The sequence below is a fragment of the Rousettus aegyptiacus genome, unplaced genomic scaffold (genome assembly GCF_014176215.1).
Source record: "Rousettus aegyptiacus isolate mRouAeg1 unplaced genomic scaffold, mRouAeg1.p scaffold_m13_p_14, whole genome shotgun sequence".
Lineage (NCBI taxonomy): Eukaryota > Metazoa > Chordata > Mammalia > Chiroptera > Pteropodidae > Rousettus > Rousettus aegyptiacus.
The window spans coordinates 49,730,347-49,859,230 of record NW_023416289.1 but is presented as its reverse complement, the minus strand read 5'-3'; the positions used below and the strand labels follow the sequence as shown (position 1 = coordinate 49,859,230).

The following is a 128,884-nucleotide window of genomic DNA, read 5'->3' as shown; positions in this document are numbered from 1 at the left end:
CTGCAGCCCGGTGGCCTCACGGCCGCGCCGCATGCCTGCTGCGTCCACACGGAGCTCCGGGTGTGTTCTGCTTCCACTGTTCACGTCGAGGGTTGCACCAGAATTGTCGCAAAATGCAGCCTTCACAACCAGCAAAGTCGAATGGAATTACAAGCCCCTTTGCCGCAGGACTTTGTGCAGTCGTCACTTGTTGAGGAGAGTCAGGCGTGTGCTTTGACTTGCCGGATCTGATGCAGCTATTTCCCCTCCATTTCAGGTTTGGTGCGCATTTTCTCTCGCTGTCCAGAGAAACGTGGAGTAGTCGGGGCGGCCGCCGTCATTACCTGCTCTGGGTATCGGAGATCACGTTTGCGTAGGTCTAAGTGAAAAGCGTGAGATGGGCAAAGGGGGCGGGCAGCACCGCGGCTGGCACAGCGAGCACGCTCAGTGCGTATTGGTCGCTGTCACCGATGGTCTGGGTTCGTGCCGCGGAGATGGATGGAGTCACCGTGAAGAGTGGCGATGCGGGAATGCGGCGGAGCAGGGAGAGCAGGTGCAGCTGGTACGCCCCCGCCTCACTTCGGAACTGTGGAGGTGAAGAGAGGAAGGGGGCAGAGGCGTTGCCACAGGGGACGGTCAGGTCGGAGAGTCAGTCAGTCGCAGGACAGAGGAAGGGGGGAGCTGGTGGATGGCTGCCCACGTGGACGCGGGTGCGGGGAGGTCCGCACAGGAGACGACCAGCTTCTTTCACTCAGCGATCTGCATTTAAGTCTCCTCCGCGTCTGTCATGGAGTGATGGCGCGTCTCTCCTTAGTGCCGAAGGATGTCCCATTCTCCGGAGGCGCCACCGTTTATCCACTCGCCTCCCGAAGGACTGCTCGGTGGCTTCTGAGTTTGGGCAATTACGAACAAAGCTGCTGTAAACATCCCTGTGCAGGTTTTATGTAGACAGAAGTTCTTGTTTTTAGCAATTTCTGTCTTCAGTTGTTAGGATTTGCTGCACGGTCTTCGAAGGCAGAGGCTGTGACGGATCCACGTGGATGTCATCAGAAATGCACAGAGGCCGTCTGTGGATAGTGAGCCAGCCCCTCTGGCTGCGCAGGAGGATCAGGGGAGAGGCTGCCGTGGTTTACTTGCAGCCCTGCTGGTTACCTGCAGGGCAGCGTCTGCTGTGCACCTCCGGAGGTTCCAGTAGGAGGCGTCGCAGGTCCCGTCGGCCCCCGGCATTCTGGGGTTTGGGTTCTCTGGGTGGAGCACACCCCTTTCCCCTCGCCATGCTCATCGTTTAGCCGTGATGTCGGGGTTACCCCGCCTTCCATCTCCAGCGTGAGGATCGCTGCACAGAACCTTCCAGCGCCTCTCCCCTCCCCCGGCCGCGATCAGCGCCTCACTGCACGACGCACGCGCGTACTGTCCACCTCAAGGTCATGGCTCGTCAGTGCGCATCTCCCCTTGCGTCTCCGCTGTGCGTGCCGCCGTGCGTCTCCCCCCCCCGTGCGTGCCCCGTGCGTCCCCCTCCATGCGTCCCCGCCGTGCGTGCCCTGTGCGTCCCCCTCCATGCATCCCCCTCCATGCGTCCCCGCCGTGCGTGCCCCCGTGCGTCCCCCCCCGTGCGTCCCCGCCATGCGTGCCCTGTGCGTCCCCCTCCATGCATCCCCCTCCATGCGTCCTCCCTTTGGCGGAGGCTCTCTGAGGTCCCATCGGAACTATTGCTGTCATCTGCCCGTCCCAGTCTGGCCGAGGTAGTGGCTTAGTAAATGTTTTTATGATGAGTAATAAATAAATGGGCGAAGGGAGGACCGAATGGGTCAGAAATTTATTTTTCTGTGTAGTAAAACCTCTCTCCCCTGACTGGGCCTCTCAGCTGTGCTCTCTTTAATCATTTTGTGGGGTAATTTGCATAGTCATGGAAAAAAATACAGAATAAGCAAACCATGATGAGCTTGAGTTTTTCTGGCTACATCTTGGTCTCCAGGATCTAGTGGGCTAGTTCGGCATTACTGTAAAGTTCTAGCAGACATACCATGTTCCTCTAGGCAGTTGACGGGGAAGGTAAAGCGAGCCAATAATCATTACACATATTCATGGACTCTTTAGATGTCTTCCTAAGTTCTCGCATCAAGATTTGCTTGCAAGGGAGGAAATGAGAAGTCGGCTGATCTCTGCCATGCCAGGCTGAGAGCAGTAACCCCCTGCTCTCTGAGCCAGGTGTAACTCGGGCTCAGCCGTGGTTCAGACTGGCTGAGTTACGAAGGCCAAAGTGAAGGGAGACAGACACTCGTGAGCTGAGCTCCGCGTGCCGGCCTGCGACCTGAATGGGACCTTCACTTCTCCAGACACTGGTGGTAATGCCTCGTTGCCTTGGCGAAGGCTACATCGTCCTTAGAAGCCACCCGTGTCACGCTTTCGTGTGCTGCTGACGAGTTGGTGGGGAGGGAGACGGCCCCTTTCCGTGCCGTGCCAGGCGGGGAAGCCAGTGGCCGCGGACCCGCAGCTCAGTCTCTCCTCTCCCCACCCCACTCGGGCCGGGGCCGGGGGCTCCGTGGTGCTCCCAAAGCCAACGTGCACTGCGGAGGAGATGGCTTGCAAAAAAAAAAAAAAAAGGTAAAAACAGACTGTGGAAGGTTGGTTGTGGAGGTTCTCAGCTGGGGGTGGTGTTGCGCCCCGTCCTCCCTGGGGACACCGGGCAGTGTCTGAAGACTTTCTCAGTTCTTACGCCTGGGTGCTACTGGCATCTAGGGGGTGGAGGACAGGGCTGTCACTAACCGTCTGCAGTGCACGGGACAGAGGCCCCGCTACGCAGAACGCCCTAGACACCCACGGCACCCTCTGCTGAAGGCGCTGGTCTCTCGTGCCAGAGCAGGGGCCCCAGCAGCCCCACCTCTCGCCGGCACCGCAGATGTAACACACACACCCATGGCTGTCACACCCGGTGGGTCCAGGCAGCGGAGACGGTGACCTATGCAGACGCAGACACGGTTGGGGACGCTGAGCCTGCCTGGGCTGCGGCCCTGTGGTGGGGTGTGCCTGTCGGTGCATAGCGCCCTAAGGCGAGGGGTTGTTCTGGAAGGCCATGTGGTCTGCAAGGCTGAGCCAGCAGCAGCTGGGACGTGCGGTGTTTTGTAGAATGGACCTTCGCTTTGCAGCTGGCCTCCACTGGGTTGGCCTCGTGGGTTCACACACGCTGGGTCTCAGGGGAACTCTCACAGGGCTCGGGCTGCACTCAGCCCTCCTCCCCGGAGCAGCGGGTGGGGACTGCCGGTCGTCCACAGCTCATCGTAGCACACGTTCCTGCGCACACACACGTGCCCTTGACCTCAGAGGAACTACAGGAGAGCCGTCCCCGAGTCTCTCGCGTGTCAGGCTCGACAGGGCCCCGGGGTCAGGGGCAGCGCGTGACTCCCCGCCCACATCAGACTGGGGTTCCTTCCAGTGCGCCCAGTGAGGGCTCCGGGACGCGGGGCAGTAATGTGATATCTCGGAGGAAACCATAAAAAATTCCGGTCCAGCGGCCTCTGTTGCTTTTTGTTTCGTGACTGCAGTTTTGTGCCTGGGCCGAGGAAGTCAGCTGCTGCTGATTTATTCTAGACCTAAATGAAAAACATGATTCTCACTTTAACTGTTAGCGCACCGGGCGGAAAGTGATCTGGGCAGGCCAGCCGGTGGGCAGGCCAGGGAGGGGACAGCCCCTCGGGGTCAGCCTGCTGCTCTGCGGCCTTGGTGCCGATGGGCAGAAGCTCAGGGCTCCCGGCCTGAGGCTCGCTTTCCCGTCAGGACCTCGGGGCAGAGCAGCTCAGTAGGAGCCGTGAGATGCAGAGGGAGGGCTTCCTGGGGGGCTGGGACTGGCGGCAGACGGCCCATTGGCTTCCAAGTTGCAGAGCCCCCTGCTAGTTCCAAGAAGGAGGAGAAGCGAATAAGACGTGGATTTTCTCCCCTGCCTATCCATGATGACTTTTCTTTTTTTTTTTTTTTTTTTGGAAATAATTCAGGTGGTCAGCTTTGAAAGATTCTTTGGATTTAAATCTTTGATAGCATTATTGAAGGCTAAGAATTGACATTTTTGGTCCTAGAGGGTGTGATTCTGTATCGCTGGGCCTCAGTTTCCCCACTTATAAAGTGTCAGGCTTGGGCAGGTGTACCTTCAGTGTCCCCTTCCGTTTTAAAAGTCGGGTCACCCCGCAGCCTGTTTCGCGCCCCCCACCCTTTTTGTTACCAGTATACTGACTCCCAGGGGAGAAGCAGCTTTTCCTCCGGAGCCTCGCAGTTTTCACACCGTTGCTGCGTAGCAACCCAACCTCAAATGCGTGCTCTCAGTTTTAGTGTTTTTCTTTCTTTTCTTGAGACACCGGTTTCTGTTATTCTCGTGTCGGAATGGTTTGAACACACTCGCTTATTCATTCAACAAACATCTGCATGCCTGCTGTGTGCAAGGCACTGTGCTCGTCTCTGCGAAGATGACAGGCACACCAGAGAGGACTCCATCCCGAGGGGCTTGCCCCCCAATAGCGGACATGCAACAGGGTGTGGCACATAGCTCAAAGCAGCCAGCTGGACACGTTCAGAAAAGGGGAGGATGATGTGATGTAAGAGTTCAAAGGGCAGCAGTAGATTTTTGCTTTTCCGTTGCCGCTGCTCTCAGAACATGTTTTCTGGAGCTTTGTCCCGTGAGGTACTCCTTCAAAACAGGGGCCCAGCGTCAGACACGTTTGTGAGAAGGTGTATTCTGTTACCTCCCTGGGACAGTCATAGTGATTATTGACAGATTGCTGAAGCCTCATAGCCAGGGGCCTGCCTGGCTAAGCCCCGCCCACGTGTCCTTTTCAGATGCCGGCAAAATGCCCGTGGGTGTCTTTTGGAAAAAAGTAGGGTGAGAACTGCTAGGAAGTGGGTAGATGAAGCATGAGCTTGAGTATCAAAAATCCTGGGCCCAGCTCTCTTACTGCTCCTCCCTGGGGATTTCGCTTCTCATCCCTCTCCCTCCCTGTCAGTGTGTCACTCACATCAAGTCTGAGCAGATCTGTTAAGCAGTATCTTCTTAGCGGTATCTACTATTAGTGGTATCTCTTTAGGCAAGTCGCGTCAACTCTTAGTGCCTCGGGTTTTCATCAGACTGGGCAGGATAATAACAACAATGCCTTCCTCACAGGGCTGTAACCAGGACTAAGAATATTTGTAAAGCACTTAGAACAATGTCTGTCCATAGTAGATGCTTTAAAATCGTTTCAGAGATGTAATAGTGTTGCTGTAGCTGGATATGTCTAGCATGCTGAGTCTCTTGAAATTGCCTAGTTCCAGCCCGTATCAGCTGGGATGTTAGAGACAGGGACATGCTCGGAGCACCTTTGCATTAGAGACAGGGAGATGCTCAGAGCACCTTTGCAATCTAGAGACCCTAGAAGGGGGAGGGTTTCTGCCCAGACGGGACAGCTCATGTCCCTAGAGCCAAGGAAGTAAGAGAAGGGGCCTCTAAGGAGAGGCAGTCCTTTGCTGAGTTTGACACAAGGTCTGCCTCGACACTCTCGCGGGGTCTGAAGGCAGAGGCTCCCTGCTGACTCTCCAGAACCCCCGTCCATAACGGCGGACGGGCTCCCGGTCAGGTGCCCCACCTGACCACACCTAACCCCCTGACTTTAGTCCATTCTCAGCACACATTCTGAGGCCCAAGGGACCGTCAAGGGTAAACGCCGCCGGGGGAGTGACCTGGGAAGGGCTCAGAGGCCAGCACCTGCTCAGGGAGGGCATGTCACAGGTGCCGGCTTAGTGGCGGGCCTGAGCGGGAAGGAGTGGGGACGGAGTGCGCCCTGAGCTCACAGGGGATGGGAGGCGTGGCCCGTCCTCCCTCTCAGCCCCGCTGGTCTCCAGGACCCCAGAGGTTGGGGTGTGATTCTGGCCTTTACAGCTGTGTGGCCCAAAGTATCAGTGAGCTGTCTCATCAGTGGCCCGACGAGGGAGACCCAGCCGTTCTCGTTCTAGGAAATACAAATCGTTCATGTGAGACGTGTTGTTTGGGTCAGGGCTTGCTAGGTAAAAGTTGACTTGACGCGATCTTTGCCTTTTGCGATGGTTTAGCAACGTGGCGAGCTGTATGCCTGGCTCTTGGGGTTGAGCTCCCTGAAGCCGGGCGTGGAGCAGGTGGCATCCACGTCAGGGAGGGTCCTCGGTCCCGTGGGAGAATGTCGCCCCACAGGCAGGTCCCCTGTCCCTGCCCCTCTGTCTGCGGAAGCATCCGAACCCTGGGTCTCTTCATTTTCTCGGCTGCCGAGCCCCACGCACAGCCGAAGCCTACGGCTCTGCCGCCATGCCGTTTGGCAGACTCCTCCGTCAGGTCCGCCATCGTAGCAGACACCAGCACCGCACGTAGGCGCGTCTCCCGTCCTCATTCATCCGCACTTAATTCAGCGAGGCCGGTCGAAAGGTGTGACTGGCTCTTTCTCCTTGAGGAGGGACCGAGGCTCCCCGAGCCAGGGGCAGGGAGGTCTGAGCCGGGAGCTGGACGCTCTAGTTCTGCCGTCTGGATGCCTTCCCCACCCCTCACTGCTCCTGAGGGGACCCCCCCCCCACCCCCCAGACACACACCCCGGGTACTTTTAAGCAGTGGCAGAAGGCCCAGGCCCGGCCGGCCTCCCGAAGCCCGTCCCGCACGTTTGCCGTTCTGCAGCGCACAGCGCCTCGGTCAAGCGGAAGAGGCAGCCGACCCCTGGACTGGGACCAGAAGACCCGCCTTCTCACCCGCTTCCTGGTTTGCCTCACCGGAGACAGTCAGCCAAGTCACCTCCCATCTGTGGGCCTCAGGCTCTTGCAGGATTAACTGCCGGTGACTCCGGGGACCCGCCTGGAAAGGGCCCACATGGAAGAGGTCTGGCCGTTCGCCCTCGCTGCTGAGAGCAAACACAGGAATCAACGTTCCCGAGACGGATTCCATTTCCTTACTTCTTTGTGTCTTTTCCCGTCTCTCTCTCCCCCTTTTCTGTCCATAGAGCCTTTAACTTGATCACAGTTATCTACTCCTAAAAATGTTTACCGAGTCGATGTGTCCACCAAGTAAGCAACTCCTGACTGATGTGGGCTGTCGGCCGCGGCTCTGCTTGGGAAGTTGCAGGCCGTTTCCTCTCGGTTTGCTCTCAGCTGGATACAGACTGTTCGTCTTGCCCTCGCACACGGAGCCAGAAAGGAATTGGCCATTTTCCCTCGCGTATTAGAGTCATAACGAATAGTTCAAATATGACATCACGGCCTTTCCTGTGCCAAGACGCTGTGGAATCATACTGAAAACACTACATTAGCTTAGAAAATGGATTAAAACCAAAACGAATCGGAGTGGTGGATGCAGAGACGTGGGTTTGCTGGTGGGCCCCAGCGCAGAGCGCCCGGCTCAGCGTTAGGTGCAGGGGGCTGTGCTCTGCAGGGCGCCCCCCCACCCCGCCCTGGCCACCCCCCGCAACCCTGCGGGGCCCTCCCTGGAGTCACATTTGGGCCTGAGGCTGCAGCGATGCCCCTCCCGCTCAGCCAGTGCCTAACTAATGAGATTCTGAGATGTTATTTCCATTCCCACAGAAAAGCAAAGAGGGAAGCCAGGTTCGCTCTAAATTCCCTCAAGTTTTTTCTTCTCCAAATCAGTCTCAGGCAACCGCGTTCCCCTTCTCCTGATCTGGTCTCCAGAAAACTTAACGGAGCTTAGGAGAGAGCAGCGTCACAGCCTTATTGTCACACTTTCAGATGTCCCAGGAAAACTGAAGAAAAAGACCCTGAGTTCCACAAGTTGGTCCTCTCCTAGGTCGCCCTGGACTCTGACCCCCAGCATGGACTGTGTAAACGGCGCAGGACGGGTGAGCCCTGTGCCGCCAGCGCCCTGGGGCTCCTGCCAGGCCAGCTGTCAGTCTCCCTGAGGCCCCGTGAGTCGGGGGAAGGGCGCAGAGCAGACCTCTCCCCGAGGAGAAGCCCCCTTTGCCTGGGAAAGGTCTGTGGGGAGCCAGGGGGATGGGCGGGGGGCGTGTGTAGTTTGCGTTTTGGTGATATTCGTCATGCCACACTCAGACGGGGGGACGCAGGCCCTGTGGTACGAGGGCCCTGCTTCCTGGCTGGACACCTCGTAGGGACATAGCATACGGCGTGTGCTCCACTGAACTCCCGTTCCACACAGCCGCTCAAGCCTGAGGACCTCTGCGTTTCTCCGCAGAGGCCGCACGTGCGGGGCGTTTCCGGCTTGTGGCCCCTGGAACAAATCCCCTCCCCCTCCACACCTTTTCGTGTTACGTCACAGATGAGAAAATTGAGACCTGGGGTGGGAGGAGACTGGCACATTGTGACATACGCTGCGAGGCGAGGACTGGAGCCAGGCTTCCTGACCCCCGGCTCCTCCCAGGCAGCCAGCCAGCCTGGTGGAAAGGGCATCATCCCTGCCGGGAAGGCGGCGCGATGTACCTTGCACTCACAAATTCAGGGGGAAGTTCTCTACTCACTGGAAACCGAACATTGAAAGTTGAGCTAAGAAGTAGGGAAATGGCAAGAAACAGAAAAGAGCAGGGTGACAGGGCAGAGGGTCAAAATGTTTTGCATTTTAGAAGCTTTAGTCGAAAGTCTAGAAATGCTTATTTGTAGGGAACGAGAAGAAATCATCTTTGAAGGGGAAAGGTGGCTGCACAGGTCACCAGATGAACCTGCCATGCGCCGTGGAAGCAGCAATAATGAGATGGAGGTCGCGCTAGAATGACCTGAAAGCCGAGGCGGGGATGGGGCCAGCGGCTGTTAAAACCCTTCTGCGAGGCAGCCGAGACTCGTGTTGTCACAGCTTCAGCAGCAAAGCAAAAGGTCTTGACGTAGGTGGGTTAGCAGATTAGCATCCTTGGCTGTGAGATGGAATTGGTTTACTGTAACTCGGTTGTCAGTGCATCTTAGAGTTTGGGGAATCACATCGGCGCTTTTGACCTGTCTCCGCCACGGTGATTCATTCACAGAACATCAGCACTTAGATCTGAGTGCGTGCTGGATCCCTGAGATGGTTTTATCCTTTCGAATGCATAGAATTGAAGAATCCTGCAGTATTGTAGACATGGAGGGGATCACTGACGTTAACCCCCTCAGACTAGGAGACCGATCCAGAGGAAAAAGCAATGATGCCCAAGCCGTGCGGCAAGTTAGGGCCAGAGCCGGGACCTCGGTTCTCCTAACGTGGAAGGTGACTTTGCTTGGAAATCTCTGAGTCTTTATCGCGGAGGTTTTATTTTTGAAGTAACCAGCGCATTCCGCACTGTGTGCATCAGCTGCCTTCCCCGGCTAGCCGCCAGGGCCCCTTTGACAGGAGTTTAAATAATGCCACTGCGTGTTGTCCCCCCCCCCCCCCCGATCCGGTCACCATCGTCCACTGCTGCACACTGCAGGGTCTCCACTTTCTGCTAAAATAATTCTTGTGGAAATCCTTTGAGCTAGATGTTTACACATCTCTAGAATTATTTATTTAGGATATTTACCCCAAAGTCAAATTACCAATTAAATTATGTCTTTAGCTACATATTAACAAATTTATCTCCAAAAAAATGTATCCTGGTTGATACTTTTGTATCATCATTGCGCCAGGAGAGGAAGCTGTCCTGAGTTAGAGTGTCTCCTGCAGAGCTGCAGCAGCTGATGCAGTTTGGCGGTTAACGGAGAGAGGGCGCATTACTGAAAGCTTCAGGAGCCGTGTGAGGGTGGGACTTCCTCTCCCCTCCTCAGCGCATGGGTGCCTGAGATACGAAGAACATCGAGGGATTCACTCATTTCGTAAAAAACAAACAAACAAACAATTAGGTCAGTTTTGCCTCGGGTTCATTTTTTGGCTTTCGGTTTAGCTTTTCGAGTCGATCTCGGCTTCATCATTCCGTTCGCGTTTCTTCTAAACAATGGCAGCGTTTGAGGCCGTGGGTCTTCTGCGTGCAGCGCCCGTCCTGTTGTCTCCCCACTGGTTTTGGAATGTGACATTTTCGCCGTGTCGGTGCTGCTGCTTTCTAAACGCCATGTACTTGCAGTTTAGGTTTTGTCTCAGAGATGGTTTTTAACTTCCCGCGCGGTTGCTTTCCAGGCGTGAAGCACTGATTTCACTGCATTGTGGGAAGAGAATGACTCCTGTGCAGTTGCACTTAGGGGGTTCATTGTAGTTTTCATGTTGCCCCAAAAGATAATCTTTTTTTTTTTTTTGCAAACAGTGCACATTTGAGAGGGACGAATAGACTGTAAGTTGCAAAGTTCATTATTTTCTGTAAATAGTACTTCAAATTTTATTCGGTTTAAAATTTTTCATTCTGTTAAAAAGAGGTATTTAGATCTCCCTTTGTGATTTTTAGTTTTGCCAACTTATCTTCATATTTTTAAGTTTTTAAATTCCATATGCTTTTAGGCTGTGGTGCTTGGTACATAAAGGTTCAAGATAATTACATATTAATTTTGCGTGATATCTCCGTTCATAAAATAACCTGTTCTATCTAGGAATTCTGATTTGCCTGGAATTGTCACTCCTGTGTCTTTTGTTTGCGTTCCTGGCATTCTCTCATGCCCTTCATTCTTTGAGGTATATGTTTTGCATCAGTTTATGCATTTATATGAAATTTAACTTAAGTAAATAGGCAGCACATGCACTGTAAAACATACAAGTAACACAGAATTATACAATGAAAAGTTGTCTTCTCACCTGGGCCCCTTATGTCTCCCCTGGGGACGTTTAAGCCAGGAGCCTTAACAGGACCCTACTGTCCACCCCTGATCAGCGCACAGGTCTGTCGATTACGTTGTCTTAAGGTCATTCAGCCTTGTCCCCGTGCGCATCCCTGGTGTCATCACCCCGCCTTAAGTGGGCCGCCATCATCACGCTTCTGGATGGCTTACCCACTTCTCTTCCTTCCCCTCTCCAGTCTGTCCTTCACCACGATGACAAGCTGACCACTGAAAAATGCACACGCATCAGTGACACTCTGCTGTCCAGACCCTCCGCGGGTTTCCCGGCGCCCTTAGAACGAGGTTCCTCTTTACGAGTTTGGCCCGTGAGGCCATGCGTGGTCACCCTCCGCCGCGCCGGTGGGCGTCTGCTTCTTTTCAGTCCAGCCATCCTGGTCATCAGCTTTCAGTTTCTTGAATTATTTCCATAGTTTTCAAAAACTGGGTCTTTTCACATCCTGTTTCCTGCACCTTTAATGGTTTTCCCCGCCTGTCGGATTTCTCTTCATCTTTTAAGTCTCAAGTTTAAACAAAATCTCCCGTAGAGACGGTCTCTTATTCTGCTTCCTTGTAAGGGCCCCGGCGGTTACGTTCAGGGCTCACCCAGGTGATGCAGGACCATGTCCCATCTCAAGACCCCTAATCACATCTGCAGCATCGACAAACGAGGGTGTAGACATCTTTGGAGGCCGGGGTTCGTTGTTCTGCGGACCGAACTTTATGTTCACTGTTCTCCGCTCTGGAAGGTGGTGCGGGAGATTAGCTTATTTTGGAAACATTTTCATCCCCAAAGTGCTTCAAAACCTGGCACTTAAAAAAAGTTAGATGCATTTATGTGGAAAATTATCTTCTGAGCAACTGGTGATGCTGAAAATGTAAGACAGCAATGTGCTCTGACCCAAAATTTAAAATCTCCAGTGTATTAGCTGTCGCTATGGAGCTGCTAATGGGAGAGCCTGGACCTAGACGGGTGGGAGGTCGCACCCCCCTCCCCCCCCCCACATTCACACCTGCGGCCTGGAGCAGGCCTCTGCGTCTTCCCCAGTCACAGCCACCTCATCTACAAAGTGCAGCATCGATCTAGCTGACACGAGGCTGCTTCGAGCACTGAGGCTATAGTTCCATGTCTGCCCACTCTCCTGCCCCACACCCCCTCGTTCTGGGGAGGCTGAACGGTTAGCTTTCTGCAAAATAACCGGCGGTAAGAACTTCCTCACAGCCCTCCCAGGTTGGGGCAGCTGCAGCTCCATCAAAGCTGCTTTGAAAATCAAGTTGCTCACTCCCACCCCGACTCAGCAGAAAGCAGTCTGCGGGAGCACACGAGCCCTCCTGGCCGCCGTTCCTCTGTCACCGCAGCCGGCTGCCCCGCCTGCGCCTCCCCCGAACCGGGCTCGTGGCGCCCTGGGGCATCACCCCATCAGTTCACACAGAGATCGCTGATGTGCTCAAACCCGGGAGCGTTTCAGTGACTCTCAGCACCGCAGAAGAGTGAGTTATAACCGGCAAATTGTAACAGTTACCGTCATCGGAAGTGCCATTAACCAGGCCTGTTCTTTCTGGTGGAGTTAAAGACCATCTTAGAGACTTATCATTGACCAGATTTCTCACTTGGTACAAACGGTCTCGTGATACAGCGGTGCGTCCTGTGTCTGTCACATCTTCCACTTGCCTTTGACTTCAGCAGTTTGCCGAGGGGTCGCTGGGCGGCCTGGTGCTGTGATGACCGTGCAGGCATAGACGGGGGCTCCTGTGACCACGACGGTATCAGAACACCCGCATCAGTTGCACTGGGCTTTCTGCTTACAGAAGTGGCCGGATCAGCTCATTTCAAAATGAGAGTGGATTTGTAAGACGTAATTCAAACAAAGCCTGTCACAGAAGGCAGGCAGGACGGCGTAAGTCACCCACTCTTCTGTTTTCGCCTGTTTGCTGGAGCGGAGATGCAGAGCAAGGATAACCAGACGCCTCCTGGGCTCCCAAGCACGTAAAAAAAAAACTGCGATGAGGATATGAGCCGGCCTCAGACCTGCCCGACGCGCCCTCACGATTACACTCCAGTTACGCAGTTACGGGCAGGAACGTCACGCAAGGGACACTGTATTCTTCCCAGCGTGCCATCTTAAGAGACCTGTTTGTCCTCTTCGTCCTATTCCTGCTTCTGGTGACTTGGATAACTTAGCGAAGGTGGCATCTGCCGGGTTTTCCCACTAAGCCATTATTTTTCCTTTGTATTTAATAAGCACTGTGGGGAAATTTTATAAATATCCTATTACTCATCAGGACCTGCTGATGGCTCTTGCCTGATTCAGTTGTTGCCACGGCAGTTGGCACATGATGGTTTTCTAGAATATAACACAAGAGTTTGGTCTTTTGGATGAACTTTAGAACAATTTTATTAAATATTTACATGGAAAACCTTATTGGCTGTATTAGTCAGCTCAGGCTGCCATATCCAGACACCGCAGGCCAGGTGACTTAGAAATCCATTTTCTTGCTATTTTGGACAGCAGAACCAGGAGCCAGCGTGGTCAGTTCTGTGAGCCACTTCTTGGCCACAGAGGGGCTGCCTTCTCTCTGTCCTCACGAACTAGAGACCTCCCTCCTCCTATAAGGCCACCAGTCCTATAAGATCGACCAGAGGCCCGCCTTTCGCCTCATTTAACCTTTAATTACTTCCTTAGAGCCTTAACTCCAAGTATCATCAGATAGAGTTAGGGCTTCGACATGAATTTTGGGGCGAGGGGGAGGAGACACAGTCCAGAGTATTGGGATTATAGTTGGGATCGTATCATCTTTATAAATTCATTTTGGAAAATTGATGTCTTTGCAATATGAAAACTTCATATTTATGAATATAACACGTCTTAATTTTTCACATCTTATGTTGTTTAAAATCTGTTTTTTTTTTAATTTATGCACAGCATATAGATTATTTCTAGGCATTTTAGATTTTTTCCTTGCCATTCCAAAGGGAATTTTTTTCCATTATGCTTTCTAACTAAACATTTCTGGAACATGGGGAAACTCCCTTGGTGTGGTACTTATTTCATACTCGCTTATTTGTTCTAATAGCTTCCCATTTGATTATCCCGAATTTCCTAGAGAAGTTCTTCTTTTTACTTTAAAACAGTGTGAATGTGGTCAGCTCCTTTCCAATATTTGCATGTTTCTTTTTCCACTTTTTTTCCTCATGTCGTTCAGTTGTTGAATGGCTGTGGACGGTCTAGGTGCGGTCCCGGGGCTGAGGGTGAATTCTTCTGAGTTTTACCCTAAGTGAGCGTCACATCGAGAAGCGCGAGGTGGGGGCTGGCGGGGGAGAGACAGAGTCCACAGCCGAGACACCTGCGTTCCAACCCCGCTCCTCCGCCCGCCAGCCGGGTGCGCCGGACACGTTCCTCCAGCTCTCCATCCTTGGTCCCAGCTTCTGTCAAGAGGGCCTGATGACGTGTGTGACGTGTGTTCCTGACGGAGCCGGCAGGAGAGTTAAACGTTTCCGTGTGTGTAGAGCACTCGGGGAGAGGCTGGCATGCGGTACATCGCATGTGCGTGCTTGCGTGCCACTGTTCGTAAATGCATCGTCCGCTAGCTCGAAATGGTTTTTAATCATTTTAACAACAGCATTACATATTTCCTCACTGACTAAGAGCCTTTCAGGAACGGATGTTTGTACGATCAAATGTCTTTTCTCCTCCTCCCTTTGATGTGATGAATGGTGGAAATGCGGTGGGATAAACTCTGCCTTGACATGCCGTGCAAATTCGTTTAAAGGAATTATTTTATTAGGAAAATCTTCAAAAATAAAAGTGAAAAGAGCATAGCAAACCCTATACCTAACTTCATCAATTATGAACATTTTACCAGTTTGTGGCAAATCTTGTTTTTTATATACATCTGGAATTTGTTAATATTTTATTTAAATATTTATATCCATGTTCTTGAGTGAGGTCTAGTTTTCATGTGTGTGTGATGTGTTTGCTGAAGTTTATTGTTTAAGTATAGTTGGCATGTAGTATTATCTGTTTTGGGTGTACCACATAGTGTTTAGACATTTATATACCTAATGAGTCAAGTTTTTTTTTTAAAAAAAATCAAGGTTACACTCATTGCAGGATAAAAATTACATTTTTATATTATAATTTTATCTATTTTTTTTTCCTAAAATTTCCTTTTACATTCGCCCTTCCTGGATCCCATCTGCGACTATGGCATTTAAAGCCTGCAGCCTCAGGAAAGGAATAACACAGTAAAAGACAGAAAATGAAAGAGCTGCTGTTAGGTTAGGGGGTCTAAACCAGCCTTTTGAAGGATTATACAACAGAGTGAAGCTTCCAGAATGAGCACGCTCTGAGCTGGGGGTAGGAGGGCACGTCAGGTAATTTCGGGAGGAGCTGGGAAGGAAACGTCTTTTGCCGTCCCACCAGGACCCCGGTCTGAGGCAGGCAGGTGGGGAGGGAAGCCGGGGTGGTGCCCTCTGGTCCCCAGCGACAGCGTGTAAGTAGTGAGGTCCCGCCCAGGGTGCCGCTTGCACATGGGTGTCTTCGTGTGTTTGTAAAAAGTGTTGGCTCAGAGTGGGAACCTTCATCTTTCGTATCAATGTTAAGTTTTTTAAAATTCCCAGGTGTTTGGATTTGTTTGGATAAGCTTTCGTCCTCAACTTATTTTTGTTCAAAAGGGTATTTCTTGAATCGTGACAAAAGAATGTAACATTTTCAGTTTCGGGTTTTTTTTGAAATTACTGACTTTTCTCTGATATGAAATTAATTTTTGTAAATACTCTAGAAACATTTGAGCAGAATACATATTCTGTGAATTACAAAGTTTAAAAACGTGCGACTATTGAAGATTATTAGTTTTATTGTCAAAATATTCTATGTCATCGTGTAATTTTGAAAAATCTTGACCTTTCCAACATAAGAAATGTGGATTAGACTCTTCACTGTGACTGGTTCTCAGCTTTTTATTCTATTTTTAATAGAGTGGTTTATATATTTTCACGATAATACAGAGCATAAAATTTCTTAGTTGCTATGGATTCATTATGGATTTATTTTTATCATTATGAAGTGTTATTTGATTCGAATTTTTCTTAGTCTGATAATCATATTGCTGTTCTTTTAAATTTTCTGTGGTACCTATTCACTCATCCTTTTTTAAATCTTAAGTATAGTTTAAAGAAGTTATGTCTCTTTCAAACAGCTAAGTTGAATTTTATTATTTCATTTGGAATTGGAGACTTTGACTTTTTAATTGCATTTAATATATTTACTATGGTAAGTGCCTAATTTGAATTATTTTGCACTTTCTAGTTTTGGTTCCTTGATTTTTTTTTTTTATTATTATTGCTTTTCCTACCTCTTACAGTGGTGTTTTGTTTAAACTTTATTCATCCTTTTTTTCCAGTATTTTAGAAAATATATGTACTCTTTTTTCATTCTACTCTAGTTACTGTAAGATAAAATATATATTAAACTGATATCTTTCTATCAAAAGCGAGAATGGATAGGATTTATTGCTCCATTAGGGAGACATTCATCATGCTTTAACTTCATCCCTGGCCTTCACATGCTTTCTTTGTTTTGTTTTGTTTGTATATTTTTTTGTGTGTCAGAATATCTCCGACTTCATATTAGCCAATATGTTCGTTATTAACCTTAAGTAAATTAATGTAAGTCAAATCATATTGAGAGTTACTTGAGGAAGCCTTTGCCTTATTTCATAGTCGTGTTAACGGTTCCTTGGACATCGCGCTGAGTTTCTCTGACTTATTTGCTCATCACCATTGCTGTCAGGACAGTGACTTCCCTGTTTTGGCATTCCTTGTTTTCATACGTTTCTTTGTCAGATGGGGTGCTTCTTCAAAAGTTGATTTTTCTCTAGAAAGTCAGATGGACGTTTTCATATTTTAGGTGTGTCTTCGTGTTTCACGTTTCCTAACACTCAGGGAACACCTCACCCGTTTGTCGCTGTCGTAACACTGCACGTGATCGGTGTTTATTCTCGAAGCATCTTTACTGAGTTTGAAGCATCTCTGTGTCTTTCGGATTCCAGGGCCTCCGTTTGTAAAATGCCACTCTTATGTATGTCGGAATTCTTCTGACATAGCTAAGAAACTAGTAAAGACGAAATTAAACAAGATTAATTCTCCTAAACATCTACAACTTTATGGCACCATGTTAAGTTCTTAACACATACTGGCTTGCTCCTCACTGAACAGGTATTAGTGACAAATGGCCATGCAAAATACTCATCATGGCTGTGGGATAAACTCCTAAACTTGAATTACTCATTCATTTGTGTTCCTATCTAAAACTCATGCATATGTGACAAAGAAGTAGAATTCAGATGAATTATAATTTCTCAGGTACTGTGCTATGCAAGTCCTTTAAGTACCTTATCCTAGTTTATTCCTGTAAGACTCCTAAGACATAGGTTGCATTAGTACAATTTCGCGTTTGAGGAAACCAAACTGAAGGTCAGTTCCTGATACACGTGACAGTCCCAAACTAGTCAGGTGGCGTTTGTACCCAGGTTGTCAGGCTCTGAAATCTGCCTGTCACCCTGCCGTGCTGCCTCAGAAAAGATTCTCGGCTGTTGCTGATGCACGCTCTCTGGTCCTGCACTCATCTTAGGGTGCGTGCGCTCTGCCTGGTGATAGGCTCCGTCGTAAAGGCGTGCCGGCCTTTGCTGCGGTTCTTCCTCTTCGGGGCTACCTACAGACCTCACTAATTTACTTTCATTGAACGGTCACTCCTGATGATCGTCTCTCTGAGAAGTCACAACCTTTACCAGCAAAGTCCTAGGAGAAAGAAGTTTCTGTTCTAGACTTTGTCTTTAGCTTCGGCCACAGTCTCACCTGCAAAACCAATTTGTCAGTAAATAGAATTAAAATAATTTTAGTAGAAAGGGTTGTAAATATAATTTTATATGATTTCATATATACTGAAGAGCCTTTGTTTATGTGGAATATTGTAATTCATGCAGCTCATTTTAGTCACAAATTCCTTAATGAAAATAAGCCTTTGTTGTGAACCTACTGTGTGCTAGGTATTGTGTTAGGTCTTGGGGAAATCAAAGATCAATAAGATATGGTCACAGACCTCAAAATCTCATTGTCTGGTAGCAGAGTGTTGTACAAAAGGATTTATCACCACATAATGTAGGAAGTGCTATAGCAAAGATGTGAATACATTGGGAGTGGGCCATAATTCAGTGACAGAAAGCAGCAAGGTGAGGACCATAGACTATTAAGTTTAAAATGCCATGATCCAAATATTCTGTTCACAGCCAAATTTATGGTCCACGAATACAAGCAAAAGAAAGGCACTGTCAGATTTGCAAGCTCTTGGAAAATATGCTGCCTCCACATTCTTCCCAAAATTCTTTATTTGAAGATGCACACCAGGCAGTTGTGAGATTAATCAAAACAAGAACTCAAGCATAGAGAAGTCAGAGCATGAAAGGAACAGAAGAAAGCCCTAAAATGTTTTCAAGATAAATCTAAAGAATTGCTTTAAGTATGGTTTTAAAAGAGAATTTAAATGCCACATATAATTTTTCAAAGACAAGATTCATGAGATAGTAAAAACATCTTTTCATTAAGAAGCTGGGTTAAAAAAAAATCTAGCTGAATTTTTGGAATCAGGAAAGATTAGGTGCAGATTTACCGAAGTTATTGTAAAAGTACCAATTTCGTCACGTTTCATGGTCATAGTGAATAAATATTGCACTACAGTAAGTATACTGAAGGAAAACAAATAGAAGCATTTGTAAAGTTATAAAACTTTTTTTCTAAATTGCCACGTGAGGCAAGATCAGTTAAAAATACGGCACAGGAAACAATAAGGATAAAAATAAGAAAATGCAGTATGGACGACAGAAGGAAGATGGCCCGACTCCGTTATGAAACGAAACACCATTGGGTTGAAAACTTCTGTGAAAATAGAAAGCATCTTCCATCAGTCAAAAACGTAATTTAATTCTATGCCGTTTCTGAGAGAGACACGTTAAACTAAGTACTTTAAAACCTAAACCTAAAAAGGTGAAGAACATCTCTTACACTGAGAACAAATCAGTGCGAATGAGTTAAACTTAGCCTTTCAGCCTTGTATTAAAAGACTAACATGGTCATTGCTAGGGAGAGTGTCATCATCACCATGTTTATAAGGACAGCGGAGCACAGAGGCAGGATTTGTTCACGACCGACAGTCCGGGGTGGACCCTCATGGAACGCTGGGTGGCTGACACTGCCGCCTCTAGCTCTGCCATCTCAGCCTGGAAGTGTGGCATTTCCAGGGCGGAGGTCATCACTACGAGTCCCAGATCCCAATACAGGAAGTGGAGGGAGCAGGGGAGCACCCCGTCAGGGGTTAGGGAGAGGGCCTCTCGTTTGCTGGATGTGGGCAGTACCTGTGCATGTAGCAGTCACAGCGTGAACCCCGAGAGCGGCTGCAGGGCCCTTGCCCCCACCATGAAGCGCTCAGCATCACCCACTGACCGGCGTCCTGGGAGAAGCTACGCGACTGCGAGTGCCTTCCTCTCTGTCCTGTGTCGTCATTCTCCTAGACGAATGACAGAGAGAGATTTTTATAATTTCAGGGAAAACCCTCGGATCTCCTTTTTGTCAACCTAGGATGACACTGGGGCAGTAAAATGGAGAGTAATCGTGCTCAAAACAAGAGTGCTGGGATCTAGGTATCGGGAGCATTAGGCACTCAGTTGAAACGGGGTGGCCTCGGGGCCTGTCACTCACTTAAAAATACAGGTCGTTGTTTCAGCAGAAATCCAGAGGCTTCCTTTCTGCGTTGATGGGCTGACAGAAGGGGTGGCGTATGGGAGGATTAATAGAAGTGACCTCCCGTGCAGCTAAGGCGTCGCTGCAGCGCACGGTGCCGGTCACATCCCGTCTTATTAAGGAAGCCGGAGCGGCAGGTCCTCAGAGGCCTCTGGGCTTGGCCAAGATGTACGATCTAATTGGCGGTGGTGGCAGGAGTGGACAGAGAGAGCAGCCGGTCTGGGAGCCAGCTGCCCACGGGAAGCGGGCCGTGGGGACACCCCATGGCAGAATCAAGCGATACGGTCAAAAGTTAATTCTCAAAAACACAGTCATTCAGAATCCAGTGCGTCAGATAACTGACTCATTAAACTCACCGTATTTATCAGTTGTAGCTTTGCAGCTTAAAAGCCTTAATGTGAATTTTAATAGCTTTGACAGGAATGTTCATTGTTTTTAGTTACTGATTACATAATAAGATTTTCTAATTATGAACTAATCTAAAATTATTTTGCCACCTGACAAACTGGCAAGCAAATTCTAAAAGTTTGGCCAAAGAGAAATCACTACATATGAACATTTTCCATGTAAAATACTATTTTTCTGTAACTCAGAACATCTTGCATTGGAAATATGACGAGATCGTCTTTGTTACTTCTGATTGCTTTGTGATGGTTTTAAATGCATTTTTCTATTTTTGAAAGCTTTCCAGTATTTGTATTGCTCATCCCTCAAATCAGCCTTGTACGTATTTCTAGCACTTAAGTTGGTAAAGAAAAACTGAATGAAAACTCCTAAAGGAATCAGAAAGAACTGAAGACATGTCGCTAAACGATTGAGATGTTCATTTCTAATAAGGAACAGTTTAGATGTGTTGACTTGTTAATAGTTTGCAGCAAATTAATCATGAGAAGTTAAAGCCCTTCATATTAGGAGAAGGGAAATGAGAATTCTCAAAGAAATTACCATAACGGACTGTACGTTTGTACTTCGAATTTCATACCCATCAACTGCAAATATGAAATAGAGAAAGGAGGTTTAAAAATGCTCAAAGATTCATGAAAACAAGACATGAAAAGGGATTCCAAAATCGATTCTAACCAATTAGTGTCGACTGAAAGATTCTCACATTAAAAGTCTTAAGTTTTAGCTGCTGATGTTAAAATGTTTACTATTTAGTGAGCCATGTGCCGTCATCAGGAATAAAGACTGAGCATTCTTAAAGCCGTCCCGGTCGTCACTGATCAAGTGACCGAGCGCATCGTTGGTAAAACAAGGGAATGTGGCAGATTTGGCCACGCTGGTCAGTTGTCCTCATCAGTTTGGTGACTCGCTGGACAGAATGTCAGCGCAGCCCGCAGGCGTGGACAGAGGGGCGAGGCCGTGCCTGTGGCCTCTGACTGCTCTGTGCCGTGGGAGCGATATCGGCCATGGGTGTCGTCCCCACTGCCGTGTGCCCGGCGCCCGCGCCGACGGTGCCAAGTCGGTGCTGGCGAACCCACAGACAGGCGAGCGTGCAACCCGCGGGCCCCGGCCGGCTCTTTCACCTGCCCCGACTTCTGTTCCTGGGTTTGCGTCTTTCACCATATGTACACACCCAAAAACCAAAAAAAAAAAAAAAACCACTTCTCACCCACCTGTATTTTTTTCCTCTCTCTGTTATAATTTTTAAATTAAAAGCAATGGGGGCGACATAGTTAATAGAGTCACGTAGACTTCAGGTGTGCAGCTCTGCGATGTGCCGTCTGGGTATTGCACTGCGTGGTCTGTATTTTAAAATTTTACTACTCCTCCTGCCTGGAGCCCTCTCCTGCTTGGCTCACACCGTGGGCGCCTGCGTGCCGCGTGGCCCTCCCGTGGCGTCGTCTCTGTCAGCAGGATGGCCAGTCGAGGGCAGCCTCGCTATGTGGCGTCTCTCTCTCTCTCTCGACATGGCCCGCGTGGACCACCCAGGGAGGCGGGCATCCGTGCACGCAGCTCCGTGCACGCTGCACCACGTGCTCCCTCACATCAGGGTCGTGCCCTCCTATCCTTTATGGCCCCCCGGCGGCGCCTGTCACAAGGCCGGTGACGTTTTGTCGAGTAAAGGAGCTCATGACTGGGAGGTCGGCTGGGGTCCTGGGAAGCGAATGCGTGCGAGCCTGACCATCTGTAGTCCGGCCAGGCCCAGGGACGGCAGGGCACACGGAAGACGGCAAACCCCAGTGCCTGGGGCTACCAGCTGAGGGGACCCTCGGGAGCACGTGCGGGCGCATGCTCCCCTGTGTGCCTCTGACTTGGGCCTAGACTGGGGACAAGGCAGGTGGTCTGGGCATTTACCCAGACTCTCCTCCGACCTCCCCACTAAATAAGACAGCAAAGGACCAAATTCAGCCCATCTCCCTGGGCTGCACCGGGACCCAAGCAGGGCAGGGCGTGCGCCCCACACTCGAGCGTGTGAGGCCGTCAGAACAGGGGCGCCGTCAGAGGCGGCCCACGCCGCCTGGAGTAGGGGCGGGCGCAGCGTTGTCACTCTCGGCTCTGCCGGCCGTGGGTGCCGGGGAGCCAGGAGCTCTTGGCCCTGGCCGCTCCTCAGGGAGGCCGTGAGACCCCGAGCCCCTCCTCGGGGTCAGCGTGCCGCATGGTGCCCGGTGACACATGGCAGACACGGCAGGCCGCCTCAGCCTCCTGCCACGCAGGGGATGCACGGTGAACCCTGTGTCATTAACCTCTGTCGATGGCAGCAGAGGGGGCGGCCCAGGCAGCCCTGCCAGTCCTTCCTGTCACGGCCCCAGTGACTCAGCGGAGGCGTCTGTCTACAGAAGTGGAACTAGCTGCCATGTCCTCCCTTGGCTCTTGTCACTTCTCATTTCGAGAACTCGGATTCCACGACTTTCTGGATTTACAGCCTCTGTAATTCTCTCCTTAGACGTCACCATCTGTGAGCTGCGAGCAGATGCTTCTGTGAAAACGCGCGGAAATAATCACACAAGATCATCTCCGGGAGGAACTGGCCACACAGTAAATGACAAGATGCCTCTGGGCACAAATCTAGAAAGGGCACGTGTGGATCGTAAATGGCACCACTTCCTTTCCCCGCCCCCGCCCCCCCAAACACGGTTTCGGCTGTCGGACGCTTTGGGAGCGTCAGTGGGCACCTCCGTCGTTTTCACCAGAACGAACACACACACACACGTTGAGACGGAACCAGCCTCGTGAGCGTAGCGAGAGCCGCCGTCTGGTTTTTCCCGCTTCAGCACCAGCCTCACCAAAGAGAGTTTCAGTTTTAGGTAGGTTTGCTCCCTGAGCAAAAATCCCATGGAAAATGATTCTTGGGAGGACATGCAAATGTGCCAGTGACCTACATACGGAGCCTGTAAGCCCGTAAGATTGCTTCTGCCACTTGAAACCTGGAGAAAAAAATGGAAAAATAAAGTAGCAGTTTTTTTTTTTTTTAATGGCGTGCTCCAAAAAACACTAAGATTTTTCCAGGGCTGTTGTATAAAAGGTTATTCATTAGGGGGCACTTTTCTTTGTCTTTGTGGCTTTGCCAAATGACACATTGACACTGGATGTGGTTTTTTGTGGAATAATTAAGGGGTGAAGTGATTGTGTTTGATGTTTTACTCTAGGGTTTTAAAACAGCACGGTCCGCTCACAGCCTTTGCCGTGGGGAGCTTTATAAAAATCAGAGGTGGTGGATTCGGTAGCTGGTGTCTCCAACACATACACATGACGACTCCCTGGCCACTCTCCTGGGGCTGGGTAGGCTGCACCGTCCCAGCCATACATCTGGGATTCGCGAGGCCAGCTCGTCCGAGGGAGCTGGGGCTGGTGCATTCATTGTCTGGGGGTCCAGGCTGTGGCGGTCGGTCGGTCGTGGGAAGGGCTTGCGTCTCTGTTCGGCGGTGACGCGGCCGGCACCACAGCTCCTGCTCCAGGCCGGACCCCACGCTGCCCTCACTGCAGACACCGCGCGCATGTGGCCTCCCACAGTCCCGGCTGCTCACCTCCTCCTGGAGTTTGCTCTTCAGCTCCGGTCCCTAGCGTGGAGCCGAGTGCCCAGTCTGGTGCAGTGGGTGGCCTTGGGGACGGCGTCACGCTCTCCGCGCTTATTTATATAGGCTTACACGCGATGCCTTAGTTCCATCCTTCTCAGCTGCAGAAGAAGATTGTGGCTAGAACATGCCTGCAGCCCACCAACGGGGTCGGTCCCCCTCACCATGGTCGCTTACTGCCTCCCCTCGGAGGTCACCTGACCGAGGTGGAGAGGGGCATCTTCCTCTTTTAACCCCAGTGCCTAGGACAGTGCTTGGCAGAGAGAAATGGCTTAATCAAAGTCAAGTAAGTGAAACACATATTTAGAAATGTATCTCCATGTTCAATTATTTTATGCTCCTTTCCTTTGCTTTTTCCATAGTTATATCTTTATTTCTGGGCTCTATATCATATTCCATTGATTTATATGTCCATTATTATTATTAATTATTATTATTATTTTAATTGTTATTTTTTTTGCCAGTACTATGCTGTTTTGATTACGGTAGGGTTTGTAATATAGTTTTATATCAGGGATTGTAACATCTCCAACTTTTTCTTTCTCAAGATTGCATTGGGTATTGGGTCTTTTGAGGTTCCATATAAATTTTAAGATTGTTCTAGTTATGCAAAAAAGAAAAAAAATGCCATTAGTATTTTGATAAGAATTTCATTGAATTTATATGGACATTTAACAAATATTCTTCTAGTTGGTGAGCATGGACTATCTTTCCATTTATATGTCTTTAATTTCTTTCATCAATGCCTAACACTTTTCAGTGTACAGGTCTTTTACCTCCTTGGTGAAATTTCTTCCGAGGTGTTTTATCCTTTTTGATGCAATCATAAATAGGATGGTTTTCTTAATTTCTTTTTGTGATCGTTCGTTATTGGTGTATACAAACGGAACAGATTTCTGAATATTAATTTTTTATTCTGTGACTTTACTGAATTCATTTATCAGTTGTGGGAATTATGTTCCTTTTGAAAAGGTTTTCTTGTTCTTTTCGACCTGTTGTGGTATTAGCTGACTCCACCGCCTCCTGCTTTGCACCCCCTTTCTGCGATCTTTCTCGCGCTCGCAGACCGTGGATCTCCATAGATTCACTGCGAACGCCACAGATAGCTGTCGGAGTGAGAGGGTGAGAAGGATCGTGTTTGGCTTGCCCCGTGCCTTCGCAGGATATTTCGGCCCCGTGTTTTTTCTTCCGTTCACAGCCAAGCTTTTCACAGATGTGGAGGCCTCCAGGTCCCCTTCTACCTTCGGTCTGGGTCTCAGCTCCCTCCCCTCAGCGGCACCAAACCCCACTGGCGGCGGGGGTCCTGCCTGTGCCCAGGACAGCAGGCGCTTCTCAGAGCTGGAGTGTGGGGGACGCAGCTCCCGAGGCGCCTGGTTCTGGGATGGCATCACTCCTTGCCTTGTGGTTCAGTGAGCGGCAGCCCCCCGACTGAGCTGTGAGGGACCCCAGGGCCTCCCAAGGACGCAGTAGGGTTTCATCGCCAATGAAGCCGCTGTCCTAGGTCTAAAAAGAGGAAGCACAGGTCATGGCATGGGACCTGGTCAGATACACCTTCACACCGTCAAGGAGGACTTGTCACTTTTGCGTTTTGAACGGACTTGTTCTTCCTCTCACCCCACCCCTGATTAGATCATCAGAATGTTGAGGAGCAGGAGGAAGGGGGTCCCGATGAAGTCAGTCGGGGAAACGGCACGACGCGGTTCTCATAAACAAGAAGGCAGTGGTGGACAGAGCGCAGACAGCCGCAGTGGACGGACCGCACGGCCCTGCGGTCTGCTCTCCAGCGCCGGTTTGATAGCCGTGTCCTGGCGGTTGCTAGGTTACAGCGGTACTTTTAATACCATCAAAGGGAGTTAGAGCTACTAGTCGCTGCTTCTCTCATTGGAAACGTTCCAGGCGAGAAAAGCGACACGTGGCCGGCCGGGGTGGTGGGACGCGGGGAGCTGCCCGCCACTCATTAGGACGCGTCTTCGCTGTTCGTACTGTCAGTGGTTCCGCTTCGGGCTCCCCTTGGACGTGGTTCAGCCGTGCGATGGCCTGACGTGCAGCGAGGGGTCCGGGGGGAGGGAGCCTCTGTCTCCCGTCAATGGAGCTGCATTCCGGTCTGTTCGGTCTTCCTGCCTCCCGTCGCGTTCCCCCCACAGGGCTTTACCGAGCAGCCGCTGGGTGCTGGGTGCCGTGCGGGGGCCCCGGGCGGGGAGGTGGACAGGGCGGGAACTGGACGGGCCGCGGCGTTTCTTTCTTTCTGTTAATGAATGTACATGAAGTAATGTCCTTTACGTCACTTGTGTATCCGTGGTCGGGACTTCTGGGGACAGTCCCCTGCAGCGTGGGTTGGAGGTGGTGCCGTGTCCTGCTTCTCCTCACCGCACTGACGATGCTCGGTGGTGGTATGGGTCTGTCACTGGGAGGCTGTAACGAGCTCAGAGGTGTCGCGAGGGGCACTTAACCCAGCCCCTTGGCCTGAGACCTGCTGCCGTCATTTCCTCGTTTTGTCCCCCAGTCTGGCCCGAGCCAGAGAGGACATCCCTCTCCAGACCCTCGCTCACCTTCTCAGTCCTCGCTGCCCTCTGCCCTTCTCCAGTGTCCACCCTGTTTGAGTCAGTCTTGGATTTTTTTGCTCACCTGCCTTTTGACCCTACATGTGAGTTGTCAAGCAACAATGGAGAAAAGTCCCTGAACAGTACAGGTCCTGCTTGGTGAGGCTTTTACGCAAACCCGGCGCGTCCCTGTCCCATCTCCGCCAGCAGGTCCGGCAGACCCTCGCCACCCTGTCCTGGGTTTCCGTCCTCACCCACTATCTGGGCAGACGGCTTCCCCTGCAGCCTGGCAGGGCCCCGAGCAGGGCCCCAGGCCACCCCTTGTTCACTCTGCTCCCTCCACGTCCGGGTCCCGTCTGGCTGAGCTGTGAGCTGAGTGCACCTCTTCCGTCTGTGATGTAGACGCCACGCCCTCCCAGGCTCCCAGCCTGGCATTCCACCCCCTCCACTGTCACCTGCCCTGTGGCCCAGGGTCCTGTGCGGGTCTCCCTTCCCTGAAGACAGACGACAGGGAAGCAGGAATTGCACCAGAGGACGCTGGCTCTGCCACGCTCACACACACAGCTGCGTCGTGACGTCTGCCTGCGCGCAGTGTGGCTCAGTCACACACGGCTGCGTCGTGACAGCTGCCTGCGCGCAGTGTGGCTCACAGTCACACGGCTGCATTGTGACGTCTGCCTGCGCTCAGTGTGGCTCACAGTCACACACACGGCTGCGTCGTGATGTCTGCCTGTGCGCAGTGTGGCTCACAGTCACGCACACACACGGCTGCGTCGTGACGTCTGCCTGCACACAGTGTGGCTCACTGTCACACACACACAGCTGCGTCGTGACGGCTGCCTGCGCGCAGTGTGGCTCACAGCCCCCCGTCTTCCCACTTCTGCATCTCCCACGTGTCTCTGCGTCTACCGGGATGTCTTCTCCCCCACCTGCTGAAGCGGTCACTGCCAAGGACAGTCGATGTCCTTGTTGTTGCTAAAGCCACAGGCCATTTCTAGCCCTTTTGGTGGTATCTGGCACATGATCCAAGGGTCTCTTTTTCTTTGGGTGAGACCCCTCCGAGGAGTGTTTGAGAGAGGAAGGTCATGGTCTGAACAAATCCACCCCGTTCAGATGAAAGCATGTGTACAAACCTGCTCTGCTCACCGTGGGACTGAAATAGGGAGTTTTTGTCACTGGTTAAGTCCTGTCACGATTTATTCTGCAACTGTCCCCTGCAGCCTACGGAGCCCAAGGGCTCCCCTGCTTGTTCTGGAGGAGGAGAGTTGGGGTCCACAGAGGTTAAGGGGTTTTTCTTAAGGTCACACAGGGCCGGGGCCCGTTTCACTGATTCTGATGCATGACTCTCTCCACTCACCAGTGCGTTTTAAACCTTTTATCAACCGTGTGATTTTCCTCCTCTCCTCCCTGTCTTCTGCCTTCCTGCCTTCCTCTTCTCCCTCCTTTCTTCCTGTCCTTTACTTTTCTTTATTGTCCTGTCTCTCTCCTTTTCAGAATTTCTCAGCTGTTATCTTTTCTTCGTTTACCCCTCACCAAGAATGAAAACCATGGGCGACTTTGGTATTGTTGGGGGTCGAGGCCGCGTGCCCTGGGCTAACTGACCATTGTCTGAATGCTCAGGGCTTCTGCCCTGTGAGCAGAAGCCTCGGTGGTTTGCAGGGCAGACAAACCCGGTTTGGGGGTTGAGGAGATGCCTGTGACCGGTGAGGCTGCGTCTTGGGCTCCAGGACGAGCTCCTCACCCTGGACGCTTCACGCGCTGCCTCTGCCCTTTGCACCATGGCCGCTTCCGCGGCATTGGCGAGGTGTCTGGTGCCTGCTCCAGAGCCCTCCGCATTTCTCAGCAGCTCCTTCCCTCTGAATTCCCAGTTCCATCTCATTTAGTAACTTCTCTGTGAAGTTCCTTCACTGCCACGAGCCTGAGACGTATGTCTGCCATGTGGTAAATCTACTGTACGGGCACATTCATTCATCCCAACTGTCCACGCACACAGCACCCTCCAGCCGATAAGAGCTCCTGTCATTTGTGAGTAGACTTTTCCAGCCGGCCTTGTTCAAATTAGGGTGGAGCAGAGCAGGTTCCCACGAGGTCAGTATTTCTTTGAATTAATATTTTTTGTTCTTTTTAATGGACAGACTTTATAATTTTATAGAAAGTTTCTGAATGGTAGACGGTGATGGAAGGAAAATCGGGAAATAGATAACAGCACAAACAGTCTAAGGTGAAAAACCCATTTTCAATCCCCCTTTCAGAAGTCGGCATTATGGCACTTGGCATGTTCTTATTGGTCAATTTTCTAAGTATATATAGTTATCTCCATTTCCACCAATGTCGTAGCATCGCACGACCTTGTGTTCTGAGTTTCGTGACTATATAGTTTCCGTTTCGTAGGTTAAGTTTCTAGAAGTGGAATTGGGACACCAAGCGATCTTGTTTTCTTGCTGAGTCTTGAACCCCTGTCAGAGAAACGGTCTGCCAGTGTTTTCTTGCATGACGCCGGTGGTTCAGGTATGATCATTTCCACACACTCGTGACTTTTCCAGCTTTCCTTCTCCGATTGAGCTGTCGTTGCACACCCCTGTGACTGGAGAAGACTTCAAGCTCCCTAGTTTTGACTTCGGGTATGACTTCAGGCTCTCTGATTTTGCTCAGACTCTTTTTGTGACTAGCACATGGCCTCTTCTGGAGAACATTCTGTGTGAAGTTGGCAGGATGTGTGCTCTGCCGATGTGGGGTGGGGTACTCTGTGCATGTCTGTCAGGTCCACTTGCTCTAGAGGTCACGTCTGATGCTTCCTTTTTGATTTTTTTGGTCCGGATGATCTATCCATTGTTGAAAGTGAGGTTGAGAGGTCTCCAATGAGTGTTGTATGGTTGTTTATCTCTCTCTTTAGACCTATGAGTATTTGCTGTATATATTTAGGCCCTGCAGTGTTAGGTGCATATGTATTTGCAATTTTTGTGTCCTCTCGATGAATTGATTCTTTTATTATTATATGAGGAGCTTCTTTTTTTCGTTACAGCTTCTGACTTAGTCTGTTTTCTGAAACAGGTGTGGCCACCCCTGCGACGTGCCCAGGGAGGCCTCTCTCCAGATGTCGGACGGGAGCTGCTAACCAACTTCTCCATCCTTCATTACTCCACCTGGGAAGCTAGGGTTCAGGTAATTAATTTCTGGTCCTCTTGAGCCTGTCAGACCGAGGGCCCTGTGAGCACATCGAGGCTGCTTTTCCTGGCCTGGCTTGTGCAGGACGCCTGGCTCGCTGGCCGGCTTGGCAGGTGTTCGGCAACAGAAGTCCTGGCCGCGAAGTCACAAGTGAGACTTCTGTGGGCATGGCGTTGCCAGCTGGCCCCTCTCCTGGCTGGCTCTCAGGGGAAGGACATCTGTCCTCTGGCGAGGGCCCTGGGCACAGCCCCCAGGGCAGAACGAAACGCGGATGTTCCACGCAGCCCGCCCCTGCCTCCTGGGTCCTCCCCGCCACCTGCGGTGGCCGCGAGGGCCTGGCTACAGGGGGGACTCTTCCAGTCCAGCGGGTCATGGAGACGCGTCGCGTAGGGATAGGCTGCCCCCTGCCACTCCTGTTCCTGTGACCTGTCCTGAGCGTGTTGGACGGGGACCTGAGCTAGCGTCTCCACGCTTCTCGTCGTCACCTGTGCTGGTGCCCCAGGTGGCCCACAGGTGACTGCCACCTTGCACTGCGGAGTCGTTGTATGGACTGCCCTATCCACTTGCAGTCGTCAGAGGGCCTGGACCACGTGGAGTTGTGGCCTGGCCCCCGAGGTTGTCCACATTCTGATTCCTGGAGCTTGTTCCTTGATTCACTCGTATTGCAAACAAGACTTTGCAGATGTGATTAAGGCTACAGATCTCGAGATGGGTAGACTAACCTGGATCATCTGGGAGACTTCCAGTCACAAGGGTTCTTCCGAGTCATGCAGAGACGGGAGCATCTCAGACATGAGGACTCAAGCAGATGTCGGTGGCCAGGCAGATGCCGGTCATGAGCCCAGGGACGGGGCAGCCTCAGAAGCTGCACAAGGCGAGGCAGCAGGTTGTGTCTTAGCTCTTCCAGAAGGAATGCTGTCCTGCTGACCTTCGTTTTGGGGCCAGTGAGGTCCATTTTGGACTTCTCATGTCCAGAACTACAGGACAATAAACTTCAGTGTCTGAAGCCACTAAATTTGTGGTCATTTGTTAAAGCAGCGATAGGAAGCTAATACAGCCCCCACATGTGGCTCCCAGACACCCCTCCACACCCTGCTCCGTGAACCCTCATGAGCACCCCGTTCCAGTTCAGCACAGCGTCCCCGCCTGCTCTCGCGCCTGCCACTTCTCGGGCCTCGGTCCGCTGCAGAACTGTCTGTTTGGGGTTCGAACACTTTCCTGAGTTGTGTCTAGTTGGCAGAGCAGAAATGTGTCTTGCAGAGTCGCGAAGACAAGTGCAGACAGGTGGGTTCGGAGCCGAGGCGTGTTACTTTCGTTCCTGGCCCGGCGAGTACTGTCACTGCAGCTCGTTCCTCCTACAAAGTCCTTTAGATGCGTATTTGACGGCTTATTCCCGCAGGACAACTGGCACCAGTGTGGACAGTTAACATTTTAGAAAATGCTAAAGATTCCAGCAGTCTCCAGAAACCGCCAGTCCGTGGGGGAGAGTAGAATGAAAACGGGGCACAGCCTCATCGCCCCGAGCCCCCGTCTCGGGCTCAGTCTCCGTCCTGTCCTTGGACGCCTCCGAGGCCGCCTCCTTCTGCGTCCTCACCTCTCCCCACCTTGGCCTTGAGTGGCCGTCAGCAACACGACTGAGGCGGAGAAGGGGGCGGGAGCAGGGGGAGCACAGGTGTGCTCAAGGAGTGTGCGTCGTCTTCATGAAAACGGCATCAGAGTCTCTGCTTTTATTTCATATCCTGAAAAAGATAGGCTGTGTTCTTTTTGTCTGTCACAGGATGGATAACATTCTGTGAGCAAAGACGAACAGATAGTAGCACCCCGACTTCCGCGGCCGACCTCACGGATCCTGACGGGTCTGCTGTCATGCTCCCAGGACACTGTCCGAGCAGAGTCAGAACCATCGGGGTCACTGGGCTCCGTGGTTCCATGCAGTCCCCGTCTCTCTTCTCCCCTTCAGGGCCGTTCGTTTGTAGCCGGAGGTTCAAGGGCTGGCCTAGTCCAACAGCCACCCACGTCGGCGATCTTGAATTTCACTTCAGTGCTAGTCCCCAAGGAAAGCACACTCTCGCCCAGGCACAGCATGCTTGCTTCTGGAGCAGTGCGTCCTTAGAGGGTCATTGTCTTCCCCCAGTGACAGCTGCGTGCGAGTCGACCCGAGCCCCCTGAGGTCTCAGCCGTGTGCTTCTCGCTTGCTTAACTGGAAACGGCATTAGCAGTTTTGATTGTGAAAGTAATACATGTTTATCATAGAAAGTTGAGGGAAGGAAATACAGAGAAGTTACGGTGATGAAAATACATCACCGGGAGAAATTCACAGTTTAAACGTCGTAGTGTAGTGTAGTTTCGCGGGTACTTTACTCAGCGTGCACACAAAGCATGTGCACACGCGCTCAAGACTAATTTTGTTGTGATTTTATTTTTTAAAAAGTGTTTTCGTGTTAGCTAGGTTTCACCGCAGCAGTAGATTAACTGCGGATTCTCAGTGGCTTAATAAAACAGAGATTGATTCCCAGTTTATATTTTTCCAGCTCAGGTTGGCAAGGGCCCTGCTCTTGGCCATTCCGCAGGCAAAGCTGACGGACACCGCACTGCCTCGCGACCGCGCCCTCTGCACCACGCGGAAGCCACGTGAGTCACTTCCGCGTGCATCTCATTGGCTACAACCGGTCACGTGACCCTGCCCACCTGCAGTGAATCTGAAAAGCATGGCTTTCTGCCCAGAAAGGAGGGAGGCCACATACTGGTGAGTACTAGCCGTGGCTCCCACACACGGGTCCGTGTCCCAGATGTGAATTCAGAAGCTGCCGTTTTCAGTTGACACTTTGTCTTGAGTGTCTTCCCAGCTGTCATCGTTTTTCGTGGCTGCATAGCACATCACGGTGAGTGTGCTCCAAATGTTATTGACATAATCCTTTAGTAATTAAAACTGAGAAATGTTTAACAATTATTTACTAAATTGGTCAAAAATAAATACAACGTAACCATTCCACGTTACCATAATTTTTGTAAAAAATAGCTTTATTTTTCAAAACAAACTATCGAAAAGGAAAGAGGTATTGTATATTTTTTTGCAAGTCTCTCTTTCTCTGTTCCTCTGGCGGTGTGGCGCCGGTGCCATGTTGGTGGCGGGGAGAAAGTGCCTGGACTCATGATCCGTTCATGCCCTTCTCAGTGCTGTCATGACTGGCAGTAAGAAGGCACAGCTTCCCAGTCTGAGAAGCGGTTGACCACTACTAAGGGCTCAGACTCCTCGGGAGGCGGGGTTGCCATGGAGACCATCGTAGGCGATCTCCGAGGACACAAAGAATCAGAGTCTGTCAAAAAGACGTGAGGGAGACCACTGGCATGGCTCCGGGGACAGCCGCAGGGAAGCTCCTGACCGTCCGGCTTGTGCGAACGCTGCTTGGTTCTCGCATCCGACTTTGCATTAATCTGCTGCTGTGTGTTGTCTCGGTTACTGTATAGGAAGGAAATCTTAGACAGATAAGAAGTCGGAAACGGGAGGGGCGTTTTAGTAGTTTTCCCGAGTTTCCGTGGATGTTCTTCTTTGATACTACACCGAAACTCGACAAGTGGTAGTTTCTTAAAGGCCGCATGCTGTGCGGGGTCCGAGATCACGTCAGTGGCCGTTCTGCCCCCGTCACGTTAAACAACGCCGTTGCCCGGTCTCATCCTTTGAAGGAATCGCTCATCCGTGATTTCGTAATGCCGTGTATTGGCGGTTTGGAAGATACTGGTTCAGTGAGTTGTGCAGCTCTCTCACATGCTGGCGTCTTTTATTATACAAAATTAAAAAGTCTCGTCATGAGCCCCACCGCCGATCTCACCAGAAAGCAGCATCGCAGTGACTCCTCTTCTCCTGGCTTTTCACGCAGCAGGCCGCCTGCGACGCCGGCCGCTCAGGCTTCGTTCCTCCTCCCACGACGGGCGGCCCCCACCACGACGGGCGGCCCCCAGCCTTGCACTGTGATCATTTCTCCTGCCAGATGCTCCTGGCTTTACCATTTGTCGTTTGAAAAACCGTAAAACACAACTTTTGACTTTCAAACAGCTCATTGTGCCTACATTTAAATATCCAATTCCTTTTTTTTTTTTCCGAACACTGAATTATTCGTCCCAAAATGATGTAGCAGCTTAACCACGTAGAACCATCATGTAGTGTCATGCGCCATAATGCTATTCGAAAATATTTTGTTGCATAAGACACAACGAGGTAAATTATTAACATCTAAAAAGCCAAGAGAACAAGAGTGTCATGTTTGTTTTCTATTTACAGTTTTTCTCAGTTTCTTTGGCACAGGTTCCTCCCTTTTATGGGGCATAGAATTCTCTAATCTGTCCATTTCATCTCTCGTCAGCATCTATAGACTCGGGTGGGGCGAGAAAGCTGTTTTTCTAATTTTTAAGCTTACAGCCTGTCCATAAATACAGGAAAAATAAGTTATAAGTAATTTTTCTTTTATTCTTAAGTTAAAATGTTAAATTCTAAATTAAATTTTAGGTAAAACAATTGTCAACTTAGAGTATTTTTCAAAAAAATTTAAGTCTGTTGCAAAATCCAACAACAGGTTGCAGTATTTCTTATTGGTTTCTGCCTAAGAACCAGGAAAACTTTGGGATTTTAAATGAACAATTTATAAGGCGATAAATGCCATTACAGAGATGATTGCAGGAAATGGTAGGACCACAGCAGGACACAGTAAAAGCACAGGGAACAGAGTTAATTCTTAAAAATGTACATGTTTGTTCTCTGAATTAACTATTTTTGAACATTCTAAAAAAAAAAAAAAGAATACATAAGCGCGCATTTCAGGAGCTGTCAGAACGTTCACAGAGCCTGTGGAAAATTCCGCCGTACACTTATTTATTTTAGTTTATAAAGTTCCTGGGAGGCGAGGTCCATCTATTGTGCATGCACAGCACACTGTAGTTTGCAAACTCTGTCTGCGTGGATTCCCCTTCTCAGCCTCATGTTTGTGATCCACGTTTGACTGACGAGGAAACCGAGGATCTCATGCCACTTGCAAAACAAATCCCAGAGTTAGTGAGGCTACAGGTACAGTGGGGACGTTCACGCCCGCACCTGGGTCTCAGGGGGAGAGAGGCCTGCATGGCAGCGAGGAGGCTTTTAACCGCCTGCGTTTTGTGGAGGAGATGTGACCGGGTCTGCCCCAGGTGGCGTAGTGGAGACCCCACCCCAAGGCTGTCACGCAAGTAGCCACGCTTCCTTTTCTGCACTAATTACTGGTAATTAACCAGCAACAGCCAGGGCGAGGGCCTGACCCTTTCGAGGGAGGAGAGAGGGCAGTGAAGGATGCGCTCAACACAGTTGCTGACTTCGTCCTGTGACGTTAGTTTCCCACGTGCAGGCCACTCGGCACGTCCCGTCTGTGTTTAATGAGAACGTTCTTTTAGTGCCCGCGGGGTTGATTTTTGAGGAAGCGTCGGAAGGCGGGGAACGTGACTGCCGGGTGGTGGTGACTGAGCTGTTACCCCACCACAGCTGCTCCGACCCGATCACTAGCCAACAAAGCGAAACAGGTCAGTAGTGTGTCCCTGCAGGAGTGTGTCTCTGCAGACGTGTGTCCGAGCGTGGAGAAGCCTGGGCCAAGGTGGCTGTGACCACGTGTCCCTTCTGAGTGGCCTCGCGTGAGGACTTGATGGGGCTACTCAGCCCCCCACACCACCACTCTGCTCCCCGGGTCAGCATCCTGCTGGCTCCCAGCCATCCGTGGCTCACAGGACCCGCGGCAGCATGCAGCCCGTGGGCTCCAGCTCCCTCACCTGCAGACAGGGTAGTGGCGTGCTTGACTCGTGCGTGGCTTGCGAGGGCTGAGTCAGTGTGCGTGAAGCTCTTGGCAAGCTCCATAGCATAGCTGTGGAAGAGCTTGTTCTTGCGTCTGGAGGAAAACATGGTCAGACCTGTTGTTAGGAGCATGGAGCAGTTCTCCGTGAGGGCCTTCAGGTGTGCAAGGAGGAGACACACATGGCCCATCTCCAGCGATGGAGGTTTATGATGAGGGAGAGGAGATGCTCTTCACCAGAAGTCTCTGGCCACCCCTCTGCTTGTTCAGAAGCACCAGGGATGACTCCAGGGGTGCAGCCCAGGCCAGTGAGCTGGAGTCGCAGGACACTTGCGCCCGCTGCCTGTCCTTCTGTGTTTGCTGGTCTCTTACCTGTAGGGCCTTGGGGGGCGTTTGAGCCCTTGTGGATTTGGGCTGAGCTGAGTCATGCTAAATAATGCACGCATGAGAACTGGGAGGTCCTGGGGCGAGAGGGAGCTGTCGGCAAGGCAAGCCGTGTTGCGTGTGCGCACGAGGGGGGAGGGGAGCGAGCGGGCCGCCCAGCCAGGTGTCCACGGCACGCCCGTGTGCGTGTCCACGTGGCTGTGACAGGGCCTGAAACCCAAGGCCCTCCCTCTCTCCCTTCCATGAGCTCTTCGATAAAGCCGCAGAACTCACACAGCCAGGATGTTCGTCTTCAGCAGTAATCAGGGACGCAGGCGAGAAGTGGCACTGCTGTCGAAAGGTAGAAATGCCGGCGCGGCTGCGACGAAACCGTCTCACCGACGCCGCCCATGCCGGGGCCGCGCGAGACCATCCTCTGGGCAGGCGGTCAGCGGGCGCGCTCGGGTTCACGTGGACGTGTGCGTCCTTCAGCTCTCGTCTGACTTCTGCTGTTTATCCCAAGGAAGTAAGTTAGAAGAAAAAAGTTCTGAGCTCTGGAAGATGCTGAATGTTGATCGCGGCATTAAGTTTACTAGGACAAAGAGAAACGGACCGACTCTTAGGAAAACGGTCAAGCGAGGAATTGGTTCAGTGCTGTGCGGAAGCTTAGTGGTCGTTACGGGGGCACCGTTTAAAGCGCAGGGTGATGCGGCGGCTGCGGGGCAGCAGGCCCCGGCCTTGCGTCCCTGCCCCAGCCAGACAGCCGTGCCCGCCGGGCAGCGGCGGCCGCGCAGGACGGTGGAGCTCGCCGGCGCGCCGAGGGCGGAATCGCGTGTCCGCGACGCGAGTCCCTCAAGCCCTTTGCCCGTGTGCGAGTGCTGGAGGGCTCCTGTCTTCCCCTCCAGGGCAGGGCAGGGGTTCAGCCCGACCCCCTCCCCCCGCCAGGGCTCCAGGCGCCAAGGCCAGGGCGGGACTGGGCAGAAATTCCGGGCGCTGGAGCAGGCGTCCCGCAGCATCGAGGTCGGGAACGTCGACGACACGGGACACAACCGATAGGAGTCTCAGGAGGAGAGAGACAGCTGGGTGTCTTAGGGGGCCCCGCCTCTTGGGAGGGGGCCGGGCAGGACACACGATCAGAGAGGACAGCGGGGCTGGCTTCCTCCCAGGCGGCTCCGGGGAAGGGTGGTGACCCGCACGGTGGCATTCCGAAGGTGGGAGGCGGGTTCCCCGATCGCCCTTTGGGAGGTATCCTCCCCGGCTGAGCGGATGCCGGAGCCGGCTGGGGCAGAGCTAGGGGCCCGGAGTCTCTGTCCTTGCTCCTGGGTTGCCCGACAGGCCCAGAAGTCAGAGTGGGCGGTGCGGTGTCCGCGCTCCGGGCAGGGGGTTCGTGTGCCCGTGCTGGACTTTGTGGGGCAGACGCCGGGTCGCAGGTCACTGGGCTGATGGTGTCGGGCACAGAGCAGGAGGGTTTGGGAGGAGAGAGGGAGGTCCTCCAGGAGCAGCGGCGTGGGCACCCACGGCTGCCCTGAGCCCGTTCCAGGGTTCAGAGGGGATACTGCCACGCCCCCCCAAGAGCTCGGCTCTGTCCGCTGTCCCTTCACACCAGTTGTCCCCAGCAGGGCTGGTTTTACCCCCAGGGGCTTCCGGAGATGTCTGGGGCCGCTTTCGATTGTCAGCTGAGAGATGATGCTGCAGGCTTGCTGGGCAGGGTGCCTGGGACGCCCTGGCCGGGAACCCCCGCGTCAGAGCCACCCCACTCCTGGGGCGCCCCTTACCAGGGCCAGGGGTGAGTAGGGTGCTGGTGGAGGGGCCCCAGACTCACAGTGCATTCATTAACTCACCAGGTCTCCTAACCTGGTGCAGTGGGCGGGGCTTGTTACTCTGCTTCGGGGGTGAGGAGATCCAGGCGGGGTGAGGGCAGCGACTTATTCAGGGTCGTCTGGTACACATACGACGGCCACTTTAAGGGAGACGCTGTCTTGCAATTTAGTACACCCTCCCCGCTGTGCTGGGTGGACGCCGAACGAACGTAAGGGGGACAGGCCGCGTGGTGCTCCCGGGCCCCGCGTCCGTCCTGAGCTGTGCACGTCCACAGGAGTCCCAAGCCCTCCTCGCCCGAGGGTGTCGGTGGCAAAGGTCGGAAACCCCAGTGATTAATCCTGGCTGGAGCATAGAGTTGGCATTGTAAAGTCTGCAGTGATAAAATAACCAAGAACGTTGTCTTCAAGTAGCCGGCCGGAGGGGCCGAGGCAACTGCCCTGTGTTAGAGCCAGAGCGCAGTGTGTTCCGACCGCGATGCGGCCGGGGGGAGCCGCGGAGGGCGGCCCAGCGGTGCTGCTGGGGTGAACCGCGGCAGTCCGGCAGCTAGCACTCCCCTGGGTGCTGTGTGCTAGCGACATTTTAAAATCTGAGCCGTCAGCATCAGCTGACGCGTGAGGCGTCACTGTGTGGACGCGGCACGTTGGTGTGATCACCCTGGGGCGTCCGCCAGCCTGCTCTTCCGTCCCGCCTGCTCTTCCGTCCCGCCGCCGGCAGCCGGCCCGACAGGCGCGAGGCACGGCCTCCCCGCAGTGCTGGCTCGCGTTTCGCTGGCGTTAGTGACGGCGAGCACCTCGTCCAGCAGCCGTGGGCCGTCCGTACGTCTTCTTCGGAGAAATGTCTGTTCAGTCCCTCTACCCATTTTCAAAATGGATTGTTTTTGTGATTGAGTTGTATGAGTTCTTTATATGTTTTGGATATTAACCACTTAAGCACAAGCAGCAAAAGCAAAAAGTCGAGACGTGGGACTACGTCAAACCAGAAGCTTGCAAATCGAAACAGTCAAAATGAGAAGGCAGCGTGCAGAATGGGGGGGCAGCGTTTGCGTATCACATGGGTGTGTCGTGGCGTCTCGAGTCGCGGTTGGTTATTCTACCAGTAACCAACCAGCGGTGGACACTGGACTTCCGTAGGGGACAGGGCTGCGGCGTGGGCGAAGCTCGGGGGTACCCGTGAACGTCAGGGACACCCAGAAGCAGAGATGCACAGGCTGCTGGGAACACGCTCTTCAAGCGTCTCCCCCCTGCCGGGCCCCATTCTGTCAGCCGCTCAGCACTCCGCGCACCGGGTGCCGCGACAGGGCCCCCGCCAAAGCCGCAGCAGCCACACGCACAGCGCCCGCTCCGTGGCCGTTCACGTCCCGGGCGCTGACGGGTGCCAGCGCCCTCACGCTCGTCACAGCGACGGGAGGTGCCCACGTGGCAGGGGCTCTTAGGAGCATCTGACATGTAAGGCACAGAGAGAGGCTCAGTGGCCCATCCAAGGTTGCACAGCCAGGAAGTTGTGGAGCCAGGACGGGAATCGCAGTTCGGATCTAGGGTCGTGCTTTTACCTTCCACTCGGAACCACGCTTCCTGAGCGGTGGAGGGGAGAGGGAGCGAGCCGCCCACGCCAGCTCAGCCCCGGCTGAGTGTCCTGGACAGAAGCGGGTCCCAGAAGCACGTGTGGACGTATTTGTTTAAAGGGGGAAAGTAAAAGTGGAAAAGTGAAAGCCGGGGGTGGGCCCTTCCACCCCAGCTCCCAGGAGGCGGGGGTGGGGAGCCAGCGTGGAGCCGCAGGACGTCCTGCGGAGGCTTCCTGTGGCCTCGGAGCTGGCGCAGTCACAGAGGCACGGGCGGTGCGCCAGGGGGGCCCCCCTGTTGGCCGGCCTGCTCTTCTCTGGGCGTGGCTCGTGAGAAAAGGAAGCACGGCTGGCCGGGGTGGACACTCGGCTCCTATCCCCAGTTCCTTCTCTGTGGCCAGCCCTGCCCTGGGACCCTGGCCCAGGCTGCTCATCCAGGCACGTCTGTGCTCAGAGGCAAGCTCTCGGGGGCGGAGCTGCCCACACAGCCTCCCGGGTGCACGGTCGTCCTTGGTCCTTGTTCGGGGACCCCGGCCCGACCCCGGCCCGAGCCCCATTCCCATTTCTGTGCTGACTTCCCCCACTCAGGAGGCCCAAGACTCCAAGCCAGAGGGGTGAAAGGAATTTCTGATTTTAGTTGTGGAAAGGAAGTGGGAGAGGGGTTTAGTTCTCCTGCCGAGATCCTCTGCAAGATTAAATTTCTGCTTTTTCTTTCTTTTAATGGAGAGAGTTGGGCTCCATGAACTGGCTGTGTTAACTGCTGTTGACTTGGGGACCTGCAGCTCACTTTGATGTGAGTCACATTCCTGTTTATAGCTCCTTCCCCTGGATCAGGAGGCGTAGCCTCTTCTGACAGCCGAGTGCTCTTTTCACACAAGTGGACTCTGAACCAGACGCCCCTCAGGCCGCTTCAGGTGGGAATTAAAGAGAGATTAGGGGAACCCGCTCTTTTATTTTGAAATCTTTCTCGAGTGACTGAAGGAAAGTACTTCCTTCGCTCACGCCTTCTGAACCTTCAGTTAGGGGGTCGTGATCACTGGGGAGGAAGCGGGGAGGACCCTGGTGGGCCCTCTGCCCCGCGGCTGCGTCAAACCCACCACCTTCTCTCCTCACAAGCTTCAGGGCACCGGCTGTCGCCTCAGGGTCAGGTAAGAAGCAGTTGGTCCTCCCCACTAACCAGTGGGGCTCCAGCTTCTGATGGGCGCCCGCTGGTTCAGTCGCGTGGACGGTCAGCACTGGCCCGGCAGCTGCTGGGTGCAGGGAGCGTGGAGATGAGTCAGGCCCCGCCCAGCCCTCAGGGAGTTCACAGCCTCGGGGGGCAGAGCCAGAGAGTTAGGGAGCGTGCAGCCCGCGGGAGCGGGGCCAGGTTCCTGCAGAGCTCTCGGGAGCACGGACTCGGACCAGAGGTCAGAGGGGCTGCGGCTCGCGAGATGAGTAGAGGTTCTAGGAGCGAAGACATGGGGGAGGGACTTAGGAGCTGCAGCCGAGGAGCATCCGTGGCTGGGGCGGGGTGGGAGACAGCGTCAGGCAGGCAGAGGTCTTCGGACCGATGCCGGAGACGGGGCCGTCAGTTACGCCTTTAAACCTGGGAGTGAGTCGCTGATGCCTCTTCTCCTGTCTGTCCAAAGCGGTTCAGACCCTCGAGCAGAAGTGAGAAGGAGCCACCTGCAGCCACATCCCAAAGCCCAATCCTATCAGTTCTGAAATTACCTTAGTTCCCAGTTCCCCTTGGCCCCCGAAACTTTGCTTCCATCTCAGATGCCGATGCCCAGTGTCAAACCTCGCTCTGTTGAGCTCTTCACAGGCCTGGTTACTAGGCAGATGTATTCTCATGCGATAGTAAGAAACTGAGCTGAAAGCCTTTTACGGACGTGGTATTTCACTCTTCTAATGTAGCGGAAGAGCTGGAAGAACTGGTGGTTTGGAACGCTGACCCCGACAGTGCGCCAGTGGCAGACACAGGAGCAAACTCGGGGGTTCTTCTGCCCACACCTGCCCCTCTCACTCACAGGGGTGCAGAGCCCCCTGACACCGCCCTGGGGCAGGCTGCCTCAGCCCGGGTGCTGTCCGCGTTTGGGGCTGAGTAAGCCTTTGCGGCCGGGGACCGTCCTGTGCGCTGTAGGGTGTTGGCAGCACCCCTGGCCTCCACCCGCACGATGCCAGCAGTGTCACCAGACCTTGCCAGCTGTCCCCTGGGGGCCACACCACGCCCAGTTGCGAATCACTGCCTTAGAACATGCGAAAGCACTTGGCAGCTCTAACCCGCTCTGCGGAGGTGAGGAGCGACCTCGCTGCTTCCACAGCAGACCGGTCTGTTAGGCTCCCAGTCTGCAGATGGGGACAGGGACGCGTCGCTCAGGTCCCGCTGCTGCGTCCCGCCCTGGTGCTCCTCACGGCGACCGCTCCGCAGTCGTGCAAGCTTCTGCCCCGAAGGGTCTGCTGTCTCTGCCGTAGGAAGGGTGCTGCCCCCGAGTCGCCACCAGGGGGCGCCCCGAGGGTCCTCACGCTGTTCCTGGGCTTAAAGCCCACACTGGCTTTTCATTGGGGGTGGGCGGGAGCTGCGAGCATCGATGTCACATACCTGCACACGCTTCTTAGAAGGCGTCCTGGCACGCGCGTGTGCCAGCAGAGGATACACGCAGAGTGTGCGTTTCAGGCCAGGTTCTGTGCCCAGCGGCAGAGTCGGACCCCTGAGCTTAAACCGCATAAAATGCAACCTGCGAATGAGGCACGCCTCCCCCATCTCTCCCTCGGTCACAAGGGCTGCACTTGCTCGGCCGTGGACTCTGGGAGGCTTGATCTCGTTCAGCGGAGCCGGTGCCTCCTGGTCTCCTCGTCCCGCTCTCCCTGCTCCACCAAGGGATGGCTTCAGCCTCCCGACAGAGGGCCCGGCCCACGGCACCGCGAGTCTGAAATAATGTCCCGCGTTGGGTTAACTGCACTCTGCTGCCAGCAGAGCCGATGCCATCTGCCCATTTATTGACAGCCTTGTCAGCAGAAATCTGGAGTCTGAGGGCTGGCAGGCAGCCAGCGCACTTTCCGCGGGCGCTCCGGTGTCTCGGGAACAGATGCTGAGCCTCCCGCCCGGCGCTGCTGGCGGCAGATCATTGTGCGCTCGCTCGTGTTGTTTGTCGAGGAGGGGCTGGCGGGGGGCAGGAAGGGGGCACGTGTTTTCCAGAAAGGAATTTGTATTCCTTTCCCGGTTCTCTTTTTGCAGATTTTTTTTTTTTTAAAAGGCGCTTGAAACAGACTTTAAACATGCGAAATAATCAGCTTATTGTCCAATACTGGAAAAAAAAAAAATTCGGTCCAAGCCGTGTAACTACTTGAGGAGCCAAATCACAAGTTATGCAGGTTCTGTGACATGAGCGTTTGCCGCGATTGGTCTCCCTTGTGATCTGTCTGTTCTTGGGAAGATGCTTTGTAATTGTACCGTCACACGATCCGTTCTTCGTGTTTGTACTGTATCGTTATGTTGTTACACAAAAGCAACTGAGGTGAGAGGGTTCTTCTCATAGTCACCTCGCTCCTAGTGAGTTCTTATTCCTGATCGGTGGAGATCAATCCGGGAGTTTGTTGAACGAATCAAGGGGAAAGTGTGACTCAGGGAAGCAGTAATCTGTGTGTCCTTGGTGGAAGATTTTTTTTTTTTTTCCTGGCAGTGGCTTTACTTTTAAAGGAGGAAATGGGGTGAGGGAGGAAGCGATCGTTCTTAAGAGATGAAGCGCGGTTTCTCTGTGGGCTTGTGCGCATGCCCAGACCAGCCACTGCAAGTTAGAAATCCCTATTTGGAGAGCCTCATAAAAACAGTTTTCTCAAAGAATTTTTTCCCCTGAAGTGTGAGGCTCCCAACCACTGGTTCATGTGATTTGCCCATTTAGCCATAACGAGGGTGGTCCTGGATCAGGAGAGAGGCTTAGTGGGATAGATTGATGCCCCTCCTGGCACCTAGGAAAGGAAATGGTTCACCTGGGAGGCGGGGGGAAGACAGGTGGCCCAGGTGAGGAGCCTGTGGGAGGAACGCATTCAGAGTGTGTCTCCTCGTTGCCGTGCGTATGCAAAAGGCAAGTCCTGGATGAGCATCAGGACTCACTGGCCAGAAAGCCCGGGGAGGACTCTGCCCTATGCAGGGTGCTGAGCCTGTCCCAGGACTAGGTCGGCCCCGGGAGGCCCTGGAGGCCTCACGCCACGCCTGGACGTCCAGAGGTGAGCGGGCGGTGGAAGCCTCTCCCTCCCGGACCGTGCTCTGAGGCTAACGCCACTGCCCTCTAAGGAGCAGGCCTCGCGCGTCAGTAAGACAGTAAAAGCCTGATGCAGACGACGCGCCTCGGAGTGACTGGAGGGTGCGTCGTTCACGTTTCCCGTGCTGGCACCGAAGCAGCTCGTTCTGCTGTTCACCGCCTCTGGAGTTTGTATTGTCCTCTACAGTTTAAGTGTCGCTTTCATTCACATTTTCAGTGGGAAAAACGGCTTTCTTCCACTGACTTCAGGTTAGGACAATGGCTTGGTTTCACGCCTTCCGCACGAGGTGCTAGCTGCCGAGCTTAAGTGCGGCCAGCAAAGCCCAGATGTGTGGCTGGGTCCTGAGAGGTGACCTGTGCAGTCAGAGGCTGATGACATCACAGTGGGGGACCCCCCCCCCCACTTGATGGATGAGGATCTGGGCTCTGGGCAGAAATGGCCACAGGACAGTGTTGCTCTGTGTGTAACCCAGGCTGGGCCTCTGGGGCAGTCTGCGGTGAGGCCGGTGCAGGGGATGGAGGCTCTCGTTAGCGCTGCTGGCACCAGCCCTGGGGGCTGTTTCTGCGGAGCAGGAAGGGGCAGCTTCCTGGCGGGGGGACACGTCTCTCTTTTAATCTGCCTCCCAAATAGCCATTGTGCCCAGGTCAGCGGTGAACCGGGGGGCACGTTTGCTGCTGATGGTGTGAGCAGACACCTCTGGGCCTGGAATCAGCACCACGTCCCCTCCTCTCTTTAGCCGTTGTTAGCTTTAGGGGAGGCGGTTCGGGCAGCAGATGACGCAGCATCCAGGCCTGTGCGTCCCCTGACCTCTCCCTCCTGGAAAGCTGAGCAGCGTGGCTTCCTCTGCCCCTGCCCCCAGGGCTCTGCCCCTGCCCCCACGGTGTCCAGCCCTGGCGCTCGCCTGCCTGTCTGCACTGGTGCAGGCTGTGAGGACAGACAGGGAGGCCAAGTGCACCAGGAGCAAGGCCGTGCTCTATCAGTGTGCTCTGGGCGCCAGTCACCTTGGCCCCCCGTCCCCGGGAGCTCTGCCTGGCCGTGCGGGAGCAGGACGCCAGAGGCCGCCTGTGCTCAAGGGTGCTGGGCCGTGGCGTGCAGCCCGCCCCCTGCCCTGTGCGGAAGCCGCTGCCCGCACCCGCCAGGAAGCCTCTGCTCCGCTCGCCTGCTCAGGGGACCTCGGTTCCCCGCGGACGCAGAGCCCAGGGAGCTGTCGCCAAGAGCTGCCAGCCCAGATGCGTGGCGAGCAGGTGTGGGGGCCACAGCCCACCCCCCGGCCCTCCCTGCCGCTCGCACGCTGAGAGCCCCTGGCCGGGGTCACCTGCAGGTCGGGGTTCGCTCAGCCCCCAGCCGAGCTTGGTTGCAGCCCCTCATTTTTCTGTCTTAATGGTACCTGCCCTAGGAAGCCGGTGTGTCGCCCGGCAGGCGCCAAAGCCCCTCTCGTCCCCGTCCTCTCCTGCCTCCCTGCCAGGGCAGGACCGCAACGTGGCTGGAAACACCGACGCCCCCTGCCCATGCGCTAGGGACCCTCCCCTCGTTCTGTGCCGAGCGGCCAGCTGGTTCCCCACAGGGCCTCTGTCCCATGACCGAGCCCACTCCACGGCCTCCAGGACCTGACACTTGAAGCCGATGAGCGCAGCTGCCAGGTGCAGGGCGGTGGGGAGCCATGGGGACCGCGACGGGCGTCTCATGTGGAGAGGCGCTGCCGCTCAGGCGCAGGCGGCAGGAGGCTCCCTCGTCGTTTCTCTCCTGCCTTCTCTTCTCTCCGGTCGCTCAGAGAGGGGTGCTCACTTCCAGGCCAGCAGAGCGTTCCCCTGACTGTTTGCAGGGTCCTGGGACCCCAGGAACATGGAGTCAGGAGGCCTGCAGCCAACAAGGCGCACAGCGGCTCCCTCACCCAGAGGGCCTGGCCCAGCAGCCCGACCTCTCCAGCCCAGCGCCCGAGCTTGCTTCTCACGGGCCTGGCGAGTCTGGGGCCGCTGAACAGCGGAGGAGGCGAGGGCCTCGTGTGGAAGGGAGAGGTCGGCGTCTCCGAGGCGCGCGAGGCTCGAGCAGAAGCGTCTCTCGGGGGACGCTGTGCGGCCGCCGTCCCCTCCCGGCACAGCGGTCGCCTGTGGCGAACCCCAGGCAAGGGGTTTGGCAGCAAGTTTTTGCCAAGATGCTTTCGGCATCGGTGAAATCGGGATGCGAATTAACAAGCCGAATCTACTCCATGTGCAAGTTAATTAATGGTCTCACTGCAGTCTCTGTAATTATAAGTTTTGCCTGAAGTCTCAACGTTTTAAGTATGTAAAAGGCACGTTCGAGGGGTCTGAGTGTCGCCGTTGCTGCCACAGCGAGGACTCCGCCGTGCTCCACCGACAGGCCTTCGACTCCCCTGGACGAGTACGATTTGTCCCTCAGAGTGTCCTGTTTCTGTTTTCGAGGGTATTTGTGACTTGGGGAACAGATTTATTATTTTCGACCTCAGATATCCTTTCCATGTTTATTCATTTTGTTTTCTTCAATTTCAATCTCCTGATCTGCGTTGAGAGCCAAGTGGCTTTATGTTTCTATGGAAAGAAATGTGCTTTTTGCCTGTGGAAACATTAGTCATCCTGCCTCATTTGAGAACTTTCTCCTCTTGAGAGGACGCCAGTGCCCAGAGCGTGTGCCCCTCCACTTCTCCGGGGGGTTGGGGGGGGGGTGGGGCTCTCAGGGCTATGTTCTGTAGCCATTATTCCCTTCAATTGAAGCATGATACTTTGCAGCCTGCGATTTTGAGTAAAATTACACCCTGACGGATAGCTTGCGACATCATGCTGCGTTTCTGGAGATTTCATTTATAATGGTGTCAGGGGCACCGCCGTGAGCGAGTCTCCCCCCTTCAGTGAAACCTGAGAAGAGCCGTCGAGTTGACGTGTAGGTAAATATTAACGGCAATCACAAGCAAAGGTCAAGAAATAAGGCTCAAAGACTTGTTTTACTAAAACACTGAAATTACCTAAGACTCGAAAAACCATTCTCGCTTTTAAGCGAGTGTATTCATCTTCTAAGGAATGGCAGAAAAGTCGCTGGGACTTCAAGGAGAGGAGCTCGTTTAGTTGTGGCTTTCCTCGTCCCTGCAGAACTAAGTTCAGGAGTGGTCGGCTGGCACCTACGGCCCAGGTCTGTACGGGACACAGAAACAGCAGCCCTGCGGCCGAGAGACTGGGGCGCCCACGGCCAAGTCTGCAGTCACCTCCCCTTGGGGGTGTGGGACGTGTGGCCCGCCTCACACCGGTAGAACGTGCGGAAAGCGGCAAGCTGTCACGCACACACTCAAGGAGAGGATGACAGTATCGAGACCGTTATTTCTTGCTCTGCAACTTCTTAATCACTTAGAACATCTCGGCCGTGCTCTTGCCGGTTCACCCAGAGCCGCCTCCTTCCACTTTAGGTCCGTGTAGAGGATTTCATTTTCAGAGTGCACCGGTGTTTGTATCACAGCCTCTGTATTGCCAGACGTGAATTCTCTTCTAGTTTTCCCAGTGCAGAAGCAGAGAGCTTCCTGTATTTTTATGCATGTGTTTCCGTAGGACGGATTCCTCCGTCGGGTGGCTGGGTCAGTAGGGTCCGTGCGCTCCGTGTTTCCACAGCCGGCTGCTGAGCTGTCATGTGTGAAGCGTGTGCCGGTGTGCACACCCCTCATTAGCGTGCAGGCTCCGTCTCCTCGCACGCTTGGCTGTACTGGATGTTACCCACAATCAGCTAGCATGTTGCCAGTGTGCATGAGACGTGAACGCTGGGCTCCTTCATCCTTGCTTCCCAACGGGGCGACAAACTTTCTGCTTCTCTTCAACCTTGCTCCAGAGAGACGAGGTCGTGTGTAATTCTCACGTGTAAATTTACGTTCAAATTATTTTACTAGATTGCCTAATGCTGAATCGTTCTTGTGTTCCGGGGAATGCATTTTGCTTGCACTGTTCCTTTAATCCACTGGTGGATGTGTTTGGATGCCTTTTTTTTTTTTTTTTTTTTTTTTTTGAAAATATTTATGATTGGAAGTAAAGCGGTTTACGGTCTTCCTGTCTTGGTGATTCCGGCCTGGTTTTGCTATGAGTGTTTCATTATGCCAGTGACATAAATTAGGGGTTTTCCATTCTCGCCTGTGCTCCGGACACCCTATATCACATCGGGATTTTCTGTGTTGGAATATTTTGTCGAACTTGCCAGTCAAACTTTCTGACCTGTGCTGGCCTTTCGGCTCAAGAATTTAAAATGAGGACAAAGCATTTATCCCGTGATTATGGATAAAAACAAATATTAAATTAAATGGATGATCCCTCCCTCCCCCCCTCAATACATGGAAGTGAATCTGTCAATAAGACGACATATGATCTTTCCAGCTGGGAACGGAGAACAAAACGCAGAAAGGCCTGCAGAGAAGTAGCTGAGCTTGTTGACCGCAAGTTAGCCTCCTCCGGGCGGAGAGGACGTGGAGTTCCGCTCAGGGGCATGGAGGTGCCACCCCTCAGGCCGACCTTGGCACGGCACAGGTGTCTTCCCAGAAGGCTCAACAAGATGCCCTTCTGCCTGGCAGGTGTGCAGAGAGTTCAGCTCAGGGTCTGGCTCATGGTCGCCATGCAGTCAGTGAAAGTTTGTTTCTTTCTCCCAGACCCATAAAAAATTACTTCATTTCATCGAAACATATTCAACGCTATTGTCGTAGGTAGCAGGTAGTGGTGGTATTGAACTTAGTAGCTGGAAATGAAGGCCAGCCGTGTGAACTTCAGATGCATCAGGATTCCAGGGTTTCAACTCTACCTGAATGTTAAAATAATAATAATTTTATGAAGGCACGGCGAGTCCCGTCAGCCAAACCTCGTCTTACAGAAGGTCAGGTTTCCAGTCACCTTCCACGTGGGTCCGAAACTCCTCCCTGTGGGATGTGGCAATTCAGAATCCCAAGGTACACGTGAGCCTGACTAAGGCTGGGTTTCCCAAAGAGTGGGTGAATCAACCTCCCACACGCAGAGACTTCAGTTTTGGCACCTAGTTTAGAACGATTTACTATATCCCACGTAAAGCCAAATCATTTGTTTTAACGTGCACAGATCATTCCATACATTCTCTCCGTGTTTTGGCATGACGCCCTGGTTCTGATGGAAGGCAAGCCTTGTGCTTCGTCTTAGTTCAGCAACCCAGAGGGCCAGTGTTTTGAGGGTGGCCGAGTAAAGGTCAGCACGCTCACACTGGGCTTCCTCCGTGCCAGACGTCCGTTGAACGCGAGCGTGTTTCAGAGGGTTTTAACGTAGCTAGGTGTTCGGCATCTCCTGGCGACGGCATCCCTGCAGAATGGCTGTAGACGTGTTGCCTGTGAGCGCTCCACCGGAGATCAGCTGTGGATGGCGGACGCCCCTCGCGGTCCACCCCGTTTCCACGCTCCCTTTCCCACTGGCCGAGTGCCAGTGCTGGGATCCGTGCCTCTGGGACTCCTGCTCCCGGTTCGCAGGAAGCCGGGCGTGGCCGTGCGGCAGCATTCCGAGAGCGGACGCCAGCTAAGGGTTCCCGGCCCATGTTCCAGTTTTTGTCTCGTTCTTTCTCTTGTTTGTTTCCTTTTTCCTCATTGCATTTTATTTTGCTCCTCGGAACACAGCACCGAGGCTGGAGTTGGAACAGCACGTTTATTCTTTAAGATGACAATCATTAGGTCGCAAAGGCATGGTAATGGTGGTGGAGGGGACAGAAACAGCTGGGATGTGGGTCGCCTGCGCAAGACGACTTACCATGTGAGAAGACAAGCCTTATTCACGCGTTACTATTACGCGCTGTGGTCCGGATCCACAGTGCATAGACCTTGCGGGGAGGATGGGGAAGGGCGAGGTTCGCTTGGAGGCTGTACACAGTAGGCTCCGACGCGCATGTCTTCCTTACACGGAGCTCACAGCTTCTCTCCAGGCCGAGGGTCCCATCAGCGTGTGCGCAGTTGGTGATCTGGACAAAGGAGCAAAGTGCAGGTTGGCAGAGTCAGTGGAGTTGGCCTAGCAGGGTCCAGGTGACCGACCGGCAGGTCCTCAGCGGAAGGTGTTTGTGTCAGTGTGCGTACTATGCGCACACACTTGGTCTGGGGGCGGTGGTGGTGGGGGGACTGGGGATCTCAGAGACACCCGAGCATCACCCCTTCTGGCTCGGTGGCCGCCTTCTCCCGGGAGAAGACCCACAGGACAAGGAGTTCCCAGAAGTCAGCGGCGGTGCAGTGGGTGTTCCTAGCGCTCGGGAGGGTGTGCACAGACGGCGGGGCCGTGGGAGCCGGCCGCCCCACGCTGCGCCCTCGTGTATGTGTGTGTGTGGGGGGGGGGGTCCTGCCCAGGTCTCTGAGAGTTAACCGTTCTAACACACCGACACTCATGCAATTATAACTGGAACCAGAACTAAGTCAGTGCCCGTCTGATGACCAGATTTCGTCTTGATAATTTAAGGCCACATTGTGTATGTTCTTCTCTCACAGGGTCAAAATAATAAATCGTTCCTTGCTTTTTAAATAATTTTTTAATCGTGGAAGTGATAAAGAGCATCGCCGCTCACTGAGCCTTGAGAGCACGACGCGCCTCCCTCCTGACCCCGCCGGCCTCGGACACCAGACGCTCAGCCCCTGGCCCGGAGGGCTGTCGGGGGCTCTCTCTGCTGCTGCTCCCGTGTGGCAGCCGCGTGCGAGGCCATCGTGGTTTGTCACACGGTGTGTCGGGATGAGGAGGAGAGGGTGCAGTCCACAGTCTCAGACCCGCTGCCGCTCAGCCCCGGGCCGGGTGAGGACGCGCAGGCCCAGCCTCTGCGGGCAGCCGGCGCATGGTCCTTGCGCCCTCCCACTCACCCGTTTCCGTGGAAAATTAAAGATTTTTGTTTATAAAAACAGCCTCGAGGGGCCGGAGGAATGCCGACAACTTTAGTCACAGATGCGTCCTAAGCATGTGGCTTTAATGGGACTCTGACAAAAACTTCCAAACAGTTTAGCAAAAAAAACCAGCTTTGATGAGTTTATGTTAAAACATTCAGAGAAAGGAAAAGATGTTTGGAGCCCTTAGCATTTCTGAGCAAAGCCAAAAGTTTCAGGCCGAAGGCCGGGAAAGGAGTCACGGTCACACTGTGACAGCAAATGCTCACGCGCCCCCATCTGGACGAGGCTCCCGGTAGATGAGACACTCGAGAGCCAAGGGCTCCTGGGACCAAGGCCTGTGTAGCAAGGGCTCCATGGGGTGCTCATGGGGAGCAAGGTTGAGCCAGAGGAGAAGTGACTGAGAGCAGCCTCCGCGCGAGTCCAGTCGGCAGGGCCCGCGCCGCCTGTAGGTTGGGGGCAGGGCGGGGGCTCGCTGGCCTCGCTGCCCTCAGGAGCTCTCGCTGGACGTGCACGGCCAGTGCTCAGGGGGTCGGGACAGGCCTAGCCGGAGACAGACAACCCATAGCCTGGCTGCGAGAGGGCCACGTGGTCTCTGTTACAACTACTAACTCAGCCTCTTGGCGCCAACACAGCCAGTAAGTGAAGCCACGTGAGGATGCGGCTTCTCCCAATCGTCGGCCGTCGTCTGTGGCAGGCACTTCAGCTTAAAGTTCACGTGATTTTCACATGCCATAAAACATCCCCACCCCCCACCCCCATTTAAAACATATAAAAAATGTTCTTAGCTCTCGGGCTGTGCGAATCTGGGTGGTGGGCAGGGGCCCTGCTCTGCCGGTTCCCGGGTCAGAGGCAGACGTGGCGGGGCCGGGGAGGGGGCGGGGGGGAGGTGAGCACAGCGCCCTGGGCAGCGGTCACTCTGGCCGCGATAGTCTCAGCGTTTTTGTCTTTTAATGGACATACGTCTAAATTTCATAAGCGTAGAATAGACTGAAAGTATTTTCTATCCACTTCCAAAGGAGGAAAAATCAGTGTAGGTTTTGTTGCTGTCTGTTATTCTTCACTCTCAGTTTTTTGGTATCTGGAAGACTCGGCCGTCAGGTCATGCCGTCCCTGTGGGCACCAACCACCGTTTGCCACGGCCGCCGTCCACTAGCACAGTCCCTCAGAAGAACGTCTTAAAATCCGAGGCCGTGATCTGTGACATCGACACCTTTAAGTGACGCTAAGTCTGTGAGGAGCACGACTGTATTTGGACTCTTTTGTTCTTTGTTTCGGGGTCTCTGAATGTGAAATTACGGGGTTCCCAGCCGCCGTCTGCCACAGCCGCCCCTCAAGCAGCCTCTTCACAGCTCTCCCCGCTGGGGATTTATTTGCGCTCCGTATTCAGAGGAGGTGCCGAGGTAACCGGGTGTGACTGAGAGCGATCCCAGGTGCCGGTGAACTGGTGTGGGTGCCTCCTCTTCCCCCTCTGCATCTCCCGGCCCGCGTTTCTAGGACAGTGCCTGGGACACGGTACACGCTCAGTGAGTGTCGGCCGACCGTGCAGGTGCACAGAGGGGTGGTTCAGTCCCATCAGTTGGCAGGAAACGAATAGGTACCGCACAGCAGGAGACGTTTACGGGAGCCGTGCTTCAGGGACCTCTGCTTCTGCAGCGGGAAGGACCTGCCCGCTGTGGGAGGTGCCTGGAGGGTGAATTTTCTAGTTTGCGCCCATTGGTTTTCCGAGCTCTGTCGGTGTGGATAGTGCGTTTGGCCGCAGAGCCGTGGTTAGTACCGGAGCCAGCCCCTGCCCGTGATCTGCTTTGTTAACTGTCCACTCCGACACGTGGACGAGGAGGGTTGGAATCAGAGACGGCTCAGCGGTCGCCGGACCTGCTCGAGGGTGTGTGGGGGGTGCAGGAAGGCCACCGGGAATGAAGAGCTGAGCTGACTGAGGAGTTTTGCTAACATTCGTCTTCTAACCCAAGAGCAGACAGAGAGAAAAGCAGGGATAAATCTTCCATCTGGCTCTTGCCTTAAAAAACAAAACAAAACAAAACAAACTAGGAGACAAAGGTAGTGTGTAATGTCATCCCAGACAAGTGGGGCACAAGTGTCAGGAGGCAGGATTAAACATGGACGGACAAATGCCAAGAGCTTCAGGTGGACAGGGCGTTGAGGAAGCGAGCCAGGGTCACCTTGCCCGGGGAGATAGCTGTGTGTCTCCACGCGGGTGACACATTGACGCAGTGTTTACCTTGAGGTCCTGGCCCTCAGTCTCCTGATGGCGAGTGCCCTCCCCCCTTCTCGAGGCAGCTCCCGTCTGCATTCCGGGGCAGGTGGTCCGGGCTTCCGCACAGGGGTAGAGTGGGACCAGACACCGCCAGTCCTGGCTTCAGCACGTCGGGGTGCAGACAGACCAGCGCACCCCTTCACTCGGCCGCCATGGGGGCGAACAGTAATCGCACGCACGGTCCCTGAGGTCTGCCTCCCTTTCACAGTGCTCACCGTCGGGCCTGAGCGCGGCAGGGATTTTGCAGATCGCCACTTGGCAGCTGCTTTTCCAGGCCAACGTGTCCGAGCGCCAGAGACCAGCTCCTGGTCCCTTTTTGGCCCCTGACTTCCGGGTTACTGCACACCACAGTTGCAGAATGGAGCTGCTGGTCGTTGGTGCGGCTGCAGCATCCTTTACAAGCTGGTACAGAATGGCAGGAGGAAAACTTCAGTTTGCATTTTTATGGGCAATGTAAAGAATGCTTTGCACATACCTTAAACCTGGTGGGGGGGGCGCCTAATTCCAACTGCAAACGCACGCACACACTCCACCTCTAAGGAAGCTTCGTTTTGCTAATCACAAACATGTTACCTAGTGATCAAGCAGTTTCCTGGCCAGAAGTACTGCAGGACGAGTCTGGAAGGGTTTTGCCCGTGTTGACCGGCTCGTGACCCGCAGCCCGTAGCAGACTTTTTGCGGAAAATTAGGTGCAGAGCAATTTCATGTGCTCCTCGGACCTTCTTTGTTCTGCAGTGAAACCTGGGCACGAAACAGTCATAGAGTGATCCGAGTCTAAACAGAAAAATGGAAACGTGTGTAGGAAATGTTGCCTGAAAGAGACTGAACGTCGGATAAACGTGAACCTGAGTCACAGGCACTATGGCTCCTCTGTTAGCCAGCCTGGGGCACGGAAGGGTAGGTGATTAGCCAGCCTGGGCCACGGAAGGGTAGGTGATGCAGGAGCTTGGTGAGCAGCCGGGGGCGAGGGAAGGACCGTGGCAGGAGCGGGATCTAGTCGAGGTCGTCGAGAGCGGTGGCCCCCAGTGCTCTGCGTTTACTTGGGAGGTGAAGAGGACGGGCAGGAAGCGAGGGTGTGGCTGAGGAAGCAGAGGCCAGCATCCTCATGAGTACAGGACATTAAAATGGCCACCAGTTCTCATCAAGGCGGGAGGCCGCCTCCCCACCCCCGGGGCCTGGGCCGGCCTTGCGACCTGGTCTGGCTGGCAGAACGCAGTGGCAGGGACGCGGGGACTGGGCCTCGGGAGGCCTTGCTGGCCCTTCGCTGGCCTTCCTGGCAGTGCCGAGGCTGCCACGTGCAGACACGTGCACCAGCCTCCTGGAGGGTGAGGCCAGGACTCCAGCCAGGGTCCCCGCGAGCGGCCTGCCACCACTCGCTCCGCCCGGTGACCGTGGCCGGGCATGTGGTCCCAGAAGAGGCCAGTCGGGGCACTGCCTCTCTGAGCCCAACTACACTGCTGGCCCACAGGGCCAAGGACAAGACAAGTGGCCGTGGTTTTAAGTCCCTCTAAGCCGAGGGCTGTTTCCGATGCAGGAATGGATACGACAGACCTGGTGACATGGATAACCGAGCGGCTCCTGCCCTCGCTCGCCCACCTGGCCGGCGGTGTCCCCGAGTCCTGGGCCCCGGATGGGGAGGGCCGGGTGTGAGTTCGTGTGACGCTCCCGCGAGGGGGGTCGAGAGCTGGCGTCACACCCGTGTCACGGACGAAGCAGCTGGGGCCCCGACGGCCACAGCACCTCGGAACCTGGAGTCCAGCTCTCTGACTCCGCTTTTTCCCCGAGATTTGCTGCAATATCATGAGTCGGGGAAGGTGCAGGGCAAGAGGAAAGGATCCTGTCACCAACGTGGTGTCTTTTATCTTGAAACGGCATTTATTTGAACGGTGTTTCCGTCGGCGTGTGCGGAGCCAGCCCCGCTGTCTTGTATGAGCTGCCGCCGTGCACCCTTCCGGCCTCGGCACTCAGGGACGTGTTGCTGGCTTCGACATCGGCCACGGCGGAGGCGTTTAAATGCATTTTTTCTTTTCCCGCTGGTTGTCACTGGACCCGTTAAAGGCAGCGTCTTTGCTAAAACTGGAGAGAGTTAAGTCGCCATCTGACCCTGTCGAGGGCTGGATGAGGGCTGGGGAGAGAACTGTTTCTAAGCATCGGGTCACGGTTTTGATGGTTCTCAGTTCGGTTGGACGCTTCGTTTCACTCTCTGGTGGTGCAGGGGCTGCCGCTCTCTGTCGCGTACGCCGGTTCGGGCAGAGGTCTGCGGCTGCCTTCTGGAAAGGGCCAAAGAGTACACGTTTCAGGCTTCGGGGGCCACATGTTGTTCTTTGTTTTTATAAGCTCGTAAAATTACGCCCACTCTTAGCTTGCAGTCTGTGCAGACCCAGCCACGGTGTGCACAGTGCAGTCTGAAGCCAGCTGACCTGGGTTCAGGTCCTGGCACACCCCCTGCCAGCCGTGTTACCACCGACGAGAACTTAACTGTCCGATGCCTTAGGAATATGGGGGTCCTCCCAGCCCTCCCCTCAGAGGGTGTCGTGAGGATTCGAGGATTTACTGACGTTTTACTGCCTACAAAATGCTTAGCAGAGCGGTGATGTCACTGGCAAACGTAGGCCTTATCCGTTACCAGGAGGTCTGGGAGGAGGAGGGTCCAAGCCTGGTGGGGTCCCCGAGTTACTCAGGGTCTCTGATTTCCCGCAGGGGATGGCCGCCACGAGGGGTCTGCCCACCGTGCTTTTCCTGAGGCATACTCTGCCCAGGGCGGATAAATACCGTGTGCTTAGGGTATCAGAATAGTTCCCCTATGCAGAGTGGGATAAAAATAGCTCTTACCTTACAGGGTTGTTTTGCGGGATAAATGGGATGATGAATATGAATTTGCTCATTATAATGTATGGCTCTAGTTATTATTGTGGAAGAGACCTGATTATAATTACTAATTAGACACGAGTGTTTGGCAGAGCCTGTCTCCAAGCCACCCCGATGCAGTGTATTTTAAGCATGTTTTGCTGATCTGTCGCATCCTGTTCTTCCTGAGGCTCTGTACTTTCAGAGGGCAGACTCTTAGCTCAGTCAGCACTGCCGAGCACAGGGCCGTGCACAGCCCTGTAGCTGGATAAATGTATTTTTTAGCTGAAGTAGCTTTATTTTTAAGGGGTAACACAGAGATTTAAGCTTTGCATGTTTCCTTGTGCTTGCTTGCTTCTTGTGTCGTTTTTGAATCACAAAAGACTTCCCATTCAAGATGGCTGTCAGAACACACACACACACTCACAACAACCAAGATTTCCCAGAATCCCAGAGTAAATGCACCTAAGCACAGTCACCCATGTGTATGCCTTAGCTAACGCTTCAGAAATGCATGGGCTTGCAAGTCCGTCAGTCGTTCCTTTCTGAGTGAATTACGAAAGGGCGCGCTTCAGCAAAGCAAAGTTAACACTTATAAAAAGATGTTATATGTTACATGTTTCACGACAAAAGTCATGAATACAAATGACTAATAAGCACATGAAAAGACTCACCTTCGCCAATAATGAGGGAATGCAAGTTAGAACCAAGAAATGTATTTTTTTTTTTTTTTTACTGCTCAGCGAAACAAACTCAGGTCAAATACAGATGATTTGAAAAAAGATACTCTTAATCCGTGCTTTTGTGAGTGTAAATGTTTCTGGCTACTCCACAGTACAGATGTGGCAGTGGCTATCAGGATGAGAAACAGATATAATCGACGGCTCAGCCCCTCCGCGCCTCAGTTCCTACCTTAGTGCTGCACTTGCCTCGGGCCATTGCGACAGTACACCTGTGGCCGTGGCAGCAGGTGGGGGCAGCAGCAGAACCGGAAACACAGCACAGAACGTCTAGGCTATGGGTACACACAAGAAATCTACGCGTAGCAATGTGGAGAGGTTTTCAAGCAGTGTCGTTAGGTGAGAAAAATACAGTTTTCAGAGCAAGACGTGTACCGCGACAAGACTTGGTTATAAATCAGCCCCTCCTCCATATGAAACACAGATAAATAGATGTAGACACACAGAGATTTGAGTTGCAAAGTAAAGGTGCACGTCGATACACACCCAATGGGTAATTTCCTCTAGAAAGGGGACTCCGATTTTGAGTGGAGTCAAAAGAAACTCTTATCTCGTAGATTCGACATTTTTAGAAAAGAGTATACGTTCATTCAGGTTTTATCTTTGCATTAAAAAGTAAATCATTTTAGAAGAAGAATCCAGCCTCCAGGTAGAAACCGAAAACACAGAGGCAAAGCACGCCTAGTCCTGTGCACCGCGGCCGCCGCGTTTGGCCTTTCGCTGGACACTCCCCTGGAGGGGGCTCTGCTGTTCGAAGGTGGACAGCGCAGCGGGGGGCAGACGCAGAAGAAGCTGAGGTGTGTGAGCTCCGAGAGTGCAGGAAGGCCACGCGGGTCGCCGGCGCCTCGTGGAGAAACAGAGAGCAGTAGGGAGGCGAGCGCCAGGTGTCCCCCGTGTTGGAACCGGGCCCGAGCGGGTGCCCGGGACGCAGGCACTGGATGGGGGGGTTGGCGCAGAGGGGGCGCGGTGACACTGCGCAGCTCCCGCCCCCCCCCGCCCCCCTCCGCGGTGCCCGTGGGCAGCACCCCAGGGCAGGCGTCTGGCAGAGCGTGCGGCGGACAGCCAGCTCTGAAGAGGAGGAGCCGGGGCTGCGTGTGCAGCGGCTCCGTCCAGGAAAGTGAGGCCCTGCATGGGTGCGAGTTTGGGCCAACTCTGCTGTCGCATTTACCAGGAGAAAAATTGTCTCAATTTCAGTGATGTTTTCACATTTGTTACAGAGTTGTTCGTAGTAACATCTTATAACTTCCAAATATTTTTTATCTGTTGTGTCTGGTTTTGGGAGAGATAGGGGTTTAATGTTACTTGTGCCTCACCTTTCTTGATCCTGTTTGACTAAGGTTTGTTATATCTTTTTATTAGTCGTTTCAAAGAACAGGCTTTTCATATAGCCGATCACGTTATTTCTGTGGCTGGGTAAATCTTATTAATTTTGGCTTTGATCTCAGTATTGCCTTCTTTTGAATTTCTTTGGGTTTCTTTGCATTTTCCCACCCTCTAATGATGTCTTGGATTGCCTCTTCTCTGCATCGTGTGAAGCAGCCAAGCATGAGCACGTGGTTAATAAGAACAGGACGGTGACAGTGAGTGGGAAAAGGGCCTGGGCCCGGACGTGGGGCAGCAGGTGGGGGTTCTCATAGAGACTAGGAGGAGGAGGAGGAGGTCCCGGGAGACCTGGGCAGCACCTTGTCTTGGAGGGGGCCCTCAGTGTGGGGGCGGGGCTCGTCCTGACAGCCCATGTTTGAGGACAGTGTTTGCAAGATGACCAAGTCAGCCTTTAGATCAGGGAAGGGAAGTATTTCTGGCTCATATGCGAAGACTCACCTGCCCCAAATTCTCCAGGGGAATCTTAGTGTTGATTAATTTAATTGTTATGTTTACTGATGATGCTTTTGCATTAAGAGTAAAATAAAATTTCTGAGAGCAACGAGTATGAGACGCAGAGGTCCAGCAGGGCCAGTTTGTCACTCTGGGTATCAAGATGTCCGTCCTCCATCAGGCACAACCCGTTTTAATTTGAGTCCTGGACCAAGGTTCCGCCGTAGTTAACCTGCTTTAAAAAAATTCCTGTTTCTACCCACCATGCAAGAATCTCTGTGAGCATTTCTCCACACTCTACATGGGAGCATTTGGGAACTTGCCCCCAAGAAGTGTAGAGAACAAAATTAGGAGAATTCAGGGACAGTTGACCATTGATTAGGAAAGGAAAACGCATATCAATACAAAACAATCAGCTATTTGCTATTTACACTATTTGCTATTTACGCTATTAGCTATTTGCTATTTACGCTAGCTAGCTATTTATGCAGTCACTCCTCCAACCTGGAATCCCTCTCTCCAGGACTTAAACAAAGCTTCCATTCCTGGACCTTGCAGCCCCAGGCTGCCTGCCACTCCCAAGGAAAGAGCTCCCCTCCCCTCCGTTCCCCTCCCCTGCCCTCCCCTCCCCTGCCCTTCCCCCTCTCCCCCCTCCCTCCTGCTCTGCCCTCCCCTCCCCCCTCCCCTCCAGGCCCCGTTTCCTCCATCAGCCCCGCGTGCTGCTGGGCCGCCTGGCATGTTGGCGTGTGTTTACAGCACTCACTGCCGTGCCCTCAGCCACACAGCAGACCTGGTGCCCGTCAACCCTCTTTCAGGTCATGTGAGGTGTATTGGGGCACAGGAAGGATTGCATTGGCCGGGCTATAAACGTACCCTTTTAAAACATTTTTCCATAAAAATGCTGCCCCTCAGACTAAGAGGTGACCTCCTCACCTGGTGATCCCTTCATGCTAAAGCCGTCACTACCTGATTGGACATGGAGCATTTTCCTGTGCATATGTAGCCCACATGCAAATTTCTCTTTGATGCCATTGTGCGTTAAAAACCAGACTATAGCAGATGCATTTCAGTACAGAAGCAAGTGCCATGACACAGCAGTCCTTACATTTCCCATTGTTTGAAAATCAAGGAAAAGTCTGCTTAAGTATTTCACATCCATTAAAAATTTCAGAGAATGCGATGAGAAAGGAGAAGTTAAAAAACCAACTGTTCCGTCATGAATAGCAGCCATTAAATACTTAGGTATTTTACTAAATGTTGTATTTAGCTGGTAAGGAACCTGAAGTAAGAGCTGGCTTACGTTAGCCTAGTAGTCAGTGAGTGGTGTAAACAGATGCAGGGCCTGGGGCCGCGAACTCGCACGCGGTTACGGGCTTCACCGTGAAAACCTACCTGCCGACGTCAAGCCAGTGAGGGGCGCACCACCGCGCGTCCGGCTTTGACCCGCAGAGCTGTCCATTTCCCTCCCGTCCGAAGGCCACGTGTGTGTGCCCCGATGTTTCCGAGACATTAACCAGACTCTCTCCTCGTGCTGGTCGACGCTGTGTCCTTTCCCCCGCTCGCCGGGGGGCCGCGGTAACTTGCAGTGTGGACCGGTCTCCGGGTCCTGGGCGTCAGTGAGTGAGTTGCCGGATGGCTTTGCTGGCCTCGTAACCAACGGTCCGTAAAGCCACTGCTTCTCGGCGGCGGAACGCGAGTCTTCTGTTTGGCGTTGGTCTCTGAGCGAGAAGGTCTCCGAGACGAGACAGCACAGGAACCTACGGGGGAGGGAAGGCGTCAGGATTCTGTAAGACGCGGTGTTTGGAGCGAGAACGCACGCCGTTCCGAGGTCTCGTTCCTGCCCCGAAGGAAACAAAGTCAGCACTCAGGTGAAATCCCAGACGGGGTCCCAAGGGCTGTAGGGAGACCCCAAGAGCAGAGGCGATCTATGTCTTGCTTCTCCGCGTGACATCTGTGAACCTCTCACTGGGCCCCGCGGTCCTCATAACACACAGGCGTCGAGTAGTGACTTCCGGGAGCAAAGCTCAGGCAGCAGCGGCCCGTCCGCCCCCGTCAACGGCCAGAGCTGTCATGGCCCCCGCGGAGGCCGGGGCAGCGGGCAGCGTGTGCAGCCGGCTGCCAGGGGCCATGCCTGGCTTGCGATGGGATCAGCCACGGACTTCTGGATATCGGTGATGAGGGTCGGGACGTGGTGGGGAACCAGGCAGCCGGTGCTGGGTAGTCTGAAGAAACAGGAAATTGAGAGAAAAGTAATCAAGAGGCTTGAAGAGAATAGCAGCCCAGGAGCCAGTACTTTGCAATTCGGCCTTAAATAAGACAAAGACCCTGAGTTTCACCCTGATGGGGAGGACGCTGGGACCTGGCTGGGTGAAGGAGGGGGTGGAGGCGTGGCTGGAGCGAATGCTGCCCCCTCGGACGGACGGACGGATGAGCTCTGGGGTCGGCTCACCACGGGCAGAGTGAAGGCTCTGGGGTCGGCTCACCACGGGCAGAGTGAAGGCTGGGCTGGGGTGTCGGCAATGCTCACAGTCGCGGTGTTTCCTTTTCAGCACGGCAGGAATGGCTCTGACAATTAAGCTTTTCTCACCTTACATATAATTTTGCAGCTTGGAAGCCAGTGAGCTAGCCGTTGTCCATAATCGGGGTAGCGAAAGAAGCTACGGGGACTTGACCAGGAAAATCTCGGGGCTGGCATGACAGCTGTCTGCAGGTAGCCTTGGACTTGCCATGTGGAATAGCAGATGCGCTGCTGACCAGTGGGTGGAGTTAACAGGGACGAGAGAGTCTGGCTCAATAGAAGGGGCGTTCTCTAATCACTGTCACTGTCACACAGTGGCCTGGGCGATGTGGGTGTGTGGAGACCCCTCCACCCTGGGAGTGTTGAGGCTGGCATGCCGTCCGTCAGAGAGGCCATCAAACCAGACGGCTCGCTTTTAAAAATAACGTTTTCTAATGATTATTAAAGTAGAATACGTCCATAGGAGACTATTTGAAAAATAAATTATTAAAAAAAAGAATCCTCACCGCCGCCATCCATGTCGTTGACCACTGGTAACAGTTTCATGGGTTTCCACTTGATACATTTTTTCCGTGCAATAAAAATCTGCAAACGTTCTTTGGAAAAGCATAGCTAGCATATATGTCATATGGTTTTCACAAGACACGTGTACTACAAACATAGTTGTGCGGCTTATTTCCTTTAAGATTTTTCTGGCTTATTAACCCTTCAGAAACATGATTTTAATGTTGCGCGTGACCTGGTTTGTACGGAGGGCATCCCAGTGGACATCTCTCACACACACACTCGTGTGTGCGCGTTCGATTTAGGAGGAAATCTTAGGACTACTGAGTCGGGAAACATGGACGTTTTTGAGTCTCTTGATACAAGACAGGCTTCTAAAAAATATATGTCAATTTATAGTCTCAAAAGAGGTTTATGGGAATTTTGTTAAACCGCGGTCCTGCCTGCAGTCAGCTTCACTGTGTTTTAAGGTATTTGTTTCCTTAGTTTTATCTCTGTCCGTCCATAGATACTGTCAGCTTGTGTTTAGCACGTAAATACATGTGACCTCGTCTCGATGCGTGCACACAGAACCACAGTCCCCTGTCTGCTGCCCCTTTGTTTCACAATTAATTTTCGTGGCAAACTGGTGAGTAAAAGAACGTGTGACCAGCTGAACCGAGGACCATGTCCCAGAGAGCTCATCCCTTTTCTGTTATAATACAGATGTTTTAGTTGAGCAGAATTAGCTAGACCGATGGCTCAAAATATGTTCTCCTAGAAAACAGATCAAGGTGTCGATTTTGAGTAAAACCTGCTTCTCTGCTACCCGCACCTCTCCTGAACTAAGAGATGATACTTCAGATTAGGAACTGATATCCAAAATACATAAGGAATTCATACAACTTAGCAGCAGAAAAACAGTCTGATTAAAAAACGGGCAGAGGACCCGAACAGACGTTTCTCCAATGAGGACATACACATGGCCAACAGACATATGAAAAAGATGTTCAATGTCACTAATCATCAGGGACACGCAAATTCAAATGACGGTCAGGTAGCACGTCACACCTGTCAGAATGGCCATTGTCAGTAATGAACAAACAGCAAGTGTCGAGGACGTGGAGAAAAGGGATTGTGAATGCTGCAGCCACTGTGGAAAACAGTGTGGCACTTCCTCAAAAAGCTAAAAACGGAACTGCCGTATAATCCAGGAATTCCACTTCCGAGCATCCGAAGAAAACAAAAAGATACACACATCCCGTGTTCACGACAGCACTATTTGCAGTAGTCAAGACGTGGACACAGCCTAAGTGTCCACTGAGAGAAAACTTTCCGTGAGAGGCTAATATGGTGGCCTCTTGTTTTTAATCACTACGGAATCGTAAGCAAAGCATTCACCATTTAAAAATCGTTTGACACTGCTGGTGCGAATGACCCCGGCTGGCAACCAGGGCCCACCGTGGACCACCAGGGGAAACACGGAGGACCGGGCCCCTCAGCTGAGAGGAAGTGGATGAGTTATGTCTGGGTGTAGGCATCAGGTTTCACGGGTGGTCCTCACTCCCGCTGCTGATCACTGCGGTGCAGTTGGTCTCTTCAGGCCTAATGTTTGCTGGAGCTTCCTTATTCCGAAGATGGCCTCTCTCCATGCGAGCTGAGGCAGCTCCAGATGTTTGCAAGGCCCCGTAGTACCTCTGTCTCTCGCCCGTGAAATGAGTGTGAGCCTGTGAGTGCTGGAAATGCCAGAGGATAGAATCAGCGGATCACCCGGGAGGGCTGGCCGGCTTGGAAGTGGGGAGGTGCGACCTAGCTCGTTAGCAAAGGGAGTGACCATGGCAACCGGCCCCCGGTTTCCTTGGAGATTTCATGCTTTGGCGGGAAGCCAGCGTGAGAAGTGCTTTGGAACGGAGGCCGGGAAAGAACAGTGACACCACCTCTGCACGGGGACAGATCGCCGCGGACGCGCATCCCCACAAGCGTGCAGCAAATGCAGCACAACTGAGGATGCTGACGAGGAGAGTCTCGAAACGGGATCTGTTCTGGCCCTCATCTCAGTTAAGGAAGCCGCCTGGCCCAGAGGGAAATCACCCAGCCTGCGAGCACGGGGCCGGGCTCCGCAGGCCAGCAGTCAGCGCTCTGCTCCCGAGCACAGGCCTGGGGAGGGGCGAGCGCCGGGTCCGGGGGCAGACGGGTCACACACAGGTCGCTGACGGCGACCTCAGAGAGACCACTGACCTTGATGGTCCCTCTGCTGCAGCTTAGGATCCTCTGACACGGGCGTTAGCGGAAGAAGTGCACAGGCAAAAGCGCCCGGGACACTCACCTGTCAAGGGAATTCTGGGAGCTGAGAAACATGCACTGAGCTCATTCCCCTCCCCGTGGAAGCAATGACTAGTCAACAGCTGTCGGGAAGCTCTTCTCTCTGCATTGCAGCGCCCTTAACTGTGGCCCCGTGAGAGAATCTGTGTTTCCTACAAAAACAGTTCATTTTGCCTATGTTACTTTTGGAAGCCATTTTCAGTAAAGGGCCACAATCTAAAAGTTCAGTACAAACTCAAGCCAAGGCTTTGGAACCGTCTGGAGCAAACCAGCGCTAAGCCGGACACTTCCTAGAGAGGGGCATCCTGTCTTCTTGTTCAGCGTGAACCTTCGTTCAGTACAGAAGTGTGCCCAGCAGTCGTCCCCAAGGTTAAGTCCACCAAGCCGACCCAGTCAAACTGGAGATCGAGAATGACATAATAACTCAATATTCCATTATCTATTGCCGGATAACCCCAAAACGGAATGCTTTTTCTGTTTTTGGCAGAAGATGGTTCTTCGTGATTGTGCATGGCTTTGACTACAGTGTCAGTTAGTTTACAGGCTTGGGGAGTGGCGGTGCCCGACGCTCCTGCTCCCGGACTCTTTACAATACCAAAAGGTCAACGCTTTTTTGGGGGGTGGGGGGCAGAACGGTTATTAATTCCTTTTTTATTTATGCGTTTCAGTTATAGTTTTATTGAGTTATACACGACATAATAAAATACATAAATAAACTCATCAAACATGTTTGATGAGTTCTGACGTGTACACGTGGATAACTACTATCAAACTGAAGCTACAGAACATTTCATCTCCCTGGGAGGAAGGATATGGGGTGAGGAGATGTCAAGATGAGAGAACAACCGGGTGCAGAAAAGAACAAAACAAAATCAAACCCTACGTTATCGCTTTACTTATAAAACAGAAAACTAAAAATAAAAATCATCTGCTTCAATAAGCGATGCTTCTTTAATGGCATATTATGCAGATATTAGGTAGCCTTTTAAAAAACGTCGTTATTTTTTATATTAATTGACTCATAGAAGCCCGTATAACAGATATTGTTAAATGAATGGATTTTCCAGAAACACAGAAAATGCTTAGACTATAATATTAAGTGAAAGGCGAAATAAATTCTGCTCAAACCGTGAGAAGAGCTGGGTGAAAGCTGAGGGCACATATGTGGAAACGTAGAGCAGAAATTCCCAGACGTGGGAGGACGTGACGATGGTGGGGGCTTCGGGGGAATTTCCTTAATTTTTCTCTCTCCTCTACCGCCGCTAAAATGGCGTCCGTGCAATCTGCGAAAATGGAAACGGGGCCGGTGAGCAGGCGCGAGCAGCCGAGGGCTTCAGGGGTCAGCCAGGCCTCTCCAAGGCCTGCGATTTACTGGAGGCAGTTGGGGGTGACAAGATCAATCACAGGTTAGAGAAGAAAGGCATCTTTGGGGTCCCCCGGAAGGAGTGAGTGGTTCTAAGGTCACACAGCGGACTGCTGGGGTCAGGGGTGGAACACAGCTATGTTAACTACAGTTGACCGAATTCAGAAATTGGACAGTTTCAATAATAACAGCACTTACAGAGCAACAGCTACCCACAGAAACAAAACTTGGCCAGGCATACATCGTTAAATTGATAATTCATTCACCTTTAAGGAATGTAAGTAATAAGTAGCATGTCATGTTTACCTTCTGACTGTGCTGTATTTACATTGAGTCTTCCAGCATTCTTAATAATTTTCCACTGTGTGTACCTGCGTTGCTTAAGGAGACTCAGCAGATTGATGCTGTGATTTGCTCAGAGGTGTCATTTAGTGTCTGCTTCTTCAGGCCCCGAAAATGCTCACTCTTTCCTCATGTTGGTTTTCATTCGTTCGATTCTTTAAACTCAAACATGTGGCATCATTTAATCAGTGTCCCCAGCAAAGTAATTTCCATTCGCTTGCGTTCATGAGCATTAAAAACCAAACTCGCCCCCCTCCCTGCCAGCAGTCACGTCTAACGAGAACAGAACGCCTTTGGAATGTCGTCCGACTTTGTAGCAGCCTTTCCCTTTGCAGGACTAGAAGGGGGCAGGGGCAGCCCCTCATCAGAAACGCAGTGGACATGCTGCAAGGAAAATCCAGGGTCGTTTAGAAACGGGTGATTAGAAGCCAGGTTTCCGTGCTCTGCGCCAGTGGGTGCCGAGGGGGGAGGGGGAGGGGTGTACAGTGGCCAGACAGACCATAAAATCGGTATTAAACACTTTTCCATATGAAGGAAGTGTCCTCCTGCCAAAAGCCAGGAGCCAAGAGATCAATTTCCATGCAAATACGGCTTCGAGAGAGCTGGGTAAACTTGGAAAGATTACGAGGTCACCCGGGTGAGGGCCCAGGACGCCGAGCATGTCTGGCTTTGCTTCCTCGCAGACTCGGGGAGCTTGGCACAGAGCAACCATGTGAGGGGCCTGCACAAACACACAAACCCACTGACTGTTTTTTTCCATAGAATTAGCTCAACCAGAAATACTTTACAAAAATAGAACAAAGCTGGCTTCCATCAGTTCTCACCGCACCAGCCCATAAAGGCTTCCTTGTGCCTCGTCGGGAGCTGACGGGGGAGTGAGCACTCAGGGCCGGGGCTCCTTCCCTGCGGTTCCCCCAGCTGCCCAGGGCCTGACCTCCCTCCCCCCCCATACCCACCGCCCGCCCCCAGTGGGGAGCAGGCGAACAAAGACCCCATTGAGTGAGACGCAGCCCATGTGGAGCGGGAGGGTCTCCAGCCCGACATCCTTCCCTGAAACCCTCAAAGCGGCTCACTTGCAACATCATCTTAACAAGAATCACGTGGCCTCCCGGGCGCCCCTGAGACCCTAGCAAGAAGCCCCTGGCCCTGCTCGGACGCTGACCTGGCTTCCCTGGCCCCAGCCGTTCCACAGCAGTGGCCTCGCCGAGTGAGCTCGGGCCGTCTGAAATCACGAGTGGCAGCGACGTTTGGAGATCTAAGAACCGGTCGCCAAGCCCCCTCCCACTTGCACTTCTAGTGCATGCACCCTGTTTAATGTGAAAAGCGGCCGCTTCAGAGTCAGACGGACTGCACAGTCCCGACTGCTGGGCCACGACCTCAACAACATTCAGACTGTTCTGGCTTTGGGAATAGTACCTACTTCGTGGGGTTGTTAAGATAATTAAATAAGAGGAATAGGTCTAGTGCCTGACACATGGAGATTCAAGAAGTCTGGATCACAGTCTGCTGCACAGACTGACTGGGGTTTAGCACGGTGTGCAGCGTGTCCAGTAAGACTGGGAAGTGGCGTCGGCATCGCACTGGGACTGTAACCGCTGGTCCGAAACCAGGGCCGACAGCTCCTCACGGAGCAGCGCCGTGAAGCGCCTCTGGTTCGAGGCTGCGCGGTCATCCCAGACCTGTCTTTGTTCTCAGGTTCTTTGCACATTTAGGAAGTTGAGAGTGTCTATTGGGAGGTTGACTCAAAAAAGCGAGAGCGAAACAGTCACGTGCGGAAGCCAGGGAAGCGCTTAGGAGAGCGAGCCGCTGGGCGCACCTGCGGCTTCCACGCGGAGCCTGGCTTGTCACATCGCGTTCCGTCCAGAACCCGTCGCCGTCTCGCCGAAGACAGACGGGTTCACATCCACGCAGAGTCGCGCCCGCCACCAGGGCACAGTCCCGAGGCAGGCGGAGTGCGAATTACAGAGCGTGCGGGCCAGAGGAGGGATGTGGCTGGGGCGGGTGGGCACATCGGTGTAGCACGGGCGCACGGTGGGTATTGGCTTCGAAGGGCGCACATCCAGCACCCCGCTGTGCGCAGAGGTCCGTCACGTGCCTGGCTCAGAATCAAGGTGCCCAAAGGTGAAAGCTTGTTTAAGACGCTGCACTCAATGAAGATAAACCCCGGGGAAGCTGGGTGGTTTGTTGATGCGTCTCAGAAACCGGGCGGGGACCGTGCAGTGGCAGTAGGCGGGGGGCTGGCGGGGGCACAAAGGACATTCCGTGGGTCAGCAGGGTTAGAGCACTGGAGGAGGACGGGGCTCGGGCTGGGCTGCAGCAGAACCGGTTCTGCCAGCCACGTCTGGATCCGGCGTTGGCGCGTGCCCTGGGGAGGGGGGGGTCGGAAGTTAATGCCCGGGCTGTGTTTCATGTCGCTTGCAGACTGTTGTTAAGTGTGTGCTGTGATTACCTCATCGAGTGAACCGTGCGTACAGCTCAGCGCATCACGGGGGTGCTGGCACTGTCACCCGAGCTTCCTGGTGTCCCGACAGGAGGGGCTCCTTCCGGACTGGCCTTTGCCTCGTGTCCGTGGACCTGAGAAAGCATTTAGGCCGGAATCCTTGTGTGAGGACCGGCAGACAGGCCCCGGCATACCCAGCTTGCACCGTGGGAACCACTCTGTCCACAAAAGCCTCAAAGTGTCCCCAAGATCCAGGACCCTCTGGAGTTGGTTATTTTTAGGGGGAAAAAAAAATGACTTTTTTTTCCTTAAATACTGTTCAGGAGCCTTTTCTATGCGTACATTTAGATCGGTGAAATCAGCAGCATCACAGGTGGGCATGCCAACAGCTGCATCTGTGATCACAGGGAGTTAATGTCATCTAATGTTAAAGGGTGTGACTGAGAAAAATGACCCCGGCCGTTCCGGGGATAAGGGGTGGGGTCGGGAGAAGTCGCAGTCACGGCCGCTCATCACAGGGAGAGTTCGTGGCTTCAGATTCGTCCTCCTATCTTTTCTGAGATCGATGGATTTCGTTGTTGTTGTAACTTATGTTCATTTCATGACGTGTTTTGAGACAGTCTCTTTTCTTAGGTTTATTCTGTCATCTTAAGTTGGAACTCATCAGTTTTGTGTCGGTTTTTAATGTGTTTGTGTATTCGATGTCGCCGCCGTTCTGTGGGTTAAACAGGGACGGTGAGCTGTGCTCCCCACACCAGCACGGGGACCGGCCTGGTGGGGGCGGCTCCTGCGAGGAGGTGGATGATTGACCCAGTAAATCCTGGGTGAACCAAAGGGACCGGCTCGCCGGGGCCCGGGCCGTGGCCCCCACATCTTGAGCTGCACTTCTGCAGGCCCCTGCACGCTGCAGGGGAGAGGCCACCTCCAGGCGCCGTCTCTTGACACTGCGGGTGTTGTCATGTCAGCGAGCATTGGAGCCTGCCATGCCTCTGGCTCTCACGGGGACCTCGCGACCCTGTGCCGGGCTGGCGTGGCTGTCGCCTATGGCACCAGACCCCAGGGCCAGACGCAGGAGGGCGGCACGCGACAGTCCTCACACTGCATCTCAGTAGCTACAATCAGACTTCCACGTGGGGTATTTTCAAGGCCAGGGTTTTCCCCGGGAGATTTGGGGGTGGGATTTGGGGGTTTTTTGTTTGCTTCTTGCTATAGGCTTATGGCTTCTGATGACTATCTTGCCAGTTACCTCAAAAGTCTGAGTAGAGTAAGAAAGATGGGGCCAAAGGAAAAGGGAAGCAGGAGCACGTGCAGTCGCAGACGGGATCGGCTCGTCGGCGTCGCTGGGTCAGTCAGTCCACGCCCGCAGCTCAGGTCATTGCTGGGAGTGTCCAGTCAGGTCCCGTTATGTGAGCCCCGCGTCCCCCGGGTCGATCTGCCCCGCGACCCCGAGGACCCTGGGTCACTCCGCACTCGCGGGGACCGCCCGTCTGTCCGCAGCGCCGCCGCGAGCCGGCCGGTGCAGCGTGAGCCCTGTGCGGTCAGCGTCTTCGCCTCCGCGGCCCCGGCTGTGGCTTCGTGGACGACACGAGGCTCGTCAGGCGTCCGCTTTCAGGCCACGGCCCTTCGAGGGAAGGAAGTATGTCCCCAGCACATCGGATGGGTCTTCTCTCTGTTGCTGAATCTCTTCGAACAGCTGTTCGTAAACACGTTTTGTTGTTCACTTAAAAATATAGGAGTGCCGTGCATCGAGGCGACTTCTTCCCTTCTCACAAATCGTACACGTTTCTCTTCCGATCTCTGAGGCATGGGTGAGAGAAACGATGTGGAGCCTCAATCTGAGGAAACCTTTAGGCTGTAAAATGAGAGATCCAGGAACTGGCAGAACGAGGGAGCGAATCACTACCAAAGGGACCACAGAAGGCGGTTTCGGTTTTCTCAAGTTTTTGTTTTCACGTATTGGTCATGGCCGCCGGAGTCACCTGAGTCGCGGCCTCCGGAGCGGTCAGAATCCCTGCCCGGTGGCTGGTGGCTGTCCAGCTCCACGCAGCACGTCTCCCGCACAGCGCGGCAGCAAGTGTCCAGCCCTGCCGAGGCGTCCCGCGTTTCGAGGTGTCCCGTCTCCCTGTCCAGAGGCCGTCGTTTGTCCGTCCTGGCTGCCCTGGGGGAGGACCGCCACTCGCGGTTCACGTCCGTGGAGCTGTAACTGTAGGTGGCCCGTCTTCCTTGAATCCATTCTCAGTAGCTTTGTATTTTGAGGAAATTTTAAGAATTTCTGATTTGACCATTGTGCTTTTTTTCTAGGATTGAATATTATCAGAGATGATTTCCCATTAAATAATTGTAATAATGTTATACTTCAGTTTAAATTTTAGAAAACAACAGTTAAGCGTATCTACATATAGATCGTCTTAACCTGCAGTGCTGTGATCAGATTTCTCACGAGTAGTGTTGTCAGAATTATAAAACATGACAACACAATTTCCTTGGGAGACTGTTGCGAATTACCTCCCTTCCCATAATCTAAGTCTTGCATTCGAGAAATCGGTGCTCCAGCAGTTTAGACAAAATCGTTTTTCTTCTCTATCTTTCCTTTAATGATTCTACTTTTTGGAGGCAAGCGTTACATATGACTCATAAGCGCTTCATCACAGAATGCAACATAATCAGCAGCTCACTGAGGACATGGGGATTGTCTCTTGTCTGCAGAGTAATAGTTTCTCATAATAAGAAACATATGTGAGGTTTTTTCTTTTTAAACGATGTCTAGACTTGGGATCGTTCCCAAGAGAGCTCCCAGGTGTTTATCTAAGCATAAGAGACCAAGTTACTACAGTTCAGAGGTTGGGAAAGAAGATAGATGTGACTGGACAGCCTCGTAACTCTAAAGTGATTCTGGAAATTAGAGAAGCTTGAATGACATTAACACGCCGGAACGATAGGGTTGCATTTAATGTGAAGATCCATTTGCTGATCTTCAGGGCATGCTGTCGGTTTGTTTCTTGTTCGCATTTGGCTCTGCTCCGTCACTTACAGATGTAAATTTCCCTGTCTGCCTCAGTGAGGACGTTCACAGCAGGCTTGTGATCTCAATCACTTAATATAATTGCACTAATTCAGTGTTAAACTCACATTCGCTGTACTCACTTAGATGCTGGTTCAGAAAAACCCAAACAGTGCCCATGCTAATTCACTATAGAAAGCTTATTCATAAATTCTCTTTTCCTCCTTGAATGGAGAAATTAAATTCTTCATGATTCTTAAAAGCACGCGTGCTGTGGCCTTTCACCCAGGCCCACCCTCCCGGGCCGCATCTTGTGACTCCGGGTCTTGGAGTGTGTCTGCCGGAAGACGTCCTGTTGGGTCCTGTGAGTGTGGGGGGCAGGGGTGGGGGCGAGCCGCCGGTTCCTCTCCCGCGTGCCGTCCTTGCTAGCATCACCGCTGAGGGGCACCACTGCCCGGCGCAAGCATGAGCCGTGGAGTCCAGCTCCTTCTAGCAGCCCCGACTTTTATCGTCACAGACCTTCCGAGCCAGTTCACAGGGAGCCAGGAAGGTCCCCAGGGCAGAGGCCTGCGCCCCAGCTCCGCGGGCCCCGCCTCCCCGGTTCCGGATTCTGATCACCCCAACCGTTCTCCCGTCTTCCCTCTCCCAGCCCTGTGCGTCGCAACTGCTTCTCGTGTTTTTGTTTTTATCTTTTCTGGTCTCTCTGTCCCCCCCCCACCCCAGCATACCAACTGTTATGCACCCAGTTGCCTATGTTAAATTCCCTCAGTTGAAATACCTGTTACAATTTTCACTTTGATGGCTGAGCCCTAACAGGTAAAGAGTTAGCCATTGTCCTAGGAAACAGACCTCTAAGTGAAGAACCCAAGTGAGTCCACCTCAGGTATAAGACTCCATCGTAAGCACGGGCCAGTTCCCAGAAAAGCCGCAGATAGCGAGACGATCACCCCACCCTAGGCTCAGCCAATCAGAGCAACTACGGAAGGTAACTCTCCAAATTCCCCGCCTTGTTCCTTGGCGCCATCACCCAGCCAATCCTGCTGAGCGACAAGCTCGTCGTACCAATCCTGCAACGCCAAGACATCGCTCCCCACGCTTACGATTTTTTCCCTTCAAATACCCCTGAAGCCCCATGTTCGGGACCGCCTCCTACTCACTGCTGCGTCGGTGTGCGGACTGCCGTCCGGACTCGAGTCTGAAACAAACTCCCTCTTGCTCTTGCATCGTCAGCGTCGGCTTCTTGGTGGTTCGTGGAGATAGGAGTCGGGGCCTAACAGAAGGACGGGATACTGGTTTACGACTATGGTCCTGTAAAATATTTTGCCTCCAGTGTTGATTTGCCAGGACTCCTGCCGGAGCCAGCCGGCTAAAGTCAATCAGTACCTGAAAGAGGGGGATGAAGCCTAAGAAAAAAGAAGATAGGAAAGCGCTTCGGGAGGGCATACAGTCACTGCTGCAGCCCCGAGTTTATTTAGCACAGCCTTTATATAAGTTTTTGGATACAATAGCAGAGTACGATAGCAAAACACAGAGTACAATAGCAAAGTACAAAGTACAATGGCAAAGCACAAAGTACATTACCATAGGAATGCTGACATTTACATAAGTTCCTATTCTTTTCTGGACTGTAAAACCATTCCACTATCTTAAGAAGATTTCTTTAGGAGGCAAACCTCCCCTCCAGGGTCAGTAATGTTTAACTCCACACCCTGCTTCCTAGAACCTTTGTTTAAGCAATCTCAGCAGCAGTAGCTGCTTCGTGGCTATCAGCTACGTGACTTCTTCAGTGTCTCTCAATGGCTCCCGACCGACTCCCGGGAGAAGTCTGCCGTCACAGCCTTGCCCCACACGGATCTCCGTCCCCCAGGCTCTGCCGTAACACAGGGATCCGAGTCACCTTGTTCCACCACTGTGGTGACGGCACGCCAATTGTGCCTCGTGAACAGCAGTTAGCAAGCACTTTGGACACCTTCATGCAAGCCAGAGGGTGGGAGATGAAACCCATGGAAATTCAGGTGCTCGTCACCTCAGAGAAGTTACTCCGAGACACTCAGGGTGCCTGAAGCAAAAACGAACACCCTGGCGAGTCTCTTGCAAGCTGCGAGAGAGGAAGACTACAGCGAAGGGTGTTACAAAGCCGTGCCCTCTTTTGTAGACTCAAGAGCTAGAATTCTGTGTCCCCTCTACGCCTAGGCAGCCTTGAACTTCTGGGAGCTGTCGCCTTTCTTTTCTCCAGCGAGGGGTTCCCAAGTCAGCGCTCAGCCGCGTGTGTGTCTCTGCCGCACACGCATGTTTGCCGTTACCAAGGACTCGTGACGTGCCAGGCCTCAGCGAGCAGGCACCTCCCTCTGCACCTCCACAGGCTCTGATTTGGGACTTGCCCAAGACTGGTGGGGGAGGAGGAGCAGCATGCAAATCCCGACTGCCTTCTCGTACATGCTTGTCGTACCCCGACTTTTCCTGCTGTTTTTCCCTGATTTATTTATTTATTTTTTTGGTCTTGTTTTTTGTTTTCGAGTGTGCTTGTGGGGGAGGATTCGTGTCTAAAATTTTATTTTTTTTAATAACATTTGTCTTGTCGACGTTGGTTAAGTCAGTTATGATTAGGTAAGTTTGGGCAGAGTACGCAGTGGAGAAGCACAATTTAAACAAGTCCAGGTCGAAACAGTGCCAGCCATGCTGCCTCTCGCCCTGTAAACACCATTTTGTAGAGAAAAGCAGTTGAGTCAGGGAATCAGAAGTGTGCAATACATGTAATTACATGCAGAGTCGTTGGACACTGACTCATTAATAAATGACAATTCACGCATTATGTGACTACGTGATCGCTAATACGATACACGCACAGCGGTCAGGGTCTGAGGTGCCGTGTCGGTGGTTGTGGTCGAGGCCGTGGGGCTCACCTTGGTGCCTGCAGCCAAAACCCGTGGCCTCGGGTCAGGAGACAACGGGCCCTCAGTGACATCAGCAGGGGGCATTGCCACATGCCGTGTCACGAGATCGCTTTGCCAGAGCGCAAAGGCGTTTGAAAGGTTTGGGTATATGTCACTACATTTTTAATTTTTATGTCAGAATGACTAAACGATAATTTAAATATATATATATTTACTTCATAGAAGCTTTGCCAACCAATGCGCATTTGTTAAAAGGGACATGACAGTCTGTCTTTTCACTTGTAAGATAAGCATGACTCGAGGCAGGAAGTATGACTTGCAACATTCAATCCAAGGAATCTGTAGTGTCTAGTGCTTCAGTGAATACATTTTTTCAGATTCGTGAAAGATGCAGTTTGTTGCAATGGATGTGTGTAATTGTGCAGCACATTGCAAAACTCATTCAGTTACACATCCGTTTACTATGCTCAGTGGTGTGTTGGGAAATGTATTAATCACTTATGCCAAAAGAAAGTGTCAATGCATAGAGCTTGCCAATGACCCTGGTGTAAATTCTCCAATTGCCATTGATATCAAGCTACCAACATGATGTCACTGGGAAGAGATGCACGCAGTTAGCCCTCGTGAGCTGGAGTGGGTCAGCTCCAACACCCCACTGATTCTAGGTGAATTTTCAACATTCCTTACACTTGAATTTGCAGTGTTGCGAACAGAATTATCACGACATGTGCTCTTGCTCCATAAGCTCAAAATAATTTAAATGAGGATTGGATGGCATCTCATATTTAACGATTATGAAACATCTGTCTCACACAGAAATAAGGCTGTTAGCTTAAAAGTGCACGGGGAAGGCCCTGCACTCAGGGCAGCTGCATGTCAGCAGCACATCTTTCCTTGGCCCCAAGATGGACATTCCAGCAAGTTCAAGACTTTTCTGCTCACACTCAGCTAAGTCAGACAGCAAGCAGACAAAGTCTTAGGATTTCTTTTGGTCGTAAATATCAGCTTAGTAGTTAGGATGCCTGTTCTTATGCAAGAATCAGAACTCCGAACTTGAACCAGAGTCAGACCCTGCTGGGTGCCCCTCAGCTGCAGCTGGTGTGTCCTGGCCAGTGTGATGGGGAACCAGACAGAGGTGTCCATACGGCCGTCCCTAGGTCCTCACTTCCGTGTCAGGCCGCGCACTGTCTTGGGGCTGCCCCTGGCGGTCACTCTGCCAGTTGCCCCCCCCCCCCCCGAGCCTGGCCCTGGGACAGCCGGGGTGGGTGTGTGTCCAGGGGGAGGAGGAGGGGAACCCACACTGGGAAGTGGGGGACCGCGCCTGCCTGGGAGTGATTACAGTCCTTCCCAGGAATTGCTCGCAAACTGAGGGGTCGAGACGACACCCGGAAAAGGAGACCCTTTCTGCTCTGAGAGAGAGAACGGGATGGATACCCCGCCTTGCTCTCCCCCTGTTCTTCTCTCTGGGCCTCCGTTTCCTCATTCGAAACTTGAGACAACGATGTCCACTTAAGGGGAAATGAGGAAGGTGTCAGATAATGTAAGCACACGCACCGAACACATGCAGAATGTCTTCTACATTTGTGATTCTTTGGCCCATGTGATTTACAGTATTTTTGCATTGAGATTTGCATATTTTATTCAAGTCACATGGATTCAGCACATTTCTGTTTTTCCCTTGAAAATATTATTCCAGCAAAGCTAGGTCTGAGGATGAAGATGACATACCCACTCAGTTCAGTCACCAGGCGGTTGGTGAGCAGAGCTCGGGTCTGTGACATCCACTTGGGTCAGATGGTTGGGTTTGAGTCCCAGCTCTTCTCTTACTGGCTTTGTGGCCAGGACCAGCTCTGCGTTCAGAGCATGTTGAGATTTTTTTGTTCAAATTTTCAACTCCAGTTGACATACAATATTATATTAGTTGCATATGAACAGCATAGTGGTTAGACATTTATACACCTTATGAAGTGACCTCCACCCCCCCAGTAAGGCTAGTGCCCGTCACACACCAGACATAGTTACAACAGCGTCGCTGGCTTTGTCCCCTGTGGCTGCTGGGGTAGCCGGGAGTTCATGCTTCCTAACCCCTTCCCCCTTCCCCCCTTCTCCTGAACCCCACTCCCGCCTGGTGACCATCAGTCTGCCCCCCGTGTCTATGAGTTGGGTTCTTGTTTTGTTTGTTCATTCATTTTAGTTTTCGTTTCCACATATAAGTGAAACCATATTGCGTTTCTCTGTGACTTCTTTCATATGGCATGATGACCTTCCGGGTCCGTCCGTGTCATTGCAGATGGCGACATTTCATTCTTTTTTGTGCCTGAGTCGCATTCCGCTGTGTAGACGTACCACCCCTTCTTCATCCATTCATTGGTCGGCGGATGTGTAGGCTGCTTCCATGTCTTGGCTGTTGGAAATAATGCTGCAGCGTGCATAGGGGTGCATACATTTTTGAGTTAGTGTTTTTGATCTCTCTGGATACGAACCTACGAGTAGAATTGCTGGGTCATATGGTGGTTCTATTTTTAGTTTTTTGAGGAATCTCCAAACTGTATTACGATTTCCAAGGTGATGACAGCAGAGCATGAAACCGAGCCTACGAGGACCTTGACCTTGTGTATCACCTCGAGGACCACGCTTCATTGCTCTGGGCCTTGTTTTCTCATCTTTAGCAAAAAGGGTGCGACTCCTGGCAGGGCTGGCGGGCAGAGCGCAGACAGCCCCAGGGGTTCCGGGCGCGGACAGCTGTGCCCGTGCTCAGAGCTCTCCCAGCATCGCCGGCCCGTGGGCGGTGAGAGACTCTGGGCCTCCGCTAGCTAATTCCCTCTGCGAGTCACTGGTACGAACACGATGGCCAGCAACTTTGGTCAGTAAAAGTGGGTGGAGTAGGGGCCAGAGGTCACTCATGTTGTCCAGTATCGATTCTTATGAACTATTATGGTTGAGTCCAAAATTAGTAGCAAAAAAAAAAAAAAAAAAAAAATCCTTTTAAAAATCAGTTAGAGTGTAAGTGACTAAAGGGACAAGACAGAACCTCTAGGTATCGCACTCCTAGTGGGCGGTAGCAGGTCATCGGTGTTCAGGGACATGCGAGCCGTGGCCCCCGGGCCCAGGGCGGCTCACCGCCTGCTCCTGTGAATGAGGTTTTACTGGAACACAGTGCGTCCGCTCATGACACGGTGTCTGGGTTCGCCTGCCCAGCTCGGGCGGGGTCGAGGGGGTGAAACGAAGGCCTCTTGACCCACAGAGCGTGAAACATTTACAGTCGGGATGTTTACAGGAAAAGCGCGTCGACCCCCGGTGAATGCCCTTTGCAGAGTCGCGGTGCGTGTGGACCTCGGGGGTCGGTGAGGGCGAGTGTGCTCTGTGACAAGAGCCACGCTGCGTAAGGACAAGAGGCGACCGGACCTGGCCGCGGCCCGCGGTGGGCCGGGCCTGCACTCAGGCTGCCCCAGGCCCGGAAAAAAACAAGTGCCACACGAAGAAAAGCACGTAGCCCACCAAAACCCTCACTAAACTCTGTGGAATGAATGAATGAGTGTCCATTCGCATATGACAGGAAGAATTAGAAAAAGAGTAAGCATCCAATGCAGGATTTTAGAACTGTTAAGGCACGATCTTGAAAAAATTAGCTGCATACCTCATAGCATATACAAGAGATTCTAAAAGTATTAGAGTTCAATTATAAAAATGAAATTATAGAAACTGTGGAAAATGAAATATTTTCAAAACTTAAAATGATTATCACATTTCTGGAAATGACAGAAAAGTCACAAAGTTAAAGCTCAATGAATGACATTTATGAAAACTATTTTACTTAAATGAAAAAAGTAAACTAGCTGAATATAAAACATCTAACAAATATTGTACACTTCATAAAATTTTCATTTATGTATGAGAAGTTATTTTGCATTTGCAAAATAACCGTTTATGCTATGCGGCAATTTTCCTGTTATTAATTTGTAGGCGTGTGCATTAAATCACTGTGTGCTGTATATTTTGCAAATATATTGCTTATTCAATTGCTTTAAAAAATTATGCTTTCTAAAATGTTTATGATATACGCATCCATCAGTTGTTTTATCATTTCTGACTTTAGTAACATACTTAGAAAAACCGTGCCTACCTCATAATTATAGAAATTCACCTATACTTTATGTTTTTGTCCAAATTGTTTGAAAAGTAAGTTTTTGGGGTCCCCTTGCTTAATGACGCTATGTCCGCCTCAGGTGTTTGTTTCCGTAGCACGTCACCTGTGCCGCGCCTCGCGCGCTCGGCGCCCCGGCCAGCCTCCTTCCGTCACGAGTGCTCGATGCCCTTGTCCTCCCCAGCTCCCCCTCTGTCACCCACCAGACTGGTTTTGCTCATCGGTCGCTTTCCGCTTTACGTCCCACATCTGAGTGAAATCCCGCGGTCCTTGTCCTTTTCCACCTGACGTATTTCGCTTAGCGCGGCACCTTTCAGGGTCCGTCCATGCTGTCACGGATGACAGCGTTTCCTCCTCTCTGGTGGCCGCGTAGGATTCCGTCGTGTCTGTGTGCCAGAGCCGCCGTGTCCGGTCACCCGTCGAAGGGCCCTTAGGTTGCTTCTGGGCCTTGGCCACCGTGAATAATGCTGCCGCGGACATCGGGGTGCACGTATCTTTGTGGAGAAACGTTTTCCGCGTTTCCAGTGCACACCCAGAAGGGGGACCGCTGGATCACGTGGTGGCTCTCCTCTCAGTGTTTTGAGGCGGCTTCATACTCCTGTCCATCGTGGCTGCACCAGCGCACGTGCCCGGGGGCCCTGCTCTCCGCGGCCTCGTCGGCACTTGCTGGTCCTCGTCTTAGCCGTGGTGCCATTCTGACAGGTGTGAGTTCCATCGTTTGAGCTCCGTTGTGAAGGACGCGCAGATTTTTTTTTTCTCCTAATTGTCGACTGCTAGAAAGAACGCTGTGAGGACCAGCCTTTCACATGCACCCGTCACATCTGCGCGTTTAACTGCTCAGGGGAAAGTCCTCGCAGCGGTCGGTTCGTAGGTGCTGCGTATGTTTTGTATTTTGATGCTTGGTGCCAAACTGACCAGGAAAGAAGACGCGATGATTTGCAAGTCCGCAGACAGTGCAGGAGAACAGCCGGCTGTCCCCACACTTCCTAATGCCATCACCCCAGGGCCCTGGAGCACTGAGGAGAGCTCGTCACTTACCTGGACGTGGCTGGCGCCCGCGGGGACTGGCTCTCGTCCACTCCCTTCCGCCACTCCCTGTCCACTCTTGCCCTGTGCTCCATCCACGCGATTCTTCGCTGACCTCACTTGCCTGTCACCGCCCTGTTCTCATGTCTGTCACACTCTCCTCCCGTCCCGGCCACCGGGTCAGGGAAGGCTGACTCCTCAGTCAGCACTGGTGTCAGAGGCCCCCCTCTGCCTGGGGCCTCGGGGCCGGCACGGGCGGCTGTTCCTCCCAGCGGCACTTCCTGCAGGGCTCCGGTTCCTACCTGCCCGCACTGTTCTCATCACGGTGGACTCTGCATCCCGGGAACCGTTCTGCACCCCGGGCCCCATGCTGCTGGCGCAGAGCTTACGTTTGAGTGTGCAGAAGCCGCCCCCTCGTGGGGTTTGCCGTAACAGCAGAATCTCCCACCTCCTGGCCTGGAAGGCAGAGAGGGTCCTGTCCAACCGCTCCCTTCCCAGGGAGGAAACCGAAGCCCAGAGTAGAACGAGCGACCCTGCCAGGGTGAGCACGGAGTGGCAAATCCTGGGTTCAGCAGAACCGTGATGGCCCTCCTGTAATCTGTAGCATCTCTGGTCACAGTGAATGAAATCCTTCTGAGAAAGCTAACTTTCCCAAGAAAGTGTTTCTTGGGAGACAAACACTCTAGCAAAGGCCATTGTCCTTTGTTTTTTGTTTATTTGCTTGTTTTTATATCTGACTATTTGGGGTATAAATTCTATTAGGGGGCTTCGCTGTGGTTTTTTCTTTGTTCTTTACATGCATGGTTAATTTTCTTTTTTTTACAATGATGATCATTTTTACAAAAGCCACCAACAACTTCCAAAAATAAATCATAACAAGGAAAAGAAATGACAGACTTAAAACATTCCATTTGTGAAAATGATTGTTCTTCAGTGTGTAAAACTCGCTGATTCTGTTACCGTGGTCTGAAGCCCAACAAACAAAGTTTACTTTTATAATTTTCTTTCACCTTTTCCTGTATTTCTTATCACACTTAACGAAAACTGAACAGGAGAAAAACACCTTTTTCCCTTTACCTGTCCTGATCTGAGGCCGCAGGTGGCAGCAGCCAGTGCTTCTGGAAGCAGAGCATGTTCACCTACGCTGAAGCCAGCGTGTTACTGGAGGCAGCATGAACACAGAGCAGGGGGTCTGCCCGCCGGCTGGAGGCCTGAGTCCCTCCTCCCCTTCCTTGGTGGCTCCGGCCTGCATCTGCGTGGAGCTTGTAAGCCCTCTGCCCCATCCTCCCCCAGGTGAGCCCGAAGTAAAGTACAACGTTTTTTTTTTTCTTTTTCAAATATTAAGATAGAATTTTTTTATTTCTTTTTTTTCGATGTCTTCTCTTTTTTTTTCAGTTTGAAGTATACATTACATTGGTTAGACATCTGTATAGTTTATGAAATGATCCCCCTAATTGCTCCTTCTCGCCTCTGGCCCTCCACCTCGCCGTTTCGTTAATGCTGACTGCTTTCCCTACGCTGTGCTTCCCATCCCTGTGACCATCTATCAATTATTACTTTGTACTTCTTTAACCCTTCACCTCATTCCGCAGCCCCGCAGCCCCCCGTCCCCTTTGTTCATCACCAAATTGTCCTCTATATTTGTGAGTCAGTTTTTGATTAGTTTGTTCTTTCTGTTCCTTAGAGACTGCATATAAGTGAAACCGTATGATACTTATCTTTCTCTGACTTATTTCACTCACCATAATAATTTCTGGGTCTATCCGTGTTGTTGCAAATGGTAGGATTTCTTTTTTTTTTTTTTGATAGCTGAGTGATATTCCATTGTCTGTATGAACCATAGCTCCTTTACCCAGTCATCTGTGGATGGGCAATTAGGTCGCTTCCACATCTTGGCTATTGGAAATTGTGCTGCCATGCCATGCGTATTGGGGTACATAGATCTTTATGAATATTGTTTTAGTTTTCTTTGGATAAATACCCAGAAGTGCAATTGCTGGGTCAAAAGGTAGATCGATTTTTAATTGTTTGCGAAACCTCCAGGCCATTTTCCTTATCCCTCCAGTGGCCACTGCCTGCCTCATCCGCAGCCCGAGCTGCCGTGACCTTGAGGTCTGAGAGGCCGCAGTGCGGCTGGTGCTCACCTCACTCTGGCCCTGGGTGCATTTCCTGTAGAATTTGCCTACGGTTTTCAGCATACAGGTGACATTCCCCATGTTAAATACTCAGACCGAATTTGCCTGTCGTATTTCTTTGGTTACTTCAGTGGAAATTTGGAGGGGTGAGGCTTTCCCCGGGTGGACTCAACTCCTTCTCTCGAAATTCACGTGTGATCTCTCCTTAACGTCGTCTTAATCTCCCTGCAGTTTGCTGAAAGTTTTTGAAGTTCCCGAAAATTCGTGTAATGACACAAACCTTTCCTTATCTATGGTCATTTTAAGGGAGAGGTGTAAAAGGGATGCATTTGTGAATACACAGTTTCAGATGGCCATGTTTTCAGCTGACCCAATAGATTCTTTTAAATTCCAGCCCCGGTCGTCGGAGAGTGCACCATCTCTCCCCTGGGATCATTTCTGTGGTGTTAGGCGTGGCTCATAGCTGCTCTCTGGCGAATTTTGACATTGACCAAAACAAAAGAAAAAGAAAAGGAAGAGACATTCTCTTGTGTAATTGTGCGATGCCAGGGCATACAGATGCCTTCGTAATTTCTCCAGTACCGAGTAGACAGCAGACTAGAATTGTTTTCGCCTTTGTGCCTCCTTCAGTTTACAAGTTTTTCTTTATCAGCACTTTACATGAATGAAAGTGAGGAGAGCTAAGAGCACACTTCAGGATCCTTCCTTCTGCCAAACTCGCAAGTTTTGCTCCCGCTGAAGGACGAAATGGAACACTCGGATACCGCCCGTCCCTGTGACCGTGAGGTCGCTTTAGATGTTCCCTTCTGACTTAGCAAGCCCTGAGTCCTCCTCTGTGGTTCGCTACTGACCTTTGCCAATTTCCCGTCTTTGCTTCACTTTTAACATATTTCCATGCAGTACACAAATGCCACGGTACAGACCGTCCAGAATTGTGCATGTCTTAAAGCTCTTTTTCTTTTCCTGTGAGATTATGGAAGTAAAGTTTGGGGAGCGGGGGTGGGGGGAGGGGGAACCACCCCCAGGCTGACGGTTTGCGTTTGTCTGCAGTGCTTTGCGTGGCGGGTAGTGGCCCCATAGTGGGTCCTGTTGGGTGCCCTGGCCACCTAGACGCAGCGGTGGGACTTGCAGGCTGGATACCGACAGAACCTCTCTCCCGCGGCATAGTTTTAAATAAGTTTTTTTTTTGAATTTTTAGTTATAGTCGGCATACAATATTGTATTAGTTTCAGGTGTATGTTAGACATTTATATCACAAAGTGATCATCCAGACAAACCTAGTACCCATCTGACACCATACGTAGTTATTACTGTATTATCGACGAAATTCCCAATGTGCTGCTTTCCATCCCCATGACTACTTTGTAACTGCTGATTCGTGCTTCTTAATCCCCTCCCCTTTTGCACCCACCCTTCCCAACCCCTCTCCCATCTGACAGCCATCAAAATGTTCTCTGTATCTGTGAGTTTCTGTTTTGTTTATTTTGTTCTATAGACTTCATATGCGAGTGAAATCATACAGCTGTTTCTTTCTCTGTCTGATTGACTCACTCGGCACAATACCCTCTAGGTCCGTCCATGTTGGTGCAGATGGCAAGATTTCACTCGTTTTATGGCTGAGTAGTAGTCGTTGTATCTGTGTTCCACCTCTTCTTTATCCAGTCATCCGTTTATGGACACTCAAGTAGCCTCCACATCTTGACTATTGTAAATAATGCTGCAATTAGCATATGTATTCTCACGTCCCTTTGAAGTCATGCTTTGAGTTTCTTTAGATAAATAACCAGAAATGCGATTATGGGGTCCTTTTTTATCTTTTGTTACAGCCCTTGTTTTAAAGCCTATTTTGTCTAATATAAGTATTGTTATCCCATATTTTCGTTTGTTTCCATTTTCATGAAATATTTTCTTTTATCCCTTTACTTTCGGTCTGTGTGTGTCTTTTGAACTAAAGTGAGTCTCTTATAGGCAGTGTATGTGAGGGTCTTGTTTTCTTATCCATTCAGCCACCCTATATTTTGATTGGAACATTTAATCCATTTATATTTAAAGTAGTTAGTAATAGATAAGTAGTTACTGCCATTTTATTATTCATATTTTTAATCTTTTTTTTTTCTTCTTCTTTTTAAAGAAGTCCCTCCAACATGTCCTGTAATCCTGGTTTGGTGGTGATGAACTCCTTTAGCTTCTTATCTGGGAAGCCCTCTATCTGTCCTTCGATTTTCAATGATGGCTTTGCTGGGTAGAGTAACCTTCATTGTAGGTCATTGCTTTTCATCACTTTGAATATTTCATGCCAGTCCCTTCTGGACTACAAAGTTTCTGTTGAGAAATCAGCTGACAGTCTTATGAGACCTCCCTTGTAGGTAACTTGCTGCTTTTAAGATTTTCTCTTTGTCTTTAACCTTTGGCATTTTAATTATGACGTGTCTTGGTTTTGAGTCTGTTTGGATTCATCTTATTTGGATCTCTCTGTGCTTCCTGGGCTTGTATTTCTATTTCCTGTACCAGGTGAGGGAAATTTTCCATTTCTTCGTCTAGGTTTTCAATTCCTCGTTCTCTTCTCCTTCTGGTACCACTACAACGTGAATGTTGATGCACTTGTTATTGTCAGAGGCGTCTTAAACTACCCACTTTTTTTTTTTTTTTGGATTCTTGTTGCCGTTCTGAGTGGGTGCTTCCTTACCTTCTAAATCTCTGATTCAATCCTCTGCTTCATCTAATCTCTCGATTCCTCTTAAGGTATTCTTCATTTCAGTTATTGTAGTCTTCATTTCTTTCTGGCTGGTTCTTTTTTATGTTTTCTATCTCCACGTTCATGTTTTCTATCTCTTTGTTCTCACTGCGTTCCCCTACTCTTCCCCTAAGTTCATTTAGCATCCTTATAGCCAGCGTTTTAAACTTTGCACGTGGTAGCCTGCTCGTCTCCATTATGTTAAGTTCTTTTTCTGGAGGTTTGTTCTGTTCTTTCCTTTGAGGCATGTTTCTTTGTTTCTCCAGTTTTCCTGCCCATCCGTGTTTGGCTCTGTGTATTAGGTAGGGCTCCTATGTCTCCCGGTCTTAGTTGAGTGGCCTTATGCAGTAGGTGTCCTGTGGGGCCCAGTGGTGCAGTCTCCCTGGTCACCTGAGCTGGGTGCCCCTCGTCTGTCCATTGTGTGGGTCATGTGTGCCCTCCTGTTGTAGCTGAGCCTTGATTGCTGTTTGTACATCAGTGGGAGGGATCGACCCCAGGCCAGGTGGTTGGTAGGACTGGCCGTGAATACAATGGGGGAGCTGTTGTGCAGGGGCTGATATTATAGAGCAGGATTCACTTTCACAGGGCTCTGGTGCCTTCCCTGGCTGCCTTTTGGGTGTGTGATCCTCAGATGTTGCGCTGGATTGTGCTCCAGCTCAGAGCAAAGACTGGCCACTGGGCGTGCAGGCTGGGGCCTCCAGTGAGAGACATTGGTGCAGGCCAACTTCAGCCTGTGCCCTGCCATAAGCCACTAAGCAGTGCACAGATTACCGCAGCCCGCGCTGGGCTGGGATGTGCCTCTAGAGGCCGAGCCACAAACCGAGGCCAGCTACCAGTAGTGGCGGGCTGGAGGATGCTCAGCAAGAGGTAGAGGGCAGGCCAAGGCCAGATGCTGTATGTTTTGATTTTGTGAGCCTTTGAGAGATTTTTAGGAAAGTCCACTGCATGAGCAAAGACTGGCCATTTGTGTGGAAAGGCCATAGGAAGTGGCTTGGGCGGGCGTAGGCTGGGAGGGGCGGGGCCTTGGGGAATCACGTGGGCGGACGGCCATTACGTGGCCGCAGGAGACTCAGATATGGCGGCGGGGGAGGCTCACCAAGGAACAGTGGCCTCTGTGTCAGCCCTGCCTGGGGGGAAGCTGCCCCTCCAGCCTGCGCCTCAAAGCCAGACAACTCCGACCCCTGACATGTGTCCTTGGCGGCTTTGAAGCTACTGTTCCAGTGCTGGAGCTCGGAACGAGCGTGTCTGTCAGCGGTGAGTCCGCGTGCGGCCGGTAAAAGGAACTTTTGAGGGTCACGTGCGACTCCGGTGGCCCTCTGTCTCACTCAGCTACCACTTCCGCTGGCTTTCACAGCCATACACTGTGGGACTTGTTTTCCTGGCCCTGGAACCTTGCGCTGGGGAGCCCGGGGTGGGGCCGGGACCCCTCGGTCCTCCAGGGGTCTCCCCAGCTGAGACATCCCTCCCGATGCTCACCACCACACGCAGGTGCGGGACTGGCCTGTTCCGCGTCTTCACCCTCCTGCCAGTCTCCAGGTGGCTCTTCTGTGTGCCTCCAGTTGTGGGACTTCTGTTCAGCCAGACTTCAGGCGAGTCCCAGTGATGTCCGTCCTGTAGTTCAGGGTAATTTTGATGTGGTCGTGAGAGGAGGCGAGCACAGAATTTACCTGCTCCGCCATCTTGGCAGGAAGCTCCCAGGTGTGTCTGTTCATCTCGGCAGGGAAGGCGGTGGCCGAGCTTGCCTGAGCATAGTTGTTGAGGTTGACATTCTTTTCCATACTCCGGCAGGAACAGGCCCGAAAGCGAACTTATGAGATTCCTGGGGAGGTGGTGGGGTTGTGGAATTGGGAATGTCAGTAGGGCTGACTGCCATGTGGGGGTGTGGGGGACGGCATGGGAGGCTGCCCTCTGGGACGGCCTTATTTCCACCTGTCAGGATTTCAGAATCTGGGACAGCCACCAGGGGCCCAAACTTGGAAAAAACAACAGGCAAGAAGCGCAAGAGGTCAGAGGTGTGACCCTCTTGCTGGGGTCAGCTCTTTGCTGCCCCCCCCCCCCCCGCCCAGCTTGCACGTTCTTTTCTCCGTCCTGTGGTTTCCAAAATCCGTCATAATTTGGCTTATGTTAGGGGCAGTTAACTCTTGCTGAGGGCTGACCTCAGCCAGACACTGCGGGGCTTCATGTTGGTGGCCTGATTTGGTCCCCACACCCCCAGGTGGGAACCGCGGTTATTCCCTTTCTCCGTGGATGAGGAAAGTGGGAGGCAGATGAGCAGCTGGCTCAGCGCCACACCACCGGGAGGTGATGCCGTCCGGGCTGCTCGGCACTAAGGATTCTGGTTTATCGGTGTTGCGCCGACACATTTAAAGTGTCTCCATTTGTTTTATCTCGTTTTAATCTTTGAAGCTCTCCGGATTTTGTAATTCTTTCTTCACAGTCATTTAAAGTTTGTGTCTCTTTGTCCCTTAAGTATTTTATGCCTTTTATTCCTTATCCTTTAATAATTTAGCACTGACATAATTTTTACGTCCTTTAATGTCTGATTTGATTTCTAGAAGTGAGCACTTTTCCTGGCACACAAGAACTTCCAAATTAATGTTTGTTAAATAATGAGTGAGTGTCTAGCTTTCGTATTTTTCCTTAATCTGCTTTGTTTCCTTTTAATTATTTATCTTTTAATTTTTATTATTCACCCTCGTGTAGTTTAATTTTGACATAATTAGACCACTGCCAGTTCTGAGGTGGTGGTTGTATCCGTTAGGATATTTTAATTTTTCCATCGGTTGTTCATGTTTTAAACTTTTAATTTTCCCTTTCAAAGCCCTGATTTACTTTTTTTTTTTTTTTTTGCTCCCTTAACTTCTCTGTGTTTAACTTCTAAGTTCTTAAATTTCTGTTTTTTTCTTAAGCTTTCAGTTTCTTTCTTTTTCCACGTTACCATACTGTGTCATTTTTTTTTTTATTTACTCATTTCACACCAGTTATTTAGGTGCAAAATAGGAAAGGGTGGAAGACCAAACCTGAGGCATCTTCCCATTCCACTGAATTCTTCTAGTACAAATAGTCAAAAACATTTGTAACAGGAAAAGTGTAACTAGACAACAGATATCCACAGACCAGGATGCCTGTGAAACCTATTTAATTATCAGAATAGACTCAGACACAGGTACCAACTGGTCAGAACCAGTGCTGCCTGCCCAAGCCCCCTGTCTGTCTGACCCCATGGAGAAAGGGGGACTGCCAGCTCCTCCCTTTTTCCTTCAGAGGAAGTCACACCAGGAGTCTGGGGCTCGTTGTTCATTCATGTTTCTTCATTGTTTTTCACTTGCATATGCAGTCTTAAAGAAAATATTCATCCAGTCTATCGCGTATATTTAGATCTTCCTCAGGTTTTTTTTTTCTTTACTAAGTTATGAACCTTTTTATTCTTGTCTCTCGATGCACATTTGCAAGGCCTTCTAGATGTCAAGTCAGAGAGGATGTGCGCCTTGAACCTTATTACAGAATGCCAAATTGTATTCCTATTGTGTTACACCACCTCACACATCCTCCAGCATGGTCGTAAGAGTTCCTGTCTCTCCATGTCTTTCTCAACATTTGATTTTACACATTTAAATACTTTTGCCCATGTGATGTAAAATGAGATTTCGTTGTAGTTTCGCCTGGCCTTTTCTGAATTACAAAGATTATTGGGCATCTTTTCTGATATTTATCGTCTATTCATTTCTTCTTCTATATGCTATGTGTTCAAGGCTTTGCCTATTTTTTCTTCTGAGCCATTTTCTATTTTCCAGTTGGTTAAAATTATTTATATATCCTGGATATTATACACTATCTTTTCATTTATGGGCCTTTTGTTAAGCAGTGAAATTTTTCAGTTTTACTCTGGACTGTGCTTTGTATCTTGCTTACGATTTCCCCCAAACGCCAAAGCCATGAACAACATATTCTGTATTTTCCTCTAAAAGCTTAATAGCTTTGTCGTCCACATTTAAGACTTCATCTGTCGTAGACCTACCTCTTGGCCCTGTTCATTCTCCCTATTGTATGTTTCATCTCTACTTCATTCATCTCTCCTTTTATTTGGTATAAACATCGATAACCCTAAAGCTGCTTGGGCAAAAATGAATACCTGAATAAGTAGAAAATTTTCCAATTTTATAGGAGTCATTTTTGCGTTAATGCATATACATACACGCGTGGATGATAATGCCTCACTTAATTCTCCAGTCCTTGGAGAACTAGCCAAGCCTCTAAAAGCTTTCGGTGATCAGATCTGCATTTTTTAAAGTACACCTCTGACAGAGGTAGGCAAGCAAGATCATGGGATCCCGAACTAAGTTATGGGCAATAGGAATTCAAGAAAAGGAGTTGGCCGAGTCTTCCGGGGTGTGAGGGACACCCAGGAATGGGTCTAGGGCTAGTGTTCCATTTCAGTCTTAGCGTGACGTGTGGTTAGTGACGCTGTTGAAGACAGGGAGTGCTGTAGACTGAACGTCCGTGTCCTTCCAAAATTCATTTACGTAGCTTGCTCATCCCGTAGCTTAGTGGTTAAGCACACAGGACTTGGTGTCAGACCAACTTAGGCTTAAGTTACAAATGCTTGCTCACTGTTGGTCAGTTATTTTATTGCATCAGAAAAAGAAACGCGCATCATGAATGTATCTACTTGATAGAGTTGTTGAGATTAAATGCACACAAAGATATAGGAAATAGTTAAGATCGCAAAAAAAAAAAAAAATTGGGTGAAAGGAACAAATCTCATGGGTTATAATCAACAAACCAAATGAATCTAAACTTCCTCTTTAAAAAATATATTTTCGAAAACATTTCAAACATTCAAAAGATACGGCGAATAGTATTGTGAATTCTCATGTATCTATGGCCAGATTCAACACTTGTCAGCAATTTTCCGTATTTTTAAAGAGGCAAAGCATTACTGACGGAGGCGGAGCCTTAATTCATGGTCCAGCTCCCTCTTCCTCCCCAGTAGTAACCCTTGCACGTTTCCTTGTCGTCTAAGTTTTTCTCTGTAGAAGTCAACGTTACGTAATTTGTTTCCCTGATTTTAACTTTCACATAAGCTATCACCCTGTGCATATTCTGCTGCTGCTTTTGTTTGTTTGACGTGTTTTTGCAGTGAATATGTGTTCTCATGGGGTTTTAATGTATTCGTTGTACTGTATTGTAATATTCATATAAAACTGTAGTACGTTCGTACATCATGCTGCGAAGTGACTTCTCCATTCGATCGTTGTCGGGCCCCGAGGCTGTTTCTGAGCTCCGCTCCCAGGGACCGTGGCAGTGAACACCTGTGCGCGGGCCTCCGTGAGTCCGTCCATCTCCCTCGGCGTGGGATTCTGGGGTTGCAGGGTGTTTCCACCTTCAAGGTCACCGAGTGCTTCCTGGGCATTTGCACCTTCGTTCCAGAATTTTCCCCTTATAAAGAGAATCAGCGACATGTTCTTGTGCACTTTTTTGAGGGTTTTCTTAATTTGTTTACATCTTTTTTCCTTACCTCCTGACTCCTTCCCATCTGTAGATCTGACCTACCCTTTTTATTAGTTGGTACCGCAATTTACTCTGTCGTCCTCTGGGTGAGAAGTTAGGTGATTTCAGTGTTTTATTTGGCTGCTATAAACAACTCTTCTGTAGACATTCTCATTCCTATACCCTTGTCTGCTGGTACTGTTGGTCCCCAAAATTGGATTATTCGGTCAGAGGTTAAAGGTACTTTTAAATTTTCATAAAGTTGTTGTCTAGGAATGCTGTAGCAATTTTCCCATTCAGTCCCATTTTGTATTACAGTTTTTTTTTTTTAATTTTATTGTTTGATTTTGTAGCAGCCAACTGGTGAAGTTGAGACTCTCATCTGCCTTACTATTAAAAATCTCTCTTGTTGGAAATGCCTATTTATCTTCTTTACCCAGTATTCCATTGGGCTTTTTCACTTACCAGTTTGAGGAGCTCTTTTTCCTATTAAGATTTGCTCATCTGTTTGAGCGAACACCGTGGTTGTCTCACGTGACAGGCGGGACCTTCCTTCCCTGGTTACAGGACACCGAACTTCTTAGATGTCAGTAGGACCGGTCTCTAACCCCCTTATGGAAATTTCACTTGCGTTTCCCAGTAACTGGTGTGGAGGTGGCCTCATGTCCTTTTATGTCCAGTAAGAAATAAGCCAAAGCTTCCGGGAGTGGAGGCCTTCCGTTAAAGGTAGCTGATGAAGATGCATTCAGCCCTTTGGGGTTGGGAGCAGTCTGTCCTTTACAGGGGAAATCAATTGCACTTACCCCGGTCCACTTACCCCTCCCGCCTGGTTCTGTGCCGCACCTCCTCCTCGGTGCAGGCACAGCCCCACTGGGTTTAGAAGCCATCTTGCCAGCCGTCGAACTTTGCAGAGAAAGAGTCCCCTTGAGAATCATTCCCCAGAGCCATTGCCACGGCCTTGGCTCGTTCCGTGGCACTGCAGTCAGAGTCCCTGGACCCAGCACACGATAGCAAGTATAAACAGATTAAAGCATATATGTAGAGGACAAAACTTCACAGAATTTAAGGGTCATAACAGATTTAAGGGCAAAAATGTTTAAGCCTTTTACTGGAAGATAAGAAAGATTCGGGAAAAAAAGGAAGGATTTCAATATGGATATAGGAGCACATGCCATATTCGAATATGGGGAAATTCAGTATCTTCAATCAATTCCTATTCTTCCTTTAAGATAATCTTATTGGTTTATTGCAACTCTAGTCACATTCCCTGTTAAATTTTGGTAGGAGGTGGAAATGGATGAGAGAATAGGGAGGTTTTTTTTTTTTTTTTAAGCAAAAGAATTGCAGCATTTTAACAAGACAATTAAAAGATTACAGAAATTTGAAATGAACGGAGTCGAGACAGCTATTACCAGATTCGTCTGAGAACAGAACGCACGTTTTGTTCGGTCACAGCCGCAAACACCGTTTTCTTCTGCATCATTTAAACACGTTCAGACGGTCGTTGATGCCGAAGTGTTTTACAACTGTGGGAGAAATCGCTACAGGAGATAGAATCCTGAGGAGAGAATAAAAATAGCCATATCTAAGTTAGGTGATCATTTCGTTTTCAGCACCAAAAAAAAAAAAAAAAAAATCCAGAACAGCGAAAGAATCATGCTGGTCTTTTTATCTCTAATTCTCCCTCAAGTCGATTCGAGCATCTCTTAAGAGTTATTTCAAGAACTGTTTTCACACATTCGTTGATTTTGTTTCTTTTTTTAAGCTTTCTGGAAGCAAAACCCAAGCTGTCGATTGCAGCCATGGAAATAAACATGAGATCTAAAAACATGATTTTGAACTCTTCTTCCCTTTTAACTGTTCTTAACAGGATGAAGCTACCCTGCGTAGCTAGCGTACCCGATAGGTTACCTGGGGAGCTTTTCAAAAACCCCAGATGCTCAGGACACACACGTCCAAGGCCAATTAAATCTGAATCTTGTGAGGTCTGCACCAAGAATGACAAAAGTCCATGCCTCCTGGCGGTAGCATTGTCTCGGGACCCAGATTCATGGATGTTTTCTAGGTCGTGATAATAAGCCCTTTTGTTGGAGCAGCTTTCACACGTACTATCTCATTTAATCCTGGCCACAAGCTGTGCAGTGGATCTCACTCTCCCTGTTTTTTTTTTTGGCCAATGAGGAGATTCAGATTGACATTAATGTGCTGATGTCAGACCCAGTGACCTGAATCCAAGGAAGACCTAGCTCTTCCTGAACTAGTCCCTTTACCTGTTCCCCAGGGACTTCTCTCTCCTGGCAGGAGCCCCGCAGCAGAGGACGGTGGGGTCCCTCCTCTCGAAGCTTGCGGAGGACCCGGGAGGCCGCCCGCCCTGGAGTCCCTGTCCCCCGCCCCATGAGAGTCCTGTGGCTCGGGGTGAATGCCGAATCTTCCGTGTGGCTGGAATCCGTCGGAGACTCCCGCGGTCCCTGTGTTTGGGTTTGGAGGGAATGCGTGAAGAGGACGGGTGCCTCAGGGCTTGGTGTGGGTGCCGGTGATCTGTCTGCTCATTTTCTGATAATTCAGTAAGTCGCACAGTCGTGTGCTGCACACTTTTCTATCATATGTTATATTTCACAGTACATGTTCTTTTTAATTTGCTAGAGGAAAAAAAATCCATGAATTAGATGCATTCCAACTTAATCATCCTCATGTTTGTTGCCGTTCCAATGGCTTCCTATATTCTTCACTGTTCCTAACGTTGCGTTTAACATTTTTCTGCAAAAATCTCTTTTCATGGTTTCGATTATTCACGGGGTAGATTGATAAATGTGGGGCTGCAGAGCCAAGGGATTCCCGTATTTAGCAATCGCTAGACACCATGAACCATCAACCGTCACTTGTCCGATTCAGGTTGCACATGGTCGGTTTCAGCCCGGTGTTCCACTGTTCCGTGGCCTTCCTGAATTCCACTTCTTCCCTTGGGCGTGTTAGCCGTGCCCTGTCCCTCCCCGGCATTGCCATCTTGCTGCCAGACTTGTGCAGGGAGCCTGGTGCCGCCTCCTCGCAGTGACAGGTGTCAGTGTCCAGGACCGTGGTGATGAGGCAGGAGCCCCTGGGCCTGAGGTTTGTGGCCGATGGCGTCCAGGCAGACTCTGCTCTGCAGTGCACCCGTAAACCACGATGACCACTGCCCGCACTGTCAGATAACAGTGCCCAACCCCCCCCACACACACACGCACACAATGCACATGTGCCAAATGTTTTCCTCGACTCCGCTAATGAGGGACCCGTAGGATGGGAAAACTGGTTCAAAGAACAATTCAGGGAATGAAGATCGAGGGACCGAGTCCAAGGAATACTGAGATGAATTTGCTAATAGGTGTAAAACCGTAGAATGTCCCCACAAGGTGATAAAAAAAAATTGTCACTTTTGAATTATCTTTTTACCAGACGAAAATATCCAGGCGAGCGTGTCACCTCACAGTGTGTGGGCTCAGAAACGAAGTGGCAACAAAGTTAAACTTGGTTGTGTTTAGCTAGATAATAAGTAACTTAAAGAGGGAGCGTGGAGTCATCCCTGGCATGATAGGAGGCGATTAGCAAGGGACGAACGCACATGCCTCTTTCCAAGAAGGAGCCGTGGCATGGCGAGCATCACGGTGGTGTGCAAACTGGGCAGGCAGGTGAGTCTGTGCAGTTCGTCTCAGAGTTCCCTCTCTCTGTCACGTTTATGCCCCAGTTCTTTGGTTAAATCCTTCTCTCTATTTCTCTAGGTTCCAAGACTAAGCCCCCTCTGTAAATTTTTATTCTGCAGTGCGCACACACACAAAATCTAGGAACTTGTCAGAGAGGCGTTCAGAGCTGGAGGAGGCCGAGCAGGGGGTGGGGGTGCTTTGCCTTCGGCAGTCCTCTTTGTCGACTGAAGTAAGTCATGGTGTGGAGAGGGACTGGACAGCCAAGCATGAATGTTTGTATCCTTCCAAAAGGAGCTCACCAAGAAGAAGGAGTAAAGCAACAATTGTTCCAATGAGAAAAGGAAGTATGACATGAAACACAGCTGGCCGATGAATGCGTAACAGATTACGTGTCCAGTTTACCTACCAAACAAGCACACGCCAGGTGTGAAGCACAGCACGGGGGTTTTCTTCGCCCCGGGTTAAAACGGCTGTCCGATGTGTGGGAGATAAATGCTCACGCAGCAAGCACTCGCTGGGGGCGGGGGTGGGTGCAGCCTTCTCAGTGCAGGATGTGATGCGATGTCTCGTCTCCACAGCACGGGTCCTGTTGGACGGGCCACCCCCACCCCGGGCGTTTACCTGGCACCAGCTCATGGCGCCGTCTTCGGCCTTGCTGCTTTGCTCGCGCCCTCCCCACTCTGACCTCATGAGCGATGAGCAGCCGCTCTGTCTCCGCCCTCCGCGCTCGGCCCTCTCCCTCCCCGCGTCAGCCCCTGCACCTCCTTGGGGGGCCAGCTCAGGGGCCTCTTCTAGAATGCTCTCCCGCGTGTTGCTACGTCAGGCCTGCCATGCGAACTTCCTGTCTCCTCGTCTGCCCTCTAGACCGTGAACTTGTCGGGGCGGGGCCGTGTCTCGCTCACCCTGGTATCCTCCCTAACCTTGCGTAAAAGAACAAACAGCTATCTCCGCACAGTTCCCCGGACAAGTCTGAACGCCCGTCCCGAGGGCCGCCCGTGAGCCCTGTTCTGCTGCGCATCAGTTAAGAGGGTGTGTCTCCGTGTCTCACAGCATCGACCTCTGGGCTGGTCCCCTAAGGTGACTTATGGGCGGCTTGATGTTCACAAGGGGGACTGCAGAACTGGAGTTAGCCACAAGAGGGAGACTCTCTCCTAGTCCTGAAAACCATTCCAGCTCCAGGAATTTCTGTACTCACAGTCTCAGAATGAAATGCATTCCTTCGCTTCTCATCCAGCCTCAGGGCCCGTCCAGCCGCAGGGATGGTAGACCTGAGTGCCACAGAGGCCACAGGACCCGTTCTCGGCAGGCAGGGGGGCGGGATTCTCCCGCTGACCTTGAAGAGTAAACAGCTGTGACACACACTGCCTGTGGACCGGGCCCTGTGGCCGGGGCAGTGGCAGGGCCGGCTGGTCAGGGGTGTCGGCTGGATTTGCAAGAATTCAGATGGGGTGAAGGGGATGGTTCCATTCGGTCTCTTTAGCAAGATGGTTCAACACCTCCTGGACCCCCCGCCCAGCAGCCCCCCGGATGGGATGGGGTTGTCGGTAGTGGGACCGTTGCTGCTTTTTCTGGCCTCGGAGGTGGTCTCTTCAGCGGTCATTGCATCTCCAGGTGCCTCTCCGGCCTGCCCACACCCACTGAGCGGGCAGGGTCTGGGATCAGCTGGTGATCACAGAGAAAGGCTTTTCCTGGTCAGGGACTCAAAGCGAAGCGGACATTTCTAGCTCTGGCATTCTGAAGCCAGTCTCTCTAAGCTCGAGATGATAGGAGTTGCCTTCTCAGAGTGGCCTTGCTCCAGTCACTTATTGTCACTGACTCTCAGAGTCTGGAAACGAAATGAGGCCGTGTGCACCACACACACACACACACACACACACACACACACGTTACCTAATTTCACCATGGGCACACTTTCCTGCAAGGGCAGACAATGAGACATCAGTCGTGTCCTGTAGAACTAGAAGACAGAGGGGTGAGGGGGTAACGTCGGAGCGTGTGGCCATCAGTGGGTCCAGGAGTGGGCATGGGGTTCACGCAGGACAGTCTCCCTGGTGAACGGGCAGCGGGGAGGGCCCTGCCTCTGGTTCAAGGGGTTGGAATCCTCAGCCTCTCTCAAAGCAGTCATCTACCAGGCTCCTGTGTGGCTCCTGCTGGGGTACCCTCATCCCCACGTGGTGACCCCGCCATCCAGACACAGCGAACCCTTCTTTGGGTCTGCCCTGCCCAGACGGGATGTTCTTTTCTCTGTTCCTGTTGTGTCAGAGCTGAAAACGACGGGCAGGGTCCATTCCCCGCTCGCATTCTGTCTGGGTCCAGAGAAGGACGTTGTTCCTGTCCTTGTCACATTAGACATCACGCAGGAGGATGGAGGAGTTACTGCACGTGCTCTTTCTCTCAGCTCCTGCCTGGGGAGGACTGACTCCCTGCCAGAGCCTTGCTCTGTTCCACACCATCCAGCCCCTCAGCCTCTTGGGTAAATGCCCGTGCAGCCAGCCCTCCCGTTTGCCAGGTTGTGACGCTGCCCATCACGGCTCCCTCCATGGGGCAAGTCCTTTGTTTCCTGCACTGTACGATGTCCCAGGCTCATCTTGGGCGTCTTCCGCCCTGGTCACAGGGTCGCCCGTTTCTCCAAGGATCCCTGGTTCTTTCTTGACGAGCGGCATCAGAAACTCGGATCTAGGCACCAGGCTTGTTCACCGAGGCTGGGCTGTGGTGGGTCCTTGGCCCTTCTCGACGACAGAGCAAAGGTGTTCGTGTGCTCCTTTGCTGACCGTCGGCCGGCTGGGTCGTGCGGGTTTATTTCTGAGTCGGTTCTGCCCGTTGATCCGTAGGTCTGTCCTTCCACCCGTACCGTCTGCTCTCCTGATGGCAATAGCCTGGGACAGAGTCAGTCTTGAGCTCGGAGAGTGTGAGTCCACCGGCTTTGTTCTTCGCTGTTGTGTTAGTCCAGATCTTTTTGCCTTTCTCTACAAACTCTCGAATGAGTTTACTGATATATACAACAGAGCTTCCCGAAGTTTAGATTGAGATGTTGTTAATCAGTAGATCAATGTCGTAAGCAACGACATCTTAATAACATCGAGTCTTCCAATCTAGGAATGTGTAATATTTCTCTCATGTATTTAGATCTTTCATTCTTTTCATTGGTTTTGCAGTTTTTCACATATAGATCATATGCATATCTTGACAGGTTTATACCTAATTATTTACCCTTTTTTTGGCGTTTTTGTAAATAGTATTATTTCTCTAATTTCAAACTCCTGTTGGTCATTGCTCGTATATAGAAGAGCAGTTGACTTTGTGTGATGATCTCGTATCTGGTGACCTGAGAGGGGAGGATGAGGCGGGAAAGGCGGCCACGTGGGCACGTGACAGTTGGCACAGCCCCCGCCTCGCCTCAGACGGGGACTGAGGCGCAGAGGGGATCACTTTTCCTGGAGAGCGCGGGGCCCCGCAGGCCACGCCGCCTCTGTCTCAGCCACGCCCTTGAACACGGCCTGACGGCAGCCGCCACGGGCAGGGGGGGAGCGTGGCTTTGCCCCAGTAAAACGTTATTGGTGGACGTGGGGACGGAGGGCCATGCCTCAGGCCACGGGACCAGCGTGACTCCGGGCACCAAGCTCGCGGGACTTACTGCGGCGGGTCAGGGACGCGGGGGGAGGGCCCGTGTGGCTGAGGCAGGGGCCGGTGGGGGAGGCTGAAGCCCGGGAGGTGGCCGGCACCGAGTCCCGACCACGTGTGGACGGGCTGGGAGCCTGGGCGTGTCCTGGAGGCGGGTTCGGGGCGCGTGGCCAGTACAGATGTGTTTTCAGGGTGGGGGGCGGAGGCTGTCGCGTCGTCCAGCTGAGAGTGGGGGTGGCGGGGCCTCGGCAGTGTGGGGGACAGAGTGACCGGGGCCTCAGGCTCCCAGAAGGCAGGGTTGGCGCAGCGTGTGGCTGGCTAGGTGCAGGGACCAGAAGTCCCCCCGGGGTGGTCGGTGGGGTTGGTGACACTCGCTGTGGGAAGATCGTGAGGCTTCCCCGGGGACCGTGGGGCGACAGGGAGACCGTGAAGGGTGGGGAGCAGGCGACAAGGTGGTGGGGACACCGTGAGCTTCAGGCTCAGAGGGGCGTGGCCACGCAGAAGTGTGGCCCCCCGAGCCATGGTCTGGGGTGTGGCCCGGGGGGCTGGGTGGACGGGGAGGGCGCAGGGGCCACAGTCGGGGAAGGGGGACATGGCGCGGTGACCCTTGCTCGTCCCCGGGAGGCCGTGCCGCCCTCGCCCCTCTCGGTGCTCTGCTCCGTGCTTGGCTGACCGAGAGCAAAGAGGTCTGGCAAAACCTTCGATGTCTCCAGGTCCTGACGTGGTGTGGCCAGCAGGCACTTGTGTCTTTTTAAAGAAGAGCTAGGAAAAGGAGGCCTGACCGTGGCCTGGGAGCTCTGCTCCTGTGAGGGCCGCCCACCTGCTGGGAGAAGCTGGGCCGCAGGCCTGCAGCCGGGCCGCGGTGTGGGACTGTGGGGCTTGGGGCCAGGCGCCGTGCACCTTGTGCGGTGCCTGCATGCACAGCCCTAACCCCACTCGGCCCGGAGGTGGAGAGCAGGGGAGGGAGACAGTGTTTAGGAGACAGGCAGCCGTGCTGGAGTCAGGAGGGAAGACTGAGGGGTTTGGGGTGGGGAACGGTCCAGGGAGGCGAGGACAGAGGGGGAGCGGCAGCAAGGCCAGCAGTTCCCTCACTGCCCCGTCTGTCCTTCCTGCTGTGTTCACCAGCCGCCCCACCAGGCGTCAAGCCGTGCGTGCGTGTGTGTGTGTGTGTGTGTGTGTGTGTGTGAGAGAGAGAGAGAAAGAGAGATTTCATCCCCAAGGAAGTAGACGGGACCAGGCAGAACCCAGGCGGTAGGTAAACGCTCGATGAGGCCACGTGCCTACATGCGTGACTTCACTTGCTGACCCCTCTTCCCTGGCCTGTGGTCCAGTTGGAGGGGAGGGAGGGGTCAGAGCGGAAGGACCGTGGACAGTAGGAGAGGAGTAGACATTTTTAGATGAAGGTGACAAAGGATTTCTGCTATAAGCTGATAGAGGACAGGAAAGGGGCAGTGCGAACTTCCGAATAAGTTGACCCTAGATTTTAGCAAACAAAACTGTTCGCTTTTTCCTCCTGCATCTCCGTTGGCGGCCTCCTGTTTCATGGCCATTTGGAGATCATTTGAAGTCCCTTCCATAATTATTTTCTTACTAAGCTTCCTTTATACAGAAAGATGATAATGCATTTAGGATGCTTTCAGAAGTCCCAGGGGAAATTAATTTGTTTACAGGATTCTGTATCCTACGGTTCAACACAGGCCCTGTTCCTCAGCAGCAATCTGCAGATGGCGCACGGCGTTAAAAATAGTTGCACAGAGCTGAAGCTCAGTCAGTTTACATCGCAGGTAGCCGGCCCTGTGTCATCTGGCCGTGCACCACAGCACACAGCTTCCAGGTGGCGGCATTTTTATCCCTGTCACCCGCGCCAAGTCTGCCTTACCACAGTTTCTAGATTAGCAGGGTAGAAATTTCGTAAGGCCCTACCATAATTAGTGATGACAGTTTGTCTTCCTTTTTTAACCTCACGGGACAGACCACTCGCCAGATCTCACCCTTCCTGCGACGTGGCTGGGACCACAGGGTCGTTTGCAGCGTGTGTTACGCTCAACACTAGGCCTGGGTCTCAGGAGCCCTGAGAATTCCTGTGTCTCTGGGCCTTGGCCGGCCGCTCCCCCCGGCCGCAGCCACCTGCTGTAAATGCAAGACCCAGTTAAATCCTCTACATGGAATCGGCCACTCTTAGGGCTTATTAGAGTTGTATGTTTAGAACGGGGGAGGCGTTACTAGAATTTTTCGTGAGCTACATTAAAGAGCACATGTAGTGTGTCTGCCATGCAGTGAAAAAACAGATTTGCAATAGACTTTGAAGATTCTCTGCACAATCTAGGTTAGTTCTCAAGAAATAATTTCAAAAGCCATTCTAAAGCTTCCAGGCTGCATGAAGTTAAAGTAATGGTAATGACGGTAACAGAGGTGGCCATTAGGATGGTTGGTATAACATGACTGAGCTAATGACTATCTGTCTAAATGAGTGACAGAGTATCACATGACTCTGACGGAAATCTCAGAGTGTCTGCTCAGTGTCAAGCTTATTCGCAGCTGATGATCTCAGGAGGAATTCAAAAAAATCCTTCATTCTCATGTCTCAACAAATTCGGTGGCTATTCAGATAATTGGAAATAATCTCCTCTTCAGTATCTTTCCTGTATGACGTCTTCCAGACCCGAAACATATTACCGAACTTCAAACAAAAGCTTTTAGAGTCACCAGAACAATATAATAAGCGTGTAAGTATAGCTTGTAAAATCCAGAGCTAAAAACCTGATATCCTAGAAAAGCGAGCTTGGCATTGCCGACGGGTCTCAGATGCTACACTTTCAGGCCTGTCCAGGGATATTAATGTCCCAGAGTAGGATTCATTTAGCAACGGAAAAATATTTCTGTAATTGGTGACGTAGGGAATGGACGTCTCGTTCTGTAAGCTAAGCCATCTGATGATTTCTGTTACAACCTCCAGGGATTTTTATAACAAAATTTTATCCCCCCCCCCCTTTTTTTTAACTGAAAGGACTTTGTGTGTTATACGGATAGTCTTTGCTGCTCCTGCCCTTCTTTACCTTCCTCGGCCCACCACAAAGCCCCTGTAAGCAGCTGGTCCAGGAAGTGATAGTGTTAGCTCATTTGACACGGGATCTTGATTGTTTTAATGTTCCGGCTGTGAGCATTTGAGGGAGTTTTAGTCATTTTACGTCTGTACACATGCTGGTTTAACCTAAAGTCATCCCGCACATCCTAAAGCGTTTCATGGGATTGTCAGAGGAAGTCCAGGGCCTGCAGGTACCGGACCTGCTTGCATCTCCCCCCCGCGCCCGGCCACTGGGGGCCTGGAGGGCCAGAGGCACTGAGCAGTGAACCTGAGCCTCAGGGCTGGGAGCTCGGAGCTGTAAACGTGGATGCCAGGTCGACCTCGAAGGGGATTTTTAAACATCAGACCAGGAAAACTGTAGAGTCCACAGACAAGTTTGATCACATTAGGAACTCATTTTTACCAGTAATCATAAACACACATCATATCAATATGATGATGTAAAGTGAGCAACTTTGATCTGACACATTACTTTCATAATAGAACTGTTTGCAAATCTACATTTTTAAAAAAATTAGGCAAAAAGATGGCATGATTGATACCTATCAAGTGTAATTATTCCTGCTCAATCATCCCAGTTAATTTATGATTCGGATATTAAAAACAGTGAAATACCTTCAGATTAATCTAGTTTATTTCATCCATACTATCAAACAGAATTATCTAAATAAATATTTTAAAAATAGTTGGTTTATACTAATCTGTTTTAAAATCATCAGAATTTGCTGAGATCTCTCTACCCTCAAAACACAAATATATGCAGAGACAGAAATGCTCAAAGTAGTTAATTACATTAATATAAAATGTTTCAATTTTTGAATAAATGTTTCAGAATAAGGCAGAGGGGCCTTTAGAAAAAGTAGGATGAATAAAAAAATACTCGAGATGCTCCGGAATAGGCCATGTAAGTAAAGATCTTGGAAAGAACGCCCAAAACTCGGGGGGCTAAGAATAATCCTATTATATATACCGTTCTGTCCATTCGATAAGCAAAGCATTGATGTAGGTAGAACATCAGCCCCAGTGGACTCAGGCAAGTTGGTAGCCAGGTGACCTGGTCTCCGAGGCCCCAGGTCTGTCCCTGACCGAAGGTCAGCTCTGGCACCTGCTTCCGCTTTGTCCCCATGACCTGTGCCCTGGGTCAGAACACCTGTCAGACACCCCCGGACCTCCGACTCTGGCCTGCACCCGTCAGTCCCGTGTGTGCTGACTGAGCTAATTGTTTGCTGATGAATCCATGGAGGAACAGGAAGGAGGGAAGGAAGGGTGGAGGGATGAGGTTCTCCTAAGCCCCCCACCCCCGGAGCGCTGATGGGTGTCCCTTCTGCCCAGTGTCTGGTGCCCACCCCATTCGTCACACGCCCGTCCGTTGCGTCCGTAGTGTGTGTCAAGGGGACCTGGGCGGAAAGGCCCATTTCCGTTTTAGTCGTGTGCCTTCCCAGTCCGTCCGTGCGTGACTAACCTCACTGCGCACACACCATTTCTCATGTTGATTAGAAAACAGAGGCTTCTAGTGTGAAACCAGGGCGGGGGGTGGGGGGTGCAGTCCTGGGCTTGGGGATGGATTATTCGTGGGTGGAGAATCCTGGTGAATGGGAGCCGGAGCGGTTACAGATGACCGAACTTGGGAACCGGCCAGGGACAAGGTCACTGGGGACCATTTTCCCTGGGGGCGGGGGCAGGGACTGCTGGTCTCTGTCCAAGGCCAGAACCAGCCAGGCACCCCGTGCTACAACAGGTGGTTCGTTTTCAGAACAGGTGCGCGGCCATCTGGTCTCTCAGAGTTTTCCTTCTTCAGGAGAAGTAAAATATAACAATGTGTCAGGTTATTGTTAACATCATGCCGGAGCATCTAGGAGTGGCGCGTCTTTACTTCTGAAGCCTTTTAAGTGGTATTGGGGAAGTATGTAAGTAAAAATGTAGCAAATGGGGCAAAATGTTGGCAATTGGTGGCTAAGTATACAATATTCATAGTATTCTATCAACATTTTTGCAGATGTGACCTTTTCAAAAATAGGGGGGGGGGGGAAGCCGAGAAAAAAATACGTAAAAACAAATAAAGTGTCTCCCTGATGATGCTGTGTGAACATAGACAAGAATCTCATTCTAAGCCTCTTTCTTAAGAGGTAAAAATGGGAAGAAAGCATAAGCTATGCCTTTCGTTCTAAGTATTTTGTGAACCAGCCATGGTGACTGATGCAAAGAGCTTCGCAAACCTCAGGGCCCTGTCTGGGCACAAGGGTCACTCATGTGATTAGTTGGTGGCCCCAGATCACCTGGCCAAGCCTCCTACCCAGGCTGTGCAGCCCCAGCCCGTGGCTGCTGAGGCAGCCACTGGAACGTGCATATTCATGATAAACATGCATATTCATGACAGATGTGCATATGCATGACGGACGTGCGTATGTATGACCGGCGCTCTGGCTTCTGCCCTGCTCCAGCACCAGTGCAGCGGCCAGTCCACTTCTGAGAGCGGGAGGACCAGCAGCCTGCAGCTCCAGTCTGGAAAGCCTGGCCGGAGCACACCCCGCCTGCCGGCTGCCCAGCACCCTGCTCACTCTGAGTGGGCTCGGAGCCCTTTGGCACCCATGAGACCCTCGAAGGCATCACAGCGCTACAGAAGTGTCCGGAGAAATGCCAGCCAGCTCTGCTCGTACCCGGAGTCCCTGCTGCTCAGGTGAGCCTGCCCCATCCATCCGCCAGACCGCAAAGGCAGGCGTGTGGGATAGGGGAGCCTGGGTCCCCCGCACATGCCTCCAGAGACCTGCAGCCCTGTCCCGTTTGGTGCGGCTTCTGGATGAGCTCAGACTCCCCCCTGCAGGCCCTGCACACCTGGGGGTGGGGGCGACCTCAGCACAGAGGGAGGTGGCCCTGCCGCTCCCTGCCCTGAGGGATCCAGACCCCAGAGCCTAAACCCGAACCTGCTCGAGCCCTGGCCAGACCCACGGACATGCGGGATCTCTCTCTCTCTCTCTTTACCCAGTCAGCATTGTCAACAGACAGCACGTAATGCATGTGTCTTACTTAGCAAACAAGCTGTCTCTTGGGGACGGCTTCAGGCTGGTGAGCGTGGGGGACTCTGTTCGCATTTGCTAAATATTTATAAAGGTGGATGAAAACCTTCGTGAATTTAGAGAAATGGAAGAAAATTCTCCTCTGAGTAAAACAACCTAAATTAGAGAAAAAAGGAATTTTTTTTCCTCTTCCTTTTTTTTAAGAGCCTCATAGCTTTAGGAGAAAATTCTGTGTCTTCCTGGAAAGTTACATTAAGATTAGCATAGTAGCTGTTACTGGGAGTAAACGGTGCTGCTTGATGGAAAGCCGTTCTCCTAGGGAGGAGCTCTTTCCCTAAAGCATCGGTCCCGTAAATCCACTTAGCTGGTGTCTCGTTCACTGAAGTGGCCCGTTAGGTCAGGTTTTCAGTGGGTTGACGTGGGGAAGCGGGGAGGGGTCTCTGGGCGGCAGAGTTTGGTTCCTCGTTATTTTTCATCCAGGGCAGGGAGCAGGGAGGAGTCCCGTGGGTAGGATTAGCTGATCCCTTCAGTGAGCCTGAAAAAGGCATCTTGCTGCTTTTGAGGAGTTGTGGATGAGCAGGCACCCTCCTGCCTCCTTTTACGACGTCTTCCGAAAATCTCTCTCTCGCCGAGACACCGTTCTCTTTCGCTGCCCCACCGGAGTGGCAGGAAGCAGATGTTTCGGGGGCGGCTGACACTGCTGAATCCCCTCGCCCCCACCCCCTGCAGCCCCGCCACCCGTCACACACCCTCCACGCAGGTGACCCCGGGGCAGGGTCTCCGCTGGACGCGGTTCTGCTAATCGCATCTCTCCCTTGATGCCCCGGTCCGCCCGGCAGCCTGGATGCCGGCCTGAGTGCCGATGACTCGGGGGACAGCAGCGACCCGGAGCAAATCTTCCAGAGCATCCAGTTCCAGAAAGACCTCGTGGCGAACATTCGCTGCAGACCCTGGACCATGGGACAAAAGCTGCGGGCGCTGAGGTAAGAGCCTCCGCGGCAGCTTCCGGCCGTGGCGGGCCACAGGGTCGCCTGCGGGGTGTGGCCGGCCCCGGCAGGGCCTCGGGGTGGCCCGTTCTTGTGTGTGTCTGGGTTGGGGGGTGCGTGTTGGAAGTTTTGGGTCTCCTATCGCCTTTTCATACACTAGATTTTAGCGTTGTGTCTAGAGGTGAACAAAATGAGCAATCCCGCCCCCCCCCTTACTCCCCAAGGAAAAGTGTGTAATTTTGTTGATGTAAGAAACATCCAGACCCGTAAAGAATTGTTCTAAGAGTTTATTGGCGCCAAACTGAGGACAGTCACACAGAACGGTAGGTGGGGCTGGTTTAAAACCTTCACCGCGGGCGCTACAGGCCGGGGCAGGACGAGCCACCGTGCCCCACCCCGCTGGGGACTCATGGCACGGCACCCCCTTTCTGTCCACGATCCGCGTGAGAACATGTTCGTCTTACCCGCCTGACCGGCGCCTCCCCCGGGGGGACTCTGCACGGGAACCCGCGTTCCCGTGGCCCTGACAGCCCCGTCGGGCTGCTCGGGGGGTAGCAGCTGAAGGTTCGCAGATGCGGCCGGCGTCACACGCTGCGCTGGCCGCCCCCGGCCCCGGCCGTCGGGTCGTCGTCTCAGTTCCTCTGAGTGCCAGCGCCTTTCCCTTCAGAGCAGGAGGGACGGCGAAGGTGGCACCCACCTCCCGCAGCGGGGTGTCCAAACCGTGCCTGCCACGCGTCAGGCGGCAGGACCCCGGGGGCGCAGACCGCCCAGTCAGGACGCAGGGGCAGCGCAGGGGACAGGGCGGGCGCGGCTCGGGCGCACTCGGCCCGTCCGTGGCGGTTCCCGGGGGCGCGACGTCACCCGCGTGGGCGCCCAGCACTGTCCCGCTGTGGCTGAGCAGTGCCCGTGACGCCGCCGTCCGGGCTCACAGCGCGGGCGGGGAGCAGAGTGGCCCCCGTGACCGCTGCCACTGACCTGCGAAGGGACGCCCCCGGAGGAGCAGGACGACACCTGCTCATCGGCGTTAAGGCCACTGCCCTGCCTTCCCGTTCGGTGCCTCCGTCTCTGCCAAGCAGACAGCCCGTACCCCCCAAACCCGCCACGCGGCCCGCGTTTCCTTCCCGTCGGCTCGCACCTTCCCCAGGCCCCCCACTTCGGGCGCCGCCCTCCAGTCCCTGCCAAGGTCACACCCGCGGGGCCGGCTCTCAGGTGCCCAGCATCCTCCGTGCCTGTTTCCAGCCCTCACCCACCCGCGGGTGGCGTTTTTGAGGTGGGAAGACACACTTAGAGATGTCGAGGGCCTTACCCCAGGACACACAGCTTCAGAGCGTGGAATTGAGCATTAAACTGGGGCTTCCTGACCCCATCTCCCAAGCCCTAGCCTCCTGAAATGGGGGGCTCTGCCCAAGTGGTTAGTGCAGCAGTTTGTCTGGCATGGAGTGCTGAAGGGTGGTGGCGATCTGAGCGTAGAAAGGCCTTCAGCCCGGGGCAGAGCTGTGCAGGTGGTACCTCTTCTGACAAAACGCTGGAGGAGCAGAAGAGCAAGCCAGGCTTCGTCCACGAGCCCGGCCGTGGCGCTCAGCCCGGGCAGCCAGGGGGCAGGCTCCCAGAGAGCCGCTTGTCCTCTGAGCACCTGCATCTGTCATCCCTTGTCACACGCGAGTCCTCCCTGTCACCTCGAGAAGCTGCCGGAGCGACGCGTCACTAATGGTACCGGCTGCGACGTCTGAGGACGGGCCAAGAGCCCCGAGCCCTGACCGCGCGGGGACCTGGGGGTGATGCCGACATGGGGGCCGCAGGGGCTCACGCCCTGAGTGCTCGTCCGCCCGCCCTGCAGCGAGCAGGGGTCTGCGCCTCGCGAGGGCAGGGCCGGTCCTCCCCGCTGCCTCGGCCGCTGCCGCCGGCCCTCGGCCCTCGTCACTTTAGGACCCTCCGCCCCTGTCAGCACGTGGACGACTCTGCCTCACGTGCCTCTGCACCTTCCGCGCCTGAGGCCAGTGAGCATGCGGGGCCTGTGGGCAGGAGAAACGCGACGGGCGACGGCCGGGGTGCAGCGTTCCTTCACGCCGAAGGCCTCCGCCCTCTGGCCGCCGCGTGGGCGGGCGCATCGAGCTGCACCCTTGCCCGCGTTTCTGGGCTGGAGCAGAGTGAGGCCCGCGCGCTGGCTGCACTGCGAAGACGGGCGGTCGCAGTGCGGGCGGAGAGTGGGGCCCGAACCCCAGCGGCGCGGCCCGGCCACGCTGCGGAGAACTGCGCTCCCGCAAGGTGACCTGCAAGCCGGCGGAGCTGGCGCTGAGCACCACCTCCCGGGGTGGCCGGTCAGACATGGGGCTCTCGGCAGCGTCACGTAGTGTCAGGCGAGGTCACCTTGGGGGTGACGTTCAGCTCCAAGAGTGTTCGACTTCTGCCTCCTGTGGCAGTGACCTTGTGTTCTAACCCTGCTCTTCCTCTCGGGGTGACTCCAACTTCTACCCCAACGAGTTCAGCCCATTCTCAAGCAGTGACCATTGCAGCAGAGACGGCAGCTCCGCCCCCCAGGGCGGTCAGCCGGTGTGTCGCCAGGTCGTTGGGCTGAATCAGGTCGTTCACGGCTGTGTAGACACAAGTTTCTTGCTCACAGTAGCAGACGCCACCCTTGAGCTAGGTCTGGCTCTCAGGTCCAAAGAACCGAGTGAGGAGGAAGGGTGTCGTGATTCGGGGGGAGCCGGGACGCTGGCGTCCATCACCAGGGCTTCCCGACAGACAGACGGCTCCAGCGGCAGCCGGGAGGGCAATGAGGAATCCCTCGTGGCTGGTTCCCGTGTTAACTCATCGTTCTGTGTGAATTAATCCATTTGAATGTTAAAGAAAATACGTTTTCCCCGTTTATTGGGGGATCATTAATGTCCATCGATGTACGAGGCGTGCAGCTCGATGGTCTGGCGTCCACACGTTGTGAAGTGGTCAGCACGGTAAGCTCAGCTGACGCCCATCATCTCGTGTAGACAGACTGTGGCAAGGACTCTCAGGATTTGCTGTCCCAAGTGTCCTGCGTGCCCCGCGGCAGTGCCAAGTACAGTCACCACGCCGGGCACGACGTCCCCGGTACCTTTCTGTCTTACGACCAGGAGTCTGCTCCTTTTAACCTCCTTCCTTCCCCTCCCCCTCCACCCCCACCTCTGATAACCCCAAGTCTGCCCTCTCGAAAAATGCTTCCCGAGGGCCTTTTCCAGAGACCAGGAGATGAGAGACTTGCAGACTCACCCCCACCCCCACCCCCACCCCGCACGTTCCATCCCACCCTGTTCGGCCCCCGAGTCCTGTCGGGTGTTCACATGTTTTGCCCAGATCGGAAGTGGGACGAAATCGTGCTCACCACCGTGCCTCTCTCCTCCCAGACGAGCGAAGGAGATCGTGCTGAAGTTTGAGGGGAGGCTGACCAGGACGCGGGGCTACCAGGCAGCTGGCGCAGAGGTGAGGGCGCACGCGGGTGCTGCCCCCGGGGCCGGGGTCTCGGGGGTGGGGGAGGTCGCCTCCGTCACGGCAGCTGCCACGGCGGTCGTGCCCATCAGTCGCACACAGCCGTGCGGCGGTGTGCCGAGCCGCCGGGTCTCGTGTCCCGAAACGTGGACTTCGGTCCCCAGCTCCGTCACTTACACTCCTGTGACCCCGGGCACGCCTGGCTTCTCAGAAGTGGATGTCCCCAGAGGGCACGATCGAGCATCGTTCCTGGCCGAGTCCTGTCCGTGCAGGCTGGGTTCACGGTGTGTCTCACAGCGGGAAAGTGAGAGGCGTGTTCCAGCCCCAGGGCACACGGCGCCGAGGTGTCTGTTTCTGGCTTCTCCCATTCAGCCGCTTAAAGCGAAACTGTAGCCTATGTTGGAATTAGTTACATGTCAAGACAGGGAAACAGTTTTCTTAACTGTTTCGAAGACAAAGAAGTCACATCCCCTTCTTTAGTCCCCTCTTCCAAGCACAGTGTATTTTTAAGAGCCTCACGGTTCAGTCACCGAGTGTATGATCTTCCCTGCACCTTCAGGAGTTTTCCATGCGGCTGAGCAGTGTCCTCGGCAGAGTCTGCTCTGCAGAGTGAGCATCTGGGCCGTTCAGCCCAGGGCCCCTCAGTCCAGCCCCCGAGGTGGTGGCGGGGTCTCCGCGTCTCCACCTGCAAAACCCGCACTGCTTTACCCCGTGCCGTGCGTGGAGATCCCCGCGCAAGTCCGGGGTCAGGAGCAGCTGAGCACCACTGAGGCGTTTGACCATGTGGCAGTTGTGGGTTACTCACACACGTTTCCAGAGCTCAGCGAGGCAGCTTCTGGCCGGGGAGAGGCTGGGATGGGCTCCGGCTGCAGGGTGGGGGGCACCCAGTGGGCATGCCCGTTTTCCTGGGTACGCTTCAGACTTCGGTCCTTAAACGGGGGTGGGAACTGTTGGCATGGCGGGGCTGTGAGCCCTGTGTGTTCCGAGCCCGACTCCCCTAACCGGGTCAAGTGGGGGCATTTGGACACCGTTCCTCCAGCCGCTAGGCCCCAGGCAGGGGCGGTGGGGACAAGGCAGGCCAGGCCCTTGGCGCAGACACCACAGCTCTGGGCCCGGAGCAGATGGGCTCCCCTGGGTGGGAGCGCAGAGCAGGCATGGTGGGAAGCTCTCTGATCCCCTCCTCCTTCCAGCTGTGGCGGAGGTTTGCTCGCCTGGCCCGTAACTTCGTGGTCATCTTCATTCCCTGGGAAATGAGGATAAAGAAAATCGAGAGTGAGTCGGGGCTTGGGGAAGCGGGGCGGGGTGCAGCCGTGCCCACCGCTGGCGGGGGCCGAGGGGGGCCTGGCGCGTCCTGGCCCTCACACTGGGCAGCCAGGGACATGAGCACAGGGGTGCCGGCCTGCGCTGGACATGGGACGGTGGGGAGTGGGGGTGGGGAGGCCCGTCTGTCCCCACCACCCCCAGGACGAGAACAGTCCCACACTCCGCATTCCACGCATCAGTCAGACACAGCACAAACCAGGGAGGACCAAATGGAAAACCGGTGAGTAACACTAACGTGGGCAACTGCAAAACAGAAAGACGAGAGTCCGCATTTCCCGGCTGCTCCCTCGCCCCTGCCCTGGAGGGTCCCCTGCTACAGATGCCAGGCCCGTGTCCCTGGCCCCTGGAGCCGGTGACTGTGGCTGCCCAGCCCAGCCTTCTGTCCTCACGGGACCAACCGCCTCTGTGGGGCAGCACACCCTCCAGAGCTCCCCGTGGGCTCAGGCTAAGCCGGGCTCCGCCACCCCCGCACCTCCCCGACCCCTCCATCCCCAGCCCTGCAGCCGGCCCCTTCCTCAGACTCTCCTGGGAGCCCTGACCTTGCAAGCTGCTGGTCACCGTGTGCCGGCCGCCACCTAGCGAAAGGCTGGCAACTTTCCCCATGTCACGTCTTGGGGGGCCGCCTGCACGAACCGTGGCAAAGTCACATGATGAAGCAATACAATTTATTTTATAGAAGAACATTTTTGCTTGAAAAAAATGCTTGTAATATAGTGAAAATGCGAGAAGTGAAGGCCAAAGAATCCTTAGGGGAATTCTTGGAATTTTCAAAATCATGCGAAATGAAAGATAAGTTCTCAGAACTTCCGACCATACATAAAATGTTACAAATCCAATGAAAGCATTGGAGATGAACACGACATTGGGGACATTTTTTAATTAGGGACTTTTTCCGCGCGAGACACTGGCGGGTAGTGGTGAGGGGTCGACCGGACCCCTCCGATGGCCGTCTTTCGGGGGACGCCCCAGCGGCTGCCCTCGGGGCGTTGCTGTCCACAGAGCCTCTCCCGCTGCGAGGGTGTCGCCTGATTCTCTCCCCCCCCCCAGGTCACTTTGGGTCTGGGGTCGCCTCCTATTTCATCTTCCTGAGGTGGCTGTTCGGAATTAACGTTGTGCTCACCGTGATGACAGGAGCTTTCGTCGTCATCCCCGAGGTCGGTGCCGTCAGCTAGAAGGGCGGGACGCTAGGGAAGCACCACGGGGCGGCCACCCCCGCCTTCTCTGCGAGGGGGCGCGTGCGTGTGTTCAGACCGGGCGGCGGACCCGTCCGGACAGGGACCAGGCCCTGAACGCCAGGCGCGGGGGGCCGTGCGGTTCGTCGGGGCTCAACTCCACCACGCGTGGGGAGCAGCCAGCAACGGTGCCCACGCCTGGCCGTGCCTCAGCGCGATCTCGGCGACAGACGCCGGAGCTGGAGTCTCGCGTGATTCTTATGCGACACTAAATATCATTCTTTTGAATATCTTCTCCAGACGTTTAAAAGTGCAAAAGCCATTGTCAGTGTTGGGACGTAGAAAGAGAGGCCCCAGGTTGGGTGTGGCCCGTGGGGCAGTGCGTCAACACCGGGTTAAAATAACACCCGTTTCTGAGCTAAACGTCACCCTTACGCAGCGGACGGGGCCATGCCCAAGCCATTAGCAAGGCCAGCAACTTCCGCAAGCCACCGGCCGAGGCCACTTTAGCTCAGGGAGAGGACACCCGGCCTGGCCCTTGCAAGGCAAATGGAAGTGTGGCTTCCTGTGATTGTCACCAGCAAGGATCAAGCAGAAGTCTGCCTGCTAGAAAGCTGTTACGGGGTGGGGGGGGGGGCCGATCCTCTCCTCTGGTCCCGTCCCACCAGAGGGCCAGGCGACGTCCTCTCCTCTGTCCGCAGCTCGTAGCGGGCCAGCCCTTCGGAAGCACCGCCAGCAAGAGCATCCCCACGGCCCACGCTGCGTCTGCGCAGGACCTGGACACCGTCTGGTCCCTGGGGGTGCGGCGCGGCGCGCCCCGGGTCCGCCCGGGCGGGGGTGGGGTGCGAGCGGGCGGCTGGGTGACCACGGGCGCCCCCTGCAGGGCTACCTCCAGTACTCGGTGCTCTTCTACGGCTACTACGGCAGCGAGCGGCGCATCGGCAGCGCCGGCTACCGGCTGCCCCTGGCCTACTTCCTGGTGGGCATGGCCGTGTTCGCGTACAGCTTCGTCGTCCTCCTGAAGAGGTACGGCCGCCCCTCCCTGGGGACGCGCGCCAGGAGCCCTGTGCCCGGTCGCGTCCGGTCTCCTCGGGGAGCCACCGAGGTTAAGGCCTGATGGTGCTGCTCGCACAGATGGGGCCCAGGGCGAAAGAAGGTGCTTGTTCCTGCCAGCCCTCGTGGGCACTCGCCGTGCTGGGCCAGCCTCCGTGTGGGTCCGGAGAGGCCACGGTCACGCGGACGGAGCAGGCCGTGCAGCCGGGGAGGGGGGAGGGGGGAGGGGCAGTCACCCGCACTGGGCGCGGGCTCCATGCCGCCCGATCCAGCTCAGAGGAAGGAGCTTCATTTCACAGTCATAGCTACGCAGGTGGACGGCACCAGCTCCCAGGCCCGCACGCCGTCAGTGACCTCCTGGCCCCTGCAGTGGCCACCGCCATTTCCACATGGGTCAGCGGGGTTGCCGAGGCCCAGGGTGGCTGAGCCGTCCCGTGCTGAGCCGTCCCGTGCTGGGGGCAGCACGTCGGAGCCACAGCGGGCCCCGGGGCCTGGCAGCAGCCCCGCGCGGCGCCCGGGCCCCACGCCGGCCTCACACGGCCGCCCGCTGTTGCAGGATGGCCAGGAATTCCCGCTCCAGCCTCGCCAGCGCTTCCAGCGACAGCTACGCCTTCTGCTGGCGGGTGTTCTGCGCCTGGGACTTCCTCATCGGAAACCCGGAGGCCGCGGAGAGCAAAACCGCCGCCATCGTGAACAGCATCCGGGTGAGCGAGGCCCGCAGGGGCCAGGGGTGGGCGCCTGGGCTCTCGGAGCCCAGCGTGACAGCCGAGCCGCTGGCCCTCTTCCCACGGGCTCAAAGCGAGGGGCCGTGTCCCAAACCACCAAGGACAGGGAGGAAATGTAGGAACCCCTCTTTACTCTTGTCCTTCCATCCTCCTGAAATCAGTTCGTGTGTCTTTGGTAATTTGTGTGGTGGACGTGCGCCGGGCTGCACGTGGGTGACCTGGACATGCACACACACACACACGTGGGGAGTGGAAGCTTTGGGCATCGGTCAACTCAGAGGACGGTGCAGTCACAGCTTCCAGACGGGCAGCCGAATGGCGCCCCCTGCTGGGGAAAACAGTCTCCAGACCACTTCAGTTGTCCGAACAATTTACTAAACCACGTCCTCTTCCCGATCCCCAAATACCTTTTTTATCTGCTTTTTGTTACACGAAGCAATGATACCAGTAGAATCTTGGTATGAAGTCTAGACATCCAAGTCACGATTTAAAATACTGGATACATCGCTTCCAGTCATGAAAAAGCTCTGAGGATTTGCAGTAGTGACGATGCTGAGCTTTTCACGCGTGTCTTCCTTTGAAGGAGGCGATCCTGGAAGAGCAGGAGAAGAAGAAGAACAGAAACCCGTACGTACCGGCATGCCCCGCCGCGCCGGCCGGCGTAGCTCGGTGCAGGAATCGCTGCCCGGCGCTCCCTCCCCCGCCATCAGCCAGCCCTCCCTTAGACTCCATCCTCCCGTCACGTGCCCCGCGGGCACCAGCACGTTTTCAGCACCGGCGCTGGGCAGCGGTTCCTCCCGGCGGAGACCGGACACAGGGCGAGAGGCCTGAGGTCAACCGGCTTCCCATTCTTTTTCTGAGGTGTTAAAAGATATGTTTGGCACCAATTCCTGGTTTTTTTTAAGCAAAGACTGGTTGGATGTAGGATCGGGACACAGCGATCCACGTCCTTCAGCAGGTGGTTCTGTGCTCCCTCCGGTGTGAAAACTGCAGCCTTAGAAGCCAGTGGGAGTCAGCGGGTTTCCCTCCAGGGCTGGAAAGACTGGTTTTTCAGTTAAACCTGGAGGCGCGTGTGTAGGTTGTGGCACCGCCGCCAATGCAGAGGTCTGGCCCGCACGAGGACAGGCACGTGGAAGGGGGCCGGGCCGGGGGGCTGCCCTCAGGCCTGCGTCTCCCCGCAGTGCGGTGGCCGTCTGCCTGAGGGTCGTCGCCAACATCCTGGTGCTCGTCTCGCTGGCCGGGAGCATCTACCTCATCTACTTCGTGGTGGACCGGTCGCAGAAGCTGGAGCAGTCCGAGAAGGAGCTGACGCTCTGGGAAAAGAACGAGGTAGGCACAGGGAAGCCGCCCGCCCTGCGCCCGCGGCGCTGCTGAGCCGGGCGAGCAACCGAGTCCCCTCCAGGAACTGCGGCCCCCGACCCCCACCCCGTTCCGGAGCACCGCCGAGGGGTCACGCAGCAGCCACGCCAGGCACGTCCTCTGGCCTCGGGGGCGATTTTGATTCAGAAACGGCTTAAAGCGGTGCACATTTTTCGCCTTTGAGTCTTTTCGCCTGCGCTTTGCTTTTCTCACGTGGCCTTTCCCCACCCGGCGCCGGCAGGCTCACGGGGGCCGTGCCGTCCCGTCCACCGTGCGGGCGGCCCTGACCACGAGCCCGTGCCGTCGGCGTGTGATGCCCTGTGACCCAGCTCCACGTGCCTGGCTTTCCTTAAAAAAGACCGTTTCCCTCCCTTTTACGTGAAGATTCTCAAGAGTAGAAAATTACCAAGAGGAAGATGGTGAACAGCTTTGTGATTCGTAGTGTTTGTTACGGGAACATTGTCTGCAGAGCGAGGGTCAGTGTAAAGGTACGAGAGGCGCAACGCAGAAATGCTGCTCCCGCCACGTCTGTGAGGTGCTGGGCGCAGAGGGGCCCAGGAACACCGTGCAGCTTGCTCTCCGCGCACGGTGATTTTCAAGGCCTGAGGCCGCGTTAGGCGATCTTTCTCCATCCTTCTATTTTACGTCGGTGAAGTGGGTTACGTAGACGTGGGCTTGTGTGTTGATGTAAGTTTCTAAAAGCCAGAGTCAGAATTACTCTCACGGTAGCTCACATTTCTCGTGCGCCAGCCGAACGTCCCGTGTCGTTTGCCGTAAGTACAGGGACGAGAAGGGCCAGGCCTGGTCCTCCGACGAGTCACCTTCCGCGTGCGTAAAGAACGCTCGGTCACGGCTGCCCGTTTCCTTCCTCACAGTCGCAGGTGCTTCCTCTGCCCCCCTGGGGGGCAGGGAGGCAGGACGAGGGAGAGGTGCCTGTGGACGGCACACGTGGGTGTCGTCGGGTTAAGGAGCGTCCCTCTGGGAAAGGCTGACCGGCAGAGGTTCGGGGTGGGGGGTCTCTTGTAAGACCAGCGCCACCCAGGCGCTGGGCTGAGGCCAAGGTGCGCGAGGGGCGTGTGGCGCCGGGGGCCTCAGCGTGCCGTCTCCCGGCAGGTGAGCGTGGTGGTCTCGCTGGTCACCATGCTGGCGCCATCCGCCTTCGACCTCCTCGGGGCCCTGGAGCGGTACCACCCCCGGACCACGCTGCGCGTCCAGCTGGCCAGGTACCGCAGCCCCGCAGGGCGTGCCACAGGGGCCCCTCGAGAGCCAGGGCCTGCTCCGTGCCCCGAGCTAGCGCACAGCCTCCCCCCGTGGGGGCGCGGCGCGGGGTCAGCACGCACGTCCCCTTCACAGTGCTCCCCTGGGTGGTCTTTCCTCTGAGTGGAATTGGCGGGTTCGGGGGAGGCGCCCAGGCCTGGGTCGTTCCTGCCCCGCGGCCCCCACGGCTGAGCGCAGGCTGCGGTGTGGTCCCCCACTGGCCCCTGGGAGGGCCGCTGGCCTCCAGGCCTCCGCAGGCATTTTCCGTGGAGGACCGAGGGGAACCACTTCAGGGTTTGCGGGTCACACAACGGTCTCCATTGTACCTGCCACCAACCTACGGCGTGTGGTCAAGGGGGTGGCCCGTGTGTCCTCGCACTTCAGTCACGGAAACGGGCGGGCAGGGTTTGCCTTGGAGGCCGGAGCTGGCCAGAGCTGGCCGCCCACGGGCATGTCAGGGACCGAAGGACCCGTGGGGGGAGCAGGGCTGTGGGAATCCCCTGCCCGTGAGCCATGCTGGGCCTGGCCGTGCTCACAGCTCCACGGCCCGGCCTCGGTGCCGGGCACTGGCCACCGGCTCCACCGCTGTCGGGTCGAGGGGCAGGCCTGTCACTCAGGCCGGCCGTGTCCTCTGTGTTCGGCGCGGCGGGGGAGAGGAGCGAAGGCCCCGAAAGGCCCTTTGGGGCGGGTTCTGGTGGCGGGCGCAGGACATGCTGTCTCAGGGCCCCCGACTCACCAGCTGACTGTTCCCTTCGGCCCCGGGCGCCGTGAGCCGTCATGATGGGCGCAGGGCGGCGGGGGCTCCGGCGGGCTCACCATGCGCCCCGTGCCCCGCCAGCTGCCGGGAAGGCACGAAGGACCCCTTTCCCCATTCTGCAGCGGCGCCCCGCAGCCCACGGGCAGTCTGCGGCGTGCGGGCCTCGGGCATCAGCTCAGCCGTCCTCCCTCCCCCACACCGGCACAGGGTGTGGGGTCTCAGCCTGCCGACCCCCGTCCCTGAGGGGGGCGTCCGTCGCCTGCCACTGGTCCTGCGCATCTCGTGCTCCAGACTGGTGCCTGGTGTGGCTCTCGCCGCACCGCGAGGAATTCCACGAGGGTCGCGAAGCCCCCAGCTTCGGGCCAGGTGGCAGCAGGCCCTTGATCGCTGGCTGCCCGGGGGTGTCGCCGGCAGAGGCCGCCCGCCACGCCCCGCCATGTTTCAGAGCTGGGGAGCCCGCACCCCGCCCCGCGTCAGCCTGAGCCGGCCCCGCGTCCCTCCCCACGTTTCAGCAAACTGATCCCCTGAGCAGGGGTTATAGCGACACGTCGTGGGGTTCTCAGGGCCGTGAGACTCAGTCGAGACAGAGCCTGGGAGATCGCTTCGTGAGCTGGGGCGTGCGGCACGGACCGGAGTGGGCGCCACACTTCAGGCCCACACACGAGGCCCGCGAGGCCCGCTGGGCCTGCCGGGCAGCGCCGCCTGGGCCCGGGGCGGCAGGCGGATTCGGGAACTCTGTGCTTTCACGCAACGCCCCCCGGAGCGGTCTGCCAGGTAGCGGAGCTCGGCAGCCACCGCGGGGCAACCCCGGCTGCTGCGGGCCTGGCGGGGCCGCGGGCAGCCGTCCTGTCTCTCAGGTGGGCTTGTGCCTTTCAGGGTCCTGGTGCTGTACCTGGGGAACCTCTACAGCCTCATCATCGCTCTCTTGGACAGAGTCAACAGCATGAGTGCTGAGGTAGTGCCACCCCGGGCGGCTGCCCGCCCAGCCTGTCTGTCTGTTTGCCTGTCTGTCTGTCCGTCTCAGGCACCCACATGGGGTCGTTGTCACGGCTGTCAGTGGCACGGTGCAGAGTTGCCCTCCCACTCCTGGTCCTCTCAAGGTGGAGAGGGAAGAGTTGGCCCACGTCCAGGCGGAGGTGCTGAGGCCAGGGTTCGTGGCCAGCGAGTGTCGGTGCCGGGTGAGGGCGTGGCCTTCTGGCCCGTCTCCTCCGCCTGCGACCCTGGTTCCGAGCGGCCCGCAGCTGCGGAGGGCGAGCCCCGGCAGGCGGCAGGCGTGAGGCCGCTCAGGAAATGACCCTCTCGTGGGGAACGGCTCAGAGCGGGCCGCCTTCCCCACACGGTGGCGGCGCCGCCGCTCCCAGCCTCGGGGGGCCTTGGTGCTCACTCTGAGCCCGCCCCACCTGTGAGGGCGTCCCGCGTGGGAGCAGGCCAGGCGGGAGGTGGGGGGGGCTTCGTAGGCTGCTTAGTCCACGCCGTGCCCTGCTAGTGTCTGAGGCACATCGAGCAGAGAGGCCAGAGAGGGACGCGGTGCACCCGGGTGCCGTGGTTGCATGGCTGGCCCGTACCTGCCTCTGAGGGCAGAGTGGCCGCAGGTGTTCGTCCTCACCTGGCTGGGCTGCAGCCCCCACGCGTGTGACGCGGGGGAACCGTCCTTACCTGACGCTCCGGTGAGGGTGAGAAGATGCCACACGTGTTCACTAGAACAGTCTCCGACCCCGACCAGGGGCCAGCAAGTTCTTCCCATAGCGGTCATGTCGCTGCGGCCAGGTGGTCGCGTGCCGAGCTGGAGCTGGAAAGAGACGGGGGGATGGGGGCGTGGGGCGGGGGGACGGGAGGCCACGCCCCGGCCGTGCAGTGCCGGCCTCGCCGTCCACCACGGGTTCCTGCAGACACGCGGGCACCCACCTCCTCTCCCTCCCTCTGCAGGAAGCTGCTGCCAAAAACGACACAAGTCGCTGGGTGGACTCCACCACCCTCCTGGCCACCAGGACGAGCCCTGAGGAGGAGGCGTGGCCCACGCCCAGGGGCAGCGGTGCATGGGCCCCGCGGGCGGCCAGCGTCCCACCTGACACCCTGCCCCTCTCAGAGGCCAACCAGACCACCGTCCACACCCAGAGTCCGCAGAACCAGTGCTGGGAAACCTACGTGGGGCAGGTGGGGCCCGCTCCCACGCCCGTGGGGCCCCCTAACCTCAAGAGGCTCCAAGTGCCGTCTCGTGTTGTATAGAAAAAGAAAATCAGGTTCCATGAGGGTTTGTGGTTTTCCAGGCCCCCAAATTAATAAAACAACCAGTGCCGGGACTCAGCAGCCTGCTCTGTGCTGGCCCAGGGCTGAGAGGTCAGTCCTGGCGAGAGTCCTGCCGCCACCGTCCTCGTGGGCGCGGGGGAGGGCGCCGAGGCGCACGAGGTTAGGTGACTTCTCCAGGGGCACCGAGAGTAAAGGGCAGGTCGCTCAGGCCCGAACCTGGCGCCCACAAGCCCTGCACTCTGACCCACTCTGCCTGCCGCCTCCCACGGTCACCGCGTGTGGAGTCCGGCCCGCGGTGCTCACAGCCAGGGCGGGATCGTGGCCTCGCGTGGTCTGCGGCCAGAACCACAGGCCCAGGCTCTCCGGGTTCCCTGTCACGCCGACCTTGGATTTTAAAATTCAGATGCACAGACGTTTGCTAGGCACCCGGAAGCGAGTGAGAAGGCCCCGCGACTCCGCGGGGCCCCTGCAGGAGGCAGGCGGCGGGCGGACAGGGCCCAGGGCGCACTCCGCTGTGTTTCAGGAGATGCTGAAGCTGTCCATCATCGACATGCTCTTCACCGTGGCCAGCGTCCTGCTCATCGACTTCTGCCGCGGCCTCTTCGTGCGCTACCTGGGTGACTTCTGCTGCTGGGACCTGGAGAGGAAGTTCGTGCGTGACGGGCTGCGCCGCGGGGAGTCTGCAGGGCGGGACCCGTGCCCTCCCCACGTCCGCGGGCCGGTGGGGCGTGCGGGGAGAGGGGCCGGGGGACGGCCGTGCAGAAGGCGGTCTCCACGCCTGCAGCGGCAGCGTTCCCGCATGGGACCGTGACATGCCCGTTTGTGCCCAGACTGGAATGTTTATATATGGCTGTTCGTTTTCTCTCGTAGCCCGAATATGGGGAATTCAAGATCGCAGAGAACGTGTTACATTTAATCTACAACCAGGGAATGATTTGGTAGGTGCAGCTTTTTCTCACCTGCGTGCCCTTCTCGCGTGGGCAAAGATCTTCACTCACTTAGGATGGGACGTGACCGTAACAAATGCGGTCGTCACAGTTCAGAAAGAACACGGTTTTTAATGGAACCGTTTCGCATGCATAGTGATTTTAGTGACGGTTTTCTGAGCATCTTGCAGAAGGGAATGTTGAGGGAAATAGTCCTTTTTCAGGCAAAAAAAAAAAAAAAAACCCAAAAACAAAAACGTGTGCCGGAGACAGCAGGATTCGGGGAGAAAAAGGAGGCTGCTGACGCCCCTGGGTGGCTTCCCGGAGTGACCGAGTCTGGACTGCAGCCTGGCCAGCCCAGGGGCATGGCCACCCCACCCTCTCCAGACCAAGGGCCGCTCCCCGGGCGAGGCTGGGAACGGGGGGAGGCTGCTCACCCAGGGCACCCCCATAAAGAGCTGAGGGGGACCCTGTCATGCCCGTGGATGCGCGTCCGTGGGGCACAGCGCACAGCCCCCTGAGCGAGCCGTGCCTCCGTCTCTGGCTCTGCAGCTGCCGGACCCCGCGTTTCTGTTTCTTAAAATATGAGCAGACAGAACCTTGGCTGTTACCCCCCGTCCTCGCAGCCATGCAGCGACGTGTCCGCAGATCGAGGCACAGGAGTAACGTGCCTTCAGCCGCGTCCTGTCCACTGGCTTTGCAAAGCGTTTTCGCAGATGACGTATCAAAAGTGACACATGACGTTTGCTAGGCACGGGGCATTTTTATGCCTGTAGTAACTGGCCTGATCCTTACAGAAGCCCTTCTGAGGGTATCGTTTTCTCCATTTTAAAGACGAGACACAGAGAAGCTAAGGGTCGTGCCTCATGTCACACAGGCAGGAATGGTTTTGCTCACGGTGAGAAACCGAAGGGCTTGACTCGTCACACGTGTGCTCGTACCTGTCCCGTCCCCCCACCGCTGAGCCCGAGCCCCGCGGGCCTCGTGAGGACGCACAGCCGAACAGACGGCGCGGGCCCTGGGCTGGTGCCCCGGGGGACGCGTACAGTGCGTGCCCGGCCGTCCGCCTCCCCGGGATAGCCCCATTCTTCCCGCTGTCCCGGGTCGGTCACTCTTAGAAGCGTCTCAGTTTGGAGGGCGTAGGGTCCCCCTTCGTTAGCAACGTGTCTTTGGGTAAATCACCCAGTTTCCCCAGATTCCCCGTCCGTGTCTGTAAACTGTGGACGGCTGCTTCTTCCTTCACGAAGGCGGAGGATGAAGTGAGCTGAAATGTGTGAGGTCCAGCAAAAGTGGCCAGTCCACGGAAGTTGGTTAACCTGGGCAGTCCACGCTTTCACTCACACAGGCAGCTGCAGAGTGCGCCCCAGACGAGGGCCAAGTCCTCTGCCACGTGTGAGAACAGACATGAGCACCAAGCCGTCCTGGGCAGGGAGGGCGTTTTGAAACAGGATCACCGCTCACCTGCAGAAGTCCTGGCCTCAGCTCTGGGGGGCGGGGCGTTGGGGTCTCAGACCTTCGGGGGGCTTCCCTAAGCGCAGGGCGTAAACCCCGAGGTCTCAGCCGCGGACAAGTGGGCGTGGGCTCACTGGTCCCCCCTGTCGGCTCCAGGATGGGGTCCTTCTTCTCCCCGTGTCTCCCCGCGTTCAATGTCCTCAAACTGACGGGGCTCATGTACCTGAGGAGCTGGGCCGTGCTCACCTGCAACGTGCCGCACCAGCAGCTGTTCCGGGCATCCAGGTGAGTGGGCTCCAGGCGGCTTCGGGCAGAGGGCCGCCGTCGCCACGCCGGCCTGGGGCAGGCACCCGCCTGGGGCTTCGCGTCCTCTGCCTCTCAGCGTCCCCCTGCCCTGGTCCGCTCCGCACGCAGACGGCCCAGCGCCCGCCCCGGAACTGGGCCCCCCGCCCCCCGCCGTCGCACGTGGATGACCACTGACGAGGCGCACACGTCACACGTCTCCAGTGCGATGAACACCCACACACCCGACACGGGCACGCACCACCCGGAGGCCGGGGGCGCTCCCTGCTCCCCACCCCCGCATGCCGCGCCCGGGACGGGCGCCTCACGGTGTGCCGGCCGGTCGGCAGGGCCGTTTCCGGCGTCCGCGCTGCCGCGGGAGGCTCCCGGGGCCTTCCCCCGGCGGCTCTCGCTGGGTAGACGACAGGAGAGTGACCGCTGGGTCACGGGGCGTGCGTGCCGGGGCCACCTGCAGCCAGCGGTGCTGGAGGCTTCTCCAGAGTGGTCGTACCCCCCACACCCCAGCAGCGCTGCGGGGGAGCCCCAGGCGTCCCAGAGCCTGGCTGATGCTTGTTCCAGCCTCTGTGCGTGCGTGTGTGCGTGCGTGTGTGCGTGCGTGTGTGTGTGTGTGCGTGAGCTCATTCATTTCATTTTGACGTGACAGCCATGGGGTCGTGGCCGAGTGGCATCCAGGACCTAGGTGTAGCTGCTACGTGTGCAGTGTGCACACGTGGGTGGCATTCGTGGCATAGAGTAGAGAGAGAGAGAGGTTCCACGGGTAACACCGACCCACGTACCACATTCTGTGCGGCCCGGTGCCCTCCCTCCCAGCCGGGGCTGTTTCTGTCCGCAGGCAGAGCGCGGGACAGTCCAGGCGGCCGACCTCTCGTCCTCTCTGCGAGCCCGTGTGCCAGCTCAGGGCCCAGGGCTTGACCGGCAGCAGAGAGGACGGGAGTTTGAATGCCAACAGCCCCCACGTGGGTCCAGAGTCGCGACCACAGGAGGCCTCAGGCTGGGAACAGGACAGGGGACCGTTAGCCGGGGCCCAGGGGGACGCGCCAGAGGGTCTAAGATTTTTCCACGAATTAAGCTTCTTGGGTTCACCACTCTCATTTTGAGGTTAGCAGGTGGGCAGGATGGTCTGTGCCGTCCCTGGGCCCCGATTTCTGGTTCGCCGAGCTGCCTGGGACCCTTGGCCGCCCTTCGTCACACGGTGGTGCGTGGACAGCTGCTCCGGCGGCAGAGCCGGGGCCGCGGCGTCTGCCCGTCCCTCGGGGACGCGCGTCCCTGCGAGCGGCCTCAGCCTGGCCCCGGTGCCCCTGCAGGTCCAACAACTTCTACCTGGCCATGCTCCTGTTCATGCTCTTCCTGTGCATGCTGCCCACCGTCTTCGCCATCGTCCACTACCGGCCGTCTCCACACTGCGGGCCCTTCAGGTGCGTGGCCGTCGACGGTCGGCTCCTCCAGCCGTCGGGGGGGCCCCCACGCCGAGGGGCCCCAGAACAGGCCAAGGCCAGGGAGGGGTCTCAGACTCGGGCCTCTGAATCCGAGGCGAGCGTCCCGGCGGGTAGCAGGCGGCCTGCGGGCGGCCCCATCGCTGTCCTCCTCTTGAAAAGAAACGGCCCGTGTAGGGTTAAAACGGGGAGCAGCAGCGCTCTGGGCTGGAAAGAGACGCTTCTCGGCCAGTCCTCCCGTCCGGGACTCAGAAGGCTGCCGGACGAGCGTCCCCGTCACTCTCGACACGGCCACCTCGGGACCTCAGGGCGGGAATCCCCAGACACCCCGCTGAGCGTTCGCTTTAGGGCAGTCCTGAGAGGACGGGGGCCTGGCACGTAGAGTCCGTTTGTGTGGGCGCTGTTAAAGCTCCCTCACAGTGCGGTCGCGGACCCCGCCTCCACCGCCACGCGGCCACCTCGTGGGACGTCCCCCGCGGACCGCGACGCGTCCTTTACCTTCAGACGTTCCCTCCGGTCTTGTCACGGACCCTGAGGGTCGGGCTCCGGCCACCCAGCCGTTTCGGGGCGGCCAGCAGCACCTGCTGCCGAAAGCAGCGCAACCCGGGCTGCGTTTTGCTTCCTCGCAGCGGGCAGGAGAAGATGTACGACGTCGTGTCGGAAACGATCGAGAAGGAGCTCCCCGCGTGGCTCAGCGCGGCGGCCGGGTCCGTCAGCAGCCCCGTGGTCATCCTGCCGGCCGTGCTGCTGCTCTTGTGAGTCCCACACACGCCTCCCGGCCAGCCCGGGGGCCCGCGCGTGGGGCCCCCGCAGAAACGCTGCTCACCAGCGTCACGTAAAAGCAGTGAGTTTGCGTGAAAGCCGTGTGGGGCGCCCGAGGCCCTGAGTGGGAACCGCGTCACACGGGCTGCGCGGTGTCCTCGGGTCACCCACAGCGTTAGGGGGTCGAGCGCCCCTGTCATCACCCCGCTCCCCAGGGGCTGAGAGTCTCAGGGGAGTTTCAGGGTGCAGCTGGAGCCCCCGCGGCTGCTTGCTGTGGCGTAACCATAAAGTTAGCAGCCTGAGGGCTGTAGATGCTCCTCCCGCCTCACACCCTGTCACAGACCCCGACTTCCAGGTGGGGGAGGGGAGCAGCCCCTGCCCAGGGCTCCAGGCTGAGGCCTCGTCCTCGGGGGAGGCCCGGGTGGCCCGGTTGCTGCCACCAGCGGCAGGGCCCTCACGGCCGCCCTTCCTCCCAGCATGCTCATCTACTACCTGCAGAGCGTCGCCAGGTCCCTGCGGCTCAGCAACCAGCAGCTCAGGGCGCAGATCCAGAACGTGAGCACCGCGCAGCCTGCCGCGTGACCGTGTGACTGACCGTGTGACCGTGTGACTGACCGTGTGACCGTGTGAGCATTTGAGCGCGTGCATGCAGCCTGCCCGGGCTCCACAGTGTGGCCGCACCCCGGCCACATTTCAGAACACCGGGGGCCAGGCCGCCCCTGCCCCAGGACCTCCTGGAACTGTTTCTGAGCACACCAGGGTGGCTCCCCTTATCCCGAGCTCCCCGCCCCCTGTTGTGGCCTCACCCAGCCCTCTGGTGCTCGCTCTCCTGCGGGCTGTGTGGAGGCCCCTTCCCGACCTCACGTCCGCTTGGACAGCGCAGACCCAGGTCACTATTCGGACCCGAAGGCCGGCCTTTTCCACACCTTGTAGGTTCTGGTTGTCCTTACCCTTACCCTTCCCTCCCACGTGGGACTCAGGCCTTGGTGCTCAGAACAGTCAGATGGAGGCCTCCCCTCCTCAGTCCTTCTGTAATTCCTCCTCTGTACACCCCAGGGGCTCCCCCAGAGCCAGGGCTCGGGTGGAGTGACAGAGGCACCAGGTGCCAAATTTAAGGAGCCAGAAAGTCTCGGTCACACCAACCCTGCCGCTCTCACAGTCCCGAGAGCAAGTGCCACTCTAAATTGGAGCCCTCACTGGCCCCCCGGTCCAACCCGTGCAAAAAGACTTCCACCTTTTTCCCTTAAAAAAAAAAAAAATCCTCCAATGAATCTCACTTCAGGTAAAGCAATGCCAGCTCATCAGGTAGATAGGCAAACGAACTATTACTGGCAGAATCGAAACGCGCTCTAAGCTGTCCCGAAAAGGAAACTCTAGGGACGAAACTCCAGCTATATGGTGTCAGCGTTGACCCCCCCCCCCCCCCGGGGTGCAGAGCGCGCTGATCCCGCTGATCCCGGGAAGCTGTGTTAGTTCGCTGTGGCCACAGGCTTGTGAGGCACCTCACCTCCCCAGAACAGATTCTGAGACCGCTTCCTGCCAAGTCCAAGCAAACGTGTAATTATCATCATTCCCCTTTCAGGCAAGATCAGAGGATAAGAAAAAGGTCGCCCAAATGGTGGAAGGTAAGTGTAAAGAGAAACACGCGATGTCTTGGTCGGCGGGCGTTAAAAACGGCAGGCTGAGGGTTCGCTGCTCTAAAAACCCCCCATAAACTGTGCTTTTCACCGTTAACTAGGAACAGTAAAGTAAAATCTAGGGATGTAAATGTTGGGTTAAGCCTACAACGTGTGCATCATCCCTGGGCCTGTTACTAACCCCCAAAACGTGTCTAAAATCAGGAGACTTTGAAGAGATAAGCAGCACAGAAATCAGGGGAGACCCCGCCGGAGCGTCCTTGTCCTGCTGGTCTCTGTCTTGCTTCCGGTGGCCGGCTTCCCTGCAAGGCCCCGCCCAGGCCTCCCGCAGGGTCCAGCCCCCACATCCAGCCCCCACGAGCCGAGTGCTCTATCGCACTCCTGCAGGACAGACGCCCGGCCCCAAAAACAGGTTCTCTAGTGAGAAACAAAGCCAGGGCACGCACCTCCGCTCCCGTCTGCCCCGCTGCACATGGACAGACGCCTCCCGCCAAGGCTCAGAGCGGGGAGCGCCCCCCAGAAAGAGTGCGCGCGTCGGAGCAGAGGCCTGGCGTGGCCCGAGGCGGGAGGTCACCTTCAAACACGGGCTTTCCCTAGGTGTCCTCAGGGCGCGGCAGCCTTGTCCAGTGTCTGCTTCCCAGCTCGAGGCCACGTTTTCTTGAACTGTTTCCAAAACCTCGTCAGTGTCACATAAGCTCTGTGAAGTCCATCGTCCCGACGCCGGGGCGGAACCCGCGTGGCCTCCCGGGTGCGCCTGCAAAGCCTCGGGGTGTGCGCGGCCGTTCCCGCTCCCCCAGCGCTGCGGACCAGCGGGTGGCGAGTCTCTGCCCGTGCCCCCCACACCCTCACCTTCCTCCCTCTTCCTGCAGCACGAATCCAAACCCAAGAGGGAGGCACCAGGAGGCTGCCCAAGGACAGCGACCTCAGCAGCCTGCGGTCCTCGGCCCGTTCGGTGACGCCCCGGAACAACAGCCGCGCGGCCAGCTGCGCCTCGGGGAGCAGCAGGAGCAGGAGTGGCCGGGCGGAGGCGGCCAGCCCGGCCCTCCCCGGCGTCCCCCGGCCCGGGCTGGAGCGTGCCATCGGCAGGTGAGCCTGGCCGCGGCGCAGCGGGCGCCTGCTCCTCGGGCCGGGGTGCGGGCAGGGTCGCCTGCGCGGCAGCCCGGTGCTCAGCGGTCAGCGAGGGCGCGTCGTGTCCGGGGGTCGGTCCTCTGTGTCCACACGCACGGCGGTGGCGGAGGCCGGCCATTGGCGGGGCCCGAGCCCACGTGGAGAGGAGCCGTTGGTCCAAGTGCAGCAGTGGAAGCAGTAGATACAGTGCAGGGGTTTTGTATTTTGGGGAGTTGGTTTTGTTGTTTTCGAAGACAAATTAACGAAGAACTTGGATCTTCCTGTATGAGGCGTTGTCCTCGTGGCTCTGGGGGTCTGGGCAAGGAGGAAGGGGGTCCATGCGTCCCGTGGGCCTCGGGGACAGCTTTGTGCGGAGACAGGAGCAGAGCGCCTGGGGCGGCCGGCACGCGCCTCTGCCCCCCTGGGCCGTGCCTGTCCTCAAGTGGACGCGGGGGGCTCCGCCCCAGCAGGAAGGAGCCCGCCTAGGCCAGTCCCCAGGGCCCCCGTGCGCGTGGCCCTCGACGCCCGTAGCGCTGGCAGCCTGCTCGCAGCGCACGGAGGGCACGGGGCTCCGACCCCGCCGAGGCCACAGGGCCCGACGGCCTCTGTCTTGCAGGTGCCCCCGAGGTCCCTGTGCCGGCGGTGGTGGCCACCACGAGACCAGACCCTGCACCCCTGTGCCGTGTGGCGAGCGCGTCGAACGTGCGCACTCGGAGCCTCATTTCCGGGGAGACGTGCAGCGGGTCAGCCCCCCTCTCCGTGTGTGGGGGGCCTCGGCGCCACGGGGTCGCGGGCCCCCCGCCCACAGATACTACGTCGTTAGCGAATGCCACTCTCCCCGGAGACCCCGGCCCACCTTCTGGCCGGCAGGGCGTGTGGAGACGGACGCCTCGGGGGACGTGGCGGTGCCTCCCCCCCCAGCCCCGTGGCCGGCGCGCCGGCCACAGCCCAGTGCGGAGGGGGCACTGAGGGCCCCGTGGGTCCGCGGGCCCCGGCACCCAGGCTCCTCGGCTCCCCCGCATGGGGCCCATCCCCGTGCCGGTGGCGCAGAGCACCAGGGACAAGGCCCCCGCCAGCCTCGGAAGCAGAAGTTCATGGATCCCCTTGACAGGTGGATGTATGTGCAGAGGCCTCCAGCCCCCTGGCCCCCGCGGCAGGCCCGAGCCCAGCCCGGGCCCGAGCGTGCCTCCCCGGAGTCCGGTTCCATGTCGGCAGCGTCCAGCAGCGACCCGCTCGACGGCGCCGACCAGCACCCCTGGGTCCACCACGGCCAGGACAGCTCCCCGTGGCCCGGGGGCCCGTGGGGGCCGCAGCTGGCCGTGGGTCTGGATGAGCTGGTGTGTTCGGACGTCTAGCCGCCCACTCTGACGTCCCGCTGACAGCCACCGGAGCCGTCCTGGGGTGCGGGCGTGTCTGACTATGCGAACCCCTCCTCTGGAGAGAGCAGGGGGCCACGCCTGGTGTGTGGGTGCTGGAGACCCCCGGGGCACCTCCCCGTCCAGCACCCCTGGCGCGTGAGGCCACCGTCCCAGAGACTGTCAGGGCTTTGCCGCCACGCAGGATGGCCCCAGTCACAGGCAGGCCTGGCAGCTCGTCCCTGACCCCGAGGGAGCCGTCTGTACCGCCTTGCTGTCTGTGGGAGCGCGGCCTTCTCTGACTAGCGCCAAAACCGAGGTGGCCGCCCGTCAAGGGTGTCACAGCACTCGGCCCACGCGACTCTTCAGTCGTGACGGCAGCACCTGAAATTTTCCTTGAGCTGACCCTCTTGTCTGCGGGGCGGTTATCAGCCAGGACGCGGGGTGGGAGGGGACGGGAGCCCACTGGGCAGTGGGGGCGTGCAGCCGGCCCGGAGGCCAGACCCCTCTGGGGCTCTGTATCGCCGTCTCTGCTCTCCTTGGTTTGCAGGCCGTGTCCTCGGCTGCAGGCAGGCCTACTCCAGGCGGGGGCGCCAGGCTCACGGCCCTCGTGCGGCTGGGCCTGGGCGGCGCGTGCTCAGGCCACCGTGGTCGCCAGACGTGCAGCCCGGTCCCGGCTCCTCGCGTGACAGCTCTGGAGTCTGAGGTTTCCCGTCTCCTCCACTGCCCCGAGTGCCACGCGAGGGTCCTGAGGAAGCCCGAGCGTGGCCGGCCCTTCGCACGGCTGTGTCTCTAGGGAAATGTAAGGTGCGTGGAGCAGCACGGAGACGGGTCGACAGGCCCCCGGACCCCGTGTGTCAGGGCCGCAGGAGTGTGAGCTCTGCCCGGTCACCGGGTCGTTCGCCGCGGCAGAGCGGGCCGTGATGAACACGTCACAGCTGCCGTCGGGGTCTGCCGTGATCCGCACGGCGCCCCCACCCCCCCCCCCCCGGGCACCAAGAGCTCGGCGTGCGTCCCGTCGGTGGGCGCGGCTGCATACGCGCGCGCGTGTGTGTGAACGCACGTACGGGCCCCCGCGAAATCGCATCCAGCGTGTCCCCCCTAATTAAACGCTGCCGTGCTGCGTGTCGCTCAGTGGACGTTCCTGAGGTCTGTTGAAGAAATGCGCAGGTCAGGCTCAGTCACGACTGCCACACGGCGTCTCACAGTCTGAATAAACGACATGGTAGTTATCTATCTGTGCCTCGTCGTCGGATGCTGAAATCGCTTCCGCTCCCTCGCAGCTAAGGGCATAATGCCGCACCGAACATTCCCTGCCCGGCTTCCCCGAACCCGAGCCAGTGTCAGCGGAGCCTGGGGGCTGGTGCCCTGGCTTCTCAGACCCGAGCACGCTCGGGCCCACGTGCCCAGAACACCCGCACTCGCACACGCACTCACACACACACACACTCACACACAGACACTGTTTTTCTTACAGCCTCACCGACACCGCATGCCGCCCGTGATGCAATGTTAGCCATCCTGGTGGAAAAGGCACTGCAGGCCGTTGTCGCGACTCTGCATTTCCCCGACGGCGAATTTCGCTGCGCGGCCGGCCGCGCGTGTCCTCTGTGCCGTGGCTCGTGTCTCGTCCGCCGTCGGCCCTCGTCAGAGCCGCGGCGGCGGCGAGCTGCTCACCTGCGCCCTGCGCGTCCCGTGCCCGTGCGTAACTGGTTTCGTAACGCCCTCGTGGCGCGGAGCCCGTGGCAGGGCGGCGGGGCGAGGCGGCCCCGTCACCGAGGACGTGGGCCGGGCTGTCGTCAAAAACCTCTCCGAAGACTGCTTACGGGACAAGGTCCTCGTGGGTCTCAGAGACCGTCACAGGTGTCCCCGTTGAGATAAAGAGGGAATCGGCCCTCCTGAGGAGAGCGGTCTGGTGAACGTCTCGGGACCTGCAGGCGTCTCCCGTTGTCACGGCTCATGTTTCTGAATCCGAGCGGCAGCCAAGTTAGAGCCGTTGCCCGTGTCTCTAGAGGAGTACCTTCTCTCAGTCCGCGGAGTATTCCTGCCTTCCACTCCTCTGTGCGTCTCCTCTCTTTGTAGGGTTTGTGCATTGTTTCGGTCTTTTGCTTTTGCTCTTCACCCGTTTCCTGGGAAACCTCGTGTGTGTTGAGAGGAAGTAGGAGGCAATAAAGCGTCGGAGTGAACACCTGGCCTCCAGATATAGACGCTGGGTGTGTGCCGCAGCTCCGCCGTCTGCTCGCTGTCCGGCGGTGGACACCAGAGGTGGCCGGGCGTCCTAACCCGTGAAGTGGGTGTCGAGGTCTCTACCTCGCAATGCCGAGTGTCCACAAGGGGCGGATGATGCAATGCGGGTCGAGTGCTTAGACTGGCAAGTAGCAGGTGCTGAGTTACCGGAGCTGTTGCTAAGTGAGGAATGAACACACACGTGCTCACAGACCCACCTAGCACCTGCCTGCGCTAAGTTAGGAAACACGCAGACACCCCACCTCAGCGCGCTCGGACACCTGGGCCCTTCCCCTGGGTGTTCCGCGGGGTCTGGGTTAGAAGCTCCTGGGCCACTTACCCACACACACCTATTGAAAACTCAACTAGGACTTCAGTGAGGTCCGTGCTGGACCTCATGGCAGGGGCTCCGATCTGCAGAACCGTCGGAGACAGACCCCAGCCAGCCCTCAGCTCCAGTCACTGTGAGGCCGTGTGGGCAGTGCCCGCCCGCCCTTTGCCTCCAGCCGGGAGGCCTGCCCGAGGCTGCCCTGGCCTTCCCGCCCCCTGCTGCCAGTGTGTCCCGGCCTCAGGGGTAAACAGTTGCTTCTGACCTGGGCTTCCCATTCTCTGGCAGAGACTTAGAGTGCTACAAGAACTTCCAACACATGCTCCTTTCGATAAGTATAAAACTCTCCAAGTGATCGATGTCTAACAAGAGTCCCTTTCTTCCCCAGGACTTCCTTCCCCTTAGCTTTGTGTTCATACAGTTTTATACTCAAGCCAAACCCTAATGGGCCCCATCCTGGCACGGTCTCGAGCTGCTGCTTTATAGAAACATCATACAGTGATTTGTCTAAAGAGACTTTTAATTTAAAAAGGCTGACGTGTTACTAATTAAAATAATTATACAGTATATGACGATATAAAATGAAAAGGGAATGTCCCTCGTTAACAGGTTATAGCTTCGGGAAGTGAATCTTTTAAACATACACGTATGTAAATGTAAACATGTTTCTAGTTGTTTCTCAAGAAATATAAATAACACAAAGCGTATCTGATAGTATATGCACTTACTATATGCGCGCACCGTTCTAATTGCTGTTTACTTATTAAATCCCGCCAGCCCTGTGAGTGAGCACCGTTCTCCTCAGTGGTCAGTTACTTACCAAGGTCACAGCCGGTGGTGGTGGTGGTGGCATTCGAGCCTGGGTAGTCTGATTTGAGCACCGACTCTTATCTGCAATACTGTTCTCTTTCAGTTCACGTTCGTTGACTGTGTATGTATATCAAGGCTATTGTTCCTTGTCGGCGCCCACAAGGCATTTTATTGATTTTAAAAATATGAAGTTTTCTTTAAAGTTAAGGTTTAAATACCATTTATGTCCTTCCTAGAGAGCAAATTGCTGTTGATTACAATAGTCTGCTCATATCAGCTCACGTCCGAGGCCGTGCTGGGCTCTGTTGAGCATTTCCTGTCGGCTGCGGCCTCCCCTCGCCTGGCTCCAGACTATTCCACAGAATGAGTGCCCTGTAACTTTGTTTAATGTATTGACAACTACCTTGTTTCCAGTTGCAAGACCTT

The 128,884-nt window shown here is 54.5% G+C and overlaps 1 protein-coding gene and 1 long non-coding RNA gene across 2 annotated transcripts; one reads left to right on the top strand and one right to left on the bottom strand.

The window, feature by feature from the left end:
* The first annotated feature begins 31,825 nt into the window (after window positions 1–31,825).
* On the top strand, window positions 31,826–125,547 carry TMC3 (transmembrane channel like 3). Its single transcript, XM_016135333.2, has 23 exons — window positions 31,826–31,923; window positions 101,209–101,444; window positions 102,621–102,764; window positions 106,145–106,220; window positions 107,417–107,498; window positions 108,597–108,703; window positions 109,423–109,521; window positions 109,605–109,747; window positions 110,331–110,478; window positions 111,083–111,126; window positions 111,681–111,828; window positions 112,972–113,081; window positions 114,749–114,827; window positions 115,799–116,026; window positions 116,643–116,771; window positions 116,990–117,057; window positions 118,654–118,782; window positions 120,105–120,215; window positions 120,863–120,988; window positions 121,472–121,550; window positions 122,578–122,620; window positions 123,502–123,718; window positions 124,356–125,547. The coding sequence occupies exons 2-23, from the start codon at window positions 101,356–101,358 to the stop codon at window positions 125,092–125,094; spliced, it is 3,138 nt and encodes a 1,045-aa protein (XP_015990819.2). The 5' UTR covers window positions 31,826–31,923; window positions 101,209–101,355; the 3' UTR covers window positions 125,095–125,547.
* LOC118611396 lies at window positions 106,318–118,408 on the bottom strand. The gene is made up of 6 exons (XR_004954323.1): window positions 117,079–118,408; window positions 116,063–116,756; window positions 115,529–115,661; window positions 112,265–112,791; window positions 110,907–111,812; window positions 106,318–107,469 (listed from the first exon to the last, which is right to left on the bottom strand). It is a non-coding gene; the product is annotated as an uncharacterized LOC118611396 (long non-coding RNA).
* Window positions 125,548–128,884: the final 3,337 nt, after the last annotated feature.

What these genes read in the sequence shown, in the direction of transcription:
- TMC3 (XM_016135333.2), top strand. Translation starts at nt 101,356, where the DNA reads ATGAGACCCTCGAAGGCATCACAGCGCTACAGAAGTGTCCGGAGAAAT. An exon ending in CCGGAGTCCCTGCTGCTCAG is followed by an intron (nt 101,445 to 102,620) that starts GTGAGCCTGCCC and finishes TCCGCCCGGCAG; the next exon opens with CCTGGATGCCGGCCTGAGTG. An exon ending in CCATCGTGAACAGCATCCGG is followed by an intron (nt 110,479 to 111,082) that starts GTGAGCGAGGCC and finishes CTTCCTTTGAAG; the next exon opens with GAGGCGATCCTGGAAGAGCA.